This window comes from Haemaphysalis longicornis, unplaced genomic scaffold, assembly GCF_048455015.1.
Source record: "Haemaphysalis longicornis isolate Haplotype H1 unplaced genomic scaffold, Haemaphysalis longicornis Haplotype H1 scaffold_4, whole genome shotgun sequence".
In the NCBI taxonomy this organism is placed as follows: domain Eukaryota; kingdom Metazoa; phylum Arthropoda; class Arachnida; order Ixodida; family Ixodidae; genus Haemaphysalis; species Haemaphysalis longicornis.
Window position 1 is genome coordinate 87399702 of NW_027526361.1, and position 132046 is coordinate 87531747.

The following is a 132046-nucleotide window of genomic DNA, read 5'->3' on the forward strand; positions in this document are numbered from 1 at the left end:
GAAACGTACTGAACCGCGTTCTGAAAACCGTGTTCAGTATTGAAAACGTACTGAACCCACTGAACCGCGTTCGGAAGCTGAAGTTCAGGGTTTGACACGTTGGAAACTGGTGACTACGCCACCACATAAGCAGGCAATTTCTTTGAGGACCCTTTGGTGGGTGTGATAGCAAAGACTGGTAATATCGGTCTTACCTCAGGACTCACACCGAACACCGGCAGCGGCACGTCATTGGACGGTAACGGAAGCAGTCCGGGTTTTTCTTGAAGCCCCACGTTTCTCGCTGATAAAGGCTGCAGTGCTGGTATCTCCGACATGTTCGCATCTGATGCCCTGGCATATTGTTTTGTTCTTTGGGAGAGACTTTTTCTCGTAGTGACTTCGTTCACCTCATTTCGAAGTTGTGCGTCGGGTGTCCTTGAGTCCGGAATTCTGTTGGAGCCTGGTCTTGAAATATGTGGCAGTAGCATCGCAGGGGTTCCAAATAAACCAAAGGGGTTGCGCTCAAGAGTCCATGAGGGAATCTGGTCGCGGTAGGAATGCATGTATTTGCCAAAGGAATCTGTCGCTGGGAGTGCTCTGCTGGAAAGTTCGTGCATGCTTTCAGGCTTCCCTTGGGGCCACGCGGAGCGACTAAGCCTGAGACCTGCCAAAGTATCAGACGGCTCGGTCGCAGGCTTTGAGAGGCCATTATTACTCCTGGCAACAGAATGCGTTGTGTCCGGGTGCTTCGAAGCTGAGGCTGCCGAGTTTTTGTTACCTGCTGCCACGCTGTTTTGTACATGGGTGGGTTCTGGAAGTATGTAGCCGATAAGCAATAGACTCTTTTCCCTAGCCACTTTCAGGGTGCTGTTCACGAGAGTAGTAGTAACACCGTCGTTCTCTCGTTGTATCCGGAGTTTGATTCTGGTGGCCGTGGGCCCTACGGTCCGTGCGTCGGGAACTCGACTCAGCCTGCAAGTTCACAAGAAGGAAAAAATAAAGACGCGCATGACCCCTGTACAAGTCACAATAACCAGACAAGTTCGCATTAAACTACATAATCGTGTTACAAGTGAAAGCAGCTCCAGAAAATTTCTTCGCTACGCCGTGAGAGGAACGCGATGTGTTTTCGTTTTGTCGGAAGCGTTAAATTTCAAGTAAAGCTATTTTTAAAGACCATTTTTCAGACCAAAGCGACTACGTTGCCTGGTCTAGCCGTATTAGGGCTTTCCATTTGAGCGATTTCATAGGACATCCCTGCGATTTGTTCTTAGAAGGGCAAATAGAAGAATGGGATTTCCGGCGAGATGGTGCGGAGGGCTCATAAACTGCTGCCCAGTCTCTAGTATCGGCCGAATTCAACTAATTTAGCACACCACTCAATGCTTGAGCAGTGAACAATTTTTTTCGCGTCACGGTTGGGATCCGGTCATCCGTGCATTTACAGCTCCACACTGCTATATAGATTTCTTAATTGTCACACCCTCACCGGCCTCCGTGGCGGAAGCGCATGCTCTGTACTACTTCAAGGCGGGGACCTCCGACGGATTCCGTGAGGCGAGAAGACGTTCCGCAGAGACCCCTCACCGCGCTCACTGAACCGATGGTATTTTTAGAGGCAGGACTGAAAGAGGGAGGAGTAGGTGATGAGGACACGACGGAAGCATGACGTTGCGGAAGTGTCGGAGACAACGAACGCATTGTTTGTCTGTTGCCTGGAAGAAAACAATTGCATGCGGTGTCCCGGGTTGTGTAGGTGTGCTTGCTTGCCTCAAAGCATTTGCAGCTCACTCCTTTAGCGGGAATTCAATCGCCTATGGTGCCCTTGAGTTACGGGGGTGCTTTGCTTTCTCTTTCGTGTTTCATCTTTTGTTTCTTTGCAGAATACAAACTGTTGAGGGCAAAGGTTGCTGATGCATTAGGTCGTATTTGGGGTGTGGATAAAGCAAAGTTACGTAATAGAATTGGCGTTCATTGAAGTGGCTTTATCGGTGTGAAACTGGGATCATAACACCAATAGAGCCCTTCGCCGACGCTTTCGTGTAAAGGGCTGACGCAAAAAAGATGCGAATTTCGTTTTCTCTCTGCCGACTGTTTAATCAACTGGGCTATCTTACGCGTACCTTTCTTTTCCTGGAAATAAAACCCAGTGACAGAAGAGTACAAAAAGCACTTAGCACATACCCGAAGATAAAAAAAAAAGCACATAGAAGAAATGCAGATTACATTCTGCTTCACTTGCTGATACAGGACGCATGCATTAGAATTCAATAGATGTACTCTTCACAGGCTGGAATATCTCTGGGTTCAGATGGTCGATGACTCATGTTACTTTACTCTCTGTAGAGATAAACTGAATCAAATGGCAGATTTGTTGCGCTGGACAACCACAACTCTTCTTAGAACCACACGAGACGCACCTTTCAGCGGGTTTTTTCCCAAATCCTCTCCCCCAAAACGTAAAATAATTGGATGTGCTTCCTCTTCTAAAGTAATAATTGTGCTAAAGACCACTAGAAACCCTAGTAAAGCTTGCCAGTGCAGCGAATTTGTTGTCGCAGAAAAAAAAAAACCGATGGTGCAACTTTAATGATCAGCTTTATTGCTGCCGCTCTCGCACATAATTCTTAAAAAAGACTACCAGTGAAAATTTTGTTTCTGTCCTAGCATGAAGACAAGCTGTGACCTTTTCAGTGCCGGTTCAACAATAAAAATGATTTGATGGCTTAGTTATTTTTCAAGAAAATAGGTGTCGCGTGTCACTCACACGTGTGGGGAGTGAAATAAGATATCACAACTCGTCAGCAAGCAATGTTGGTTTCGTGGGTGGGTATTGATTGCCACGCAGTGTAAAGTTTCCAGTCGCATTGTTCATATCAGTGGCTTACTGTGTTGGCTAATTGGCGAAAAAGTGCCGCTCAGCTTAAGGATTCGGCTTAAATGTCGGGCACGGCGGCCATTTTGTGAAGGAGGCACGAACAAAAACGCCCTTGCGGCCGGCTTAGCGCACGTTAAAGATCCCCAGCCGCTCTTTATTAATCCTCGACTGTAAAAGGATTTACACCCTCGCGTGTGTAAAACACTGTCATTGACTAACCTCCTTGAAGCCTAGCACGAAACAAAGGCAAACACTCCCTTGGTTTGTTTTGTCTTTCATAACACTCTTACACCGAGGAAAGAACACAAAGCAACACCGTTTTAAAGTGCGTTTTATCGTTAATTACACCCTTGAAAAGGGAGTTTCTCTTTGTTATTCGGTAGGGTGTAAAGGTGTTAGTTATAGACAAAAAAGGTGCAAGTTGTTTGTACGGTGTTGGACTCTGCTACAAGGCCCCTCACAGCCCTTGTGTAGCATATACGCAAATACACCGTCCTTTGTTATATAATTTGGTTGTCATGTAGGCCCATGTTTTGGATCAGAACGAGTTCTGCAGATTCTCTATGATTAGGGAATTCACAAATTACAGAAGTGGAAATATTCTCAAGGGGGGTCCATTGCCCTTACCTTTTAACAGTTTCTGGCTTTTCAAGTTTGAGTGACCTGTAAGGCAATTTTAAAGAAAACTAAGTGCAATTGCAAACCATGTTCACCAACCTTACCAGTTAAAAGTTCAATCTGTTCAAGACAGATGAAGGGTGAAACAGTTGCTGTTGTAAATCCTAGTCTGAGAAAAAAACACTTGACTGCGAAAAATACGTCTAACAAGAAGACCATCATTAGCATGACCAGTGACTAAATTTTCGTTACTACTGACTGTAAGATCCCGATGGAAAATTTTGTGGTTGCACATTTTACCGTACTCAAGGAAATCTTCTTAGAGTCTCTAACGGAACGATACAAAAGCTGGTATACAGGATAAAAATGCAGGTACCGGGCATTCGCCATACGCCCCCAGGTGCACCGGCCGCCATGGGTTGACTCCCGCGTAATTACTCATACAATCTAAAACATCGCCGTCAGTGATTTTCGTCACAACGCACCAAACCCACCAATCAGCGTGACAAAATGTGCGAATTTGGCGAATGACGAGGCCCAGCCTGCGATAAGAGAAAGAAATAGGAAATAGGCTGGGACAACGCAGAAAAAGGCGTGCCCCTTCGTTATTGTCCCAATCTTTTTTTACTTTTTCATTATCACCAGTTAAAATATCACCTCATAGATTCACGGTAAGGCGTCAAGTTGGAATAAGGTCGCAGTACAGTTTTTATTTGTAATATTAGAACACTTCTTGGCATTTTATACAGCACATGTAGTTTGATTTTCTTTTCACGCTGCAGTAACCTCATATATGAAGAGAAATCACGGTTCCGCTTAGTTTCGTTGGCTATTCAGACATTCTTGGTCAGCCATCAGCAATGGCCGCCGAATTTCGCGGGAATTGCTTTGCAGAAAGCCAGCTGTACCTTTTCAACAACTTGATCTTTCTTTTGGGTACGGGTATGGGGAGGACCAGAAACGTATCAGCAAGAAGTTTTTTTCTCTGCATTTTTTACAACAGGTTCGCACAAAAGGTTTGAAATAAATCGTCGTTGAACCGCGTACACGTACCCAGATGAGCAAACGTGTTGGCACTCGCCCATTGTTGCGAAGTGGTTCATCGTCCTCTCGCAGAATCCTTTCTGCGGTACACATGCGTGCCGAAACGGGTTGTACGAGTAGTAGAGAGTCCGGCACGATATGGACTGAAGATCCGTGTTGGGCACGCACACCGCCTTCAGGCAACGCTTCCATCCTTCCATTGAAATGCATGAACAAAAAATATGAAATTATTTCTCTAATTGTCACTGACTGACCGACCGACCGACCGACCGACCGACCGACCGCTACCGACCGACCGACCGACCGACCGACCGACCGACCGACCGACCGACCGACCGACCGACTGACTGACTGACTGACTGACTGACTCACCGTGATGGCACAGCATGCAACGCTGGGTCCGTAGAGTTAAAATTAGGGGAGCACATTTCTTAGCTTCGTAAACAGGATAATTAACGTAGCATTCTTTGAGATTTCCTCTTAACAAATATAAATAAACAGACCTAAGAAACTCCTTCTTAATAGTTCTACAATATATGTCAGACTGCAAAGTTGTCGAGGAGGTTCTTGCAAATAGGGGTTATTCATGCGTAATAATTAGAAACACACTTCTACGATTTTTGCCACTTTACCTTTAACTATGTTGCTTTATAACACCTGGCTTAACCATTTTTCTAGAACTTCCACATGAGCGTTAGCTCATAGAATGGTTTAATGGGCTCAGGCGGCAAATAATAACCATCACAAGTACATTAAGGGACGTGGAATGCTTTTTTAGTAAATTCACCATACTACTACTGGGTGAAAGTCTCCGGAGCCGTACACACCAGGCGAATACGTGGCCCGATCCTGAACCATACCCAAAATTTTCCTGTCACACGCGAAGAGAACGAACGCTAAAAGAAATTGGCCGCGTATCTGGTCCTTTCGTTGCAAACGCGTCGGCGCAACACGATAGTCGACTGTCACCCCTGCAAGTAAATGCCTCCCGTCTCTTTCCCGCTCACCTCTCATGCTGTTCCTGTCCCGTCTGCTTCCTTCCAAGATAACACCCTAGACGTTTGCTCAGGTGAATTTGAATTTACCGCGTCCCACTGCTCCAAGTCGGGTGCCTTGATGGCAGCGCTGCCGTACGGCGGAGACGCGCGTGAATCGAGACACCCGACTACAACGTTTATAGAACCCCTTTGCCCTACTCTACGAGCGTTCCAAGCGGAGGTTGCTGTTGCCGTTTGAGTTTTAAATGCAGAGCATTTTAGTAACTCACGATGTCACCCGCGTTGGCGTCCGTAGTCCGCATCACTACGTAGCCCGCACCCTACACTATATAAAGAAATTATACCTTCCGGCGCCAGGTTTCGATCCCACGACTCTGCGGGCGGAACGCAAGGTACACGGCACTTTACCGACTGCTCCACGGAGCCGACACAGAATGGAAGGTTACGCACGCGCCTTATATCCTTGACTCATTCAACCGTCGGCCACAGGTGCGCCGTCTCCCCCGCGTCCTCCTCGCCTTCTCTCCGCTCGCAACACCCTCTCTCGCCGCTTTCGGTTCGCGTTCATGGAGTGGCGCGATTTCGGCGCTATAACACTCTCTCGCGAAGGGCATTGGATTGGATTCGATTGGATTAGATTGGATTAGATTGGATTGGATTGGCTTGGCTTGGCTTGGATTTGGATTGGGTTGGATTAAAGTGGATTGTGTTGGATTGTGTTGCGTCATAGCCGCGCCACGTTGCGTCATAGCCTCTCCACGTTGCGTAATAGCCGCGGCCGGGGGTTCACGGCACGTTTCGCGTTTCACCATCGACTTCATCGACAATGTCTACGCTGGAAGACAACAATTACAACAACAACAACCAATACGTAATCCATAAGACTTGCAGGCACGCCCCCCGCGGAAATGCTCTGCATTTGATCGTGCCCCTCCCGAGGGGGATGTTTTGATTTTTTCAAATTCCCCCAGGTAGCGCGAGCAACAGCAGGTGATGGTTTCTGCAGTTGATGTAGTAGTTTATTTGCTATCGCAAAAAGCAAGCATCAGTAATTTTTTTAATAAATGAACACTGCAAATATCACTCATGTATTGATTTTCCGCCTTATATTTGCGAAATGTGTTATTCTTGTTCAGAAATGTTGACAAGTATGAACATTAACACCGTACTTAGACGTTTAGATTTTGATGTGAGTATATAAGACTATTGCGCAACATCTGTTTCGATTTGGCCGGCTGGCGGAATCGAGTGACAGACAGACAGACAGACAGACACACAGACAGACAGACAGACGGACAGACAGACAGACAGACGGACAGACAGAGAGAAGGACCGACAGACACAAAACATTTCCCGTTCAAGTAGCCGAAGACAGACTATCGTCTTTAATAAAGCAAAGGCGTGAATGCAAAGAAGAAATGCCCGCCACTTTCAGTCGGCAAGCACTTATATACGGCACTTCACCCAACGACGGCAACCGGCGCCAAACGGACACAACCCTCCACAAACACAAGCTGCGGCACACATTTGATGATCTTGAGGGGTGTGAGTATAACGCGTAACAAATTGTTTTATTAACCAGTTGGGAATAACTAAAATCGCTGTTTATTATTTGGTATTATTCTTTCCAACAAATCACCTGAATCGATGCATCCATTGCTGCACTGTTTACCTTATTTACAGTAACCTCCCGTAATGAGGAACTCGAAATGATGATGAAAAATGTGTCCATATTATCGGAAGTTCCTCTTAAGCGGACGTTTGTAGCTTTGTGCGGGTCACGTGAGAGCGGGAGAGCTGTTAGTCTTAACCATGACATTCTTCTTAATCGAGTTCTTATTAGACGGGGTCTACGGTATTATCATTCTACTTATTTGCATTTAGCTGATATGTTTTGAACGTAACAATTGCATTGACCTGCTACTGACATCCAAGAATCTGGATGAATTTTTCACTCAATGTATTCTGGACTGAATGAATTTGTTGAAGAATGAATAAATATACTTTGCTCAATAAATTTAAACCTTTTGTACAATAGCAAATTCATTTGTTCTTCTCCAAACTGGGACTACCAGCTTTTATGTCCGCACTTTTTTATTTCACTGACGCCATCGCATTAGAGGAAACAAACGAAAGCGTACATTGAAGCATCAATAACTTTTTCCCGTGATACAAAACCCAAGTATTCCGAGGAAACCTTCCTGCCGCACTACAGCTCATAAGCATTTCATACTTTCTATACGCAGATGCAAGAGGTCTGAGCAAGGTTGAATGTTCTACGACTTCCTAATCAATTGGTATTGTGGGCTGGCGTCATATCTAAGAGGTTTGTACTCTACTCAGGCAGCTCGCGGTTTATGTTTCGCGCATTAATAAAAAGTACAATTCACAACTTGTGCGCGGGTCGGTTCTCCAGTGTAAACTGGGTAATTCGTCTACCCTCACGATTGGAAACGAAAAAGAAACTTGTTATAGCGTACTCACTTCTTAGCAGAATTGGAGTACTCCCTGCTATCTTTCTTGCTTTATCGAAGAGGTAGAAAAAGCTACTGCCATGGCCAGGTTGGACGTGGACACCACTACTGAAAACTTTCGGGAGAAAACGGTGTGTTTTCAGTCAATATAAACTTGCTGTAATGACGATGATAATATTAGAACACAACAATGTTAGCACTCGCAAAAACGTATTTCCTAAGGGTACAAAAAGCCTTTTACATGTGCTGCAGGCACCACATTGCCATGTTCTTGGTAAACTCAATTACCTCGAGTTAGAAGCCTCACTTCAGAGCCTCCGCAACTGTACGCACTAAAGCTCCCGTGAAAAATTCTAGAAGCTTCCGTGCTCAAAAAACCACTGACCAGCGAAGACACGTATGATGTTTGATCGCCGCCTTCTCTGCTTGTTTCGGTCGCTATTTGGTATGATGGATCACTATTTTTTTGTTTCGCAATTTTGCCCTGAACATCAGGAAGAAGGGAAACAAGGTGAAAAGCAGCTAAAACCGTGAAGAGAACAGGAAATAGACGGTAGAAAAAAAGGTAGTAATGAAAGCACGAGTGGCAGAATGGGAGGGAGGGGGGGGGGGGTCAATCGGTACGCATTAAGTGCAGTCCTGTGGAGAAACTATACTAGAGGCTTGTAGTTGTGGTTAACCTGCGCCCAGTGTTAGTAATCACCAGGTTAATGAAACCGGAGACCGGCCTCACTTAGCAGACTGTCTGAGCGTCCCTCGTACCGAGCTCATCCACAGCCCTTGCTTAGAATCCGCGTGAGCCACAGTAGCCGGCCTCTTCCAGGATCATCCGGTGTGGGTTACCAAGTCGAGATAACTGAAAGTATGAAGGCCACCCAAGCCCGATGCCAGCGGATAAATCTTTCCTCCCTTGAATAATGCGAAGGGACGAGAGCAGACACACGAGGCAATTAAGACACGTATGCTCCGTCGGAGTAGGGATGTTTCGGTCGCAAGTAGTGCAGAGTTCAGAAGAGTGGTGACTTCGATAGGGCTTATAATATCAAGGCAGGCGGAAGATATGGTTGGCAAACTCTTTACACAGATTAATCGCCCAGTCCTGCACAAAATAAACGCAGATCTCAAGATATGTCGTCTTGTGAAGGATGTAAATTTGGTGGCGGACTCTAAACGTCTTGAGTACGTGCTTTAGGTGCTTCATAGCACTGAAAATATATGTGTTTACATGTGCCACTGTGAAGTTTGGCAGTATGATTGCGGCTTCGATGGGGTCATGTTTACCCTGAAGCTTCAGTAGCAGTGGTTCTGGAGTGTCGGTAGCACAGCTGCATTCAGATGAAAGTACGGGATTGGCCGGACTTGCGAAGGAGATCCATCCTGCACGCGGTAAAGCTGCAGCGTCGTGAGAGTTGTGTAGTGACCGTGCGGGAAAGTAGTCTCGGGTACTGGAACCCGCTGGTCACGTTTGCCTAGTTTCGTTACTTTACTAGACGTTATTGACGAATGGTGCAATGGGAGAACGTGGTCTAGAGGTGCAGTCTCCAGAGGCATATCATATAAATGCGAATGAGGCGCCGCTACCACTGAGTTGTAGAAGCGGTTGAAGTGCTTTCCTTCTTCACGATGGGTCCTAAGATCCGGTAAAGAATGGGGCTTGGCGTGCTCCTGCAGGATAAGTATCGACGTGAAACGAAGAAATGCCGTGAAGGTGCGCATTAACTCTCTGTTAATAGCCTCCAGCCTCGCCCTTACAGTACCCTCACAGTATGAAGGCCTCCCAAGCCCGATGGCAGCGGAGAAATCTTTCCTACCCTGAATAATGCGAAAGGAAGAGAGCAGACACGCGGGTTTAATTAAGGCATGTCTGCTCCATCGGAGTAGGGATGTGTAGAGGTGGTTGGCAAGCGGTGCGGACAACTTGTCGAGGTAGCTTCGTGTGGCTCTTGCAAATTCTTGTTGCTATCGGGCATGTCAAGTTTGAAGTTTGATTGTTTCCGGCCAAATCCATGGCTGTTTCAGGGTACTTCATTGGCGTCAAGATTGATGAAGCCACGGGTAGATGTTGTACCCAGAGGAAAATATATTGAGGTCACCACGTCAACGATGAAACTTGTTGCGGCTGTTGTGCTACGAACACCGTTAAACATTTTTATCAGCTTCCTCAGGAACGAAACTATTACTCGAGTCAATAACACCGAGACTCAGGTGCGGTGGTTTTGTGGTTAGGTTTGAACCTGACCACTTCCATAGTGACTCCATGCCGGTCGCGAACGACTGTGGTGTGGGCGAGTGCGGACAGAGACATATAACGTAGTGAATTCGCCCAAAGGACATTACTGCTGAATGTTCCGGCGTTGACAGAAAGCACAGTGGTGGTCAATGCAATGGCTGTCGGTAGCAATGTTCGGCAGCAATGTTCAGCACCAATGGTCACTAGCAACGACAAAAACATTGATGGCGCACCGTGAAGACCCGAGCGGATTGAATCAATCCTATAACAACATCGCAAGAAAAGAAAGGCTTAGTGACTATCGAGGCGTCTTTCGCTGTCAGCCGCCTTACAATTGCTCAGTAGGTTCATAACTTAGAAACACCTCAAAATTGGTTCAGAAGTGAGTGAAATACGTTGTGCGTCATCATCGAACATCAATAAGAATTCTAACTTTTGAAGAGCAGTCACAGTGGTCTGATGCAGATGCTGAGGTAACAAACACGCCAAAGTTCAAGCGTCTGTAACAGACATGACCCCCTCCGTGATGTGAACCCGTGAATTTGCTCAGGCAAGGCCACCGCTGGGACGCTGACACTTATGGCCTCGGAGAGTATAAGTTAGCATCTGAAATGAACTGAAAGGTTTGCTGAATTGCTGTTTATTGGGACTTAAGCTTAGCACCCAGCAAGGCTTTATGAATTTGAAAACTACGTGGCACATGCATGTAACACTCGCTGCATTATCGCGACTCGGCTAGTGCTGTAGCCTCCTCCCGCTCCAAGAAAAAAAAAATTCAGGTAAGCTTGTACCCACGCGCAAGACCTGAATGGCGAAGCTGTTGTAGGTGATAATTGACGGACACAAGGTTGAGTTTCAGTATCGCTGTGGTGTTCTGGTTGACGTCGGCGGCATGACAGTTCAATTATCTTATGTTGGGAAGGCCAGAATGAGCTCGTGGTTTATATCTACGTTTTCGTACTCCCCTCGGCAAGCGCCACTTATCGGCTCTAGCGGGCGCTTTGCACGCCGAGCCTTTCGAAGCACGGCCTCTTCCTCGGACGCGCGAACTATCCGCGTCCGGTCCATGTGGAGTCAATGATTACGAATACAGCAGCTTCGAAATTACAGTCGCGGCTCTTCTACCGTACAGAGCGCATGCGCAAGGCGACACGAGGACGAACGAGCGAAGGTCGTACGCTGTGACGCGGCTTCCTCCTTCGGTGCAAGTGTTGCCATGATACGGCGAACGCTGGAGGTTTTTTGTGGCCAATGTTGACCAATCTCCCCAAACGGGTATGCTTGGCTTGAGGAACGTGCGCTCGAGGCAAGCGGCGAACGCTGGAGCTTTTTTTTTTTGTGCCAATATTGCCAATCTCCCTAAGTGGGTATACGCTTAGCTTGACGAACGTGCGCTCGAGGCACGTGTACACGAGCGCTCAGTAGATCGCTGAGGGACTGAGCCGTGTCTCTGATGCGGCTCCTGGCCCTGATGGTATTACAGCCCACATGCTAAAACTCTTGTTCAACGAGACCCCCGACTCACTGCTGCAAGTGGTTAACCGTTCCCTACAGCATTCATGGGTTCCACCTGAGTGGCGGCTGGCAAAGACCGCCCCCTCCTTAAAAAACACGGTCTTGGATACACGTTAGATAATATCAGACCCATAGCCCTCACATCGAATTTCGTAAAACTAGTAGAAAGAATTTTGCTACATCGAATTGAAAACGTTTTAGAACGCGAGAACGTCTTGAACCCTAAACAGATAGGACTCAGGCCTGGCTGCTCAATTTGGTCGGCCCACATTGATTTGGAGAGCCGCATTCAGCTGGCACGCCAACGTAAAGAAGTTGGCGTGTTGGTTACCTGGATATTGCCAAAGCTTACGATATCGTTGAATACCAACTTCTTTTTGGCACAATCCAGCGTTATCCTTTTCCAGACTACATTGTTTCGTGGATTGGCACTTTTTTGTCGGATAGAAAATTATTTTGTTCACAGCAGGGCCTGTCCTCTCCTATATACAGTCAAACTCGAGGTGCTCCCCAGGGCTATGTTCTCTCTCCCGTGCTGTTTAATATTTTAAGGAATTTGGTTCCGGTAATTCCAGACATTCAGGTGTATATTTACGCGGGTGATGTTGCTTTTTTCACTTCAGACAGAGATATACACACGTTGTATCGGCGTATGCAGTCGTATTTAAGCGCCTTAGAGGCTTGGCTGGATGGCCTTCGCTTGAACCTAAATGTGAACAAATGGGCTCTGCTTCCATTCCCAGTGAGCGGTCTAGTCTTCATATCTCTTAGTTGCCGTCAACAGGGCATTCCTCAGGTCAACTCCTTAAAATATCTGCGAATTTTATACGAATATACCCTCAATTGGCGTCCACACATAGAATACATTACTACTAAAGGGGCTCGGGCCGTGTCATTTTTGAGAGGCTAAGTCACAAAAGATTGGGCATGCGTCGTGACACCCTACCAATGATTTACAAAATGTACGTCCGGCCAATTCTAGAATTTGGATGTGTGATATTCTGCGAAAGTCCCTACTACAAACTCTGCCCGTTGATAATGCTCGAAAGACAAGCTCTACGTTTATGTCTGGGTCTTCCCCGTCATGTACCAATTAAAGTTGTATACATGGAAGCCCGTATTCCTCAATTAGTCTCACGCATGCATGCCCTCACCGTAGATGCATTTTTACGAGTCATGGAATGGCCCATATCCAGGCCGCAAACTGTCCTCTTTACATGGCCTTCGCTGTTCTTCGGTAGTTCATGGCCGCGGTTCAAACAACCACACGTGGTCTTTGTAAAATACTCTGCTTGGCCCATTAAATGTGGCCCTCTTCTCGGCCACAGTACTTGACAGAGTGTCGCCCTTAGATATTTCTTTGGATGAAATTTTTCGCTCTAACGCGAAATTGCTCCCTCTGAACCTTTTACCAGGCCTCCTACAGGATCATCTGAACGGTTTCCCATTCCACGCCATTGTTGCAACCGATGCTTCTCTCCGGAAGGAGAAGGCAGGCGTAGGTATTTTTTCTCCCGGTCTAGATTGGGCCTTTTCCCTCCGGCTGCCTAACTGTATACACCCTTCCCCGCAGAATTTCTCGCAATAGAATTGGCCCTTTGCAAGCTTCGTTCCTCGAAATGACAGGCAATAATTCTCACGGATTCCTTTTCTCTTTGTTCTGCCCTTACTTGTTCAACTTCATCCCCCCTACGTCGAGCCCTTGCTTCTTTATCGCCTTCCTCCCTTCGTAAACATCGTTTGGTCTGGGTACCTGGACATGCAGGTATCTGGTTTAACGAATCGGCGGATGCTCTGGTGGGAATGGCATTGTGCGGTCCATTAGTGGAGGTTCTGCCGCCCATTTCCCTCATAACTTCGGCTCGCTTCCGTAGGCTGTGCTTACTGCAAAGTCTGCCTGATTCTGATTACGAAGATTTGGAGCTCGAGCACCTCCGGTACTCATGGAAGTGCAGCATAAGCCAGTCGCGAGCTTGCGAAGTCAGCCTCACTAGCATTCGCTGTCGCGGGCCAAATTAAAATTATTAATCTGGCCCTGTCAACATTATGCGCATTTTGCAAAGAACCAGAAACAATCGACCATTTCTTCTTCTCCTGCCGACGGTTATCCTCGATAAGACGAAGATACTTAGAAAGTACATGCAGCCGGCTAAACCTCCCGCTGTCTGCTACAGTTATTTTGTCATTTGGGGCGAAGGAACTGAGATTCTGCCACGGGGATCTTTGCAGTGCGTTGCACTCATTCATCCTGGAATGAGGCCGTCTGCCGTGCTAGACATCATTTAGGCCTACTGGATTCCCTTGTCAAGTATATGCGCGCCAAGCTCACTGCTTCGTCTGTACCAATTTCTTCGTGTTTCTTACTTCCAATTTTCATTAACTGGTGTTCGTTTTTAGGTTTTTAGTTATTTCTCTAATCTTCTTACTTTTATTTCTCTAGTCAGCCACTGCTAATCCATCCTAGTATTTAAATGTTTCTTTCTTTTCAAAAAAAAAATTACCTAATTTCTTTCGGTAAGGCACCAATTTCCTGGCCAATCCCCTGAGTGGGTACGCGCCATTTCACTGGAACCATCACTACCACTTTGTTTCTATTTTTAACTGCGGACACCAGCTTCCCTGTTAAAAACTCTGGCGGATTTCTAAGTCTAGAAATCCCTCAGTAGAAAGTACTTGTGCTCTTAATTCTACGTATTTTAAATACGTGGCATGATGTTGCAGGAGGGTGCGTTTGCTTGTGTCTCGATGGAGTGAAAGAATTGCTGGAGTATAAGGTATCCAGCCGAACACGGTAATAGCGTTATAAATCCACCGGGATGGGCATTCTGGTTGCAGTAAACATAAATATAGGGATAACGAATTATAAATAGTTAATTCTGCAAAGCTGCTAGAAACAAATTTATCAAAGCTTTGCAAACGAAGGGCTCCTACGAGTGGCCCAAATGCATTCTATATTTACGACGATAACACGCGCTGTCGTTGCAGACATTTTTTTGTCAGCTCTAGACTTTGTATAGCATGATTAAGAAATAAATGCAATTTTTTCTCGAGTAAACGGTGTTGCCCAACAAGAAAAAAAAACTATTGGGACTGGATAGCGAAAGTTTAAAAATAATGTTTTAAAATATTCTCCTATATTAAATTTTTGTATTTGCCTTTGAGCTGCAATTTTATTTCTCTCGTGATCATCTACCCAGAGAATGCCTATAAATTTCAGTAAAGTGCACGAAACTTGTTTTAGTACCCGTGTTAAGTTCGAGAAAAGACACCGGCAGTAGTTTTAGTTTGGTGCAGGCAACTTTACCCGTCCTACAGCCCATTTAGGGTAACAGAAGATCCTTCCGTTCATTGCCGAGAACAACAATACAACCAAGACAGAGCGCCTAATACTTGAACTAAGACAGTTTCAAAACTCCCCTAACATCTGAAACAATCCAGTGTGTTTGTTCCCGAAATGTTTGTCGTAAATAAGACGCGCCCCAAACTATTTACGATTGTTCCAGGCGGTGAGTGCAGTGCGCTCCCGTTCGGGAACTTTGACGGCGATGATTGGTTCTCCAACACAGGTAGCCATGTGAGCGAAAAAAGGTTCCGTGGATGCGTGACTTGACCGCCATGAGCCACTTGCCAGAAGTAGACAAAAGTAGATGACAACGCCGGGACGCATGCCTGCAGAAACGTAACGCATTGCTTAGTTTAACAGTGAGGCGTTAAAAAGGTTCCTTGTGCGGTCACAGTTTCGAGTCAAGTGCGCAGAAGGAAGCAACATTTGAAGACGTGTCTTTACATCTTCCGCATTCTTTCTACCACATAAAAAAATACCACTTTTGACACTTTGCAAGCGTGCGGGAAACTTTTTCACATAGTGCGTTTAAGAGAAATTTTCACATAGTGCAGAAAGTTAATGAGTTTTCCCTATTGTGGTGAATGCGCCTTTTCTCGCTGCTGGAAACCTCGTCTGAGGTAACACTGCTTGTGTTCGTATCTTCATATCTGAATCGTATATATATCTCATTCGTAGCCTTTCTTGAGGATAATTTTGACCCTAGAAAGAATCTTTAAAACTAAACGACTCATTAAAGGGAAGTTAATTAACACTTTGTGCGTGGCTTCGCCAACTTATCCCTAACTGACGAAATGAGACTGCACTGGAATTCCAGTTCCGATTCCACAACTAAAACAGGGTCATCCGGTCATTACGGCAAGAAGCATGTCAACAAAAACAGCGACAAGTTCAGGCTACAATAGTGGACATTCACTGTTTTGCTTTACTGTGACCGACTGAGACAGAGAAATGCAGGCACGCTGAAATTTCAATTCCACTAAAACAGAAGAAATGTAATGCCAGTTATCTATGATATTTCCCTGAATCAAGCTAACACTACTTCGTGCAGAACTGGAAAAACTGTGCGACAGCAAACAAAAGATTCATCAGTAGCATCCTGTGTTCAACGACGTTGTAGTATCGTAACCTCTGGCTACATGCATGTTTATTAAACTTTGTTCGCATTGATAGATGACGTAATTTTGGTTGCTTAAATCGGCCGTTGCTGCTTTGACTAGATTACATACTGAATGAGTTTCTTGCTCATTGGCCCCTCATCGCTACCTGGCAGCAGAACTTAAAAGCTGCAGATAACCATTTTAATATTATAGTGAATTACTTCTACGTCGATTGCTTTTTTTACTTTACTTGAGCAGCATAGGTTCTCAACTATTTTGAGCTGGCAATGAATATATTTGTCGCTGATTTGAGCATATATTTTAATACGTATGTTCTGGTGCTTAACTATCTCTTTGAAGCATCCCTTCAACACTTACCCATGCTGCGCCGATTGTGGCCCAGAAAATCTTGAAATGGCGAACGCTTGTAATCTAAATACTTACTTTTAAACGAAACTGAAAGTGACGAGAACATGCAACGAACAGACTCGCCCCAAGCCAACGTAGTAACCAATCGCGTGCGCCTTCCCTGCCACCGATAGGTGGGGCATCCTCACGTCTTTTTCTCCGGTTTGTGCGAACACACAAACTTTGGTTCACCAGTCTTAGAAGAAAGCCGCACTCTTTGCACCTCCAAGACGCCGCGCATTCAAGAGGGGGAAGGAGCTACGTGAAACGGGGCTTGCAGGAACGGTTCAGGTTGCATCCATAACCAGGAGCCGCCGGCATTGAAACTGCCGCGAAAGCCCAGGAGCCTTTCGTGGCGACAGCAGAGTTCTGCGAACATTCCTCCCTCGTGGCGTGTGGTCCGTCGCAAACATGCGGTGACTGACAAGGGTGCTGCCCTTCCGGCCGACACAAATCGTCCTTCAAAAGGAGCCGTGCTCCGCTGCTTCCGACACATTGATGCGCAGCCTCAAGCGAGGTTCAGTAGCGCAGTCCGATTGCTCGAACGGACGGTAGCGGCAGGGCCTCACGCAGTGGAAAGAGGCTTGTAACGCCATCTTGTAGAACACCGCGAATGTACTTCCCGCGTTAAGAAACGACAGATTGAGGAGGTCCCAAGTAGCGCAAGCAAATTTTGGGTGTGGCCATCTTCTCTAACGAAGCGGGTCATTGTAGAGTAGCTTGCTGAAACGGTACTAAGAATATGTTGTGCTCAGTACGGATCAATGTGTAGTGTTTCTAAGAGCATGACGAAAAGGGTGTCGTAGAAAGGTCGTTGTTATACGTACATGTTTTCCGCGGGAGAATATTTGGAGCAGGCTCTAGACTTCGGATTATTAAGAGTTAGGCATCGGAAAGTCAAAATTAACTTGGAGGACAAAGAGACAGTGTGCGTCCATTCACATATATATTTAATAAAAAATAGACTTTCAGTACAAGTCGCCAAACTTAGTCGTCAACATTGACCCCTTAGGTTTCTGTTAAGCAGACATCAAGCTTGCCGCCAATGTCGACAGGGCGCTCTGTAATCGCGTTCTCCTAGGTGCTTTTGCCGCGGAGGCGGTGCTCGGAGGTTGGAAGTTTCCCACCTGTGTTTTCTCGGTGCAACTTTCCGGCCTGTTGCGCCTATCTCACTCGCGGCAAATCACGAAATCTCCTGCGTCGTGACCGGCACACGTGTACGCTGCTCGCCATGAATCTTCTGCTTCTTGGCAGACTACAAGGATCCGAGGCACCAATCGTGTAGCGAGAGCGGTCCGAAGGTAAGGTAGCGGAACTATAACGATAGGCGCAACAGGTCGCGTGTTTATGTTGTTGAAAAACCAGAAAACAGGACAAAAGTTCCTCTCCGCGGAGGCGGCACCTTTGAGCTGTGAGCGGTCCTCCTGGAAATGAACTTTTATAGAAATCATGGTGTATAAGCAGGCTAACCTTACAGCCGATAGAGGGTGTGACATTTTAACGACCGGAGCAGTGGAGAGTTTCTTCGCCTACATTCATTTACTGCACTCCTTTCGGCGGGAACTACATTTTACTTACGAGTGCCTCTTCCGAATGGGCACTGCTGTAGCGAGCTTGCAAAATATAGGAAAGTAGCGTTGATGACCCGCATGTATTGCAGAATGAACAGTCGATCCGTTTTCCTTAGTACAGTTCCTTATCTATAAAAGTTAAGCTCTCAAAATAGCCGTAAATGTTTCACTACACCGGTGTATCGGCCATTGCTGATAGTGCAGGTCACTGAGTGATAATAACAGCAATATGATGCAACTGAAGCAAATTGGCATATAAATTTTACCGCTCTATACGCAAAGATGGGATTGTAGCCTACTACCTAACAGTTAGCCGCATCGGAACACCATGATAAGCTACAAAGTACGTACAGCTGTGTCGACGCATTTGCTCACAGATCTTTTGGTCTTTCTTTTAAAACAGGAAAGTTGCTCTCATCTCCTGGGTGCAAATATTGCATTGAAAGTATGCACGCACACACAGGGGTATGGCGCCTCTACCGTACCTGCTACGACACAAAGGAAGCTGTGGAGTAACGGTCTGCACGCACGTGCATACTACTACTTACCAACCAGGTTTGAGAAATAAAATAATTTCAAGTGAGGCAGCATGCACGCGCTCAATGGACAGACAACCGTTTTTTGTGGAGAGCATGTCCTCTAGCTTATATCAAAGCCAAAATTTGATAAATACTGGGGTAGCCGCAAAGAATTTGAAAATAAAAAAGGTAGAAATAACTATAATTTCGCACTAAAATTTCTTAAGACTGAACGGTGGCGGCATGTAGTGTCTGCAAGGGACACTACCCGACGTGTCCGCATAACTCCGCCGATTTCAACGCGTAATTCAAAAACCGCATGAACGGGTTGCACATTTTTGTTGCTTTAGTGGCGGACAAGTTTTTAAGTGCCTCTTTTGATCTGACTTGCAGTTAAAAGTATTTTGGGCACGGCTCACTGCCATGGTTGACGGCATTCCGTTTGGCGGGACAGGTATGGCTGCTAGAACTAAAACTTCTGATTTAAAAAGCTCTAGGGTGCTATCAGCAAGACTATTTTGGCCTAAGGTGTTTCAAGTGATGCCCTTTCATTTGGGATAAAAGAAATACATTCTACAAAAATCGGTTGTCTGTCCCTTTAAATAAAGATTCCGTCAAAGGCTGACGTGGAAATGCGTGTAAGAGTATTTTCCGTCGTAATAGGAAATGCTTTTTGAAAATCCCCTTTGGGGTAGGACATACAGAAATGCCTCCGATATTCCGAACAACTACATTATTGACCGTTGAGAATGCTTTTAAATATATTTGTCCACACTGAGAAATGTTCTCTGATTATAATTATCAAATGTGTTCTCAGCGTTGTTCCCACGGCAAAATAGGGGAACCTATTACGCGCCAAACGTCAATCAGTCTAGGTGACATGACTATGCCTTGCAGGGTGGGCGTAAATGGACAAGATTCAATTTCACATACCTGGCTACAATTCCGATGTGTGCGCCGCGGTGCCTTACTCAGGAAACTAAGCAACTCAAGCTATAAGGTCGTTATCGATCGCTTTGTGCAAGGACGCCAGATAGAAAGGAAGGAACAACTTGACAACAAAACAGCTAAGCACGCACGTTTACGGTGTCGTGGTCACTGTAGTAGCTCTGTTCAATATATTGTTACGGGGAAAAGGCTGTATTTGGAGGCTTGGTACAGCGAGATGCAAGCACCGGGCTAGGCGAACAAGGCCGAGTGCGAGAGAGCGAGCCGTGATGATAATGACAGGGTCAAATGATGATGATCGCAGTTAGGTGCGTAGATTGTCCACCTTGTATCATGGGTCCTGCTCGCCAACAACATAACCATGCCTTGTAACATGACTCCCCGCTGGAAAAGCGTCGTCCCGACGCTAACTTGTAGTCGACGAAGGCGCACAGTATGGCTTGAGGCGGGACACATGCACAATGTTAGTAGGCGGGGTTCTCTCGGAAGGTGAAGGAAGGACGGGGGTGATCTCATATGTTACGTCCGTAACCGAGCGGAGAACGCGGTAAGGACCGGTATAAGGCGCGAGCAGTTTTTCTGAAAGTCCCACGCGACGGGATGGTGTCCAGAGAAGGACCAATGATCCCGGAGGGAAGTGTACTGGCCGGTGGCGCTGGTCATATCTGTTCTTCTGGGAGGCTTGTGAGTCGTGAAGACGGTCGCGGGCGATCTGCCTTGCAAAAGTAGCTCGGGTGATCGCATCTTGAGCGTATTCGGTGGACAAGGGGGCAGAAGAGGGCAGTAAGGTGTCCAGGGGCAATGCAGGCTCACGGCCGTAAAGAAGGTAGAAAGGGGAAAATCCCATGGTGTCGTGGCGCGAAGAATTGTAGGCGAATGTAACGTATGGAAGGGCGACGTCCCAATCGCGATGGTCCGCTGAGACGTAGGCAGACAGCATGTCCGTAAGGGTCCGGTTGAGTCTTTCGGTGAGTCCGTTTGTTTGCGGATGATATGCTGTGGAAAATTTGTGCTGTGTAGAGCATGAGCGCAGAAGGTCGTCAACAACTTTGGATAAAAAGTATCGGCCACGATCGGTGAGCAATTGACGGGGAGCTCCGTGGTGCAGAATGACGTTGGCAAGGAGAAAATCGGCAACATCGGTCGCGCAACACGTAGGCAGGGCACGGGTGATGGCAAAACGTGTGGCATAGTCCGTCGCGACGGCCACCCACTTGTTTCCAGACTTGGATAGAGGAAAAGGGCCCAGTAAGTCCAAACCTACACGGAAAAATGGCTCAAGGGGAATTTCGATCGGTTGAAGCTGACCGGTGGGGAGCGTGGTCGGTGTTTTCCGCCGTTGGCAGAGGTCGCAGGCGGTGACGTATCGTCGCACGGATTTGTATAGCCCGGGCCAAAAGAAGCGACGTCGCACACGGTCGTACGTGCGGGTTATCCCGAGATGGCCAGCCGTAGGGACATCGTGAAGCTGGTGCAAGATGGCCGCACGCAAGTGCTGAGGTATAACAAGGAGCAATTCGGGACCATCGGCGCGGAAGTTGCGATAATAGAGGGTGCCATCACGAATTGCATAGGCACGTAGAGAAGGGTCAGGTGTTGCGGATTCGAGACCGTCAAAGATTAGGCGTAATGATGCATCACGGCGCTGTTCTTCAGCAATGTTCAGGAGGTCGGAGATGGCAAAAAGGGAGACATCAGAACTTTCTCCACTCAGGTCTGGACGGTCCACAGGATGCCGTGACAGGCTGTCGGCGTCCTGGTGTAGGCGACCAGATTTGTAGAGCACGGAGAAAGTATACTCTTGAAGGCGGAGAGCCCATCGACCAAGCCTGCCCGTGGGGTCTTTCAAAGACGAAAGCCAGCAGAGAGCGTGGTGGTCTGTAATAACACTAAATGGCCTACCGTATAGGTATGGGCGGAATTTGCCGACGGCCCAGACAAGCGCAAGACACTCCCGTTCCGTGATGGAGTAATTGCGTTCGGCTGGAGACAGGAGACGGCTGGCGTAGGCGATGACGCGGTTCTGGCCGGCCTGTTGTTGTGCCAAAACCGCCCCTATACCATGGCCGCTTGCGTCAGTGCGGACTTCGGTTGGTGCCGATGGATCGAAGTGGCCCAGAACTGGTGGCGACGTAAGGAGAGCGATAAGCGTAGTGAAGGCTTCATCCTGTTTGGGGCCCCATGCGTAGGGGACGTTCTTTTTAAGAAGGTCTGTCAGAGGACGGGCAATGTCGGCGAAATTCGCAATAAAGCGACGAAAGTAGGAACAGAGGCCTACGAAGCTCCGGACATCTTTTGACGACTGTGGTTTTGGGAATTTCTGCACAGCGTGAACTTTATCGGGGTCGGGTTGAACGCCGCTGGCGTCGACAAGGTGTCCAAGAAGCTTAATTTGGCGGCGACCAAAGTGACATTTTTTTGCGTTTAACTGAAGGCCTGCACGTCGGAACACTTCCAAGACAGCCGAAATCCTCTTGAGGTGGGTGTCGAATGTAGGGGAAAAAACAATCACATCATCGAGGTAGCATAAGCACGTCGACCACTTGAACCCATGAAGTAGCGAGTCCATCATCCTCTCAAAGGTAGCGGGCGCGTTGCAGAGGCCAAAAGGCATTACCTTAAACTGGTAGAGGCCGTCGGGTGTAACAAACGCCGTTTTTTCGCGGTCGGATTCGTCAACAGAAATTTGCCAATATCCAGACCGGAGGTCTATAGATGAAAAGTATTTGGCGCCATGCAGGCAGTCCAGTGCGTCATCAATGCGCGGCAATGGATAAACGTCCTTCTTTGTGATCTGGTTAAGGCGTCGGTAGTCAACGCAGAACCGCCAGCTGCCATCTTTCTTTTTTACTAAAACGACAGGGGAAGCCCAGGGGCTCGACGAAGGTTCGATGATGTCCTTTCGGAGCATGCTTTCGACTTCCTGCTGAATGACCAGTCGTTCAGCATGGGACACACGGTATGGACGGCTGTGGACAGGGCTGGCATCACCGGTGTTTATACGATGTTGAACAGCAGTAGTCTGACCCAAAGGACGATTATCGAAGTCGAAAATGTCTCGGTAGGTGCTCAAAAGTTGGCGTAGAGCGGCAGCTTGGTCTGTGGGAAGGTCGGAGGCAATCATGTTGGCGAAATCCTCGACAGAAGGAATTGAAGTGGTTTGGGTATCGGAATGTTGAGGTGGGTCCACGCACAAAGCTAAAACTTGGTGGTCACCTATCGGCCGCAGTGTAGCCAGAGATATACCCTTCGGTAAAAGCTGGGGGGATGATCCAAAGTTGAGGACTGGTAGGTGAATGCTGCTGTCCACAACTGTCACAACGGTGTGTGGCACAGCCACATCACGCGATAGCAACACTTCCAGAACAGGCGAAAGCACGTAGTCACCGTTAGGTACCGGAGGGCTTGACAACAAGGCAACGGAGGTTGCTGCTTGGGGCCGTAAGCGAACATCATGAGTGGAGACAATACGGCATAAAGGTTCTTCGGCGTTGAGTACATCTGAAGGCATCTGGACGGGTTCTTCAGGGGACGAATTGGGAGAAGGCAAGTGAAGGCGGAGGACACCGGTGGAGCAATCGATAAGAGCTGAATGCTCGGACAGGAAATCATGGCCTAATATAAGGTCATGAGGGCATCGCTCCAATACGGCAAATAGAACAACAGTGTCGTGGTCCCCAATGTGAATTCGGGCAGCACACATTCCGGCGACGGCAGACGTCCCTCCATCGGCGACCTGTACGACACTGGGCACCGCCGGAGTGAGAACTTTGCGCAGGCGGCGGCGGAGGTCTGAGCTCATAACTGAAATATGGGCGCCGGTGTCAATGAGAGCACTTACTGGAATACCATCGACAGTAACGTCTAGTAAATTTCGTCTGGTGGGCAAAGTTAGCAGAGGATTTGGTGGCCGGGTCATAGATGCAGCTTCACCTCCGGGAGCTGCACTGCCTAGTTTTCCGGAGAGGAGCGGTCATACGGGGTCGGCGACAGGAAGCGGCGGGGCTGCGGCGAACGGGACTGGCGGCGGTGCGGTGACGGCGAGCGATTGTTGCGGCGTGGTCGGGCGTCGTCGTCTCGGGAAGGCGTCTGAGGACGGGGAGAGAAGCGAGCAGGGCCTTCTTCCGGGTTGTTATAGGCAGGAAATCGGGGTCGGGGAGGCATAAATCGACGACTCTGGCAGTATCGCGCCACGTGGCCAACACGATGACAGTGGAAGCATATGGGTCGGTCGTCAGGCGTTCTCCAATACGCAGGGTTTCTGATCGGGTAGTTCAAAGTACGAGTATAGGGGGCTCGCCCATCACTGGTAGGTGGAAAGGGACCAGATGGGAAGTTAGCGCGGCTAATGGCGCAGACGGATTGAACGCCTAGCTTAGCAAGTTCTTCGCGCACGACCGCTTGAATTAGCGGGACGGGAGGCCTGCTGTCTTCGGCAACGTATTGGGGCAGAGCGGCGGGGGCCATGGCCTCGAGCTCTCTACGTACTATCCTTGTCAAACCTTCAGGTGGTGCCGTGGCCGTGGTCACGCCATATGAAATTGGAGGCGAACGGGTTTGGGTTTGTGGCGGAATGTCTTCGCAAGATGATGTGGCGGCAGTTGTTTGGGAGCCGGGTGAACTGCGACGTAATTCGGCGACTCTTCACCTGCTCGAACCGGCGGCACTCGGTAATGATAGCCTCGACCGTAGCACAGTCTTTGCAGATGAGCAGGTGGAAAGCGTCATCGGCTATCCCTTTAAGTACATGTCCCACCTTATCGGACTCACTCATCTGGGCGTCAGCTTTTTTGCAAAGGGACAGGACGTCCTGAATGTAGGCCACGTATGACTCAGTGGAGGTCTGTGCGCGTGTGGCTAGCGCGTTCTTGGCTGCAAGTTGGTGACTAGCCGGGTTGCCGAACAATTTGCGCAGCCTTTCCTTGCAGATGTCCCAGCTTGTTACCTCCGCCTCATAAGTTCGGAACCAGGTCCTGGCCGGTCCGTCCAGACTGTAATCGACGTTGGCCAGCATGATGGTTGGATCCCACCGATTATAGGCGCTGACGCGCTCGAATGAGTCGATCCAGTCCTCAACGTCCAAGTCGTCGGCTCCGGTGAACTTACGAGTTTCACGGGGTTGTTGAGAAACCACGATAAGGGGGGTGGTTGAGCCGGTGGCCCCATTGTTGGCCATGGTCGTTGGTAGTTGAGCAAGGTGACGTCCGCTGCGAAGCTCCGTTGTGCGTAAAGCGTTACCCCGCACCTCCACCAAAATGTTACGGGGAAAAGGCTGTATTTGGAGGCTTGGTACAGCGAGATGCAAGCACCGGGCTAGGCGAACAAGGCCGAGTGCGAGAGAGCGAGCCGTGATGATAATGACAGGATCAAATGATGATGATCGCAGTTAGGTGCGTAGATTGTCCACCTTGTATCATGGGTCCTGCTCGCCAACAACATAACCATGCCTTGTAACAATATTAAGCCCAGTTGGTACACAAGTTACGTGCTCACTGTCCAGATGCACCAACTCCTAGCTTACAAAGTGTTATTCGTTACCCACTATCACTCATCGCACACCCCTGGAAGGTACGTGGTCGCTGGCGTAAAAAGTAATTTTCGCACCTATGTATTAAAACAATACAGAATGCGAGTTGTATTCGAGCGCTATAGCACAGGGTTAGAGAGAAGGGTCCTTACCAAGTCCAAATTTATTCAAGTGGGTACCTAAGTATTGTCGCAACGTGAACTGGCCTTTCGTCTTCAAGAAATTCCTAGCTTTTTAGTCATGTTGCTAGTATCCCGCCTTTTCGGCGCAAAAAAAAAAGAAAAGAAAATACCGCACTTACTCTTTCCTGCTACTCAGATTTGGAGAGCGGCCGGCGAAGCTCCTACACAAGCCGCGAATGGCGCAAACTTGACGTTCTCCTCTTTCACGCCCGCACACGCTGCCTCCAGCCTCTTCCGTGACTTTGTCCTCACGATTTATTCGGAGTAGCGGGCGTTTGCGTAAATATCACTGCCTTTCCAGAGCTGCTTGGGTTTCCTTCCTTTTGCAATCGCTTTGATCCCGGCTTCGCTACTGATTTGGCGCCATGCGCTGCGCATACGTCTTCTTTATGTCGCGAGGCAGCTGGCACTCTAACGAAGTGCCGACGGCATGACTTTGGGGGGACTTCAACTAAAAAAAGGTGCTGATGCCTCACTACGCACACTCAGCTTTCGTTTCTCTGCATCTTTGATCCTATTGTGATTCAACCGAAACTTTCATCATCAGAGGGAGAGAGCGAGAGAGAAACAACTTTATTGATACTCAGAAGACGCACAACTTTCTTCTCGTTTACATAAAATTAATCTCTTGATCTTTTTATTGTTTGCTAAATGCGCTCTGTACCCCCAAAATATCTATGCCACCCTTAGTTAACGATTTGTTTCTGCGAGGGATTTGGATGGTGTAAAAATGTAAATTTAATAACTGATTCCACAGAATAAATGCATAAGAAATATTTAAAATGAATGATTTTTGAACTATTCACAACTAAAGAAACAGAGGTTGGAGAAAATGTTACGGCCTTTATATTTTTTTTAGTTTACCCCCCGTCCAGTGAATTTGTCAAGATGTCCCTAAACGCGGAAATGTGTTTTCACTATGATAATATCCACTGTAGTGCCCTCTTGCGACTTTGACTGAATCACCGAAACGGTTTCAGAGTGCTCAAAATTAAATAACGAAACGTCCTTCTCACAGAACCTTGGGTTTGGCTTAGATAAACAATCAAATAATCCTAGCAAGAAATTTTGTCGCGCAGTCATAGGCACTGATTATTTTTCTTCAAAATATTCAAGAGGACATGGGGATCTGGCTTATAACACTGCCAAGGTATTACAGGGCGTTTTTTGTTCCCGTGTTTATTTCCGAGTTTTTGTGTATATTCCGGCAACTTTCCTGCACTTGTATGGTATTCATGGCTTATTTGGGGGAATGAAATCGGCAGATTTTGGTTACCGTGCAAACACAAAAATCAGAACAGATCCGTTCGACGCGCTCTTCGGCGGGTGTTAAGTATATATTGTAGCTTTATCGCGTACGAAGCACTCGCGGTGACTGATGGCTTATTTTTCTCGGTTCAGGTAAACCAAGTCTTTACAGAGGGTAAAAAAAAAGGTTTTTTTACCACTCGAGTGAACGCCAAAATTGAGGTACATTGATATGTGCCGAAGAAAACTTAGGTGTCCATCATCACCGTTATCATGCCGCATTTGTGTAGAGTCAGGGGCAGCCGAAGCTGGAAGAGGACGGTGGCCGAGATAGATATACATAAAAGAAAAAAATCAAAAGAACAAGAACACAATCAAATCGCTCCCGTAAGCATACTTCGGCCGGAGGACACTCATTTTGTTCTTGTTCTTTTTTCAATCCCTAATTATACAATTACTGAACCATGTTTTAAAAACTGTTTAATTGGTTTAGCTTAGGCTGTCCATGAATGTACACAGCAGGAAGAAAGGCCTGCCCGTAGACTGTCGCGATATAATCGTCGCGCGCGAAGGGAACACCTCGTCCGAAGCTTCAAGCGAAGGAATTTCTCTCGTACAGTTTAATGAACATGAGAATATGTTTAGAGCGATTCATGTGGCAACCTGCATTCTGTTAAACCGCGAGAAACGATAATTGAACGTTGGAAAAAAGTCAAAAGGAACCCCCCCTGAACACTTCAGCAATTCGAGATTCATTTCGACGGGCAAACGTGCCGTAAGTTCTTGTGGATTATCTACGTTACGATTCCCAACCATACTCTCCCGAATGATGTCTACGAGCTGATTCAGACCTCAAAAACTGGATTTCTTTAATAAACCTACTAACACTGGCGTACACGCACACGCGCACACACGCACACGCACGCGCACACACACACGCACACGCTCACACGCACACACACACACACACACACACACACACACACACACACACACACACACACACACACACACACACACACACACACACACACACACACACACACACACACACACTCACACACGTATGGACGGCGGCAGGGGGTGCAAGAACCATTCCTCCGCCACCCCCCTCCCCAAGCGAACCATCGCAGTAGCCCCTTCCCCTCACCGTCTCCCTCTCCCTATCCCCCCTCAGTACAAAGAATTTGCCTCCCTCGACACAAAATCCTGCCGACGCCCAAGCCCACACACACAAAGGAGAAAACAACAAAAATATCAATTTAAGAAATTGCGGTTTATTTGTATTTCGCATGCAGCTAGCTGCTGTGGTGCAGTGTCAAAGGCCGCGTTCAGACTACGTGCGCTACGTATAGTCATGGACAATTCAAATACGAACCGCGGAGCGCACGGCCGAAGATACCGGTGCCGTCCCCTGGCAGCGGCCGTGGAAAACGCACGGACATGCGCAGTTGAGATGTCGGGAGCGAGGCTGCGTGTCCAACTGCGATACGTTGCCCTCTGCTCGCTCGCATGCTTGCCTTGTCGCCATGCCGCAAGAGCGCTGAAGGCAATTGTTAGCGATGCAGCGCGAGAGTATATGCGGCCGCCGCTCTGTGCTGGGTTCACGCGAGCGCCGGCTCCCCGTGTGTGCCGGCGTCACATTGCCGACATAGCTTTGCGTACGGGGTGTAGTAACTTTAACAAAAAAACGATGGACCCCTGGGTCACGCCCAAACCATGATCAGTGCGGCCCACTCCGCAGATTTCTACAAGCACTGAGGTGCCTGCCAAAAAAAAAAAAAACAAGAAAATATCGGGCCGCCAAAATGGTTGTGCAATGGCAACTGGCCTTATATTGGTTGGACCTGCCAAACTTCTTCATTTTTGTTAATGTTAGATTTCAGCTGATAGTAATTTTCGCAGCCCGCACAATGCTTGCAGTTCATGTATAATATTGAAGACGAATTCTGCTGGTATATCTATTGTTTGCTACAAGCACCGAACCCGCGAAATGACTCAGCCATGACTCCGTTAAACAAAGGCGCATTCTTGGCTGCCAGCTCAGTGTATAATTCCCGAGTCACTGCACCACGAACGTAAAACATTGCAGTGCCATCAAAAGTTAGGCGGCATGTATTTCTGTCTCCATTTCCGTGCCCTGGTTTTCTTCTAAAAAGCATGATGAGCTCAACAGTATGCCTTACGAGAGCGTGCACGCGTTTCCCACGTAAGCACTGGCCACAGCTGCAGGCAATTACGCGCCGCATTGCTCTGAATGCGACCAACACCTTCAGGTACAGCGGCGGTAGTAGCGGTAGTGCCGGTAGTACTTCCAGTGCTTGCAGCGCTCTTGCGGCATGGCGACAAGGCAAGCATGCGAGCGAGCAGAGGGCGACATATCGCAGTGGGACACCCACCCTCGCACCCGACATCGTTAGTGCGCATGTCCGTGCGTTTTCCACGGCCGCTGCCAGGTGACGGCACCGGTACCTTGGGCCGTGCGCTCCGCGGTTCGCATTTGAATTGTCCATCACTGTACGCATCATTCGTACGGACCGTAAGGGTAAACGCAAAAAAACGCAATGAGTTTGTTCAGGCTATCGCTGCATTGAGCGTAGAGTACGAACGTATGCTGTCAGAAGGGGCGTAAATTTTGGAGGGTCCGCAACTTTTACGACAAGCACAGATGTGACTGTTACGGTGGAGCCAATGGGCAGAGCACTTTCTGTTTGCACTTTCCGGTCACGGGCCTTCCGGCCTCCCCAGATACATGATTTCTCATCTGCTGACCGTCATCGCAGGCAGACACCGATGCAACGTTGTAGAACAACGCAATATCGCCAGTCCTCAGCTACGCAAAAAGATTGCGGAAATCTCCGTCAACGGCTCTATCGAGGAAGATTTGACGAACCCACATTGTTCTACGACGCCTGCGTCTGCGTCGGTTGGCGCGTGGACGACGACAAGCTCATTTTGGGCTTGAAGAGGCTCGACCCCCGCTAACAGCCGCTTGCTGATCGGCACCATGATGAAAAATGCGAAACCCAGTTGCCCCAGAGCGGTTTTTTGGCTGGTCGTAAAATAGGTCTCTTACCGAAGGCCGCAATGCGAACATAGTCGGTTGCTAGCTGCGTATACGGAAGTTACAGGACTTGAGCGGATTGCGATAAATACGCCACTTCCGGCGGATGCGACTTTAGTCTAAACGTGGCCTCAGGGACTGCGGGAATAAACACAAGGTGGCAGGTTCGACGCCTACGCGCGGCACCTGTTTTTCTGGTGAAGGCAAGGAAGAAAACGCGTGTGTCAAGAATTTTCTTCAGGTTACACGCCCCGAGGTGATTTAAATCAATTCCTCGCCCTCCATTACAGCACCTTCTTGCGTCTGACGTTGCTTCGGAGCCCACAAGCAATATTAAAACTTTTCACAAGTGTAAGTCCGACTAAAAAACTGGAAAGTTTTTTTTTGCAATAAAAACAGGTTACATGCGCGATCTTCTTAATTGGCGCTTGTGAGCTGTGACATCCCTCGCATTTCGGCAATGACTCTTTGTACTCTTGTACAAACAATTAACTAGTACTCTTGTAATTATATGCATACATTTCTGCATGCCCACCTGCCTTGGTCTCAACAGAGACTGGCAGAATTTTAATAAATAAATAAATAAATAAATAAATAAATAAATAAATAAATAAATAAATAAATAAATAAATAAATAAATAAATAATAAGGACGCCTGGATCTAGGGCAATCACAGGGAGGAAGTTCTCTTGGTGTAAGGGGCCAAGTTTAACCCTTTCGGTCCTGGTGGCGTCAATTGACTCCACCACATAAGTTCATCTAGCGCATGGAGAACGAAAGCAGACGTGCTAGTTTTGGGGGAATAGTTCTTCAATAATACGTGCTTCGATAGATATCAGTGTTGTTTCATTTCAGAGGAGCTGCGCGCTACAAGGACGAGAAGCAGCAGCTCCAGTGAAGACGAAATTATGGCATTGATCGCTGAAAAAAATGGCGGTACGAGTTTTATTCCCAAGGATGTAAACCCATCAATACGTGCACTACTAAGCTCATTTTTTGTTTGTAGGTTTATGAAGTCATAACGTTTAGGAAAATGTGCAAAAGTGATGTCTCTGCTCCACATAAAGGTTTTAATTGCCAGATGTCCTAATTAATGGCCTCGTTAATAAATCTATTTCTTGCACTTCCAGCTCTATTTTTTGTTTGGGGGCTAATGGGACCCAAAAATGTAAGAAAGCACTCAGAACTCAGAAAACATTGTTTGCTTGATATAAAGAAGTCGGGGCTGAAAGGGTACAGAACCCTATAAAATCGCACCCTGTAGAAACCGAAAGAGGAGTTTCTAGCCCATCGCAAGGCACGAAGCAGAAAATCGGCGCATGCTTACAAAATAAGCTTTCCGGAAACACTATTTTATTATTCACATATATCTGAAGTTACTTTTTTGAAATCGTACGGTTCGACACCAATTTTGAATACAAGAATCGCCAGCTAGAAATATCAACGCACACGGTATAAAAGCGAAAATAAAAAAATGTTTGATGCATGGTTGTTGGAAAAATTGATATATATGATGATGACGTGGAAAGGATTGAAGGTGCACTTACCATTTTCTTAACTACGTATCCTTTGCTCCGATTTCCAATGCATCCTCCAAACTCGCTGTGGGTAGTTTGAACAAGGCGCCAAGTGTTCTTATGCAGTGTTTGTTCATGAGGCGATCGGGACCAGACTTAGATTGTGCTGCACAATGAGGCCATTCGTTCTGGGCACCGCGACTTTACGCCCGTTTCAAGCTAGGTTTAGCGCTGTTCTTGCTCGCCTGCATGCAGAGCCCGTTCTGAGATATGACAGCGGAGCCGGCAGCTGGTCTCCAAAATCATTCTGTTTGGCGGCATGATTGAGGGTATATTAGTCCACTTTACTACTCCGGCTAGTTCTATTCGGGAACATTTAGCATCAATGTTTCCTACCGCGGTTGTATGCTGCGTCCACCCTTTCAGTATTGTCGGGTTCCACCCATGCTACGCAAATGTGGACGGTAGCTTGCAGCTGCACGAGCCATGATGTGCAGTCGTCATTCTTAAATTCCAAATTTGTAACGCCTGTTGTACTAAAAATCCCAATTTGAAGAACTTGAAAGCTTGGATGGTTGTGCAGGTTAAAATACAAAGGGGCACCAGTTATCCCGCGACCAAAGGTGCTATGAAAATTTAAAAAAGAAAACATTTTTTATCGCTTTTAAACTGCCTGAAGCAGAAAAGCACAGCGGGTTATTTATCGTTTTTTTTCTACGCACAATAGGACATAGCCAACTTTCGGGCTGAAAAGATTTATGAATAAACGGTAGAGTTTTTTAATATTGCTCTAGAGGTTCTTTCCGCCGTTACCATACTGGTTCCGCATCTCTAAATCTGATTGTGCCATGGTGCCTATCCTGCGACTATTAATTCAAGAATTATTCAAACTGACAGATCGAACCTTAAAATTGCGTCCCGGAAGAAACTTTGCAGGCGAGGCTTTCTCATGCTATTCTTGCTAATTTCTGTTTGCCATCGCATTCAGGAGCAGTAGCTACGCAACAGTTGGTACTTTGCAGCTCGGCACTGACGTCCCTGGGGAGGGGGGGGGGGGGGGGGGGTGACGTCCAGATAAAAAAATAGCCGTTCCACTCAATGTGAAAGCTGTCGGAAGTGCAGAGCACTTATTCGCCATAGTGGGTGGTGGCGCCTGTTATCCGCTCACTGCTACCACCCATCAAGCTCTTCGCCGCCCTGTCTCACTCCTCTCTTGATGAATATGCAATTCAAATTTCCCGCCTTCGCAGTGCTCGCGCGCCCCCTGCCTGAAAATGCGCCAGCGAGAGTTCTGTTATTTTTGTGCTTGCTTTAATTTCGTATGCTGGAGCTGTTTTGCGTCATTTCAAACGCTTAATGTTTTTTTTTTTTTTTTTTGCGTGGCTGGAGCCTTTCTCCGTCATTTCGAACGCACCATTTTTTTTTGCCCGGCCGCTTTTTTCGCTTACTATCGTAAAAACCAACCCAACGAGCATTCCGAACTAAATGAACGTGGTCGCTGCCAGTTGCATACACAGATGTTGCATGAAATGTACCTGCAGTTTCCTTTGCGCTTAACAACGGCGAGATGTATGACAAGCGCCAGCGGTTCACGAGGTTCTAACGGTTAGGACTATTCAAACCGCGTTGTTTTCGAAGCTTCCGCGTGACCGCCCGACGACAGTACACAGGCTCTTCTTTGGTCCGTTATCGCGCTGCGCCGCCTGATTCTGGCACTCGCTTGACATCGACCGTTAGCGAGCTACGACGACAAGGCGAGCCCATAAAGCACTTAAAACCGACTATAGCATGGCGGGAAAATTTCGTTAGCGTCTTGGCTGTAGTTTGCGATTCAGAATTTTTGAGGAATTATTAACCGGATTGGTTCTTCCGAGACAACTGCTGAGTTGGTTCACTCTTTCTGTAAACACGTGAATAATCAAGGATCTGGCCATGCCAGGGCTTGAACGGGCGCGGTCACTCTCGAGATATGGCGCTGTCACGTAGCACGAGACCGGTCTTGCACGAGCAGGTAAAGTCTGTTTTCTTTTCTCTCTGGCACTCCACGACACGCTAAGAGAAGCTTTTAGGAAGTGGCTCCCGACACCGAAAAGCCGGTCTGCCAGATGCAGATGGTGAATCTGGCGGAGAGGCTTCAAAAACGCCTTCAGAGAAAGTGACGCTAAAGTGAGGTCGAATGCCTTTGAAAGCTCGTCATCTTGAATGACCTTGAATCACCTCACCACGCAGTTGAAAACTAAGGTTTCATCTAGTTGAGTCGACAGAGTCATGAAGTTATTAACTGATTCATTATGAGGTTTAACGTGCCGACGCTACACAGGTGATGAGGCGCGCCGTCATGGAGGCCTCCAGATTATTTTCGACCGCTTGGAGATCTTTAACGTGCACCGAAATCTTGAATACACGGGTGTTTTCGATTTTCGCCTCTATCAGAAAAGCAGCCGCCGCGGTCGGGAATTGAACCTGCGTTTTTGGGTTCAGCAGCACAACACCTTAGCCACTGAGCCATCCTGATGGGGAGAGGCATAAAGTGCTAATTGCATTGTTTCACAATGAATGCTTAAAATGACAGCAATTGATGAGCCTTACCTCTCCGTTTCCGGTCACCCTAACTAAAGACACTTGCCGGCGAGGTGACGTCTGCACTCTGGAGGACAAGAGTCACAGGGATCAAAACAGACGCAATAAAGCATAACTCTATGAAAGTATGTGCCCGCCTCCACCGCCTGTGAGCCAACTGTAGTGGGGGCTGCGCGGCGAACAGCTAGTCACGACATAAGCGGTTTAGAGCATCGGCACTCTTGGCTGCCATTGTTTTGTACCGTCACGACGGTGAGACGCTTTACGTTGCCTTATTTTGGCCAGACTCCGGCCTCATGGGCGCAGACTGCCTGCTCCGTAGGGTTTCGTGTGCACGTGACCATTTTCCAGGCTGGTTTTGGTTGTTGTTTTGCGGATAGTTATTGAGGTTGGCAACGGATGACCCAACGGCACTCCACGTACATTGCGGACGACCCCTCCCTCATCTGAAAACATATTTTTCTGCTGTATGCTTTGGTTGTCATTTCATAGGTAAGCCGCACGCAAAATTCGGTGTTTCAGTAGCATTTTCTGGTTTGCAGATGGAAACGCCGGATTGGAGTGCGCACGTGTGCTTGGATGTGGTGTTCCTTTAGGCGTAAGTTTTCGGGTTTATTATGGGGTTTACCTAACGATCTTCCGTCAAGTACGGTAATTCGCCGAGTGGTTTCGGACCAAATTCCTGCATCTGTATCCGTCGCTGTACAGTCTCAATGCATTGCTGAGTTGTATGGAAGCTACGCGTTCATAAGCATTTGAAAGATATCAAAGACGGACAGCCGGTTTTGGAGAGTGAGCTGCTACTGAGATGTTTTCTATAGGCACATGTGAACGCGCCTTTGCGTTGCGTCGTTGCGTCGTTGCACCGTTGGCCATCATTTCCAAGTGAGCTATATCTCGAATAAGACGAGAAAGGGAAACTACAGAAGCTCTTACTATCAACAAGAAACTTTATTTACTAGTAAAGCAAACATACTTTCGCTCGAGGCCCAGCCATAGGGCACGTGTGCCAGCCGCACATGCGCACAGGTCCTAAGGGCCAACACACCCATCCCCCCCCCCTTTTTTAAACTTATTTCCTTATAAAGTGACACTCCTTAGTCGGAAAGCATCTGGCATTTGTGTTTTTGATGTGCACATATTAAGGGGTTCCCATTTATTATCACTAGCTATTCGTGATTTTGAATATGTTTTCAATTAGTGTGTCCTCGGCAAATTACCACGATGCCTAATAATTGGGACAAACGTCACAGCTCAGCATGTTTCGGGATGGCCACGTGCTTCGAAACAAGCACGCAAATAGCAAAAGAGAAAAATACAAAAAGAAGTGAAACACAAAAGAATACAGTGGGCACAAAAGTACGTACATTGGCACACAAGATATAAAGTGTGAAAGTAAAAACACTAACCCTGATTTTAACGGGAAGCTCTAGTGTCCCCGCTGATGCCGTTGTACGCCAATACGGCCTGCAGGAAAGCCAACTTTCTCTGACAATAATGATGAATGATTGTGAGGGAAGTGAACGAAAAATACTCTTCCCGTGACCGGAATCGAACCTGTGTCCCTCCCGTTACGAAGCCGGAGTCTATCCCGCTGCTCCATTTCAACGTGGTCGAAGCGGACACCAAGCAGCAGGTACCGATTCACGCCGTACACCCCAAGCCCAAACGTTAGGCCTACGGAGTGCACCCCCGAGAGTTGCTGTGCGTATTCCAGAAAAGTGGCGCATATCTCCTGAGTAGCGCATACTCACAATGTGAGATTGGCCAACCAAAGAATCCATTACGACAAAGCTTCATTCATGTTAAATCATCGTCATCTTTACACTGAGGAGTGCATGATTTTATATGATTGCACTGTTATACCAACCTGCGAGTCCGATTTTGATGACCCGTTGTTATCAGCCACTTGTAGGGTCAATGCGATAAAGTTGTTGGGTGCGTCCTAACCTTAAATTTGTGCACTTGACGACGTCGTGAGAAGCTTCGCATCGATTCTGGCTCTATGTCGGCCAGCAGAGGGCGTCCAACGCATTCGGCCATTGCTTGTTTCGAAGCAGAATTTGTCGCATACTAGCGCGCAGGCACAGCCGCCTACAACGAAGTCGCTGTGGCAAGATATCTAGCACTAAGACCATTTTGAGAAGGAAGGTTCACTCCGCATAACTTTATTGCTGTAGACAAATGCCTGCAGCGGTGGTGATTAACTCTATCTATCTTTCGGGCTTAGAAGAGACCTTCGAAAGTTGCCGTTATCGCCAACACGAAAGAGTAATTCATGACATGAACGCTGCAACCGATATCTCTTTACATGCAACTTCGTTCGACGGGTTTTCTGAACTTTCTGTGGAAGCGGAAAAACATCCGCAGGTCATTCAAAACACGAAATTGGTGCATGAATTAATTTTTAGGCTGCGTCTAATCTAAGGCAGCCGTGAGAATTACCTCTGGGAAATTCTCCCGGCAGTTACCATAAAAGCTGGCTGGCCTAAGATTCGCTGAATAATATTACGTCCCAACGTAACCTAACATAACATCACCTCACCGAACCTAACGTAACCTAACCTAACGCATCATAACCTACCCAAATCCAGCCCAACTGCCACAAACCCAACCTAACCCACCCCAACGACACAGAACGCAACCTATCTTAAACGTAATCCAACACGTTATAGAAATCCTGCGTCAATCTCTTGATATAGTAAAAAACAGAGTAAAAAGAAGCATTAACAAAATCACGATGGCCGAAAAATTCCGAAAGCTACGAACAAACTTTTTGGCACTGTCGGACTCGAAATTCAGCCTTCTCGTTTAAACACAAGTACTATACCACACCGCTACCGGGACAGCTTGAAATGTTGCTTTTTAGAGAATACTTATCCCATAGAATCTCCGGATAGCGTGCTTAGCCGATGAGAGGCGACTGCCGTGAGAAGTTTCTGGCGGTAATTTTCAGGGTTGCCGTGATAATAGAAACTACCTTATTTTTATTGAATGAAAAACTCGTTAATCAGACATGGTGTAAATGTGAATGATAGCAATATCTTTTTATTTAGAATGTGAAGAATATGTTCTAGCAGCAATGGAATAATGGTGTTTGCTGTCAACTCGCTGAAAGTGGGGCCGTTGGGTTGCCAGCAAAAAGTCAAGTCTCCGTATTTGATGAATAATATTAAGTGCACATCCTGTGACCTTAATTACATTAAAAATTGAAATTATGAAATCACACTCTGAAATGGTTCCAGATATCTATTGCAGCAGTAGCGACGTTTCGTGGCTTCCTGAGGTCAGCATTCCTGGACAGGGACGCTCTGGTATTGCCGTGATTCCTGAAATTCCAGAAATTTAGGAACCCTTTGAATGGTATTGCAGAATTTATTTTTTTATTGTATAAAGCTTTTGGTTGAACCCTGTTCTCGGAGCTCAATACGCTATATAGAAAAATAAACACAATGCGGTCAAAGAACAGGGCCATACTTTCTGGGCAAGTCTGAACAGATTTTTTTTCATTCCTTTCAATCTGTATGACGCAACTGCCAAGACTGACATCAGATAAAAGCAATTTAGCATTCAACATGGGCAAAAACATCGAACAGAAAGAGTGACTATGTTGTAAATATGATTCCTAGATTTGGTTCGGCTCCACTTACCACCCGTCTAACGCGCGTGGCGGACGTATGTACATGGCAGACGTATGGCCTGTATATATTTGTAGGAAGCGCTTTGGGGGAGGGCGCGGTACGTGAAATTGATCAACGTACTTATTTGATACGACTTCATCGTGGTACAAAACAGCGACTGTATTCTTTTAATTGGCGGCCGACAGGCGAGACTAGAAGAAGGGGGAGGACAATAAGTTGACGGAGGGATAAAATAAGGAAATTTATCGGGTAAAGAATGGACTTGAGCAGCGCATGACCGAAGCGGTTGGAAGTTAATGGGAGAGACCTTCTCCCTGCAGTGCACCTAACCAGGCCGTTTATTTGTTGTTGATGATAACGATGATGATTATGTGGTGTGGGTATAAACATTTATTGCATGAATGTGTTTATGCGGGAGTCCTGTTTTGGCGGAGGAGGATTAAGAATCACATAACGCACCCCCAGAGAGGGGCCCAAAGCGACGTCCACAGAGTGCGCGTTATTTCGGGCAAAGACACAAAGAGAGTTTGGCGCGAAGGTTCAAAGCTTTCGTGCCTTTCATGATGAAGGCTTCCGGAGTGGGGGCCAGTTGGTGGCGTTCTCCTTATCCACCTTCGTTTTTGTATATGTGAGTGTACATGTGCTTGTTCTTTAAAATATTTTAACACTCATGACATTTTCACCGACCATCTGAAGCAGCAAGTCCTGATTTGTGTGAAGCTGACCTTTTCTCTATTATTAAATAATCCTCTCTCTTGTCCTCCTCCTCGTGAGTACTGAATGTTTGTTTAAATTTTTGTAACCATTCTCATCTATTTTTCTTAGGGATCTTTAAGAAAACAAATGCAGAATTTTAAACGTTTAACGAGCCGAAGGTACGCCTTGGTCTAAGAGGTGAGCCATGGCTGAGGGCTCAAGATTAATTAGCCCTCCTGGGGTTTCTTTAACGTGAGCCGAAATCTCGACACGCGGGCATTTTCAACTGCATCTGAAAGGGAGTGATTCTCCAATACAGTCCATTCTACTACTATACCATAAGTGATATATTGCTATTATGGAAAGCCGTTTAGGCTGAGCCGAATGTTATTTATTTCGCTTGAGACTGACCTTTCGAGAGACAATGAAATTTGTGTTTAGATATTTTATTTAGTTATCGGCAGGGGCAAAATAAATATGACGAATTTATCTTCATACGATATTTGAAATGGAGTGGCGAAAAGTCCTCCAAAGACAAGTATCCTTGTTTGGAGGCAAATGTCTAAACATGTACGTGTTAAAGTCTGCTTTCACGTATTCGTAAAACTAATTTTTACAGGCATAAACTTTATTGGGACTGAAAGTCCTGGTGTATGGGCCAAGAGCCGGTTTGATAAATTGCGGAAATTATGTCTAGAACTAAACATACTTGTCCAAGAAAACACTACTTGAAGACTGAGAAATGATTTCCTAAACTAACCAGCAATTTCCAACCTTTCACCAGATGCTGTAGTATTTGGCAAGGAAAAAAAATCCCAGGCATGCTCTGACACTGACAGTGCCGGAAGATGACCAGAGCTACGACCACTCAAAACTACTTGACTTTAAATTTGCTTTGCAAACTACAGGTGGCAGATTTCTACACAGTTAGCATGAGGCGTTTGAAAAATCAGAAAAGAAATTGCTCACACTGCCATTTATAGTCTCCATCGGTATTCCAGGCGTAGTTCTGAAAAACAAAATGAAGAAAGGAAAATAAAATTCAAAACAGTCCGTTAACAGAGCAAAAAAATGAAGAACACCATGAGACCGGCTTTTTACCCAGTTGCGGGCTCCCGGGAAGTATAAAAGTGAATTGGTATGCCGCTTGGGTTGTTTGGTGATAGAACTTAACAGGGATGTTCTAGCACGGCAGAAATTTGGCACTTATGGTGCGTAGTTCAGACATAAATTCGTGGGAAGCTTTTGGTTGAACCGTAATCTATGCATTCTGCAAAATATGCATGAAATGTTGAAGCAGAAACGCTATTCCCTCCTATTTTCCTAGGCCAGCAAAATAAATTAACTCAAGTAGTACTCACTAAAAATAATTTGATGAATAAACTGTTGAGTGTTTTTTTTTCGATATGCTCTTGACTAATAAGCTAACACTTCTATGGGTTGAATGTTTCTATGGCTTGTAATTTCATCTTCTTGAAACAAAAATTCTAGGAGAAAAGAAAAAGTTATGGCTGGTTGGACAGGGGTGGAAGCGTAACAAATCGAGTAAGCGTCGCAAGCAATTTCTGCTAGACGGCCAAACTGCGGTAACAGCGGTCAAAAAGTAGTGTTTGCTTTATGAACGGAATATGAGCGATCCGTCATTACTAAAAGGACGAGTTTTGGGGGCTTGCGACTTACTTCTTTCTCCTCAGGATCAAGACCCCGATCAGGGTGACCAGAACCAGAACACCAATTAACAGGATGACAAGTAGCGGCCCAACCACTGGCCACACCCAACCTGCTGTTTTGGCGGAAGAACACGAGCATCAAAGTGCAAACAGTTACAAATGTCTGTAAGCGCTCCCACTGCGACCTCACAAAAATTGTTTGAAGGAGCATCACCACATTCAATATAAATGCTGATTTTATGCAGGAGTTACAATACCTTGCCAAGTAGCACAACAAAATATCTTTTGGTTCTTCTCATAAGATATTGAGAACAACCATCTTTGCGCGGCTGATGCCACTACAAAGCATCAGTTAAGCAAAAAGTAAGGCATTCCTATGGTTAATAAGGAACTAATCAGTCACTCAATGTTCAGCCACCAACTTAATCACTGCAGCTTTTTTGTTCAGTTATAGACGAATGTAAACACACCGCAGTATAAAATTTTCAGTGAATAACAATTAGACATAAAATTCCCGATATTCATTCCAAATAAAAAATGCTGGTGCCTTTATTGCAAATTCGCCGAAAGATGAGACATTATAAAGAAAATCTGCGGGCGAGATATTTTTTCTCGAGCAGCCTTTTGATTCCTAGTGAGATTTATTAAAAAGTTCACAAACAACACACCGGTAAAAGTGATTTTGAAAGAGCCCACGAGGAGATTGGCAAGACCATTTCATGCAAAGTCAAGAAATATAAAAGATATCGCAAGACTAAACAGGGTTAGTCTTATCAAATCTTGCAGAAGAAGCAGCTGCTCTTTTTCCAAGCCAAGTTCAGCGCTAAAAACGTCATTAAAGGACAGAATAAACAAAATGCATTGCAGAAAAAACCACAAGTTGAAATGTGGACGTTTCAATGTATCTAGACTTTTAGGAATTTGATCATAGGGTTTCGTATATGCGTAAAATGTCTCTGGGTATACAAGGTATTTCGTTTGTTTTCGTATATGTGCTGGTAGGTATTACGGCTTCTGCATGAAGGATTTTCTGGAATTTCATTACGCTGACAGTGACAAAATATGTAAATACCCCAATCGCCTGAAGTTGGGGGCAGAACGCATGCATGTTATTGGCAACGTGATATCGATAGACGCTTTCTTTAATAACAGGAGTTCGGAATTCACCAGTTTTGATACAATATTACAGGCTCATTCAATCAGCCGGACCGGCCTAACGCTAAAAAGGTAATCAATGTGACAAAGTTCTTACCAAGTTTTTCTTCGTGTTCTGTATGCATGGGATCGTCAACCGGCTTTTCGCTGCGCCCGAAAAAAGTTGATTGCTTGTGACAAAAGATCCCATGACACCAATCAATGAAGTAGCAGTCAAAACAGTAGTCAAACCCAAAAGGCTAAATATTATTCAAATTAAAAGGATTAAGGTTGTAACAGGTGTGCTGCTGGCAGTATTTACTCTACTGTTACTGCATGCAGGGTCAGAGCATTTTCTTTTCGAACAAACTTTTAGTGTACCTCCTAGTCAATCGGTAGGCATAATTTACATGCTAAGATTAGTAACGCTCATCTATGTCATCCCAAACTTGTTACAGTTATTTTTATTTCAAATTCATCTTACAGAAATCATGCACGCTCTCCAATGTTAGCTAAAAACAAAAGTGGCGTTATTCTGTTGCCAAAAATTGTTGCACCCCGGATCTATGCCGTATACAAAAGATACACGAGTTGACTTCCACAAAGCGGTGACATTTATTACATTTGAATAGGTGACCCTACTTGAATAACGTCTATAAATATCAGTTCACTTAATTTTAAATCGGTAGAACAGAAAGTTATGGCCATTTCATAGCACTTACGCGCGTTTGTCTCCCGCTGTGCCGTCTTCCGGAAACGAATTTGAAGTCCATGTACTTGTGGCGCTTTCTACAGTAGTGCTCTGATCTGTAATCAGTATATCAAAACCACAACAAAAAAAAACACACATTTTACTTTTGATGAAAACAGGGACAACTCAGGGTCACCTACAAATTTTTGTTTGCTGTTCTTGAAAATATTACACATTTAGGAATTTTGAGGAGACTTGCAGTTGCGCAATGCTTTGATTGCCCACTTGCGGGATGCATACGTATTTCTCACAGGCTGCTTTATTACCACGGAACAATTAATTTTTTTCGGTGGTATTTAAAAGGTGTCCTATTTTTTTCGTTATCACGTGTATTGCCTTCCTTTAAATTCTCCCACCTTTTGAACCTACGTTTCGGAAAGAAATTGATGCCTCAGATGACACGAGCGAACCCTGAGGCAAAACTGCCGTAGTTGTAGTGCTACTTTGTTTCCGTCACAGAACTGAAACTTTCGCTGCAACCTCATTTCATTCCGTTCCTAATAAACGAGTATAGATGCCCTGACAGGTGTAGAATCGTAGGTACCCGTCAATAAATTTACTGACAGTATGTCTGCTCATATTTCTGTGCCACTGTTACAAATGTCGAACTTTAAGGGACCCTGCAACATTCTTTTAAGCTATTTTTCTTAGGCTTATATTCTTTCAGAATGTAGTCAACCATCACATCCAGTACGTAGAATCGGAGGTCACAATGTACTTCAGCTAAAAATTGCTGGTCTATACCTGTGAGATAATATAGCACTTTGCTAAAAAATGCATCTTTTCCGGTCTTCGTGTTCTCCCAGCGCCCTAATTACGTCACAGAATCGCAGTGGCTATTGGCCTGCTTTGTTCCAGTTGTAGCGAGGAACGCATTCGATAGCCACTGAAGAAAACATACTTAATAAAGCAAACCAGAAAGGGTAGGCGGATCTGCTGCACAGAGCAAATCACGAGTGTCGCTCCGTGCTGGCGATAACTTTGCGCTTTCGCAGTGCTTCCATACGTGAAGGAAAGACTAAAAGCCTTTATAGGAAGCTCTACAAGGTCCCTTTCACAATGCTAAAGTGAATAAAATTTTTTTACCACATGACGCCAGTTCAATTTATTACGATAGGTTACGACGCAAAAACAATGCATGTTTCCCTTCTTGAGGCCAGTTCAATATGACATCCACAGGTGTTGTTGTGAGGCCCCATTTGCAGAATCCGGGCACTGTGACTCGCGCACAAGCTTTCCGTCTAAACCGTGATTGAATACCCTGAGCCTCTTTTGTTCTCTTGGTAATGTAAAGAAAGCTGTCTGAGAGCGTTTACGGAACTATTTGCAATGTCGTTGGCATCGTCTGCACGCAAATAGCGAGCACCGCGAAGCTGCTGTGACACATGAGGAAGCAACCGCTGCGATTGGGTGATTGATCAAAAATAGTAGCTATCTATCAGAGGCTGCTAACTCGAACATTGGTGTGGCGTTGCCGCCATCGCTTCACAAAAAATTGAAGACATGCAGCAGCTGTTACATTTAAATGGCAAGGGGAGTGGTGCGCTGACTAGCCCTATGGACAATTGGGAAATATGAAGCAACAATGCGTGAACATCTACTTTAAGTTTTCCATGGATAGCTGCCTCTGAAGTATAACAGAGTAGGTACTGTCGGTCCCTTTTATTGTGGCTTTCTTTTTGGACTGAAGAATTCAGCGCTGTATTTCATAAAATAATTCGCGATCTTGGAATGCCCTCTGAGGACATCACAATGCGTCGCATTGTGATGCGAATGAACGCGGGCCTCAAATGAACGCGGGCGTGTGTTACTGGACCACTTGAGTGTGCTCAGTTTACGCTTCTTAATAAAATTTCGTGCCCTATGCACCGATGTATTCATCCTCGGGTGCCGCTGTACTCACCCGACTTAATATGGTGGCTTGGGGGTGATAGGGTATAAAGGCAGCGAGAGGCAGACTGTTGGTGCAGTGACCATCACCCCATTAGGCTTAGAATTACCCCGAAATCGACGCGTCGCCTTCGGCGTAGCTGCCCAGTGGTGAATTAGGATGACCAATTCGGGGTAACATCAACAGCAACCTCATGATGTTCAGCCCACATACCATGGCTGTTATTAGCTAAGCTCTGAATGACGCCTCTCAAAAAACTTGGATAGAGGAGTCCAGGCGAAAACCTGACCTTCGACTTTTGCAGCTATGGGCCCAGCGAAAGCCTGCTGAAGTGGTTTCCTCACGAGATACCTCGTCCGTAACGGCCCGAACACTCTTCCAGCGCTTCACAATGGCTGCCAGACGGCATGAGAAATTCTTGTCAAGGCAGCTATCGCTTAGCTGGTATGAGACGCTCGGCACATTGTCCAGTGGACTACATTCATCTGGCGTACATTTCGGCCGATGATGGTAGAGGCCTTAGTGGATCCTGGGGCCCAGTATGCCATTTTATCTACTGTGATGCAGTGTCCCATATACCCAGACGCCTCTCAAACTGGCCTTTACCAAACCATCCGCACCCTTCCACCTCTACTAGTGGAGCTCACAGCCATCTGGGATGGCCAACCGGCACTAACGCCGGCCCTACAGCGCGCCCCAGTGGGTTCCATCCCGCATCTCTATAAGAACTGCACGGAGGCGGTACGGGATTTACGCCGAGTATCCAGCAATTGCACAATTTCGAGGGACATCCACACATTGCTAGAAACGTACACCTGCCCCCTCCGGCTGTTACGCTCCCCGCTCCCTGCTCACATTACGCTCCCCGCTCACATTGCAGTGGACAGGGCTTGTCACCCTATACGTGTATTTCTCGACCTCTGCCAACGATAACAAGCGGTCCATTAGAAAACTTTCTCCAGCCGAAGGACGATCTGCGTCGCGCCACTCGGGCCCTCATTCCACAGTGTGAAACGGAATTCCCGAGTAGACGCTCTCTCAGAAGGGATTTTGTTGAGCAGACTTCGTGTTGGAGTCATTCTTCACCTGCTGTGACCCGGGCGTGGCCACCGCGCTACCATGCCCCGTTCGATGACACCTGTCCCTTCTGCACAGCTCCTGCCCAGCAAGCTGATACGGATCATATATTATGGGAGTGTCCTTCACTGGACTCAGTAAGAAGTTGGCACGTTCGAGGCACAGGCCTCCATCCCGGAAGACCCCACGACCTCCAGCGGTGCCTCTGGAGACCCCGCCACCGCTCCCTTCTTGCCTTCCTCCGAGAGGCAGGTGCTCATCTGTATCTGTAAATGGGTTATTTTTATGCCAACGGGCATTCTATCGCAACAAAGTTCCTACGGTTAAAAAAGAAACTGAGTGTAATTCCAGTGGTACCTCAGGAGTGAAATGCAAAGAAGCGCAGTGCCTAGAGATGGAATGATTGTTAAAAGAAGATATCCAAAAAATTGACAGAAAAATATTTGCCCGCAGGGGGCGATGACACAACAACGCATCAACCACCGGAAAAATATTAGGCATCAAGTCTCTACGGGCCTCTCCACACCTTTTAGAAAAGGCCTCAGCGTTTTAGGAAAACGCCTCACGTCTTAGCTTATGTTTCTCACGAAATAAAAAAAAACTAATGTTAAAAATCCCGACGTCTTTGTGAAGCTCCGATTGCGTTTCGGGCACCACTGATGAACTGGTTGGCGAATGTGATACAAACCTGCTTCAGAAGATGATGCAAGCACTGAATGCGAAGATGGAACAGCCGTCAATGGGTCAGTCGTGTTTTTCATGCTTCCTATGAATAAAAAAGCACATAAAATGGCCAACACAATCAATTTAAAACGTACTACACCTATAGTAAGCTAAATATGACTTAAATCAAAAGAAAATGAAAAAAATCTAAATTTGGAACGCTACTAGCCTTTGTAGATTTTATAGTTCCGGTTCAATTACAAGAGTCTCTGGCACTATACTAGAATCAGACAACCCGAAAACTTTACACAGATCACGTTTCAGCACAGCATAAATCCTTTGTCTGCTATGTACGCTTATTCCTCTCGAATGCCTTTTGCCTATACAAGAGCACAGCTTCGTGGCGTCGGGTCACTCCAATCAGCAACTTTTACGCGAAGCTCATTATTTTAAATTCCAAAATAGCTCAATCCCGAGCCCTTGGCCCAATGCGAACTTTGCCTATGGTCTTGAAACACTGCCCGCGCTGCTCTGGCCAAGGATGAAGAATTAAACAAACCAGTGCAGGTCATTTTTTTTTCATATTTTTCAAGTCAAAACCAAACTAGCATTATCCCAAGCTCTGGTTGGCCTATAGTCACTCTTCCTCTTTGTATTCGTCTTGTGACGTGATGGGAAAAAACTTCAGAACGCATAATGATCATTGGTTGCTTGTTTATGAGCCATAAATACAACCACAAATGCACTTCTATTTTCGTGGTAGCTCACCTAAGTATATAATACTCACTTAACAGCTTCTTGGCCAATCTACTGAGAGGACATGCCACATCGTATAAAACTTAATATATACATGATTACCAATCCCAACACTTATAGTGGCTCCTAGCTTTCGCAATCAGGTTGGGTAGTTCACCATCCTCACCATGGCAACGGTAGTAATAATTGTGATCTTTCACACTTTGTATTTATGAGTTGCTTCTTCTTATGTAGGTCATTTGGCCGGAAGCTACAGGATGTTTGATGGCCTTTTCTAGCTACTATCCCAACCACTTGCGACGTCACGGTGCACCTCCTAGTCATTATATGCACATGCGAAAGTGTGCAACACAGGTCTCAGCACTGCTTTGTAAATTATTGCCGATGTCAGGTGAAATAAAAGTGAACATTAACAAAAATGAAAACTTAAAAGAGGTTAGGAGTCCTGTTTCACACATCCACAGACACAGATTTCTGTACATAAAATGAAGACTTAGTAAGACGATTGGGCAGGATACAGTATTCTACGAAATTTGCTTTTAAATCTAAGCTTTAGGGTCCTCATTGATACCATTTTCGCCAATGAGCCCTGCATGAAGGCCAACTTGCTCTGACGATGACAATCAATGATTGTGGGTGAAGCTAAAGAAAAAAATTGCTGCGATTTAGCTTTAGTTAACCCTAGTTGATAGCGAAAGCTTCACTGCCCTGGCTAGGCCCATTGTCGAGGTGGGGTCGAGGTGTGATTCCGCAATGGTATACAGACATGTTTGCAATGAATACACGGCTTATTCATCATCTTTTTTCACCTCATGGCATTTTTTAGGCCTCGCCGCTTTGCGGAAGACCACAGCTGGATATTAGTCTTCCTCCATCGCACACGGGTTTGCGCCACAACTAACCTCCTGGCCTTCCTTTGTGGCGCGGGCTTACCGCTGCGGCGGCGGCCTCCTCGCGTTCCTCAGCCAGGTGGCGACACGGGTTGCGCGCACATCTCCGTACCCTCCTCGCCTTTATCTCTTCCCTGCCGCCTATCTCTCCCCGCTATCGGGGCGCTGCTCCGTGCCAAGCGCTCCGCCAGGTGGCCACACGGCTACCGCGCACGCCTCCGTTCCTTCCTCGACTATCTCTGGACAGGAGATTTGCAAGTTGGGCTAGTTGGAAAGGCCTTGTTGGTTGAAACCAGCACGAACTTAAACAAAAACCAAGAAAATGGAACACAAGTTGTATCACTGTGCGTGTGAGAGATCGTGAAATGTCATTAAACGGCCCCCATCGTCCCATCTTTATTCACATTGCACTAAGTGCCGCGGATGTAAACCTAGTTTTCCTGCCACTGACACTTTATTTAGGCACCATGAACAAACGCCCCGTGAAATTATGGAAGCGTTCCACGCAGCAGAAAGAGTAGACAATCTTGTCAGCCAAGCAAGCGTGTGTCTTCATCCCAAAGAGATTGTACATCTGCATGAGCCTTGACTGTGGCCGGTGTCTGTCTGGTTGCCTTATCACCGTGGCTTTTAAAAACTTGTTTTGCTCATGCGAAGTGTTTTTATTGTGTTAAGTATTTATATTCGCCATTGTTGATATTAAAGATTAGTTTTAAGACAAGCGGCTGTCTTTGCGGTCCCCTTTCTTCGTCTTCGTTGAAGTTCGCGCTGGTTTCATCCACGAATAAGCCTATCTTTCCCCTGATACCTATCTCTCCCCGCCATCGGGCCGCTGCTCTGTGCCGGGCGCCGAAGAGCGCCCGAGGTAGCGTAGTGTAGCTTTCGCTACAAAAAAAAAAAAAAAAAAAAAAGCCCGCTTCCCGTGGCAGGAATCGAAGCTGGGTCTCTCGCGTTATGGAACCGGCGTATATCCGATTGCTGCATTTCGACGTGGCCGAAACGAACGCCAAGCAGGAGGTACTGATTCACGCCGAGCACCTTAACCCCAAACGCTGGGCTTACGGAGTGCACACCCGAGAGTTGCTTTGGGTATTCTAGAAAAAGTGGTGCGTATTTCCGCAGTTGCACATACCCGCAGTGTGCGATAGGCCAACCAAACAGCCCACCACGGGAAAGCTTCGCGTGCGACCATCGTCGTGGTTAGACTGAGGGGTACATGATTTTATTTCTTTCCCAGCCAAAGTCTTATAGTACCACTTCAGTTTAATACGTTTAGGACGATATATTTTGCGCCTGAAATACGTAATGCGACTTCGTAACTGCGGACCTTCGTCGATTTCTTGGTGCTGCGACGTTTGGGCTGCGCACCACGCAGAAGATTTCAGGGAAAACCTGGGTAATTGAACCAGACGGCGACACTGGCGACAAGCGAGGGGGCAGTGCTTCACCCACAGGTGACGCGATTGCTGCGTTATACACTCTCCGTGCTGTCGTCAAAAACTCCAAACTGACTTATGAACCGGTGGGTTGTTGATTTGCCTTCGGCATAGCTACTTTGAATATATTTATTTCGGTAGATGCTCTCTTTCAAAAACCGCAAAGAAGCCTTGGTAAGGAAATGAGAATCAAGAAGTATTTTGGTCGGTGTGTACTCAAGAAATAAAATTTAAATAAAACATGGGCCAGCGATCGTCAAGGCTCAGGAATAAAAGTGTTTTTTGCCAAGAAAACGTTTGTTCCTACCTTTCAACACTCTTGAAAGAATATGATTTAGAATCGAAATTTTTATTTTCCTAATTGCTTCGATACCTCTGGATAAAACATCTGTGTTTTAATATAAAATCTTCATGGGAGCCGTTTCGTGGAAGAATTAACTTCGTTAAATTGTTGCACCGGCCAAGCTAAAAAAGCTAAATGGCTCCAATTCAGGCTTCACTCATATATATCTACTACCGTGGATGAGCGAAGCTGTTCAAGTAACTAGGGTTGCTTGGTTAACGTTCGGCGTCAAATCTTCTACGTTGCCCAGATAGCTTTTCCACCCGCGGTAGCCGCTCCCAAAAGGTTCATGCAACCAGTGAAAAATTCCGATTAATTATTATTTGAGTGGCTGTGGGATACTATCATGCTTACCGTCACAGTCTTGGATCTTGAGATGTCCATGTTTAACAAAATTTTCCCCGCCATCTTGAATGCATAGAAACGTATACGCTCCACCTCCTTCGTAGCGACATTCGTACGCCTCTTCGGAAACTGCCGCAGTCTTGCTGAAATATGTCGGGCACATGTCCAGAGGTTGCGGGTCTGACGAGTGAACGCATGATTTCCATATAAAAGAAGAAAGAGAACATCAAATACATCATGCAGCAGAATATATTACCGCTCATAGACGTGAAAAGCACATAAAAGTTAAGAAATAAAAACAATAAGCAGCGAGGACCAACAAATAAAAAGAAATTGCAGCTGTACTTTCAGAATGAAGTCACAGGCCCAAGGTTAATTTTTAGCTTGAATGTAAACCCGGGTGGCCAGACATGGCGCACCCTAGAAGATAACAAACGTAAGCGTTTCTGCGTGTGAGTGACATTAAAATGTGATTCCTTCCCTCGGTAAATTTGAAGCGACTTTGACGCATCTGTGTAAATTATGTTGTCAAATTCTTTATACTCCTGTGCTCGCGAGAAACTGCAGCAGAATGAAACCAGGCGCTCACTTTCCGCTTTAGTTCTGACACATCCTGCGCGGGTGCAGTTTTTTAAGAAGAAGAAGTTTATTGACTCTTGTAAAAGGGGAAGCTTACATGTGGAGATATATCTAGACGAGGGTCCCATAGTTGATACTACACCGGGACCCTCGATATATAATTACATAGAAAAAATACAATGAAAGCACCTAAGACAATTTAAATAATCACAGTCTCAGAGTTACACTTAGAGAGCCAATGTAACAACAGAGCAATACAAACCAAGAACTCATGTCGTAACATTACCAGACCGACTAAATTAAAAGAAAAGAACGAGAAGAAAAGAAAAAAAGACGAAAAAGGATGGAACGAAGAAAAACAAAAAAAAGAAAGAAAAAGGAAAGGAAAAAAAGGAAAATAGGAAAAACTGGGCACACTACACTGTATTGTATGTCAAATCACAATTTAAAGCAAAATAACAATGCAGAATGTGCAGGAAAAACGAATAGACGAAACAGTGCATTTAAGCGAAATCTCTAAAGAATTTATGCCAAGAAAGGACAAAAACTGACGCAGTTCAAGGGGCGAATATTGAGCACGTTGAAAAGAAAGTGGAAAATAAAATGAGCAAAGTGAATTGGAATGTAGCTGACACTGAAGAAAAAAATTGTATCCCAGTAGCAATACAAAACCTCAAACACACACATATTCAATAAAACCGCGAACAAACAACCATGCAACAACAACAAAAAACATAAACACATGCAAAACACATGCAACAGTGTTGTCTGTTCAAAGCTGTTACGGTGCCTTCTTCTTCGAACTTTTATCTTAACCAGCTTCCAGCATGAATGAAATCAAATGTGGGCCGCTTACCTGACGCTGTACCATTCACTAAGTACAAGCCAGGTGGAAAGTAACACCCGCTTTCGCTGTCTCCATTTTCACACTGTTGTATCCTGTTGAGAAGAGCTGGAGGGGGTTCCTCTGTAAACACGAGCTGGATGTCCATGGTTTCTCTTCGAGGCGAGAAAAACGAAAACAAAAGAATTTTAAATTTCTTTTATTTTATACTTTTGTGGAATATCCGCGCCTTCTTAAACGTAGGGCGTAACTGCAAACGATCTCCGTCGACATGGTTTGTGTGAATAAAGCTTGAGTTTCGGCTAGTTTGTTGAATGACATATCGGTGAAAACAGCGAAGGAACGAGGGTAAAAGAAAAAACACAGTGGAGGCGCTGCCTAACTGTGCATATTTATTGCGGTCTGCAATATATACAAAAACACTAATGACGCCACAACCCTGAGATAGCGAAAAGGACGAAAAAGAAAAGAAGAAAAAAAATCAGTGCCGTTCCACTGTGTGAAGAAGAATGACCTGCGAAGCTGGACGCAGTTTAAAGAATGCACGGAACAAAACAGCTTCGTTTGCAATCTACCATAGTGACGTCGAAATAGCGACCGCGGAAAGCGCGTTCAGGATCGAGGAAATCGGGCTGCATGTTCCTAAGGCAGCGACTTTCTGCAGTACCTTCTTTCTTGCGCCCATTCGCGCATCTGTGCGCGCCAATGCTTCTTAAATTGCCACCATTACTCCTCCGAGTGAAAGACACGCGTCCGTCCATCGCTTCCTCTATTTTTTTTTTTTTTTTCAATGCCAAGCGCATCACCAGCTTCACAGTAAGAGCGAGTGGGACGCCTGCAGCGCCAACGCGTCGAAAAGTGGGTCCCCAAGCTTAACCGGGATTACCCGACCGTAACTTAATTCGAGAGCGGATTGTGCCTGGTTGCCGAGGCAATCGAAGTATGAGATTTCCGAAGTAGCTCCGCTCTGGTTAGCGGTAGAAAACTAAGTGCCGCGACCGCCGCGGTGGCACAGTGGCTAAGGCGTTGCGCTGCTGAGCACGAGGTCGCGGGTTCGATTCCCGATCGCGGCGGCCGCTTTTCTGATGGAGGCGAAAAGGAAAAACGCCCGTGTGTACGAGATTTCGGCGCACGTTAAAGATCCCCAGGTGGTCAAAATTAATCCGGAGCCCTCCACTACGGCGCGCCTCATCGCCTACGTTGCGCCGGCGCGTTAAAGGAGCCAGGAAGAGAAAACACAAGTTTGGTTCATTAAAAAGATTGCCTCGTTAGAATCATACTGACACCACTTTTAACGCAAACTTCGCTCAAATAAGCTACATAATTAGGAAAAAATGGAATGCCCATGCGGCCCACTAGCTCATTTCCCGCAACAGAACCTATGATGTCACATGAGACAGCTCTGCGATTGGCGGAGGGCGGCAAACGCAAACGCAAATTAGGCAGAGTTTATATGCTTGCTGAACGAGCCATTTGCGCTTAATTTTAGGGCACATTCTTTTGGCAGCCGTAAGAATGGTGGGACAAACAGTGTAAGTTACGAAAGACGCGTAAACGTAGAAGTACCGATGCGTACTGCTGTTGGTACTGCGCGCACTATGCTTGTTTAGCTCCACAGAACTGCGGAGCTTTGGGGTCGTCTCAGACGATACCGGCCGATTGATTGACGCTACGGTGTCTTACGTGACCATATTTGTCGAGCGAGCGCTATGTTTCAGGCAACGATTTTCTCCCAGAACAAAAACAAGTCGGGTTAAAGAGGGTCAAAAACAAACCAAAGGCACAAAACGGCATGCCACGGTATGGTGGCGCCATCTAGGTTTAACGTGAACAAACGCGTAAGCACCTCGATGCAACCAGGCCTCTCAAGCTTGGACGTTCCCTGGTTTCCCACGTGACCAACCTACAGCGCAGTTTTCGACCATCAAGTCCACTAGACAGCGCAACCGAAAGGTTACTTTTGGTAGAGAATACAAAACATTCATTCCGTGACTCAAAATTCCAACAAAGCTCGCTTACAATATGTTGTTTAAAAATTATTAACAGTTTGCATCAAACATTTGTTGAGCAAAAATGTACGCAACTTTTTACAAACAGCCGACTGGTGCACCACCTCGCTTTTGAATTCGCAACCCCAAAGTTGACAAAGTCACCAATTCAAATTAAAACCGCTGCAACGGCCCGCCGTTTTTATGTGCTCGGAGCACTGGTTTCGTGACTGTTATTGCTGTTATGTGCTTTTGCTTCCTTCCATCAGTTGTTGAGATGACTGGCAAAACACGGAATTCAGTGCTTGCGGAGTGACAAATGTGGGATATTCCGCATCGGAAGACAGCTGTCGAGGCCAGAATATTTGATTCTTCCAACAGAGGTGAGTGTTATGCAATCCGCTAGAAAGACGGTGCAAACGAAACTGTTGCCGCCGTCAGTACCTCATTTGTGCATGACTTCCGCTGTTATATTTTCTTATTACATGATTCAAATATAAAATCTGCATTCATCGGAGTTTTTGATCAGAGTGCATGCGGAGTTAGCTGTAAAAACTTGAAAAAAAAAGAGAAAAACCCTTAAGAAACAGCCTCTCAACTCTCCTGGCCGCTATCGAACATTTCTGACTATCTAGAACCTGAAAAGATGTGGGCACATTTGCCTCAAAAGGTGTGGCATTATTTCGGATGGAAGTGTTGAGGCTACCAAAAGAAAGTAATTCGCCCAGGCTTTACCTTACTGTTGCTTTCCTGTTTTGACGCGTTTTGACAGCGCTTTGCTACAACTAAAGTTTGTCTTCATAGAGACGTGGTGATGCGAGTTAGGTTATATTAGCATGCCTTGTGACAGCTGATGCTTGCGTCATGGTTAATACGCGTTAACTCAAAAATACTGCGTTATTTTTTTTCACAGGTGAGTGTTCATTTAGACATTCTGGCTGAAACTTCAACATTGTCGGTGCCCGAACCAACTGCACCAAGGACTGGCAGGCCATTTCAACTCTTCGTGCTTGCCTGATATGACAGCCATGCGCCCGACTGGTGTGTTTATGTATATTTAACTTCACTTATAGTTGCTTCTCTGCATTCGTATGACATGATTCTCCTAACTGTTCGTTCTTCCAATTTAATAAAAAATTATATTCATTCCTTGTTTTTTTTTTGCAAATACAACCAAAGAACAAAGAAGAACACACCGGAAGGCGACCACATCAAGTTCTCAGCACGAGCAAATGTATTATGTTGCCTGGAGATAAATGTTACAACGTGCTAGGTATTTTCACCAAATGTTAAAAAGAAGGTCAGCATATATCAATGCGTTCATACATGTGATATGCATATAACTGAGTATGAATGGAATAGTTGTTGTTCAATTCATGAACAAGATATTCGATGTCTAAAAATATTTAACTTCGGCCGAATTTTCGGTGTACTGCAAATATTGAAGCGCATGAAAATGTGCGATGTGATATTGTTACGTAGCTAGCCGCTAGGCTCACTCTAGCACCAAAATTCAGCGTTTATCAATAAATCACGATGCGTACACATTGGCAAATGTAAAAAAGCAAATGCGGGTTCTAGTGTACTCTCTTCCACTCCCTTTGACTGCTGCTCAAGAGTACTTCACTTTCGCTGTACATTTACAACACTCCGCACAAAAATATTGCTGTAAGACCCACTGTAGAGCTCCTGTTATCAGCCTAAAGCAAGTTCGTGCAAGAACCTGAGAGGAAGTAAACTTTATTGGAGCAGCTCATTTCTGATAGACACTGATTCTATGATCTGGTGATCGAGTTGGTGTCTTCTTTGTTAATAGTGCTGTGTGGACCTTGCATGTGGGCTTTAAACCTTTGCACACAAAGAAATGTCAGGGTTCAGCGTTTGTCTTCGAGGTTTGGAGATGTAGTATCCAGGGTCATCTAGAAGCAGGCATAAGCGTGTGGCAAAAGTGAAGAAGGAGGAGGTGTGGTGCTTTGTACCTCAAGGGCAGATTGCTTTAGCGAGTTGGATTGGTTGCCTGCGAATACCTCGCAACGGCTTTTTTCTATCGAATATAATCAGGAAGGCCACTGCTACACTCAGTTAGTAAGCGTGTGAAAATCCCAGTTCCCTGCAGGTCAGAATTTTACATGTAGCCACCGACTGCACATTGTTGCACAAGTGGGCGAAAACTATTCAATCAATACACCATGATGTCACCCCCAAAAATAGTGCACGCAGGTCTTGTTCTAAATTGTAAGGAATGGATGATAGTAGATACTATTTGTTTAACCTACAAGGAGAATAAGAACTTTAAGGGGTGTACCGAACTGGGCAGTGCAGTCCATGCATTGCAGCGTCAAATCATATTTGTAAGTCTTGCTTACTGATGTGCATGGTTTTTTTTTACATTTATCAATCACTGAAGCATAAAAAGTGTTTTTAAAATTTTGCTGTCAATACAGTATAAAGCCATCCACATTACTACTGGCAAAATTCAACATTTCATTTATTTACACCTGAAAGGGCATTACATAAGGGGGGGGGGGCGGGGGCTCTTGGCCGAAATATAGTCAGCGTTGCAACACATACAAAAAATAAGACAATGAGAACAAAAAGAATACAAGATTAAGGAGGTGAAATTCAACTCATTGCAGCAAACAGTGTTGATCAGGGTAATTGAACTACCAATATGGCTCTTCGACGTGCAAGTGCGAGTAAACACGGGGTGCGTAATACGTTATTGTGCAGCTGGGTTCTGAAATAATATTTATCCTCTCTTGCTTATGGAAATTAAATTTCTTGTCGCATTTTTACTGTGTAAATATGAAGGTAAAATTATTTAGACCTAGCAAGTTTAATTGCATTCTATATGTCATCAGCAAGTGAAATGTCTCATTTATGAGTATTAATTACAGCACATGATTCGTAACCACCCTAGAAAGTAATAAACAGCTGACACCAACGTTATTTACATTCAATTGTTGAACGGTAAAGCTACCGTTTATGCCAGCATCAAGTATAATAATGGGGCATGCAAAATGCATTACTGTAATTAAACTAGTCAGCAATTAAATAGTTAGCAATTTTCATGCAACAGGGCATATCGGAGTAATTTGAAAATTTTCAGTGTTGGTAAAGAAATTCAGAGAAATATTTTTAATGCCGTAGGTGTTTCCTTTCTTTTTCTTTCAACTTGTGATGCTGCTTAGTGCGTGCTTTTGGTCTGTCGCACCCCCCAAAAGAGATAGAGAAAAAAACGCCGTGCTCAAACACTCGCTCACGGATTTTAGTTCCATTGCTACGTTCAAATGTCGATATGTTCGCAGTAAGCGATAGCGTTTGCAATAACTGTCGCTTTAATCTGAGAGAATTTCCAAGCGCCTGTTTGCTTCGTAACTTGTTGCGACGTCCAAAAAGAAAAAAAAAAGATACGGGCAGCAGAATATTGGAAGCAATGTGCCTTTCGTTCGAAATCTTAGCGCACCTGAACGAGTTGTTATGGCAAAAAAAAAAGTTGTCACGAAAGCTCTGAGGAGTTGCCTGAGGACATGCCCATAATATATGTTCAAGATCGCTCAGAGCCGCAAAATTAGCAGTAATGACCAGTGGGAGACCGTACTGCTCAGCTCAGACCCGGCGGATCAAGTCTGGGCCATCCAGTTAGCCGAAGACGCTGCTAGGACCCAAGGGCTCCTGGCCGACGCCAAGGTGGAGGTCTAGCTCTCCTCCACAAACTGGACAAATAAAAGTTATTTCTCTCTCTGTCACGAAAGCGACGTACAATTCCAGCGATCGAAATGAAATGATGTCCTCGCCTCTGTAAACTTGCAGATGTCAAGAAACGATTTGTTCTCACTTGTGGTCTGTGCCAGTCGAGGCCATCTGGTCACCTGGCATAACATCACTTCACTAGCGCGGCGCAAGTAAACACGCGGCCAGTGTGCCAGCCAGGAGCCACCAGGAGCAGCGAGCCGGCGGCCGCCGTGCTAAGGCAGCCATGTTCTTAAAGGGGTCCTGAAATGCCTTCCGCCGATGCATGGATGTACATGTAACCAAATAAAGCAATGTATTAGCAATCTCCTCCTGCAAGAATTTTGTTAAAGCGATGAGTATTAGCTGAGAAATCGTAAATCGAAAACCGCGCATCATCGTCGCGCCGTATTTCCTCCTCCTTTCAACTGTTTCTTCGCTGTTGGCCTCCCCTCCCATGATGCTCCGCTCCTCAGCGGTGACGTACTTCCGCTATTGCGTTCCCACAGACTGCCGTCTGCTACGGGCCAGCTCTTTCGGCTTTTTCATCTCTGTAGACACCATGGACACATGTTGGAAAAGCGAAAGAATGACCTGGCCGCATGTGTGCGGCCTGGCCTTGCCCTTTCGCGGTGTACGTAGCTGCAGGGCTGCAGTTGGTATCGGCGGCGAACTCGCAGCCGCGTGGGGAGAATCGTGCGCTCGTTCCCTTTGGTGCACCGCGCACTGTTTATCCAAAAAGCGCGGTCTCAGATGTGGCCCCGCTGGTGCCGGGTGTTATTTTGCGGTGGTTGTAATTCCTACTACCGGCGGCATGTGAAAAAAGACATTTTCAACCGACACAGAACCCGTGCACAAAACGCGCCGGATCGGATCGCTTTATCAGCGGCGATGAACGTGAAGGCGAAGAGCAAACCAACGCTGCACTCGATCAGCGAGAACCCGTGTTCTGACAAGCTGCACCCATGTGTTGCATTCAACACTGACGGGAAAGCGTTTGTTTGCACTTGTTTGGATAGTCGTAAAATGTCCAAACACTCCGGCACTCCGCTAGCAGATCAGCCGGCGAGACATTTCGGAAAACATTTGACAGATGGCGCCGTATGCATTAGTGTGTCGCTACGCAAAACTGATGAGACGCTCTACTAAAACTCCCATCGCGGTGTCACGTAGCGGGACGCAAAAATTTAGTGTTTAGCGTATGCAAAGGCCACAAACGCTGTACTAAAACTCTATTAGCAGCAAAATAGCGTGCGTATGTGAAACCGCTTGCGTTTACAAAGCTGCACGCCGAGCGCGTACGTTTCAAACCTAGTGACATCGTTTAAATACACTGGCAAGCACAGTGTAACGTAGTCAGATATCAACTGTATGCTCAGGCGACAAGCAAGAGCTCGTTTTATGTGGGGCGGAGATTGCGCATAAAGGCCCGTTCGCACTTGCGACGAAAGCGAGTGAGAGCGGCAGGAATTCCGTCGCTTTGTCGCGCGACGATCGTTTTTGTCGAATGGTCGGGACAAATTTTGGTTGCGCGACAGAATTCCCGTCGCTTTCGCTCGCTTTCGTCGCAAGCGGGAATGGAAAGTTCTGCCGCTGCCGTCTGCTACGCAGCTCGGAGGTAACCGCGCGATCTGCTCGGGCCGGATGAACGCGCACACTCCCGCACGGCAGCGCCCCAAGCGGCAGACGGCCGCGTACATCGCTCCCGGCGCCCGCCTGGAGCCCGCCCTCGGCACACTAGCCAGTATATTTCAGGCACTATAATGGAGGAAAGATTTTTTGCTTCCGATGAACCTAGTTCTTTGCCCCTGTGTTCTTAAATACGTGAAGTGGTTAGCACGTCGTCCTCACGCAGCTCTGTATCGTCGTAGCATCGCTGATTGTCCGAACGAAGCTTGCAGCTAAGCCAATGCAGCGACCGAAGCTGTGTGTGTGTGTGCATCCCTCCTGTGTGTTGTGGACGCGTTCGTTTCGCGATGAAATGCGACATTGTACTTCTGCGGGTGGATAGTGCTTCCCATGGTTTGGATTATCTTTCTCGAACGACGTACCACTCAACCTCGCATGGGGTATGTGCAGTGTGCCTGGCTAAAAGCCTTCTCGCTTGCGCGCCAGAGTTGTGACTTGCTGCTCGTCCCCGCAAACCGGATGTGAGGTGAGTGCCGTATTTACGACGGGCAGGAGGAGGCAACTCATCGTCTGTCAATCGCGGTTCAGACTTGCAACGCATGTTGTGACGTTGCGTTCGTTCGAAACGCATCTCTGGATTGTTTTGAAGTTGAATAAAATGTACGCGTCAAACCCGGGCATTCGGCTCAGGGCGTTCTCAGCGATTGCACCAAAGAAGTGCCACGGGACTTTCTTTATGGTACGTACTCACGTAAGATAAAATCCACGTCGTGTTATGGCCGTGTTGCATTCAATACAAACGGTTAAGCGTTTGTTTACACTTGTTTCGTTTGTCGTAAAATGTCAAGGCACTCCGGCACTCCGCTGGCAGATCAGCCGGCGAGCCGACGCTGAGCAGACGACTCATCTCTTTGCCGGAAGTGCGTGAAAAAGCTGCCCAATAGCAGGATGTCTAGCTCATGACGAACATCTGGGAATCGATGATGTAGACATGTGAAGATGGCGGCGTCCAAAAACACGAAGGAAAGGGTGAGAAAAAAGCGACAAACTTTGCAACAAAAGTGTGAGCTTTCCGCTGCGCGTAAAAGAGTAATACTTGGCACAGGTGACGTTGGCGACCCAATCTAGCGATTGCGCTAGTTCATTTAGTGTGCTCAAAATGCCTTTCAGGGCCCCTTTAAGGAGCTCGAGCGCCCTGTGCAAAAAGCATCCGCCATGTTTACAGCGCGATCAAGCGGGCGTCCTCGGTAGTTCACGACGCCGCCACTACGCTTTTTCTGGCAGTACAGGCAAAGCTAGACCTTTGCTTCTCTAAAATCCTCCCTGTTCTGTGATGCAACGCTGCCGCACAGGGAGGAGACACCCTTTGAACGGTCCCGTGCCGCTGCAATTGGTCGTTCTTTTCGTTTCCCACGCGACCCAGCAACGCGAAACAGATACGATGCTTCAAACTTCGCCAGTTAACCGCGTTGTGGCGATAATTGTAGCGCGGTTTTGATACAATGTCTTGCTTCGGCGGCGAGCGAGCGACCCAAAATGGCGGCGCCAGCGTATACGTGTCTCCACCCTGTACGGCGGACGCGTGAATCAAGGGACCCTAGGCTGCAGGGCGGTCTGTGATGTAATTGCGGACCACAAAAATACACGATTTAGCGGGAAAATCAAACTTTTCACTTAAATTGATTAATTTCTCAGTGAACAAAGCGTCGTTTGCTTTCGGTCAAGCGCTGGGGGCACTATAAAACACGTAATCTTTCGAATAACACAAACTTGTATTTTGTCTTCATGGCTCCTTTAAACCCTACAATCAATCAATCAACTAAGTGCCGCGGCGCAGCACGTTTTGCCTACGTTGCCGCTTACGACCACGCGTCGCCCCGAGATTAATCGGTCACGTGACTAAAAGCGCTGGTAAGGCTATCAATAGGGGTAGTGGGGCAGGAGTAGAAGGAAAGGGCTTGGTTGGCTGCTCGGGGCTGATGTATTTGGCATTGTCACTTGAGAAAAAGGCGAGTCGGCTGTTCGACGTCCACGTGTAAGCCTCCCGCCAGCACAACGGACACGTCATCAGTGAGAACATGAACCCTATAGCTTGGCGTTCCCGCCCAACACCTTCCTTCCTCCATTACCCGCACGTGCACGCATAAACCTGATACCGGTTTTGTGCACGTCCTTAGATGTGAAAGATACCGGCAAATAACAAATGAAGGCAAATAACTGTTGCGAAAGAGGGGTCGGCGGTGGCGAAAGGAAAAACCGGTGCGGCGCCGAGTGAAGCGGCTTCATCGGTATGAAAACTGAGGGGTTAGACATGTACTGCTGCGCAGTAAAAAGAGAACACAGTTGACGGTGCTATTGGCGACACCAATCTGATACTGCATTCACTGACACGTGCCATCACTGTATTTCATGGGCCCTATTCTCGACGCACCTAATTCACCGTGAACTGTGAATTTGCCGGAAGTATATTCTGATTGGCTTTAAATTTTGGTCACGTGCTCCCGGTTGACAAAGCGGTTGTGTGTGCTTTCATCATATTGACGTTTCATGACGTTTACTGGGCCCAGTTATAAAGTTTGCTTCATTTGTCCTTACGGAAAGCGCATAAGGCTTGGCCGGCAATGAAAAACTAGACTAAATGCCGCGGACATGACAAGGTAGGCCTGCATTTGCTATTCAACAACAATACGGCTTGTATGTAACGCCCTCTCTGTGATTGGCAGAGAAGGAGTGACGTAATTTAAACAGTTGGCGGTAATGTTTACATCCCACATTGGCAACTTCCACCTGCGTTAAAGTGACGTGCTGTTACGTAACAGCTGGAAAATGGCAGCTGTCGTCGCCGTGAAATACGGCAAGAAATTTCACCGGTCTTCAGTGCCGTGAAATCCCCTTGAATTCGTGCAGTAGAGAATAGGGCCCCAGTTTCTTCTATAGTAGCGCAACAGAAGGTTGCAAACACAATTTTTTACCATTTTTGGCTACCATGTAGGCCAGAAAAATCTCAAGTGTGCGGGAGTGCAAGTAACGCTTGAGTCATTTTTTTTTTGCTCTCAAAAAGTGTTATGCATCCACAGGCCTGGCAGTGTGAAACAATGTGGCTGCCAGTGCCGACACCTAAACAATTCGAGCGCTCTCGTCGGCATTCATTTGGGCATCTTCCTGTCTGTCCAATGAACACAGCACCGTATCTGAGGTGGATCTTCCTTCGGGTTCAATCCACGCGGCACTACATCTGAGACAGTGCCTGTACTGTTTTTTTCTTTTGTTTCCGTCCGTGCACTTTTCACCGATATTGGTTGTGTAACAATTAACAATTCATTCTGCCTGCTTAGTCCCGTATTTGGATATACGATTTCGCTATAGCTGTGCTCTGTCAAAGGAACATGCCATGCTGCGTCACGTAGGTTATGCAAAACGTTACACCGCGCCTTTTAAGTGCAATTAGCGGGTACATGACAATAGGAGAAAAACAGAGCTAATGGCGGTTCTTTTCTTCACATGTATTGAAACAGATTGCGCTATTTTGCACAGTATTAAAATTTAGCTCCCCACAAAATTGGAAAACCGAACTCAATTTATCTGTTACTGTTGCATTTTAGGACTTACGTAGTACATCTAACGTTCATAAGACGTCAGACATCGTGCAATCAATAGCGGCAGTTCAGTGTTGCTGCCAAACCTTACCAGCCGGGCGTCCAGGACTGGGGCAACTTAAGCAGTTACAATTTCCAACATGCATTCCCGCCAGCAAGGAAAAATTCCCTGCACAGTTTCCTCAGCGAGTCTTCAATTGCATGAATGAAAAAATAAACTTGATAGATGGACAAGCTTGCACAAGGCAGAGAGCAAGCTACCTAACAGCCTGACAACCAGAATGATACGGGAAGCCATGAGTCCTGATTTGATTAATTGTGGGGTGTAACGCACCGACGATAAGCCTGGGCTATGAGGCGAGTCGTAGTGAGGGCTCCGGATTGATTTGGCCACCTGCATCTTAATGTCAACGCCTTCCCATGCGTACGTAGCTGTAAATAGTTACTATAAATATTACCAGTACCATTATCTTGAAGTGTAATACATGCATGAAAAAAAACGGCTGTAGACACCCCTTGAAGGGATGATCCCTTCAAAGGAACTGCCACTCTTCCGATAAACGCTTTCACGGTTTCTTTTGCGGATGAAATTATTGCGAAAGCTATATATAGTTATCGCAAGCACGGAGTGGCAGAGCGTGATTTGCTCGTCCAAAGCGGCACAATAGCCGCTACCGGGAAAAACAGGAGCAGCTTTTGAGCAAGTTTCTAGTCTATCTGATGGTCGTAGCGCAGTAAGTTCTTGGCTGAGGTACTTGTGTCACCCTAATTGAAGTACTGGATGTGTTGGTTGGCTACGTTCCGCAAGAATTTAGCAGTAAGAAAAAAGTTAGAAAAGGGTTTCAGGGTCCCTTTAAGGCTTTATATACCGGAAAAACCTGGCTCGCACAAGTGCATTTTCAACAACCTGAGTCGCAATTTAACAGCGGAGCTTTATTTTATTACGGAACGGCCAAACGGACCGTTCCGTAATGAGAGAGCCAGGGAACATGAATTGTCGCTTGGTAAAGATAATGGAGCACATTTGGCCACCCATGCTCGTGCCTGAGGTTGCGAGCCACGGTTCAATGAGATAAAAATACTGAACAAAAGCAAGAACAGGCAGTCGAGGGAATTAGCCGAAGAGTATTATATCAAGGAGAGAGCGAATGACTCTAAGTGATACCTCGATTGCTCTGTACAATAGCGAAATGAGCTTTCTGAAGAACGTGATGTAAACATGTCTGTCTTTTTGTATCATCTGTGTATGTGTGCGATCCATCTTTTTCGCCCTCTCTTTTCCTAGGGAATACAAGCACAAGAGTAGCCGAATAAAACAGTTGGAAGCTAGCGCCTGTCTCGTCTCTGTGTTTCTTCGTACGTGTTCTCTGTTGCGCTCCAAATCATGAGGACTGATCACGAACTAGCCCAGCAAGAAGTTCTTCTCAGTTATTTTCATCCCTTGTGTGAGTAACAAAAAGAACAGGATGAGGTGCAGGATAATATTTCCGCTACCCTCATTGGCGGACAGGGTATAAGAGGTGGATCATAAGAGGCGGTGGCACACGCCAGCATTGGGACCGGCGCAAATGTAAATATCCACGCCCAACAGAAACATCTATAAGCAGCCGTGTTGTTATTTCAGTTATAAGGAAGCTCTCAGAGCTCATCAGCCTCAAAGCTGTAGACAACGAGACTTACCCGCACTTTTCTATTTTGATGCTGCTAAGGGTTGATCCGTACAGGCTTTTCATCTATAAGGGACAACAAAAATCACAATCGACACCAACGCTGCGGGCTTAACAGTATACTTCGAGCAAATCATTTTGTTTTGCGTTAAAAGTGCACGAATTTAGGAGGGTTTCCAAAAGTTAGCGTTATGTTTAACTGCACACTTCTGCTTAGCTTATGCCCTCTTGCATATAACCCTGATGTAATTTGAAAACCACGCAATTTTCCAAAATACTCACGTTGTGGTTGCCTAAAATGTGCAGATAAATAGCACCGGAATGCACATGCTATAAAAGCCGGGGGACAGAAAGTGATAGAGAGAGAGAGGGGGGTAAGAGAGAGAGAAAGAGAAACGTTTATTTGAGCATGCTGAAGTGGGAGTGGTTGCCTAGTCCGGGAATCCATGAGGTGAGCAGAACGCCTTCGCTCTGGATGCCAGGAGTGGCTGGACGTCCAGATGGCCGCTGATCGCCAGGTTTTACCACAGTTTAGGGCCGGGAAGAGGGAATCGTAGAGGGACAAGTTTCGGATTGCGGTCACACTGTATTATACTACGAGGTAGAGTTGTGGGTTGTGAACAGAACTGGCATTCAGCAGAGTATTGACTTGGAAACATACGATGCAGGCGAACTGAGTGAGGAAATGTGTTAGTTTGTAGTTTGCGGAGTAGCGATTCTTCTTCCTTGGAGAGTGCAGGGTAAGGGGGAAGGAATAGTAGTCTGTCGTACCGGTAATACTGCGTTATGCCTTGATATGTTACGAGCGTGATGGACGGTGTGGTCTCCTCGGAAGCCTGGAGAGAGAGGGCGCTGGCTTGCTGATGAGCAGAGTTGTTGGCCGTCAGTCAGGAATGGCCAGGAGTACAGATGATGTTGACTTCCGGCGGGGTTGCTGTGGCTATAGTAACCTTAAAGTAGAAGGGGCCACCCTTCCGGCTAAGAAGCTTCTGCAGGCAGCTTGAGAATCCGTGATAATGATTTTGTGCTTCGTGTGTGTGAGGGATAAGGCGATAGCTAACTCATCAGCAACGCAGGTTGGCGATGTCTTGATTGCTGCACAAGTCAATCTGAACAGAGACTGAAAATGTTCTCTTACCAATGTCTTCTCCAATCGTTATTTCCTTTCTTAAAGGGCAACGAGGTTTAAAACACGAATAAAATTTCGTACGTTCCCTCAGTTTTGTAGCCAGGGCTACAACAATCGTGGTGTGGAACAAATATCGCATGATTTCGCAAGCCGTTCCCAGGTCCGACGTCTTGGTTTTCGCGGAGGCTGTGCGTTAAGCAGATTTGAACGTGTTCGGGAATTCGGCTTCGCAGACTTGTTAAAACTCTACTGAAGCCGCAGTGTTATGCGTTCTACGTAAAAACCCTAGATGCACGTGCTTCGTGCTTACGTCAACATTTCTTGTGTTGTATGCCTCTAATCAGCTGAAAAAAAAAAACTATTTTCGCAGTGCTTCTTCTGTCGCTTTTTCTAATCAAAAACAAATTTAAGGTGGGCCCACTATCAGCCCACTTTGTGTTAGTGTATTTCGGCACAAATTTTAAGGCGGTCAACCAGTGCTGGCAGCTCCAAAGCGCGAGTTTTCCCAAATTGGACCTGGCGTAGAGTTGCACTATTTTGTCCACGGTTGAGTGGGAAATGGGCTCCATATTCACGAAGTATTGGCGCGCAATGGCTTTTATATCGCCGGTAAAAACATAAAAAGAAAGAAAGTCTGTGCCCGAATAATGCGTCCGTCATTCTTGGTTCATCATAGTCAGTTTAATTTTCGTTTTCACATTTTGATATATCGATCTGGTGTGTAAATAGAATGGGCGCAAAAAGGTTGAAGCCGGGGGAGGGGCGGGGGGAGGTGCAGAGTCCAGAAAATTTTGGTGGGTGCACTCACACCAACACTCCCCTTGGCTACTCCCTTCCGTCCCATTCAGCATGCTGTTCCCTTAACTTCTCTCTCCTCCCACAATGAATGCAATAGTAGTTTGTTAAATGCAATTAAATTTTTCTCTTGTGCACTACTCGCACGCCATCTATTAGGACAACACAAGACTTTTTTAACTTTCGTTTTTTTTTTCTGACGGAAGCAGCTCAAGGAGAGATGCCCTGCTTCAGGATTTTCATAGATCTCTCTTGCCTTCTACATCATTTATAGCGTGTCCTTTAATCTTTTCTTACAATAAATACCAATTAAACCTTTATTTTTAACTAAAAGCGTGCTTCTGCTCCCCCATGTGCACTTAGCTATTGCTCCTAATGTACCTGAAGTCTCTTTTAACGTGAACAATGGGGACAGGTGAGAGCCAATGCAGCAGGACCTTTCCAACGAAGAAACCAGGTGCAGGGCCTGTTTTGGTCGATGCGCAAGTGGTTGAACGGAACACCAGACAGGTATACAGACCGAAATTTTCTTCTAGTAGCAGAAAAATGATTCTCGTCTTTAAAATATTAGGGAAATTTTAATGGCAAATTTTCGGGCATTGAATAGGCAATCTGGCCTCATCCTTCTCTATTGCGGAGAGTGCGCCTAGCTTTGCCAGGTTGCTTTATGTCAGACTTTTTATTTCTATTTTTTATTCTGATTTTATCTCGCCCCGTTTCAACGCCGCTCGTATCCCAGAGCATGACTTTTCTTTTAAGTAGGCTCCACTGCTAAACAGAGAAGTTGTGTGGGGAAAACATTGCAAATACCAAGTAACTTAATACTAATAGTGTGCTTGGCTGACATGCACTCAGCCCTATCACGATTGGCTCTCAGCTGTACGCAAGTTATCTACTGCGGAGACATATCCCGAGGGGCAGTATGAGTAGTAGTATAAAGGGCCTAGGTTTTGTATTACCCCGTGTGCAATTATAGAACGAAATGCCTTACGCTAGCGACGGCCGTCTAACTTTCCAAAGGAGTAGCCCTCGAATGCTTGCGGATAAATGTAACACTGTCCCATGCATTTCTTTCATTATCGTCGGCAGATATTTAAAGTAATTCACGTGTAGTGAATGACGGTCAACCGGCTAAAATATCTTTTCTATAATTGCGCGGTCCTGACAAATGTATAAATTCAAAAAAATTACGAATAACTCTGTTATATCACCAAAATTTCAGTATTTAAGCAGTTCTTGAAATAAAAATGCACGATTGCATTGTAACTATTGCGTTCGTTTTTTCTTTCTATAGTTGTCTGGTTTAGCTGCTCCCTTCATTAACGTTGCTCGGTCCTTTTAAGATTCGCTATGGGGCGATGTTACACTTCGCGTGCCGTAAATTGTAAGTCACGTGTGTTGACGCTTAAAGCATAAATAAGGTGCTTAAATTTACTTCTAACGTGTTCTCTCTTCGCAATGTGCATTTTTTTATCAAATATGTGGTTACTAAACGTGACAATTCTAGATAATGAAGAATTGAGAACGCCGAGGTAATGACAATTACAATCAATAGCTGTGTGTAAAATACATAGGAATGAAAATGTAAAACGCTATCCAGGCAGACTTACAGCTTTTTCAATGAGCTCCCCTCTTTTGTGACACCAGGAATCACGGATCACAGTGGCTGCCTGTTTTTGCTGCTGGATTGTTACCACATATCGAAATGATTTTTCTGCGAAAGAAAGATGAGCAGTTATATGCATACGTCAAATTTCTTTTGAAAATGATTGAAATATAGCGCTAGTAACTTCCACCGCGCTGACATTCAGTAACATCCCAGCCAGACTTTCATGCATCATATCTTCGCATTGAAACATCTGTGAGCTGTGCTATCACCAGAAAAGAAAAAAAAAACGGCTGCGGCTGAACTCAGCTGAAATTGGATATGCAAAGCAAAAGCTTGGCTTCGTCTGGTTGAGTCTTGGTTTCGCCTGGTTAAACCTTTGATTTAGCTCTATTGCCGACCACATCTCAAAGCCGTCCAGTTCCGTGCAAAGCTCACAGAACGAGGTCGGGCCAACGCGGCGTTCATTCATGGCGAACGCACCGTTCCTCTTCTCCGGGCGCGAGACGAGTCACGTTGCCCGAAACGACCCCGCGCTGCATGCAGGGGAGGCAGCGGGGGTGGTTGGCTGCATCGGCCGCAGCGGCGGTGGCGACCGCTGTCGGCACCCGCAGGTGCCAAACCGGGCCCGGAGAATCACGCGATGCGCTTCGAGGGGTGTGTCGCCGGGGGTGTGTATCCGGGCAAAAGGTCATTTGCACATCCTCCATGAAATCGCTGAACGAAAGTAGTAAAGCTTTGGTTTAAAAAAAAACAGCTCGATATATTCGCAGTCACCGTGCCGAATTCCCGGCAGTGGTTCAAGCTTTCTTGTCATGCCATCTGAGCGCTCTAATATTTGATTTTTACCTATCCCACGTTTCATATCAACTTTTTGTGGTAAGGAAAACGTAAGAGCATACATGGTAAAGAGAGTAAGTTAAGATTAGACGCACACAAAAAACGACAGCAATCAATTAAACCTTTAAAAATTCTATAACTTTCAAATGCAGTGAACGCCTTATTAGTAGTTTTCCGATTTTTTATGAACCGTGCAAGGTTGGAGCGTAGTGGTGAGAGACGACGTATAATCTTCGTATATATAGGCTTAATGAATTGTTGCTACTGAAAACGGATTATCTTTCTACATCGTTGTGACTTCCTCTTCATCACCATTGTAGCAGATTACGCTAGTCATCATCATTTCATTCAGCTTCTCACGAGCTGTCGCATGCTGTCGTGGCTGCGCTGGCTGGCGCCCGCTTTTTCTAGCAGATTCCATTAAAGCCTCATCGCATTAAGACGTGTCGCTCCGCTTCCTGAGCATCGCTCTGCAGCTAGAGGACCCAGAGTTCCAAAATACATTACGAGGTGCAGGAACGGTCAGTGAGCTCATTTTCCCCGACCCGTACATTTTCGCGAGCGACTGCATCTTCTTTTCCCCTCAGCGCTTGCCAGTGCTCACCACGCTCAGAATCAGAAAAACAGTTGCTAAAGAAAGAACTCGCTGAGAAGAACACCTGACGACCGTTATCGGAACGACAGGGCGCAGAACCTTTTGCAACTATAAAATGGGAGATGGCTGAGGACAGACGAATATATGATCTGCAATAGCCCCATCATCCTTAATTCAAGAAGAACACAGTGAGACGTGGCAAGACGTCATACTTCCTGCGGAATATTAATCTTTCTTAGACTATAGACTAGGCTCCTTTCGACAATTCCCGGTATAGTCTGTGTGACAGCTAGCACTACTGCTGTAAGATGCCGCCAGTCTCAACCAAGGAAGTGTTTATTTTATGGTCTGCTGTCTCGTGCGTCTTTACTCACCATTGGGGCAAAATACTTCAAACAAGGCGTTTTGAAATTCAACTTACTGGGTGTTTAGTCGCGGAAAGCCAATAGTTGCCCATCGCGGGCCTGAGAATAACGCTTTTTTCTTATTGTCGATCACGCTTTAAACCAAGACGCGTGTGAAAATGAACGCACCAAGAAGGGAGGACTAAAAGTAAAGTTTTGTTTACTACAGCGCATTCTTAATTAAGCTAGCAGATGAGGACGTGCTTGTAGTTGTGTGGCTGAAAAACATGATGATGAACAATTTGTTTTCGCTGAAGCTTTGGGGCAAGTATCAGGGCACAACCTTCGAGGAATGTCCCTAGTCAGGTAAGTTATAGGCTCGTCTGGCGGTCTAGGCCATTGTCGACAGTTCACACTGGGGCCAGGTTCAGGGTTCCTCATGTGTCCAGTTACTTCGCCTCGGAGGTTGACGGTATATGGACAATGTCTAGGGTCCTCTGGCACTTTTATACATGGTGGAGCAGTGCACTGAACGTTTGACAGAAATTGAGTGTAGATGAGTATTGCGTGTAATAAGTCGCATGTCTGAATATGTAATTGGGGTATGCATTCGTCTACTTTTAAGTGCAGAGCACTTGAGGCGCTCGCCTTGTGGTCATAGCTCGCTCGCTGGAACCAAGCATATGGTAACGGAGTTACAGTGTAGCCTGTCACTGTCTCTTCGCCGCGGCGTAACCCAGAGGCTTCCAAAGCCAAGCCGTTTATATAGTGATAAGCGTTTGAAACTCGTGAACCGCTGGCGCTTAGCAGTGACTTAGCTCGGCTATGCCAGGATACGCGTAGCGTGAGCTAAGGTTCAGCTGGTTATTCTTAGCTTTCCTGGTTGTCTAGGATTAGCTGATTATCATGCTTACTACTCCTTATCATATAATGCAGGTCCAATCCAAATCCAATCCAATCCAAGCCAAGCCAACTCAAGCCAATCCAATGCAATCCAATCCAATCCTCCCGCTTGCGCAAAATGTGGCAGTGCAACGCCGGCACGTGCGGGGAGAAAAGCACAAAGAGAACAGAACTCCCGCTGGCGCAGTTTCAGGCAGGGGGCGCGCGAGCACTTCGAAGGCGGGAATTTTGATTTGCACGGTGAGGTAGCAGTAACCGGATAACGGCAGTACAGCCCATTATGGCAAATAACCGCTCGGCATTTCCCACAACTTTGAAATTGATTGAAACGGCTTTAATGGGGGTGAGGGCAGGATGGTGGCTGCTGCTTCTATTTAGTGGGAAGTGGAGTCAGCAATTTCCTTTCGCCTGACAACAGGGACTACTGAGAATGTGAGCCTAGCTGACACGGGGTTCTGCCTTGGAAGGCATGAGCGCTGGTTGCTCCTTTGGGATAACGGCCCAGTGTATATGTGCACAGACTGCGGTATAAGCCGCCCATTACCCTCCAGAGATTTGCGACCAGGTATCAATATAACGCATATATGAGGCATCAGAAGAATGGTCTTCGTTGGGGATGCGGCGTGTCGTCTTGCTGATGCAACCTCGTCGGCAATTAGAGCATGCCACCTGGGAACCACGAAAATTGTGATGCCCTCTTTTGCAGTCGCAATGGCTAGATCAATGGTGGTTTTGCTTGCTTCTGTTGATGTGGAGCGGGCGAGGATGGTAATCGTTTCTTGTTCTGACGCATTCGTGACGCAGACCACGCGGCCTGGCTGGTCTCCGTACGGGCACGCGTCGTTAGGTTATCGCCGTATTCCGTTCTCACGGCCCATAGGCTGGGTATGTGTCCTAGCTGGTTGAGTACTGGGCGCACTTTCTTGTAGAATGAGAGTTACCTTACTGGCTTGTCTGAGGTGGATCTTCCATTACGACAAAAAGGAAAGATTCTTTCGACATTCTTCCAATACGTTTGAAACGCAATTAACTCCGCACGTGATTTTTTACCGATTTTAAGTGCGACCCACTTTCCGATTTGAGAAAGATTTCAGCGGAAATTATATAGTGTAAGAGCCTTCGGTATTCGGTGTGGTAAGGCGTTTATGTTACGACAGAGCCGTCTCCGAACACCGGTTCAGCAACCAACGATCATGATGATCAGTCTCGTAGTAGACGAAGAGTTCCTCGATGTGTTTAGTGATGGGGATAATGGAGCAGTGAAATAAAGGATTTTCTACGCTTCGGAGCTTCGCGCTCACAATAGTTTTATTTGTTGCAAGATACCTTACTTCCGTCGGTGCCTCTTGTGTTCCGCCTCTGTAGCCCTTAATGCTTCACTGTTCCCAGTTCCGACGACCCCTTTCGGAATCAGTCAGTCAAACACGTACCTCGCCATTGCGTCCATGCAGCAGCTTAGTAAGCGCTAGAGCCCAGGGACAAGCACCCCCCCCCCCCCCCCCCCCATCTCTGTCAAGTCACTGGCCTTCCCCTCTATCTACAAGAAGTTCGGAAGTGCACGTTGATGTCTTGCTTCTGAACAGCTCTAGAATCCAGCAGCTGCGAAAAACTGCTGCTTCATAGCACTAATCCTTACTGACATCGTTGATAATTAAAACAGCGTTGCTACCAAATTTGATTTGAAATCTCTGCGCAGCTGCTAATAGTAGATGTTAATCTGTGTTTATCGCCGCTTTGCTGTTCCGTTCCTGTGCAAGAGGTGAATCTCCACTCTCTCACCTGACCTCGCTCGAATGAAAGCGGCGTGCGGACGAATGAGGCCGGCGCTGTCACGTGACACGGGGCTGGTCGTGCTCCAGCAGAAGCCACCACCGGTATCCCCGTCCATAACACGCATTTTGATCACGCGACTTTGCAGTGACATTGAATATTCTTGAAGCACAGTCTTGACCGGCTGCTTTAAATTCCAGGCTTCCGAAAGGGAAGCTGATACAGATTATGAGCCGTATCAGAATACTTAATACTTAACACTATTAAATAAGACGGCCACCTAAGCTTTTATTGTGAGTTGTAGAGGGACAGTCATTATTTTACAATGACGAGCGGACTTGCTCCGTAGTGTTTACAGCAACAGAAGCGGCTGAAGCGATGTAGGAGAAGCGGTGGCGTGCCACGCAGGGCGCCCCCATTGACTTAGAACAGCGTGAACCTGCTGCGACTGCTGCGTCAGTTGGTCAGGTAGCGCCGACTTAAAGTCAAGTTGATGCATCTCCATGCTTTTTTCCCCCTCTAGAGTTTTTTGTTTGCGGCGCTGACACTTGTAATGGAGTGCTCTAGCGTCGGGCTGAGTGGAGTGTGCTTTCAAATCACGCACATACAAAGCGCGCACGTTCCATACCTCTGTGAGCCATTCCCTAGTGTTTTATTATATTTCTGAAGCACGCGCTATGCCGCTACCGGACGTTTTCGATGCGCCGCGTTCCGCGGGTGGGGTCACTTTCCAGTGTGCGGCCTTTTCGCTCAGACAGTTCTCATTGGTCAAACATAACGCCATAAAAATTAACATCGTTTATTTATTTCAACAAGAAACAATGTTAGTGAGACGTCTATTTCTTGCGAATTAAAATTCAAAAGCAGCCAAACAGGAAGTCTGCTGACGCGGCGTGAAATATTTGGAAGAAATCTATACCCCTAATTATTGTTGAAAGAATTCGCTTTTCCTTATGCCTGTTATTCGAATAAAATGTAGCAGACAAGGTCCAGAAACCTATTAGCTGTCGCTCTGTGGAACGCAGAGCCGCTAGAATTTGCAAGCACCTCTGTGACGGCATGCTCAGAACGCTCCAATGTCTATTCCCTGCACGCACAAAAGTTGGATATTTCCCGCTTCATAATATAGTTGGTAAAGGTTTGTGCTGCGTTACGATACATTTGCTTGCGTTACGCTCCCAAGTAGTCTACTTAGACGTCCGAGGCCACAAGGAATTCAAATAATAAGCTGTACCTTTAAATGTCAGCAATTTTTTATGACAGTACGAAATGACGGTGTTTTTTCTAGCTTTCCATCATAAAACGTTTCCGCCTGGCTCAGTTCCGCCTGGCCCGGGAACAGAGTGTAGAGAGCGCGGTGAATGGTTACCCAGCATTCCCCGCGCGCAGGTGCCGGTTCTCATTGGCGGGCGCGTCGGCGGACGGCTTTGTCGTCTGCTTTAGCAATGGTTGTTTTGGGCTTGTTATGGCTCATCTTCGCGTACATTGCGCGCTTCCTTCGCACGGCTCGATTAACTTGTTCGACAGCACCTCTCGGGTAACCCGGACCCGACGGAACTTAGTGGTCGTACGGCAGAGGTACGTTAAGGATTGGTTTGCAATGGGGTAAAATAAAATGTAGAAACCGCATACAGATATCTCTGGTCGCTCGAGAAACGCTACCTTTTGCGCACTGCTTGCCTCGAATGGGACTACATCTTCGAAATTGCTGAATCGGTTGTGTTTCCAGAGATGTTACAAAAGATGAAAGGAGCAACTGGATCTGAAAAATAGCGATTATAAAAGTTCCCTCAGCTTTATCAAAATTCTTAGGCTTACTAAAATAGGTTGTTTAATTCGGTATAAATGGGAATCACTTATCGCACATGCCGAATTTTTGTTTCGGTGTTTCCGCTTGTGTCGCGCGGTGGTGTAGCCCCGAGAAAGCCCATCAAGACTGCTAGGTTCCGCTGTTTCACCCTTCGAAAGACGCTCCTCTCCGTTTTCTATATGCCAACGCACGACCGGGCTGCAGCTGCAGCAGTGTCCGCCGCTCTAGCCCGGCCATGGCCCACGCTACTGCGCTCGGGACGCCGCCCCACAAATTCCAGGTAATGGCTGGCAGAGTTTCTGGTTTGAATCTTTGTAGAGCCCCGTGTGTGAATTCAAGTGACGTCGCATAGGCAATTGTGGATGTTGTTTAAAGCTTTCCTTTCCCACCACCTTCAAAGCATGGATTGGAGCCATTTTTTTTTGTTTTCGACGCTACGTAATTGGGGGAAGAGTCGAAGATCGGACAAATGTTAATTGTTGTACGTTAGCTTTGCGATTGAAACATTAGGATGAAAGTTAATCAATGTAATGTCTTAAAACTGTTACGTAGGGGCGCAATTTCTTAATGGCACAAAACTGCATGGAAATCAGATCATATGTTAACTCACCCAGGATACACTGCTTCGTGGCGTCATTCCATTCCAACGGGTAGTCACAGGTACATGCCTCTTTGTGCGATTCAATAACGCACTTACTTAGTAACGTTTTGCACTCAGCTTGCTTAACGGTAGTGCAGTTTTCTGTAAAATAAAACAAACGCATAACGTACATACATGTGTTTCGCGGTTATAAGGCAAAACACCAAGCGCCCAGATTTAGTGTTTTCGTTCGCTTCAAAAGATGGTATTACTTCTCATTAACATTTTTTTATCAATTAACATTCATCCCGAATTTTTACCAGCTTCTAGATAAACACCTCTTAATCACCGGCTTGGAAGGATACCCATATTGCAGCATTACCCTCGTGTCACAACTCGACTTTGTTAGATTATTGTACCCAAAATCAAACGAACCCATTTAGATACCGTAAAACTGACATAAGCACTTCCTGTTTAGTCTTTACACCTACGCGATTGCTTGCTTCACAGAAACCGGGATCGCTACCGGCTTTGTCTCATATCCAAAGGGCATATTTTGTTTTAAGTGCAGACCCCTTCCGGGCCGCGCCTTGCAGTTGTAGCTCGCTCGTTGGACCCAAGTAGAGCCAAACGGCGTTCCGTCGTAGCCGCATGCGTCGCGGAGTAACCCAGCGGCTTCGAAAGCCAAGCGGTTTATATAGTCATAAGCATTCGAAACTCGTGAACGACTGGCGCTTGTCATACATCTCCCCGTTGTTTAGCGCAAAGAAATCTGCAGGTACATTTGACGTAAAATAAACGTAATTAACCGGCAGCGCCCGCGTTCATTTTGTTAGGAACGCTCGTTGGGTTGGTTTTTTACGACAGTAAGCGTAAAAAAGTCGCTGTGTAACGCCGACACGTGAGGGCGGAGAAGCAAGTACAAAAAGAACAGAACTCCTGCTGGCGCAGTTTCAGGCAGGGGGCGCGCGAGCACGGCGAAGGCGGGAAATGTGAATTGCGTTGGGTGGTAGCAGTGAGCGCATAATGACGTTACAGCTTGTTATGGCGAATCACTGCTATGCACTTCCGACAGCTTTCACATTGAGTGGAATGGCTCGAATTTTTTTGAAAGGTCAGGGCCAAGAAAAATGCCGTGTGGAAATCACGCCCGATGTACAAGACATCCAAAATAAGTTAGACGACATGGGCTGCTACTTTTTACGTTTCAGCCTTCAAATCTTTTAGGCGCTGGCGAATGGATGCTCTCGCATCGAGCTATGTGAATCGTCATGACTAAGCCTAAAAGTACTAGAGCATTTGACCTTGAATATCTGGCGTTCCTACAGGTCCATTGTTCATTTCACATAAGTCTCTTTTATATTCTCCGCAAAGTACTTATCATTACTTAAGATAACCTTGTAAACTATACCACAACTAACTTTGTTTCTGAATCAACGGACATGGTCGGAGCGGCCACACACATTCCCAGCAAAGCAGGGGATTTGAAAAGCTACCTTCGTCATTAACTTCCAAGACGTTTCGCTTTGATAGGGAATCAATGTTAGACTTTTTACATATTAAGGTCTTCACGCACCTGAGCAGGCACCTTCTACCTCAATGGAGTTTTCGGGGCATTTGCAGGTGACTTGATTATCTTCGTACAGGCACCTGCGGCCACTGTCTTCGCAAGCTGCGGTTTCCTCTTCATTGCAAGCGAGCTTGGCTGCAACAAACAGTGAAGTAAACAATTTTTTTTTTTTTTTTGGGGGGGGGGGGGGGGGGGCAACATGTCTATATCACATAACGTGTCCATCACACGAGGCTGGTAAATCAGCGAGGATGAAAGCATTTTTGTACATTCCTTGCAAACCGGGGAATTTATTTTAAGAAGTCTATGACATTCAAAAATTTACAAACTGTCCATTTAACAAGCTTACTCATTATTTGCCAGCCAGCGCTGTTAAAGTTGTTTTTAATACGACTGTTTGTATTCAGATTTACACGCATGTGAAAGAGCGCTAAAAGAGCGCACAAACAAAGAGCGCCACAAACAAAAGTCGTTTCTTTTTGGTGGTTCAACGTTAATTCGCGGCTTTGAATTAAGGGTCACCACACAGCGCACGACCACAACCCTGATGTCCGCTCTTCCGAAATAAACTAATTTTGCCGGTGTTTCTTTACTGCGTCTCTTTCCGAAAAAGCCTGCACGAGTAGTACTCGTTGGGGAATACCGACTGCGACAGATTTCAAAGTCAATCTTATGGTCCTATTTCAAAAATGGTAGTGACTGCCGCTATCGTTTGCAGAAAGTTGGTAACGAATTCCCGCGCCTAGCCAAAGAGTGATACCAACTACCGACTTCACGAACCTCAGAAAAATGTGAAGCATGAAAATGCGTATTTTGTATGCACCATAAGAAGTCCCTGCCGGTCGTTTTCGCCACAGAGCACCATATTGGGCAATTGAAGTGACCAAGTGTGCAAATTCGGCGAATGGGAAAGCCCAAGATATGATGTGACTGAAGAAAGGGCATGGGCTGATGGACAACATGCAATGCGATAACGCCTTTTTGCATTACGCAATGTCCCATCACAGATGCCCTTTTGTAGCGTGAGCTACACTGGCCGAGGTTGAGCAGCTTCGCGTGGCTCCTTGAGAGCCGTGCTGCACATGCGCGCGAAGCAGGGACGTCACACGGCGCACAGAACGTTGCTCGCTGCACGGCGGCGTCTCTCACACACCCAACGCGCCCATCGTCTTCGCCGACCTGCATTCGGCCGCGCGTGGCGGACCGCTCCACTTGATGATCATGCGTGGGGTGGCCGAATGTGCAACCGATGACTCGTGCGTCACAGCAACACCGGCGTGCGCCTGTGGAACCAGCTTAGCTCTGGGGCGATTGGTGACGTTGCGCCGGAGCCGCTTGATAAATATACATGTGTCACATAATGCGGATGCCGTATGTGTGTGTCATTGAAGCAGCAGTAAACATGATAATCAAGCTAATTAGCTTGATTATCATGCTAAGGTTCACCTGGTTATTCTTAGGTTTCCTGGTTGTGTAGGATTTCCTAGACAACCAGGAAACCTAAGAATAACCCGATGAACCTTAGCTCACGCTACGTATACCTTGGAATGGACGAGCTAAGCCACAGCTAGATTTTTACTGGTGGCATAGAATGGCTATTATAGGGCGTTGTGGTAAAGCTGAACCACAGGATCGTCTTATAGTTTAGTTAATAATATCATTTTCCTCTTATCATACCCGCCATTATTACTCCCTTCCTGTGCCCTACTTCTGCCCCAAATCTTTCATTTGGCGGTATACCTGGTATTTTGCTCTCCCCATTCCAGTCTTTTTGCACATTGCTCCTTTGGCGCACTTTCCTCGTTCAACCGGCCTGTACCTATTTTACAATATTTACCACTTGTAAATCCACCGCATGATCTTCGTACCGCCAGCTGTCGTCAATCAATGGCCCTCAGCGCCACCCACCGGACGACGGGCCCATGAGTGGTCAGGTTACTTAAACTATTAAGCTATCCCGTTAGGGCACGTGTGGTGAATGCAGGTCAGGCTGATGTGAGAGAACAATTGAAACACAACCAAGGACAGCTAGAGGGAACTTGAGTTTGAGAGCCAGCTATGTGTACCGGAGTGCTCAGGAGTTACCAGCACCACATGGAGTTTTCGTCGCCCACTTCCTCTCAACACGCCTGTAGGAACATTTCCCAGCAAAAATGCACTGATCTCGGCAGAGAAGGCATTTAGCCACCGTACGCAATTGCCCATTATACGCATAGAAACCAGCCAGATGTTTGGCTACGTTAAAAAAATAATTGAAAGTAAGGTCGTCTCAACATTTCTAAGGTAAGGTAAAATGGTCTCAACATTACAAAAGAAAAACAGGGTTCAAAATAGCTCAAAATCCTCAGAAAACCAAAAAGCGAAGATGAACCCCACCAGTGCACGTCAATCCATCCGCAGAGAGCTCTTGACCTCTTCCACAAATGCATGCGTTTTTATGCATACAATCGTGTTCGCAGATTGAATCAGTCTCGTCCACTTCACACACATCTTGAGCAGATGAAAAAAAAAATATTACGGTTAGTTCTAATGTTGCTATCGAAAGGTTTATTTTTTGTTTAGTTATGGGATGTGCGTACAATACGAATGTAAACGCTATAAAGAACCATAAAGGTGTAACCACATGCAGTGACAACTACAAGCAACGAGAAAAACGTAACTCAATGGGCACAGCAAACGAAATGTGGGCGACAGCGACGAGGGAAACAATCTGTACACTGCGGCTGGGTCCTCCGTCGTTGTCGCTTGCTTGTGGGCTGCTTCTTGCGGCCAAACGCAAGTGACGGCGATGACCCGTTGCTGTCACTGTCGTCGCCGCGGCGGCGTGTGTGCAAATTGTTTCGCTCGTCACTCTACGATTTGTACGCGGGTATTCTTTGTTTGTTCTTTCGTTTGTCAGTTTGTTTAAATAATGCTGTGTGCGAATTCATACTGTCATCGATGACTGGCTACCAAGTGTCATTTGTTTCCTAGATCACTGGAAATTTTTTTCTCGTACGTGCGTCACATTCTTGTTTTCTTTCTTCCATAATGTGCAAGCCCTTGGTACTTGCACGAATATGAAATGTAAGCTACAAATTTGTTATATCTATCCATTTCATATCATGACCACGGGGCTCGTTCAGCTGCTTTTTTTTCTGTGTGTTGTTTCTTTGTTTATTTCCTGCCTTGTATGTTATTTCTCAAGGCACTCGTACAACCTGTGTTCTTCCCTTCTTGGGTGGGTGCCGCATACCTCCCTTGGCGTCGGCGCCCATCGAGGGGTCGTCATTGTCCGCGTTGTGCCCGGAACGCGGGCTGGGGACAAGCCATTTGCGGCTATTATCTAGTCTCTTCGGGAAGCGGTGGCATTTTGCTTTGAGGACGCGGCCCTTCGCTAATCCGCATGCCTGTGCTCTTGAACTTTAACGTCGCCTTCTGTCTGCGACATAGCTGGCGTTTTGCGTTCCCCAGTGTCTGTAAGACTAATTGTCGATTCCGCACTTGTGCGTTTTGTGGCAGGTTGTATTCTCTCCTTTGGAGGGAGATGCACAGCACCCGTTCCTTATTTGTGTCCTTTTCTTAATATTGCTGCGCTTGGGTGGGCGGTGGCTGAAGGAACCACACTTCCTGAGTGCCTCGCTTTTGCTTTTCGCCGCGTTGTATACTGAGATGGATTACCTACGTGCCCAATCCTGCACTACGTTTCTTTACTTTCCACTTGTTTCTTGCTGTACTTTCATTTTGTATCTTTTTGAAATCATGTGTCCACGTGCTGGCAGTGCTCCCTACGAGTCTTTAATACCCTGTATTTGACCCTTGCACTGCACTTGAAAAAGGCTGGACCCCAGCCGAATTGTCGTAATAAATGTTGTTAAGTTTTTCGTGGTGGTTCTAAGATATATATATATATAAATATATATAATATACCGCAGCTGACAGTATAGAACTAGCCGAGCTCTCGAGGTTAATCAATAAGCGTAAGACAGCTGACATACGGAAGTATAATATGGAAAGGATCGAATACGCTGTAAAGAATGGAGGTAGCCTGAAAGCAGTGAAGAGACGTCTTGGTGTGGGGAAAAATCAGATGTATGCACTTAAGGATAAGCAAGGCAATGTCATCACAAATAGGGATAAAATAGTCACAGTGGCCGAGGAGTTCTATAGGAATCTGTACAGTAGCCGGGACATACAGGATAATGCCGAACAAGACAGTAGTTCAGAGGAGATAGACATCCCACCAGTAACGACCGAAGAAGTAAGGAAGGCTTTGAAAGAAATGAAAGGGGGCAAAGCACCTGGTGAGGGTCAGATAACAGCAGACCTCTTGAAGGATGGCGGAGAAATTGTACTTGAAAAACTGGCAAACCTGTATACGCAATGCCTAATAACCGCAATGGTACCGGAATCTTGGAAGAACGCGAACATCATACTAATCCATAAGAAAGGCGACATGAAGGACTTGAAAAATTACAGGCCGATCAGCTTACTGTCAGTCGTCTACGAGGTATTTACCAAGGTAATCGCTAACCGAATCTCTGCAACCTTAGATTTCAGTCAACCTAAAGAACAAGCAGGGTTCCGTAAAGGTTATTCAACAATGGACCATATTCACACGATCAATCAGGTGATAGAGAAGTGCGCTGAGTATACTGAACCCCTATATATAGCCTTCATAGATTATGAGAAACCATTTGACTCGGTCGAAACCCTAGCAGTCATTGAGGCATTACGGAACCAGGGGGTAGATGAGCATTATGTAAGAATACTAGAGGATATCTACAATGGGTCTACAGCTACCATCATCCTCCATAGAGAGAGCAGTAAAATACCTATAAGGAAGGGTGTCAGACAAGGAGACACAATCTCTCCAATGTTATTCACAGCATGCTTACAAGAAGTATTCAGAGCGTTGGATTGGGAACAGGTGGGAGTAAGGGTTAAGGGTGGGAGCGGCTCGAGGACGCCCTGGCCCGGCAAGAGCGAACGGGGGACCCTCCCGCGGGAGCGGACTCACCTAGTAGCCGACGTCGCGACGCAGGCCCACCCTCGAGGTCTACATAGCCACGAGCTAGATAGGGTGCGGAGAAGCCCTGCGTGGCCTGATCCGCACCCGCACGCCGGATATTCTCAATAAAGTCTTGTTCTCTCTCTCTCTCTGGAGAATACCTCAGTAACCTCAGATTTGCTGATGACGTTGCCTTGCTAAGTAACTCGGGGGACGAATTGCAAAGCATGATTTCCGCACTGGGCGAACAGAGTAGAACCGTGGGCCTGAAAATTAATATGCAGAAAACTAAAGTAATGATCAATAACCTCGGGACAGCACAGCAGTTTGAGATAGGTGGCGATGCAGTGGAAGTGGTAAGCGAATATATCTACTTAGGCCAAGTTGTGACCCCAGATCCCAACCATGAGGCAGAGATAACTAGAAGGATCAGAATGGGGTGGGGTGCATATGGCAGACATTCTCAGATAATGAATAGCAGCCTACCATTGTCGCTGAAGAAGAAAGTGTATGACAGCTGCATCTTACCGGTACTCACCTACGGGGCAGAAACTTGGAGGCTCACTAAGAGGGTTCAACTTAAATTGAGAACGACTCAGCGGGCAATGGAGCGGAAAATGATAGGTGTAACATTAAGGGACAAGAAGAGAGCGGAGTGGGTGAGGGAGCAAACTGGTGTTAAAGACATATTAGTAGAAATTAAGAAGAAGAAATGGACATGGGCAGGGCATGTAATGCGAAGGCAAGATAACCGCTGGTCATTAAGGGTAACAGATTGGATCCCTAGTGAAGGCAAGCGTTGCAGGGGGCGGCAGAAAGTTAGACGGGCAGATGAGATCAAGAAGGTTGCGGGGATAAATTGGTCACAGTTGGCACAGGACCGAGGTAATTGGAGAATAATGGGAGAGGCCTTTGCCCTGCAGTGGGCGTAGATAGGCTGGTGATGATGATGATATATATATATATATATATATATATATATATATAGAGAGAGAGAGAGAGAGAGAGAGAGAGGAGAGACAGCCTTTATTGCAGCAGGAAGACGCTAGGTGAAGTGGGGGACGTGGGAGTCGAAGGTGGGGTTTTTTTGGCTTGGGACATCTTGAAACCGGACAGTACAAACCGAAACTGGTGGGCCCCTTGGTGTGAGGAGAGCAGGCTCACGGCTCTACAATGCTCGCACTAGACCACATTTTAGAGAGTAGTGCGCAATTAAAGTCAGCGTGGAGGGTTCCAGTGTGTGAGGGTTGACGTATGAGGAGGAGGCATTTCGAGGAGGGGTGAAGGTTCCGCAGCGCGGGAATTTCGGATAGTGCCAAGTTAGGCTGTGGACATGCGGGAGTGAGGGAGGTGCTGAAGGGATATCGCGATGGCAGAGATTAGGAGTATCATTTACGGAATGTCCTTGGGGTTATGCTATATTGGCAAAATATTTGTTTATAAAAATTTCAGCTGATCTTGAGAGCGGGGGATAGAGTGCTTTTTCAGGAAAAATCCAACTCACTTTCTGGAACTTGCTGAAAATATGTTGAAAAATAATCGACATTTGGGCAAATTGGTAATGGTATATCTTATAGGGGAGCGTAGTAGGAGAATACAGGAAAAAAGCCGCCGTTGTGGCTAAGTGGCTAAGCCGATGAGCTGCTGCACCCAAGGACGCGGGTTCCATCCAGGCCGCGGTGGCTGCTTTTTAGATGGAAGCGAAAAGTGGGAATGCTCGTGCGTCAAGATTTCGACGCTCTTTAAAAGGTTCCCAGATGGTCAAAATTAATCCTGACCCCTTAACTACGGCGCGCCTCCTAGCCCACGTGTTGCTTTGGCCAGTTAAACCCCGAATGTTTGAATACACAATAAAAAGAAGACGACAGGACGAAGCGGAACTCATATCCAATTACATTGGAAACGCAACATGTAATAAATTCTCAAACCGTACCCACGTTCCCTCACATCACGATGCGATACGTAGGTTACAAAGGCATCCGTAAGTGCACACTGCGTGCAGTTCGCCCACAGCCTTCGCTCGTTTGTAATGACGTGAATATCGTGACAGGTTTGTGCTCGCTTCTTGCAGTTGTATGAATAAAGCATCCCCGAACAATCCAATGTAAGGGATTAACGTGAAACGAAAGGGGAAGCGAATTTTTCGCTGTGGGTGAACTTTAAAGCAGCGAAGTTTCGAACATTAGACTTAACGGAGTGTAGGTACGGACAACATTCTGTTTATGCTTACTTGTGCAACGTCCATTTTTCTCGATGGTACCAGGAACACAATATGTTCCGTTTTCCCGATGTGCTGCAGGGAAAAAAGGAGAGCATGTATAAAACTCTACTTGAACAGCCACCTTCGCGATTACAAATCTCCTTTTTCAGAAAATGAACAAAGAATCCAACTCGTTCTTTTTTATGTGAACAACACACAGCAAGCGCAACGTAATTTATTACAAAAGCAAACGTCCAGAAAAAATTTCAAGATTCCCAACTTTTATCTTTTCCAGAAAAATCGACTGTGATAATTTTGCACAAGAGTACTACAGGATTGTTCCAAGACATCGGCTTCAGATTTAATCGCAAAATAAATTTCGCTTCCAAGAGGTATCCTGGACATAACTAGACGATGAGCGCCTTAAAGAGACTCTGCAACGCTTCTTTAAACTTTTTTGATATCTTAAATGCCTGCAGAGCGTAGTGATCCAACACATACAGTACTTAAATTAGGGCGTCGCAAAGTACCTAGCCAAAAATTACTGCTCTATGCCCATCAGATAACTTCTAAACTCGCTCAAAGGTTTTTCCTCTCTTTTCCGGTCTTGACGTTCTTCGACGGCTCGAATTACGTCACTAAGGCCATCTAGTGGCTGTTGGGCGGTTTTCCTTCAGTTGCAGCAACGAACGCTTTTCGATAGCACCATAAAAGAAAGCCACAAAACGAAACAGAAACGGAAGGCGTATCCGGTGCGACGTGCAAATCACGCAGTGCCGCTCCGTGCTACCTCTTTCGCAGTGGTTCCAGACCCGAAGGGAAGATCGAAAGTGTTGCAGGGTCCCTTTAAACACGGTAATATGCTTGAGAGCCTCTACGCCATGAGCATAATAACGGTTGCGTATTTTTGCAATAAGGAGTGTGCTTGAACTCAGAGTTACAAATGGCATGTACAACTGGACGAGGTAGTTAATACCCTCTACTGCTTGACGGACTACGCCGGTCGAGATGAAGGAAAACAGGTAATATGAGAAGGCCGTTCCTTCTCTGAGCCTTACGAAGCCTTTCCTGTTTGTCCGGGACAAAGTGGACAGTGCTTTGCTTGCATGTATAAGCAATGACACTATCGGACATAATAAAACAGTTCTCCCAGGGTGCAGAGAATGAATACCTTTAATTTAGTTCACTTTGCAGATACCTGCTAAACGCCACTGGCTCATTTCAGTTCTTAAAAGCAGAGGGCCTATAATAAAGAAAAAAGGGCTGTAATCGGCGTGTCGCTTTCATCGACGCGAAAGGTGGTGTTCGTCCATTTTAGTCGTTGCGTCGGCGCGTTAAACCCTACAATCAATCATGTTCGTTGTAGTTCTGCACCACAATGAACTTGAACGCTTTCCTCTACCTGAATTTGTTTTCAATAAATGGCTCTACGCTATATGAAAGGGATATTTGCAACGCTAGCATAATTCAGTAATCGCAATTCTCCAGACGGAATAGTGCTCCACCCTAGTTTTCAGAAGTAAGGAAGTTCATAAAAGGTGTGTTCCCGAAAATTTCAGTACACTGACCTATGATCATCTCCGCAGTAGCTGAAAAAGTAGGGCTTCTTGAGAGTTGAGGCTGTGAGCTACGGGAAAACGAGCCCTGGTGCAGCAAACGTGCTGTTCACGAGTGCAGAGTTGGCCACGGGGAATAGAGGGAGATGAGCAGCGGTGGCGCGCAGTGTTTACACAAGCGCCAGGAAAACCCGCTGGCAGCAGGCCGCACTCGTCGCACAACGATTTTAGTTATAGGCATGAGCAACAAGGTCCAGTTCCCGCCATGTCCGGAAATACGTCATACGGCATTCATTGTGTGACGTACAGTAACCAGTATTTTTGCCTACGCAACTATGCTCGTGGGCCCTTAAAAACTCATTATCAAAAAAGTAACGCCGTTATTCTTGCTGCGAATTACAGAAAAGAAAGCAGAAAATAGCACAATGCAAATGGGCAGCGCCTATTTCTTTGCGGAATCAGTAGCAGATATCACAAAAGACTAAAAAACAAAACTGGAGGAAAAAATCTATGACTAAGTCAAAAAAATTAAAGAAAATCAGCTTGCCGCGGAATGTAACAAACAACGCCGTATTAGGCGAAAAACCAAGATCAAGGAACGTGACTACTGAGTGGCTTAGCCCGTGTTCATATTTTAAAGCCGAGCTTTCCTGGTCTCTCTGGCCGCGGTATTGTGACCAAAACGGACTGCAAAAAAGTCAACTTTTCTCGATGGGAGGGAGCATGATGATGGTGCTGATACTGATGCTGAAACTAGAAGAAAAAACGATTTACGTGGTCGGAATCGAACCTCGCTCCCTGGTGTTCTAAACCGTTGTCTATCCCATTGCGTGACCATCTCATTGGGGTCGACCAGCAATTATTTCTTTTTGTTTCGTGGCGTGGGCGTTGGCTTTGCACTTTGACTGACTTGAAGTGGACAATGGGTTGTAGGTAACGATGGTCTAACGACTGTGAAACTTGGTTAAGTAGCACGGTAAGGACGGGACAAAAGTAGAGACCACACAGGACTAGCGCTAGACATCAAAGGAATTTTTACTACACGTATCGACATATATATATATATATATATATATATATATATATATATATATATATATATATATATATATATATATATATATATATATATATATACAGGAGTGCGCATGCGTGAACCTGCTCAAAATGCAAATAAAAAGCATGGTAGGGTCAGGTGGTGCATTCCGTTACACACGTGGCAAGTTCGCATTCAGATACTCAATTTTTTTTGACAAACTAATAGATGCCGTGCTTAAACACTTATCACCGGCTTTCATGATGCGCCACGCTTCAAACAATTCACGGCAGGCTTGGTCTTTTAAACAACGCAATATTTGTGTCTTCTCGTAAAGTGGAACACAGTGTCTAACGCACCGGCAGCGGCGGCAGTGGTCAGCTAAATGGCCCCCCGCAGCGAGCGCTTGAACAGCTGTACGGTGCTCCCGGAGCCTGTCGTTAATGCACCTACCAGTCTGCCCGATATAGCATTTTCCACAGGATAGAGGCACTTCGTATACAATACCTTGTTTGCAACCAACAAACTGCGTGGCATGCCTCTTAGCACAGTGGTTACCCTTTTCTCGCCATTCACCGCGGAGCACATTCGTGCTAGTTTATCGGGGGCGGAGAACACAACGTCGGCAGCACATTTCCCCACAACCTTTTTAAGGCGGTGGGAGAAATTGTGCGCGTAGGGGACGACCACAGGCCTCTTTTCTTTGCGAGGTTCATCTCGCCCTTGACGTCGTGACCCTGACTTGACGTCACGCAATAGGCTTTCAACCACTAATGCTATTACTTCCCGAGGGAAGCCGGCATCTTTCAAACGTGCAACTTGGTGCTGAACACTATCGGCGACTTGGTGCTGACAAGACTTCTCGAGGGCACCGCGAAGACAGCTAACGCCAATACCCCTTTTCACTATCTTCGAATGAGCTGAACGATAATCCAAAATTGCCTTTTTTGACCGCGGCCTCTGCGCCCAACACACTTGTGTTCCACTGAAATTAAAACACGCATCGAGGAACTGCAAGGACCCATAATTTGGTAATTCATGGGTGAAATTCAAGCCGTCCGAACATTCTAGGAATGTTTGCTTAACGGTCTTCACTAAAACATTTACTTCCTCTGGCTTCACCGACCTAGTAACAACCATGTAATCATCGACATACCTAAAAATCTCTGCTATCTTAGCCGTGTCAATATGCGTCTCAATGCTCCGTTACACTTTGCTAAAAAGAAATTACTTAAAACCGGTGCAATACACAACACGATGCAGACGCCTTGTTTATGGATAAAAGATTCATTGTTAAAAGTGACAAATGTGGCAGAAAGATAAAATGACAGCAATTCTAAAGTTACCTACAGTTATACCCGCCTTGTTCTGGAAGGATACTGGCCCAGATTCTTCAATTGCATCTCTGACTGCATTCAGAAGTTCCCCTTGAGGAATTGAATAAAAGAGGTCCTCTACATTGATACAAAAAGCAGACAAGTGGTTCAACACACGTTCATTCTACTGAAAAAAATGTCAAGATATCTTCCGAGTTGCGGACCAAATACGGGTCGTTCACTTTAAGACTATCAGATGTTTCTGCAAAAACCTAGAAATGACTCCTTGCCACGAACCTTTCTCGGTCACAATCACTCTAAAGGGAATGGCATCCTTGTGGGTCTTAGCCGAAAAGTAAATAGACAGGCTATCTTTTTTTTGCAGATGAAACATACTTTCGAACGCCTTCGAGATTAAGCTGCTCACACAACGCTAAGGCTTTCTTCTTCACTGTTGACGCTACCGAATGGAATTTTACAAAGTTCTTAGTGACTGCTTCCATGGCTGTTGATTCATAAACCGTCTTTGGCATGACAGCGAACCCGCCTTTCTTGTCCGCCACTAACAGGGAAAGGTTATTGCTGCGCAGAAATTCAGTGGCCCTTTTTACACTGTTTTGGACGCATACACTTCCTTCTATTGAACAAAGGTAATCAACGCCTTCTGCAATACACCTTTCTTTGTTATCTACATCAACTCTGTCGGCTACTTTTCTTACAATCGTGAGCATTCCCACAGGCGTCTCTACCGGTTCAGTACAAAACTTAGGCCCACAGCTTAGAATTCCTTCTGCAGACGCAGGAAAGTCTACTTGTCCAATACAAGTCACCTTTCCAGGACATGCGGCGACTTTCTCTTGGCCTTTCTTCATGGCACGGAGAGACGGCAAACACTGTCCAGAGAAACTCTGTCACCCTGGCTGCGTCACAGGAGAACTGGCGGCAGGAGAAGTGGCGGTCACCGGAGAAAAGGGCAACCGCTGTGCTAAGAGGCATGCCACGCAGTTTGTTGGTAGCAAACAAGGTGTTGTATACGAAGTGCCTCTATCCTGTGGAAAATGCTATATCGGGCAGACTGGTAGGTGCATTAACGACAGGCTCCGGGAGCACCGTACAGCTGTTGAAGCGCTCGCTGCGCGGGGCCATTTAGCTGACCATTGCCGCCGCTGCCGGTGCGTTCGACACTGTGTTCCACTTTACGAGAAGACACAAATATTGCGTTGTTTTAAGGACCAAGCTGCCGTGAATTGTTTGAAGCGTGGCGCATCATGAAAGGCGGTGATGAGTGTTTAAGCACGGCATCTATTAGTTTGTCAAAAAAAAAAGAAGAAATAGAGTATCTGAATGCGAACTTGGCAAGTCTGTAACGGAATTCACCACTTGACCCTGTCATGGTTTTTCTTTGTATTTTGAGCATGTTCACGCATTCGCGCTCCTGTATATCTATGTTGATACGTGTAGTAAAAATTCAGTTGATGTCTAGAGCTAGTCCTGTGTGGTCCCTACTTTTGTCCCGTTCTTACCGCGCTACTTAACCATGTTTCACAGTTCGAACCAAATAGCTCACATTTACGCGTTGACAAGTCTAACGACAATGACGGGTGGAGGAGGGGTGTGGGCTCAGCTTTATCGTGAGGAATTCGTTTGGTGTTGTCTAAATTTGCACTTTGCCTGGCAGGCAGGTTGTACTTTGAGCGTTGACGCTTGGACTTTGACTCTTTGGTGCGGTTGCCTTTTATGGTTTAAGCTTCCACTTTGATTGCAGCGGCTTTGACTTTGGCGCTCTGCCATTTGACTTTCGCATGCAAGACAACTTCGCCTTTCAACCGTCGTCGACAGTGTACTGAGGGGAGGGGATTTGATTTTATTCCCCGTATACTTGAGTAGGAACACCAAAATGTTTTGGTACCTAGATATTTGGATAGTGGCTCAGCTATCAATATTACCGATCGTGCTATCGAACTATATATTGTCTTGCATCCCTAGTGAACAATTCTAGAGGAGGACCGACAAATGCTGTTCGGTGAAGATATAAATGGCGGTATTAACAGTGTTTTCGTCACGTGATGCAAATGCTCAGGTTAAGGTTGAGGGTTTGGTGGAGACGTTTTGCCATATGTTGCAAGATGCGTTTAAGTGACCTGGACCTAAAACTACGTTATTTGTTCTAACGCATGTCCAACGTGTGCCATATAACTCCCATTTTTCCTAATTGATCTGCTGTGATAAATAATTTCGAAATGGACCTCGACGCCACCGATGAAGTTTTCCTTCACAAAAACCCTTTTGTTACTCTGTATGCCTATGTTTTTTTTTGTTTGCTTTTTGTGTAGAAATTGTACATCCCGTCATCTAGCGTGGCCCTTGACTGTTGTTGTGCGAAGAAATAACAGGAACGATGAACAATGAATTGAAATGATGCACAGCCAATCGACCTCGGGTCACGGGACGCCAAGGTAGTATGGGTTAAAACGATTGGGCCCACCATAACACCGACTGCGCCAACGTTTGCGCCCACCATAACACCGCAGAAGTTATGGTGTGGGAAAAGGTACCCGAGTGTGGATGCCTGGTTGGAAGCATACACGTGAAGCATACACAGAATGCACTAAAGCAGTCTTACCGTTACACAAGCCTGTCTCCCACCCTTGGCAGCAGCGGTCGTCTTCTCTGAGCTTGGGATCCTTGCAGATGCTTGCGCAGTTAAACTTGGAAAACGAGCAGGCGATGGCTAGAGAAATGACAAATGGGACCCGCGAACCCATTCATTCTTGTGTAACATTTAAATTTGTAGAAATTATCATGCCACGATGCCAGTATTTTTGACTGGCAGCACACTGCAGTTTCTACAAGAAACTACGGGGGCGCAATTTTGTAAAAATTACTTATTTTTAAAGCGCATTAAGGGCATCCTCATATCTGACACCTGAGAAGTGGGCTAACGACCCATCAAGCCAAGTTTGTGTGCAAACGTTTTCGACCTCAACGATAACTTGGGCAATGCATAAATTAAAAAAAAATATTACGTTTTGTTCTAATCGTTCGATGCAATGCAAAGAAAATAAAAGTTTGTACTCCTCAAGAATTTACCGGGGATGATTTGAAATAGATTGAGATTGCTGGTATATTTCTATAGTAGGGAACTTGTCCAAGAGGAAAAGATTGAACCATAGAAAGTACTTTCGAAAGAAAATACATTGAAGATTATTCCCGTTAGTAATTTTTGCAATCAGCCGTCTAAACCTAATATCACTTCTATACCTGCCTCCAAGAGCCAAAATCAATAGGCTATAAAAAACTCACGGCAAACGGTGTAACGCCATGCATTTCCGCAATAACGCAGATTTCGTAGCAGTTACACTTGTAATCGTTATAATAACGTATATGGATGTAATTGTTCTGACGAAATTACGAAAAATAAAAAATAGGAAAAATAAAAAAAAATTTAGGAAACTGGTGAACAATTGCAGCTGTCATCGTTATAATAGCATAAGTGGAGATAATTGGTCAAACAAAATTTTGAAAAACTAAAAAAAAGTAAGATGTATACTACAATGAATTAAGTATGGCCTTTAGCACCCTGGCAGGAGACAAGCAAGTGCCGCAGCGATCAATGCTTCTTTGCAATTTGTTGATTGCGTGCCACCGTTATGATCACCTAAATGTGCAGCACTGCCTTAATTACCGGATCTTCTAATCAAAGTCTCTAACGTCAAGGGCTTTACTAGTGGACGCCTGACGCCTGTGGGTACCGGCGGACAGGGCTCTCCACAGTACCATTCCCCGGAGATTAAGTGATAGTGGGCAACCCAGCACGGTCTCAATGGTGTCCGGACAACCCGAGTTGGAGCGCAAACGACGCATTCAAGGAAGGGCGCCATCGCGGAAACCCGACTGCAAACACACGTGTTTGAGCCAACGTGGGACTCGAGTCTGAGTGTGCGAGTGGGAAGGGGGCAAAGTTTATGGGTGCCGGGGGCGTGGAATCTGCATAACATTGAACTTAATGTGTAGATTTGTCGTTTAGATTCAAGGGAGCTGTAAAATGACTAATCTCTGTGGCGATAAAAAAAAAGCCGCCTGCGCTTGGTACATCAGTTGATACGGAAAAAAATGGCCGCGTATCTGTTCCTTTGGTTGCAAATGTCGATGAAAGACGATTGTCGTTTGGCGCCCCTGCCAAGTAAATGCCTCCCTTGTCTTTCCCGCTCACCTCTCATGCTGTTCGTCTCCCGCTTCGTTCCTGCCAAGATAGATATGCTAGAGTTCTGCTAGAGGCAATGTAAATTTACTGCGCTCCACTGCTCCAAGTCGTTGCTGTTGCCGTTTGATTTCTTAAATGCAGCAGGCGACGGTTTTCTGCAGTTGATGTAGCATTTCATTTGCTATTGCAAAAACCAAGCATCCATGATTTTTTTAAATAAATGAACACTGCAAATATCACGTATGTATTTATTTTCTTCCTTATATTTGCCTAATGTCTTCTTCTTGTTCGACAATGTTGACAAGTATGAACATTGGCACCCGACATAGCCGTATAGATTAAGTTGCGCGTATATAAGACTATTGCGCAGCTTTTGTTTCACTTTGGCCGGGTGGCTGAATAGAGTCACAGACAGACAGGCAGACAGACATACAAACAGGCGAAATTTTCTGCGCTTAAGTTGCCTAAGAAGACTATGGTTTTTTAAAAATAATCGGTTGTGATTGCTTGATAATGCCGCCTCCGTTAACTCCAGTATTTTTTGCGTGCAGTGGCTGTTTTGCCCCCTTCATCTCCCGGCCAGCACGTGTCCTTGAAGTTATTCGCTGTTCTCACGAGCAACCCACCGCGGTGGCTCAGTGGCTGAGGCGTTGTTCTGCTGAGCCCAAGGATGCGGGTTAGATTTCAGGCCGCGGCGGCCGCTTTGCTGATGGAGGCGAAAAGCAAAAACGCTCGTGTGTTCGAGGTTTTGTTGCAATTTAAAGATCCCCAGGTGGTCAAAACTAATCCCTAGCCCTCCACTATTGCGCGCCTCATCGCCCGTGTAGCGTCGGCGCGTTAAACCCCGTAATCAATCAATATTCGCACGAGCTTCGTCGCCGCCTTAATAAATTAGCAAGAAGGTATGATGTACATATAACATATACATCACTGTTCCTGTTGTCGATTCTAGGCCCGCTTTCTATAGGCGCAGATTGCACAGAAGGGAGTGCGAAGTCGAAACTTACCAGCGATACTTCCCGCCTGCTCAAGAGATCAAAATCTGCGCGCTCTGGGTCTCAGCCAATAAATCGATGAGCTGGTACCATCAGGGTAATTGATATAGGGCACTAGTTTTAACATATGTCCACGTAATGGGTAATTAGGCTCCCTTCAGAAACTTATCCTGCTTGCAAGACTGGGCTCTTAATATGTCACCAACAATGTTTATCCTATTGGACTCCTGAACTTCAGCCCCTCATTTCACCATGTTCAATTCCTAGCACATCCCTCTCCTGTTTCTTCTAGAGAAGCATGCCAAATGTCATTCAATACTTACATTTGCACAAACCGTTTTCAAGTTGGGTGCCGTGAGGACAGACGCATTGTGGGATGCCATTGTCGCCCGTCCGGACTTCTCCACCACCGTCAGTGCATTCCTCAGTGAATTTCGGGTCAACTGAAACATGAAAAGACAACTGAGAAAAGTGCGACAAGGGATAACGAAGTTAGACTCAGCTTGTACAATAACAGGTATTTATTTCTCAAGTTATTTTAGCCTTGGGTCCGTACAGTGTTCTTATATCCGTTAGCAACGGCAGGATTCATTTTGAAACAGTAGGCCAGGTCGCCAAGAAGAGTAATTAAGCAGGCTCATCGAATAACAAAAGAATTCGCACTGAGCTGCAGCGGTGAGCCTCAGCGAAATAATACACTACAGAACCCCGAACAAATATAAATGAATGAACTACTGAACAAAGCTCTGTGATTCAAACCCAGGGTGGTGCGACGTTAATTGGAACACTTTAAAATTTTTTCCTAAGTGAACCGCCACTCTGTTCGCGCTCAAACTTCACACGAAGGTCGCATTTTGTGGTCTGTTTTTTTTTTGGCACTTGGAACAACGATGGTACTTACCTGCTCATTCTGAAAATAAATAAAAACCATTTTCGCCTATAGGAAAACGGCGGCTGATTTATACGCCCGAGGCGGCGCAAGTTCATCTTGGAGCGATGGCGCCACCTGGGGTATTGAGAGCTAAACGCACGTTTGGGATTCACGGCAGGAAGGAACCAAATGCTGGAGCAGACGTCTGATCGTCTGCTAGCGCATTTCGCTCCTCCCTAGGTGCATTTTCAGGTAAAGAGCGAGTGACTGTGTAAGTGATATCTCCATAGCTCTGTACAATAGCGAAATGGGCTTTCTGAAAAACGTGCTGTGAACATACTATTATTCTTATCATGTGTGCATGTGTACGATCCTTCTTTCTCGTCCCATCTTTTCCTACGGAATATAAGCAGATGCGTAGCCGAATAAAGTAGTTGGAAGTTAGCGCCTGTCTCGTCTCTCTGTTTCTTCGTCCGAGTTATTGTTCCGCTCCAAATCATGGTAATAATCTGGAAACAGTTTGGTTGAAGATATCGTTGGAAAAACGTTGAAGAACCGTACCGAAAGCATTAATGAGAACACAAGTTATTGTTGGTTAGTCATGAGCCATTAATTCGTTGGAGTGATGAAATTGTGGACTCGAGCAGCGCAGGACAGGAGCGGTTGGAGGTGAATGGGCGAAGCCTTCGTCCTGCAGTGTACCTGAGTAGGCTGACCATGATAATAAGGATGATGATGATTATGATGATGATGATGATGATTTGTTATTTATCCCGACTTGTTGTGTAATAGTATACCGAAATTATGTGGAATGCTTTAGGTAGTTATCAAGAACTCGTTCTTAATATTAAGAAATCATCCATGGGCGTACCACGCGCCTGTTACTGCTAAAAAAAGCTACCGCCAAACGCAGGGGATCGCCGCCAGGGGGCCGACACGGGTGCTTGTGCCCCGCTTCGACTCCCGTTTTTGTCGCTCCAATCGCGATCTTTCCGCCTGCCTGACCAAGTTTGTGCCCCTATCGTCTCCGTGAGTACCTCTGGCGTCTCTGGATATCATCGTTTGCCACCTACCATCGTCGGGCCCCCCTTCAGGACCATCGAACCTACCGACCACGCCGGGGCCGCCGCTAGGCCTACATTACAGGCCTAGTACGAGCGGCCGCCTCCCCGAGCTGCCGCTGCCGCACGCGCACGTGCACCTGCCATCTACCATGCCCCCTTCGCCATCCCGCAGCTGCGCTACGGCGCGTGACAGCACATCGGCACCGACGCAAGACCAAGACACATCGTCACCGACGCAAGACCAAGACAACACACCATCGCCGGCGCAAGACCTTGTCAATGAAAACAGCGCAGACGGCCACATGGATTTCGACGACTCGAAAGGAAGAACTGCTCCGACACCTAATCCATGGCGTCAGGTCATAAACTCCCGCAGGAACAAGACCGTTGCTGAAAACCAGGTACGCCCCACAAACGCTACAACGACTGCCGTCCCCGCACGAAAAATACCGCCTCCTCGCTTTCCGCAAAACCACTTCATAACTGTCATCCGACCTCATGACGGCCTTCGTGTCGGAGACTGGCCTGCTCGTGACCTGGTATGCAGCCTCGTCGCGGCAAGCGAGATCCCCGGCCCCCTCTTCCGTGCGACTGTCACACTGCAAGTACAGCCAGCCCAAAACCTCCTCGTAGCTGCCACCCCTGACCCAGATATCGCTGATCGACTCTCCCAACTCACCGCATTAACCCTCCGAAGCACTACCTATGCAGTATCTGCCTATATGAAGCCCCCTCCGGGCACTGCTCGTGGAGTGATTCACGGCATTCCCGAGGGCATCACGCAGGACCAACTCATTGAGCTCACCGCCGCTAACAGACCGTACTTGATCCACGCCCGCCTCATGGGTCGCACGAGATCAGCTCTACTGACCTTCAACGGACTCCGAATTCCGTACTATATTAAACTAGACTGTGAAATGGTGCGCTGCCGTCCATACCGCCGTGCCGCCCAGACTTGCCAATGTTGTGGTGAGATAGGGCACCGTCAAGACGTGTGCCCGCACCCCGACAAGCCACGCTGCCCGGCCTGTGGTATCGCCAACCCGTCACCGGACCACTCCTGTGCCCCTCGGTGTAAACTGTGTGATGGACCCCATGCCACTGCCAACAAAGAATGCCCCAAACGCTTTCTACCAGTTCCCCAAACACGGAGGTTCCGCCATCCTGCCCAGTCCCCATACCAACCAATCGGCCAGACCCCGCTGGCCTACCACGAGCAGGACTTTCCAGCCCTACAAGCCCAATCCTCGACTGCCCACCCTGAAGACCGGAACGCCATCCAACCGCAGGTGAGCTGGTCAGATGCTCTCCGCTCTACTCCCACTGCTCTAACTTCACCCTCCCTCCCCCCTCCCCCCCCAAAACCCCAACCACCAATCCACCCTTCGTACTCCGCTGCTATTGCTGAACTTAAACAGCAGCAGCAACGTTTCCAGGCACAACTCGCCTCTCTAACTGCCAAAATTGACGCCCTATTAGCCTCCCCCCTCCCAGCCCCGCCGCCCCCACCAGCACCCCTTCCTGAACAGATTCATGCACTCATTGACACGAAAATAGCGGAAGCCATAAAAGAACTGATAGCATCACAAACCGAGACTCTGGCCCCCATATGTAGTGGCATCCAGGCAATAACTGAACGACAAAACAAATTAGAGCAGACCATCCAAGGCATACAGAACTCCCTGGCTTCGACTCACCAACCCAAGAAACTCAAACATCACCCTTACCATGACTAATCCCCCGGATACCGACCTCGTCGTACTCCAGTGGAACTGCCGTTCTCTCAACAACAAGCGACACCAGCTTGACTTGTTTACTAAACAAGATCCTCCAGATGTCATTGCCCTGCAAGAGACCAACACTCCTACCCCCCGCCTACCGCATTATACCGCCTTCACGCAAGACCCCCAGCATCGCACCGCCACTTTCGTACATAACTCCCATCCGGCCCAATCACATTGTCTTAATCAAACCGTACCTCATACCTTTGTAGAGCTCATCTCCACAAGGCCGACTGGCTCCAGCATCTTCATCCTGAATATCTACAGTCCCCCATCTGATAACCTCCACAACATTGAGGCACTGATTTACGAAGCCGCATCCCTGTCCAAGGACGCCCCTTTACTTCTCCTCGGAGATTTCAACGCCCCACATCCTGCATGGGGCTACCATTTTGCCTCCAAGAAAGGCACGGCCCTCTTACGCGCCACCCAGAACCACCAGTTGATCCTCCAAAACGACCTCACCTTTCCAACCCGCACCGGCAACAGTGTCACCAGAGACACCACACCTGATTTATCATTCACTAAAAACATCCCCAGGATCCAATGGTCCCGACTCGACGAAACACTCGGCAGTGACCATCATCTCCTCTCCCTTCGCTTCCCAACCAAAAAGAAAACGACCCGGACGGGCACCGCACGCCTGACTAACTGGTCCGCCTTCCGTGAAGATCCAACCCCTCTCCCTGCAATAAGCCAAAATTTAAGTGACTGGACCCAGGCCCTCGAACACCGGGTTAAAAAGCACACCCAAGAAATCGCACTTACTGACAGCACTCCGGCAGTCGACCCCCACCTTATGCACATTTGGGACGCGCGTCGTAGTCTTACTAAACGCTGGAAACGGCAGAAGCATAACCGTAAACTTAAAAAGCGCATAGCCCTCCTAACCCAGCAAGCGCAAGCATATGCCGCCGATCTCCAGAGACAAAATTGGCACTCTTTCTGCAATCAGCTCCAAGGCACTCTCCACTCAAAGAAAACGTGGCATCTCCTCCGTTCCCTTCTCGACAACACCAATACTAAGAGATACACAAACCATAGAATCCATCAACTAATCCGCAACAGCGCTCTCCCCTCTCAAGAACTCCTCAAGTCGATCCGTGACCATCTTTTTGGCGACCCTACTACCTACCCACCCATCCCCGACACATGCTATATGGGCCTAGCTAACGAAGCACTAGACGCCCCCTTTACCTTCACTGAACTTCAAGCTGTCCTGGCCCGCCTCACCCGCAACACCACCCCAGGAAAGGACCATATTACCTACCGCACTCTCCGCAATCTCGACGAGGACACACTCCAAGATCTCCTCGAACTTTACAATTATCACTGGCAGGGGGGAACTCTACCTGAGCAATGGCGACACTCGGACATCATACTGATCCCAAAACCCAACAAGCCACTGACGCCGACTACTCTTCGACCAATCTCCCTGACCTCATGCATCGGTAAACTCTTCGAACACCTAGTACATCAGCGCCTCACCGCATACCTGGAAGACCACAACCTCTATCCTTTCACAATGTTTGGGTTTCGGCAACACCTATCCACTCAAGACGTCCTCCTGCAGCTCAAGGAACAGGTGGTGGACCACCTGAGCCGCACCTCTCCCAAAACAATCTTAACGCTCGACGTCAAGGGTGCATTTGACAACGTCACCCACGAAGCCATACTAGAAAACCTGAGTACCACGAACTGCGGCGTAAATACCTTTCGCTTTGTAAAAGCCTTCCTTGAGAAAAGAACAGCTACACTCCGACTCGGCCCTCTACTCTTGCCTACTTTCCACACCCCGGCAAAGGGAACGCCACAAGGATCGGTTATTTCGCCTCTTCTCTTTAATATAGCTCTGCTTCACCTCCCTGACAAACTGCTAGCCATTCCCGGCCTACGCCACGCATTCTACGCTGATGATCTGACTCTCTGGACCACCCAAGGCTCTAGCGGTGCACAACAGGACATCCTTCAGCAAGCAGTCGACACCACTACTGCTTACCTTCAGCCCAGGGGATTGACCTGCGAGCCATCTAAGTCCGCTCTACTGGTCCTCCGCGCCCGCACAAGAGGCCGCCCGGCTGCGCCCACCCCTGACCCACAGGTCACCATAAGTGGCTCTTTTATCCCCCAAGTTACCACGCTCAGGATATTAGGCGTTCCCTTCCACTGGGATGGTTCAGGCTCTGCCCTACTCCCCCAACTGCACCGAACAGTCTCCCAGCTCATCCACCTTATACGCCGAATCCGGGGATCGGCATACGGTCTAAAAGAGCCAGACACTTGCCGTCTTGTCCAAGCCCTCATGGTCAGCCGTCTCACCTACGGAACCCCGTTTGTGAATCTCAGGCCCCAAGAAACCACCAAGCTGGATGCCCTAATCCGCAAAACTTACAAAGCTGCCTTGGGCCTCCCTACATTTACGTCTACTGAGCGTCTACTCCAACTTGGGCTGCATAATACCCTCAGTGAAATTCTGGAAGCCCAACGAACCTCACAGCTACAACGTTTGGCCCTTACTCCCACTGGCAGGAACGTGCTTCGCACCATTGGGCGGTCCACCCCGTCTGCAACTCACGAACTTCAACGCATCCCTCTTCACATTCGCCAGCGGCTTAGGGTCGCCCCAATCCCGAAACATATGCATCCGACGTTCAATAGGGGAAGGCGAGAAGCTCGTGTCAGAACACTCACAAGGCGGTATGAAACCGACGCCCAAACGCGCTACACGGATATCGCCCATACTCCCAACGGTTCACACACCACCCTCGTCACCCTGGACTCTACCGGCCATCTCGCCACTGCAGCCACCTACAAGCAGCTACCAGTTCCCACAGCAGAGGCACTCGCCGTCGCTCATGCGACCACCACCCACCAAAAACAGCCCTACCTAACCATCATCACCGATTCTCAGCAAGCATGCCGGTGGTATCAAGCTGGCCTGGCACCCCCTCAAGCTCTTCCCATCTTTCACTGTCTCCCCGAAGAAATAGAAATAACAATAGTTTGGACCCCTGGCCACTCTGGTCTTGCTGGGAATGAAGCGGCCCATGCCGCAGCCCGCGCTCTCCACAACCGGGCACTCCCCTCTGCAAGGCTAGATACCACAGGACGTCCACATTCTGCAAGCACCACCTTAACACCGCTGGACTCTACCTATAGCTCCATCCTTTCCCACTACACAAACAACAGAAGAAGGTATCCTCCTCCCCACCCATCCCTTACCCCACATGAAGCCTATGTCTATCGCCGCCTTCAGACGGAAACTTTCTATAATCACACGATTCTCTCGCACATCTCCCCATCCCTATTCCCCCATAACTGCCAAGCGTGTGACCTTCCTCTTACCACCTTCCACCTAGTCTTCTCCTGCCCGCAGCACCCAACCCCCCTTCACTCCCCCACCCTTGAGCAGTGGGAGTCCGCTCTGACCAGCTCGTCACCGGAGCAGCAGCTCGCCCTGGTGAAACGAGCTCTGGAATCGGCGCGGGCTCGCGGCCTCCTGGACATGGGAGGCTGACCACTTCCCCTTCCCTCTCCCCTAAAGCTCAAATAAACGTTTTTACCACCACCACCACCACCAAACGCAAGAGGCGACCCTCATTTTACACAGGCGCGAATGATTGAGCTATAATGAGTGGGCTTGAACCCTGAGTCACTTATTTTACACGGGATAAAAACAGCTGATGCATTTTCCTCAACGAAACGCATTTCGTAAAAGAAAATAAAATCCGTTTTTGTTTACAAAATCAGCATGCGAAGAGCCGCACTGCGAGTCAGCTGTGAACTGATAGTGGGCCCTGTAATCCTCGGTAGGAACCAGCGAAATCGGTGGGATGTTATTGGCCTACCTGAGCAATCTGGTGTACGTTTATCGATGCCCGAGCAGTCACATATTGCTTCGTCGTTACCATCATTGTCCAAGCACTTGGCTGGATGGCAAAGCGTAGCCGGGCAGGCGTTGATATCTGCAAGGAAGAGACCAGTACAAGTACGCAGGAACCAAGCAGCAACGTAGCTCAAAGATTGTTAACACTGCGTTTCGTTAATAACTGATCAAGTACAGTACATAAAAAAAATTACACACTTTAGGTGTAAACAAATCGGTTCGGCTGTGAGTTATTAAAATGTACAGGGATTAGAGTGGCCAATAATAAGAGGATTTAAGAACAGAGAGTTCGAGGTAGTGAGGGAGATGGAGAGGGAGAGAGAGAGAACCACTTTATTTATGGCTGGGTGAGGGGGAGGAAGTGGCGGGGGCCCAGCGGGCATCCGCGACCTGTTGGGCCCTGGAGACGAGTGTTGTCTGGGTCTCCAGGGTCGAGCTCCGCAGGGCCTGCTCCCAGTGGGTGGGTGTGGGGAAAAGGGGAAAGAGGGAGCGCGGGTAGACACAGACAGAGTGTAGTTGAGAGTACCGGGCGCCGCAAAGTGGGAGGTGTGAGGAGGAGAAGAGGGAGGGGTGTGAGCGGGAGAGGGAGGCTCAGGAGGGGACGGAGTGCGTTTGGAGGAGGCGCCAGGTTCTGGCCTCCTCCTGTGTGAGGCTGGGGTGCGGGGGGGGGGGGGGGGGGGGGAGGGGGTAATGTTGTGTAATGTCATAGGTATTGTGATAGTGGCGGCGCAGGAGGCGGTAAATGTGTGATCTCGCGGTACGAGATGGGAATGTCCGGGGAGCTGGGAAGGCCGTGGTTGGTCTCCGATGAAGGGCCTGTTCGGGTAGTCATAGCTCGAGCTTCTCGGTGGGCCACCTCGTCGGAACCTATTCCCGCATGGGTGGGGACCCACAACTAGACCACGGGGTGGAGAGGTGGTTTGCGGGGTAGATTTTGGAGGCCAGTTTCAGATATCCTGCCAGCTTGGAAATTTCTGATTGCGGATTGCGAATCTGAGAGGATAGTGTGTGGACAGGGGTCTTGGGCTAGGTCGAGGGATATGGCTGCGGCCACCGCCACTGTGGCTGAACTCGTGTGGGCAGTGAGGGAGTCCTGAGGTGTGCTATCCTCGGAGTGCGCTACTATGAAGAATGCAGCTCGGGAGGGGTAGCTAGAAGCGTCTACGTAGATGGTATGAGGTGAAGGTGGTGCGGGCGTTGCAGGCTCGCTGCGCGTGCAGCACGTCTGGCCGCATGTAATGTGGGGTGGGAGTTGCGAGGTAGTGGCTTAATTCGTATGAGTTAGCGAAATTGTTGGGGATGGGGACAGAGGATGGGGGGAGGGTAGGGGTTGAGATGAAGAGTCGAGCGAGCATGGAACGCCCAGTGTGGGTGCGGGCCAGTCGGTGGATTTGGGCCGTGCGGTGTGCTTCGATGAGTTCAGACGTGGTTTTATGTACGCCAAGCAGGAGGAGGCGGTTGGTAGGGGCATTCGATGGGAGGTGGTACGTGAACCTGCTGATTACGAAGGCATGGAGCAGCCGAAGTCGCTCAGGCTCCGTCAGGCCGTGGTGCCGAGATATAATGCGTCTGAGGAGACCTAGGGTCTGCATTGTGTGTGAGCGTAGTCGCATTGTGTGTGAGCGTAGTCGTTGGAAGGTGAGCGAATTGCCGCGGTTAGCTTGTATCGTGACGCCAAGTATGCGTATGGAAGGCACGATAGGCACTCGGGTGTTGCCAATCTAGACGGCGATGGGGGGGGGGGGCGCAGTGGGTGGGTGTGAACGTATGGGATGTATGATGAGAATTTCTGATTTGTGCGGTGAACATGATAGACCGATTGTGCGTGCGACTGTACTCACAGTTTCTGCTCCTAGCTGCAGCGTCTCTTCGATCTGAGCGTCAGTGCCACTGGTCATCGAGAGGGTGATGTCATCGGCGTATACAGAAGTATGTAGGTTGGGGATGGTTAGTAAGGTGGTGGCCACAGGGATCATAGAAGGTTAAAGAGAGGGGGGAGGGGTATAGCCGAACCCTTTCTTGCGTAATGTTTCTTGCATAATAAACCCCAAAGTCGTTTGTGTCAATAACTGCAATTCCAACCATTTAATTATTAACAGAGGTGTCCTCCAATGCTCCTTCTTAGCCCTGTTATTATTTTTAATTTACAATAATTATCTCTCTTTGTGCCTTCATAACTAGAGCTGCTTATTGCACGTGGATGGTACCACAATTGTGTCATCCCATCGTAATCAAATACTTTGATGTGCAATTTGCAGATTGACTTGTTGGCCATCCAAGAATGCTGCTATTGTAACAGGCTCTTCCTTAATGTAAAGAAAACTGTTTTTGTGCCCTTTCACTCTCCTCAAACACACCCGTGGCCCATCTCTAATTTATACATCAACGCAGATTGCATTCCGTCATCTGACCATGTGTGTTTCTTTGGTATTATTGTGGATAGCCATCTCAAATTTTATTACGATGTAAATTGGATTAGTATAAGGGTTTCATGTCTGATAAGGGCTCTACTTCTAGCTGGGTCGTACTTTAATTTTACAACATTAGCACCTACGTATTACGCGTGAACTGAGAGCCATTTTAATTAGTGTATATCGCCTTGAGGTAGCACAAGTTGTAATAATCTCTGACCAGTTCAACAACTCCAAGAACCAGCTTTAACAACTGTAATTTTTCTGCCCGTCTATCTTCTTCTGTTCCTCTGTTCAATAAACGTGACATTTCAACTCTCCCTTGTTTTCACCAGCTAAAAAGTGGAACCTTGTTCTTCAAAGTATTGCGTTGTAGACTCCAGATGTCTGTTTTTCCTTCGCAGCACTGTCTGTAACACAAACTACATTCAGTTCTCCTCTCGCAACAACTTCCTATTGCCCAAAGTGAAAACCAACTACAGTAATCCTTCATTATAACGAAGTCAGCGGGACGGCGAAAAATTTCGTTATAAGCGCTATTTCGATATAAGCAACCACTTGAGAAAAGCTAAAGTTGTTGAGAGTCAACTGCGCCACAAGTGCGAAGAATAAAAATCCAATGTATTCAGTGAACGAAAACTGTATTCAGGTGCAACAAAGGCAGTGGGCTTTGGCTTTGTTTCATGTTTTTGCCGGGCGCGAGCAGCCCCTGCTCCAATTGGCCCAAGCAGTAGAGAGTTTTAGCATAGCCGGTAGCGGAGGCTCACGCTACGGTGACGGGTTACCGGGACCCGACCGCGCATGCGCGCGCGGGGAGGGCGAGGAGGTTGCCCCTCAGTGGAGAGAAGGCGCGGGCATGGCGAAGGTCGGCCGGCGGAACTAATCCCCCCACCGGAACGAATTTTCCCCTTCCCAGACGGGCCCCGCTACCCGCCGCCCTAGCGTTAGCAGATGGTGCCCGGTATGCTAACTGGCATCCGAACGTCTCGCAGACTGCAGGCGCGTGATGAGGGCAAGGCAGTGGTCACTTTTAGAGGGGGGGGGGGGGGGTGCGGGCGTCACAGAACGCTACAAGAGTTTCACGCTGGAAAGCGCCGCCATTTCCGTGGCTGCAGTCAGAGGTTGTGTTTGTTGAGCTCAAAAAATGTTTAACTGCTCATTGTGGGTACACAACGCAATCATGAAAACTGACCGGTTTTGCACTAGGGGTCTTGCATGATCACTGGGCAATTTTTTCCCCAGATGTGCAGCTGGGTAGTCTACAAAACAAGAGTTTTTCCTCGCCCTGCTGTCGACGACACTGTTAATTCTGCGCTTCGAGTGTCAGTGGTCGCGCACCGTCGTGTCCACGCTATGGACCAATGTCTAGGAACAGAATTCAATCACCCTACCACGCTTTTGGACTATTTCTCTGAAGTCGAATGGCGAATAGAGCCTGACCGCCCGGAAAACACCAGCTTGATAACCCACCATGTTGACCATCTGACTCGCCGGTGGGTCGCCGCCTCTCGGAGACGCCTCGGCTTGCCACTTCCCTCTAAGCGGGTCCAGCACTTCGTGTCATTCGAGTAATGCGGTCTAAAATGCATGCGTTTGGGATGGGACCAGAATAAATTTCGAAAAAAGCGATATTTCGAGTAAAGCGAGTTCGTTATAACGAGGGATTACTGTATGTTAAAAACTATTAGGTTCTCCTCATTGCACTTGTGGAACACTTTACAGTATGAAATTAAAGATTCTCATTCTGTCATACCCTTCAAAAAGAAGCATTACCTATTGTCACCATTGCATCAATGTGAAGGGTCTATACGTAATTTTCTTCCTATTGTCAAAGATGATTTTGGAATGGTTGTGTAATCATGTTTTCTATTAAGTTTACCAGTGGTTTTGTTGCTATCTTGTAACTACAATCAGCTTTGTTAATTTGTACAGAAGTTCCTGTTTCTGGTAATTGGGACCTTGGGTTCTCCTGTTGTATATATTATGTACCTATGTCATGCTACTTGGAATAAAAGTTATTTTCAGTTCAGTTCAGTTCAGTTCAAAGAAACTTTGCCCCATCACGTGTTTGTCCGGTACTCCAAAAGAAATCAGGGTGACCACTGGCCTATCTTGGATGCAAGTTGCGGCCAACTACCTGAAAATAACCGCATTAAACTTCCCCGTGATGCTGTGTAAGGATGTAACTTCGACCATCGCCATGTGGCATGCTCGGCGCATTCGCGTGTGCACAGTGGTGAAGGGGCCCTCAAAATGTTTAACAGTAAATATCTTGTGAACGCCACATTCAGCCCAAACCGGAGCAAAATTCCTTCCGCAGGTACGCCTATCCAAGGTGCCGTCTTGATGGTGGGGTTAGCGCCAAATGCAGCGGCGTGTACTGGCGTTCTCGATCAGCTCAGATCGACCACTGTGTTTTCCAGGCAAGCAAGGCTACTGTATCTACCATAACCTTTTTCCGGAATGGAATTGACAGCACTGGAAACAAAGGCTGTGAAAACATGGGGGCTGTTTTTTCTGCTGCTGCATTGCAGCTACAGCGCAGAGTACAGAAAGTCGCTGCATTAACAAGCTGTGCTGCATCGGTATTGCTTCACCGTGTGAGAAGAGCTTTCAGCAGGAAAGCTTTATTCTCAAAAGCGGTGGTAAACACTCTAGTGCTTCTCCTGAATCCGTAAAACCGACCTTTTTATCAGCGTTGCTCAATGAAATAATTAAAAAAGTGCTGAGGCCAGTCGGATCAGTAGTCATTTTAGGTGGATGTCTTGTGGGCGCGTGGGATGCAATGGTATTTGTGTCCCATTACCGCCGATGTACCCTTGATTGCGCCTTCACTCTGTATGTGAATGGGGTTAAGAAAATTTTTCATAATGTGCACACAGTTAAACAACTTTACAGCCGGGGAAATTATGTGTTTTTTTTTAAACCGGGCTGACTTGTCGCAGTCGCCGTTGCTGCGCAACCTTCATCCAGGTTGAGTAAAAGAAGATGGGAAGGTATGTTTATATAAGTAAGGCTTAGTCATCTCAAAGATGTCGATGACAGCTAGAGCATGGCTACGCTTCCGGAACGCAATGCGCACTCTTGTGCAAAATAGTTGGTCTACAGATTGCAAAGCGAAAGACGTTTACACGCTGTGATTTTTGCGAGTGTAGAGGAGTTTCGCGAACATCTAAACAACCTAGTATCAGTTTCTTGCGCTTTCCTCTGGAACGTTTGGTTCTTTTTGAAGGAGGTGTCCGAGTTTGGAGAGTGTGAGAGAGCCAGACTTAAAAGAGGGCGTCAGGAAAATTTATGTGTATAATAAAGCATTTCCCCGGGGGATGTGTCACAGTTTGTTGGTTCTGGGCTCTAGAAATGTGTTTTAATTTGCTTCAATTAGTGCAAATAACGCCCTGCTGTCATAGTCATATCAGTCATCTCGCCACTTCCCGTAAGCTCTTACTGTTTCGCGATTTGTTTCGTTTATTCCATTGATTAAATGGGCGGTCTAACTATTTGGAGAGCGGATAGACTTATACAGCAATGGCATATGTTCTAGTAGAATTTCCCATATTAACTTAAGCGGGTTTTATCTCAAATGCATGCCCATCGAGATCCTCTCAATTTCATGGCACCACCTTTGCCTTTGTAGTTTTTTCTTTCACGTTAGCTCAATTAATGCTCGTTGACCTTGGATACCAGCTTTTTAATCAAGTGAGAACTTAGTTATAACACCACCACATTTACTACCATTACCGTAAATGACCTCATCAGACGAAAGGCGACTGTTGTAGGAAACCAGAAACCAAAGGGCCGGGACGGGCGGAGGACCGGGGCATGCATTGTATTCACATAATGATGATAATAATGTTAGGATGGGCGGGAATCGGGGAACGTCTTCTTTCACAACATCCTCCCCGCCCCGTCAGAGTGAATAAACTAGTTGTCCTTTCCCTGTAGTCCGTTTCAGTGGCATGGTCACTTTCAACGTTCGTCCAGTTCCATTAGGGGACAGCTTAATCTTCCAACGATGTTTGTAGTGTCCATACCGTTTCCGACAAACATATTTGTGAACAATTACGGACTTGTAGACAACAACCAGAGTTTGCTGGATGAAAGTAAGTTCCTCATGAGCTTCGCCGATTTTCTTTGGGATCAGAAGCCATCGACGATGATACTTGGGTAGATCTAACCTGCTGGTTTCACTGTATTCTTCTGGTGTGGGGTATTTGTTTAACAGAGGAGTTTTCTGCCGCATCCGAGGGTTTGTCTGTTTGGTGCGCCTAATCAAGGACTTCGGTGGTCTCCTAAACTTTCCATATTCGCCGTTGCCCAATCATTGATGCGCTTCCTGACTTGAACTGTCAAACGGATTAAGCGCCTGGAAAAGGTATGATTGATGCAGATGTCGTTTGGCAAGAAAAAAGGTCTCTAGCTCGGTTTTTCAGACTTCTCTTTGCTTGTGCCTTGTGCGCCCTATGTATGCGCTAAAGCACGTCGTGATTTCCGTTCCGTGGGAGCTGCTTCAAGCTGAGGTCTGTTGAAGGTAGCCGACACTCAAATTTCTCACTGACACGCGGCGTTTTCTCTGAGTGCTGCTGACGAATGGATTCCGGCTTCGCTATTTGGAAATTGTCCGGTGAGGCTTCACGCGGAATGGCTTCATTAAAGATGTCCACGATCATATAAGGCGGCGACAGAATTGAATGATGGGGAGGTCGGTTATCTATCAGTTTTAAGTGCGAATGCACTTCTTAAGCGACCCTGAACCTGCGTCCACCGGCGATGTCCGCGCACGTGGAGATGGGCGCGCGCAGCCTGGTCGCTGACATGGCACATACCCATGTGGGGGATTGGCCAGGAATCTCCTCGTCTTCCTTGGCAACGGGGGGAGATGGGTGCGCGCTGCCTGGCCGCTGACATGGCACATACCCACGTGGGGGATTGGCCAAGAATCGGGCGTGAGAAGGGCTAATGCACCTGCTTAAAGGAGTACTGGCACGAAATTTCAAAGCTGAGATCCGCTCTAGCCATCAAGTACAACGACAACACAAATAGGTGTCTGTGAATAAATGCATCTTTCTTTCTTTGTAGTTGTGTGTGTGTGTGTGTGATCTCTCTTTCGCGAACATTACCGAACCGCGCAAATTCAACTCGTGCATTCGCACTTTCACATTCTTCCCCTCGGGGAAATGCGGGGAATTTTTTCTTCTCTGATTTCGATATAACTGAAGAATGAGATGTCGGATAAGGCACCAGTATACTGTACGCTGAGATTCTGTTTTCATTCGTTGTTGTAAAGCGCATCGTAATCTGGTTCTCGTGCCAATAATAATCTCTTCCCATTCAAAGCGTGTGGTAAATTCTTCCTCGAGACCTCTGCTGGGTATGTATGGCTAAAGGTCTTTGTCCAAAACTTTAAGCTTGGCTTCGTGTTCTTGGAGGCGGTAAAGAAAGCTTTTGAGTCCTAGGTCACTGGGCTGCGGGCAGGGCACTGCGGCAAGGGCTTCGGCTTGAATTTTCTGTATTAGTGCACGAAGTGTCTGTCGTTTAATGGTAATGATTGTGATAGCAGGAAGCTTCAATAAATTGTCCTCTTCGAGATATTCGGGGCTACGGTACCTGTGAGAAGGGTTCGCAAATAGTAAAACTTCTCGATTTGTGTCAACGTGTTGTTGCGGTCGATGGTTGCTTCAAAGCGCTCCCAAAAGGGCAACCACTTCATAATGTCATCCACAAATGCTGCTATTTCAAGTGTTCTTATTGTTGTTAAGTTGTTAAGTGTTAAGTGTTGCTAAGTGTTTCAAGTGCTATTTGACAGCGGCAATGGAGGCGTTTTGTTCACAATGGAGTACTAAACAACTGGTGGTTACACGAGAAGAAAACTCCAACCAAGAATAACGAGAAGCTTAACACACGAAGTCACCTTCGCACTCTCATAATGATGATCGCAGAAAACCGGAAACCAATGGTTGAGTAGCTAATGAATTTCTTTAGCGTGACTTTTCACGACTGGGTTTGTAACTACAGATATCATGGGAACACGCCGAAGCGAAGTTCCTTGGTTGGCGTATCAGTAAAACACTTTTCAATAAATATTGTCGTATGTTGCAGACCAAAGGGCTCCCAAATCGCCGCGGCTCACGCCAGCCTAAATAAAATATCCTCGCTTTTAAACGCGACTACTTCCTTGCGATAATTCCCTCTCGCGTAGCCAATGCAGTAACATGTACTTACGGTAACACCTTTGAGCGGTGGCGTTGAAGTAGCGGTCCACACCGCAGTCACAGGTGAAGTATCTGCCCCCATTGTGCACAGTGCAGGTCGCATTGCGGCACAGATGTCCAACTGATGTGCAAATGTCATCTGAAATTTCGAAATACAGTGGGTATGTTGCCAATTAGGAAAGCCCTTTTACTACCTTCCGGTAGTGAAAACGTCCAAGACGAGGAGCATCAACTGTTTCGGGAGGTACGACAGCTGTTCAATGTTACACTTGTCGTTTGTAGTTTGCTTGTCAGGAACGTGTGGTCTCGGTGTTGCTTCCATGTTCATGGCAACTAGAGGTTCAGAACTTTGTAGTGCCATCACGGCCACTCGGGCCCTCGCGGACAATAATCATCGAAGAAGGGTGGAAGCGGCGTCGACACCTTTGTTCACGGTCAGTGAGCCACGGGGTCGGCATCCGCCGAGGCGACACGCGCAGTGGGGTAAGCTTACCGGGTATGCCGTGTGTACCGTTTATACCGTTTGTACCGGGACCAGTCTGCGCCTACGCCTGTAAGGAATGCGCAGGGGCGGCGAGGGCTGGCCGCTCGTCAGAGGAACACTCTGGCGGAACTAAGCCACCCTGCCCGAACGACTGCGTACAGGCCCAGCCGGGTCCCGGTACACACGGTACATACAATACGCACGGCACACACAGTATGCGAAAACTCTGTTTTGATTCCACGGGCAGAGAGAGAGAGAGAGAGAGAGAGAGCAATCTTTAATGAGTCTGGCGATGTCAGCCGAGCTAAACCGCCTGGCTTGTTACGCCAGATGAATGCTGTGACAATGATGATTATAATGATGAAGAGGAACACATGATTTGAACTATTTACAAAGTCTGATCAAGGCTTGTGGCTTTTAGATAGGCCAAGTAATTGCCGGCATGTCCAGCCAAGCTAATCCAGCCAGATCCCACACAACAACCACCACCACCATCACCTGTGTTGAGTCTGGTTGTGGACATCGCGCACCGGGTTTCTTCTAATGCCTTCGGTGTATTTCCTGCACGTTGGTTTGTTGGGTTTTGCCTGTCTTTATTTTTGGAGTTTTATATTTATCTCATGGTTGGAGAAGGCCACTGAGCACTTTCAGCTTTCGGGGGAGGTGTTCGCCGTAGTTTTCGGACGTATTGGCAATGCGACCAATCAAATCGGTGCATATACTGATTGGCATGGGTGCCATAAGCGCAGCTTAGTTAATCGAAGAAAAACGTGAGACGGGAAATCTCGTGGTGCTATCCTCCGGGTTTCAAGAGTGCCATGCACGGTCGGCGTTTTGCCGAGTTAGCTAGCTTCAGCAAGCTTCGGCAAGCTTCGGCGGCTATAGGAAGGGTCCTTCTAATTGAGTGGTAGGACCTGGGCCGTCGCTGACCGGTGTGCCGCGCTGAGCAAGCGTACTGGTCTAACACAATAATTTTATTAATTATTTCTTCTGTTCAGGCTCAGTCGTGTAAATACTCTGTATATGTAATTTCTTTAAACATACAGTTGAAAAACCCACTCCTAGAATTGTCGCCGCCAGCATCAGTGCCGGGTCAACAGGCACCACCGCTTATTACAGAATGGCTTCTACTCACAACGTTTCGAAAGTGTAGCATAAAGAACCTCCAACCTTTACTATCGTGCAGAAACAAGTTGTTATTTATCAATAATTACAGGGCTAATAAAAGAAACTTTACCCTCCTCCTCCCATGCGACAATGCCTCTATTTTTTATTCACGTTGTATGTGGTCCCTCTTCATGATGCCTGGCGCGATTATTTGCGGAACGTAGAAAATAAAAAAAATAAAGAGGGATATATTACAACTAAATAAATGAAGCTTTCACTGCTGACCATCGAAACCCAAAATAGCAGTGAAATTAGCTCTTTTAGCCATAATATTTCAAAGTGTACTGATGCTGTAAGCTCGCATACGAACCAAAATCAGTGCCCTGCACTTGTTGCAACTGTTTGTGGCTACCACCTATGTGGTATATCCTTCCAAAGGTGCTGTTTTCTAATGAGCAATTAAATAAAAAATAGGAGTTAATGAAATACCCCCTCGTTGGTAACTGATGGCACGTTTTTAGAAACCGTTTGTGAATGCCGGTTGAACAAAGGCTGACCAGACCGCGTTTTGAATTATTTTCAGGTTCTTAAATTTACGCGGTGATTCCAGGCAGCCAGCAAAAAAACTTTTTTTCGTTGGCTTGAAAATATACCTGAGACACTTTTATGTAGTTTACAGACCAGAAGCTGACTGTCTTGTAGACTAAAAGGCGATTAGTAACGAGCGTAAAGCAGCAAATTAAAATAACACGAGGTGCTGTAAACGTGCTAATGGCAACTTTTATGGATTGAATACGAAGCATTTCCGTACTTAGGTAAAAAGAATTATAATTGTGTTGATCCTGCATTGAACAATGTCAGCAGCACTCTGGGTTGCTACTACCGTCATCACAGTGACAGAACATCCTCTGTGGGGACCAGTTCTATCATCAATATTAGGCTTCCATTTCTCTTGCAAATAACATCACGTCTGATGTGCACACAAGTTAACGTGTTCTGCTATCGTGTTCCTGTATCGCATTGAAGGAGCAAGGCTTTTCAAATGTAACAAAGATATCATATTGCCAGCGCGATTGTTTAAAAAATGTCATCTCCCCGCCAGGACATAACCAATCCTGTTTCAGGCAGTAACCCTTCGGTATTTGCATGGTAGCCTTGGTGTGACGCCTCCGCTACTCTGTACATTCACGTGATATAGTAGGAATCAGTTACGGGGATTCCACTATATGTTTAACATTTAGGTAAAATAAACAGTTTTAAAACTTAACTGACAGACAGGTGCTCTCGCAGGCACTCGACTGATGATGTGGGCGACGCGTACGACAGCTTATAATTACTACAAATAAAAAATGGCGCAGCCTGCACTAGTGGTGCAAGGCTGGAAAAGCTGCAGAGCTGGCAGCTCCTCTTTCTTCGTCGGAGACCCGGCTGTTGCATCTCGCATGTATTTTCGAACTTGCCGCTGAAAGTTCTCCATGACTGGCAGGCCCGAATCATGTTGTCCGAAGGCTTTCACATCTCTCCCAAAGTGGACCCCGTTAGCACGCGCTAAAGTTCGCGGCAACCAGCTTCGCGGACTCGGCGTCTGTAGCGTAAACTCGGCGTCTGCACTCCCCCCTTCAGGCATGAACGTGAACTGCCTAGGAACAGCCCGCGAGAGGTCACGCCACTAACGGTGGGCAGAGTGCTCTCGAAGGTCGAACTGGCCGAGGCCGCGCACTCCTCACGAGGCGCACGCTGACGTGCGCTAGGTATTTTTCTTGGTATATTTTTAGGAGCACCTCACGCGGCGAAAGCCCACGCGTGAGCGTGGCCGACGCCGGGCGCTCCTCACGGGCGCAAGCGCACGTGCGCTCGGTTTTTTTCATAGTATTTTTTCCCCTATGACACTCGACGGCGGAACTGAAAGCTTAAACAGCTGTGCTGTTAAAACAACACTATTCCCACATTGGTGCCTGGGCAATAAGCTCTCGGTTGTTAAATTGCTCGTGGCACTAGTAATGTACTCGCTCAATCTGTCTCTGAATAAATCGTATACGTTTAGCACCCACCAATGCAACGTAGCATGAATTATTAGACGCTAGGCTAAAACTAGCTCTCTTTTGCTTTGCGGGTAATTGTTTATAGTTATTAAAAGCAGTGACAGAGAGAGAGAGAGAGAGAGAGAGAGAGAGAGAGAGAGAGAGAGAGACCCTTTAATAAAGAGGAAAACGCGAATAGGTTTGCCGACATGATACTCTGCAGGGAAAGGAGAGAGAAAAATCGAGATGCCAGGTAGGTAGTGAGCAGCTGTATTTAAAAAAAGTAGCAGAAGAGAAAAAAAATTGAAAAACACAGTCCTGTTTTAGGGAATTGAGTTGACAGTTTCTTGAAATGATGCGAAAGCTACAACGTCGTAGACACACCGATGTCCTGGAGAAGCTCAAATAGTGCAGAAAGGGCTTTGCATTGAGCAGAACTAGAAGGCCAGTGTGCGTATCTATCGTCCATGGCCTCCCCTACATTGGTACGGCACGTTCTCAAGTGGTGCGCTTGCGACAGTATGTAAAAGCTCACGGTTTTCGTGGACGGTCGGCAAAATAAATAGACCTTATGTCTGTATATAGTAAATTTGTTCCAGTCAAACACAAGCTCAGGAGAACATATCAGAGTACTGCTTCTCCTTCCTCTCATAGGCTCACTATGAAGGCATAAGTTTGGAGGGCTGTAGTATAAATCGCTGCTACCCCACGCCACCTGAACTACCAAGGCATAAATTATATATTCAGGTCTCGATAATTTGAAGTCGCCTGATTGGAATTTTCGGTTAATTTGAAGTGATGGGCTAGTCTCGGCATTCTGAAATGTAATTCAGTGGAAGACATTAACCGGTAATTCGAAACTAAAGTACCTCATATCAGTCAATTGGAAGTTATTTCGAATAAAAAGCCAGGAGGTGGTTGTCGTTTCTTGGTAAAATTTGAAAATTTTCGAAGGACAGAACAGCGCCGTGCCCTTGACGATATCGGCGTCATTGCCACTGAGGCAGTGCAGAGGTGGGTTTCGTGGCAGCGTACTCATCTGTCTCTGTTGAGGTCACCAAAATTCTTTGTTTCGCACAGCGCCGTGTGAGCAGCTTGTGGGATGCACGCTTCTAGCATCGATTTTAACAATAAATCTCCACTATCATGGCGAATCCGTGTAGTACGCTTGACTTGACGACCATAGTCCAGTTTAAGAACAAAATCAAGAACGGAGACGAGTGGCGGACACCTGAATATTTATTCATTTATATATATATATATATATATATATATATATATATATATATATATATATATATATATATATATATATATATATATATTTATATATATATATATATATATATATATGTATATATATATATATATATATATATATATATATATATATATATATATATATATATATATATATATATATATATATATATATATATATATATATATATATATATATATATATATAACACAGAAATAAGGGATAAGGGTTGGCAGCCAACAAAACCTCGGAAAGCAAAGGGGAGGTTGTGGTAGGTCCGCACCAGACCGGTATTCTGGAGGTCGTGGGTTCGGATCCCACCTGGCGGGCATTTTTTCTCCGCTTTCTTTCTTTCTTTCCAAATTCTTTATCATTTTCAATGACCTACCACAACCTCCCCTTTGCTTTCCGAGGTTTTCTCGACTGCCAACCCTTATTTTCTGTCTTATTTCTACGAGCCCCTCAATTCCTATTCTGATTCGCTATATATATATATACATATATATATATATATATATATATATATATATATATATATATATATATATATATATATATATATATATATATATATATGACAGCTGTATGACAGCTGCATCTTACCGGTACTCACGTACGGGGCAGAAACTTGGAGGCTTACTAAGGGGGTTCAACTTAAATTGAGAACGACTCAGCGGGCAATGGAGCGGAAAATGATAGGTGTAACATTAAGGGACAAGAAGAGAGCGGAGTGGGTCAGAGAGCAAACTGGTGTTAAAGACATATTAGTAGAAATTAAGAAGAAGAAATGGACGTGGGCAGGGCATGTAATGCGAAGGCAAGATAACCGCTGGTCATTAAGGGTAACAGAGTGGATCCCTAGAGAAGGCAAGCGTTGCAGGGGGCGGCAGAAAGTTAGATGGGCAGATGAGATCAAGAGGTTTGCGGGGATAAATTGGTCACAGTTGGCACAGGACCGAGGTAATTGGAGAATAATGGGAGAGGCCCTTGCCCTGCAGTGGGCGTAGACAGGCTGGTGATGATGATGATGATGATATATATATATATTTATATATATATATATGTGTGTGTGTGTGTGTGTGTGTAGCGAATCAGAATAGGAAATGAGGCGCTCGTAAAAAATAAGACAGAAATAAGAGTTGGCAGTCAAGAAAAACCTCGGAGAGCAAAGGGGAGGATGTGGTAGGTCATTCAAACAGATAAATAATTTGGAAAGAAAGAAAGTGGAGAAAAAATGCCCGCCAGGTGGGATCCGAACCCACGACCTCCAGAATACCGGTCTGGTGCGATAACCACTACGCTACCGGTGGGGCGATTTTCCCCTCCACTTTCTGGGGTATTTATGTTAAGGTATTTTTGTTTCCTGTGCTTGGGGGTGTGTAGCCACTCGATAATTTGAATTCGGTTCGGATCGGATCCCACCTGGCGGATCCCACCTGGGTTCGGATCCCACCTGGTGGGCATATTTTCTCCACTTTCTTTCTTTCTTTTCAAATTCTTTATCTGTTTGAATGACCTACCACATCCTCCCCTTTGCTTTCCGAGGTTTTCTTGACTGCCAACTCTTATTTCTAGATATATATATATATATATATATATATATATATATATATATATATATATATATATATATATATATATATATATATATATATATATATATATATATATATATATATATATATATATATATATATATATTTGTTTATTTATTTATTTTTTTGAAGTTCTCACCAACAGCTCAAGGCCCTTCTCGGGTGATGCACGGGTTACATGAATATAAGGCATACAAAAGACAACATATAGGAAGGGAAATATATCAAAACTGGGCAAAAATAAATTTGTGGATATGTATATATATATATAAACAAGGATGGTGATCAAAGAAGCGGAAACATTTTCTGAACAACGAGAGGTCGGAGGTCAGGGGATGAGGATGCCCTAATCAACATAGACAAGCATAAGTAGGGTGGTGCTTCTGGTGCAGAAACAGAAGAACAGAGGGAGAAGTGCATGCGCGACCACTCTACAAGATCTGCATTCCAGATGTCAGATTTTTCAACGAGCGTTTAAAAAGAACCATGTCATTGCAAAAAATGTCAATGCAAGATAGAAATACACTATTATAGGCATGTTGGCATCGGTTAGCCCGTGCCAGGCTGAGCGTTATGTCAACATGAAACCGGCAATGTGGCCGCAGTGGTCTGCTTGGCACTCGTAGGTGAACAGAGCTTACAAGGCAAGGGCAGTCGAACTTAGAATGAATGCAGTTAAAAAGAAAAACCAACTTTAAAACAGGCGCGGAAAGACGCTGACTAAGAAGAGAAATACACAGAACGACACGCTTTCTCCTCTGCATTTCTTTTCTCTTTACTGTTTTCGTGTATTTCTCTTCTTAGTCAGCGTCTTTCGGCGCCGGTTTTCAAGATGGATAAACACCAACTCGCGCAACTTGCCATTCAGAAAAACCAAGTCACGCCTGGAACGCCTACTACAGAAGCCATCAAGATTTAGGTGCTTGAGAAGCCCACCGTGCAAATAATGGCTCAAGAGTAACGAGAAAATACGGTTCTAGGGAAGCGATTCTGAATCCTTTTTACTAGAAGACACGATGAAGGGCTTAAACATTTTCAAATAGCACTGGCAAAGTCGAGCTCGGCTAAAATTAGGGCGCAGTAGAGGGAGGCAAAGCATGATCGGAATCAATTCACTGGTGGCCTGGGAAATCACGCCAAGCGTTCGGAGACAGGAGTTGGTCAGGTGCGTCACGTGTGAGTTGAACAGTAGTTGTACGTCCATCATTACACCGAAATCACGCACTACAGTAGCGGGTTTTACGGGTACACCAAGCAGAGAGTATGGGAAAATGATCGGGGCTGTCTTACGAGCCTGTGTTATCAGGATAGTTTTGGAGAGATTGAGCTTTAAATAGTTGCTGTCGCACTATATGCCGAAACTGCGTAGATGTCATTTTGCAGCAGAACGCGATCATCCGGTGAAGAAACCGCGCGATAGAGTTTTATATCACGGCATACTGAGAAAGCGTACAGTGTTTAATAACAGGGTGGGTGTCATAAACTAAAATGTTAAAGAGAAGACGGCCCAGTGTCGAACTTTGAGGTACCCCTGATATCATCGCCAAAGGCCGAGAGGTGTCGACTTTACAACAGACAGAATTTGGCCTGCCTTTTAAATAACTGCCGAACCAATGGCAGAACTCTCTGGATAGACCATATGCGGACAATTTGCGAAGAAGTAGGTCATAATTAACAGTGTCGAAGGCCTTGATACGGTAGAAATATGCTGTATCTACCTGCTGACGAGAGAGCACTATATGGCCGATGTCGTTTAGAAAACATGCGAGATTTGATTCTACTGACCTTCCGGGCATGAAGCTGTGTTGGTTGGAATGGATTAATGGACTCGTTGCTGCTAGAAGATGCGTGACTTTCTCGAAGACTTTGGAAAAGGAGGACAACAGTGAGGTTGGCCCGTTAGTTTCCGGAAATAGTGGCTCTTGTGCACTTGTACAAAGGGAAGATAGCGGCTAATTTTCAGTCTGCTGGAAAATGTTGCTCAACAAGTGACACGCGTATGATGTGCCAGAGCAGGGATGCAAAGGCAGCACTACAGCCTTTCCCGATGAAGCAGGGAATGCTGCCGCAGCCCGCTGACTTTTTCGAGGGGCGTTTTTGAGTGCTTTTCTTATGTTTTTTTCTTATCTGGAAGTTCGAGTAATTCCATGTGTTCTGCGGTTTTTGTGGGCTTTCTATTTACGAGAGACGACTCTAGTGACCGCCGGGCCAATTTCGCCTTCTTACACTTCTTTGCCGTTCCCATCTTCAGATGGTTTGGTTACAGGAATGTTCACCGTCGTGTTCTCCGACAGGCGCGAGCATGGACTCTAAATCATTTTCCAAAAATCGCACGATTTTTGCAATTTTCTTGCTTATACTACAAGAAGTTTCGCTTTATTTTCCAGAAAGGTGGTTCGAACTTCGTGTTCTGACGCAGTGGGAAGTCGACATGTTGACAAAATGAGGCATTGAGTGGTTATCTCTTCCAGGAATGTTTACCCTCAATCATATTTTTTCTCAATAATAATTAAGAATGACCAGTTTCAATAATAATAAAGAATAATCAGTTTCACTGAAATGTTAAGACGCTAACATGCCTGCGATTTAAACACGGGTGTGCATTGCGAGTGGCGGCCTTGCACAAAAGGAAACAGAGACTGTTACAATATTTCAGGTACGAAACGGCACGAAACGTTCAAAACCAAGTAAAGAAGAGAGTGCTACAAAAGCCCCACTGTTTCTTTATCACTTTTTACCCTTCCGCCCTTTCACGCTGTTCAACAACGCATTAGACCAAGACACGCCTGTAAAACTCTAACGACAAAACATACATGTCGCGCCTGCATATAAATGCTGTACAATGCCGGCATAGTATAGTATATTAGTTGACTTAAAGAAGGAATATGTAGGGAAAATCGTGAACAAAGCACTCTTTGAAGTTGCGGTGTACGAAGCGTGTAAATTTGGGAACTAAATTATCGCGATGGCGCATATAACGATCTCCCAACAATATGCTCAATCGTCACAAATATCGTTGCAGACGACAGTAACAATTGCGTTCCCAGAAACTCATGCAAAAAAACACTCTTACCTTTTGTCTGCGGTAGGTCGGTGGCCCCAGTACAGAGAAAAGCGAGGCAGGTACAAAGAAGCAGGTTGCCGGGGTGCATTTCTGGGCTTCTTTGATGTGTAGCGTCGACCGTACACCTTACGGCTACTCAATCGCGAACGAAAGTATCTCGTGTCCACGAGCTGTGCGGTTCGTCGTACGTGTCGACGTTTCAAACGCGAGATACACTGCAGTTGATACCGTTCTTCGTTTTACCATTCATTCCAACGATGCGTAACGCGCTTGAACTTCCAACCTTTCAATGAGCTTCAGCTTGTCCCCACCCTGCGTGACATATGTGTTTCAGACACTAAAGGTAACAAAGGAAGTGCACGTCCACTGTGAGCGGCAGAATGGGCAGGTATACGTAGAATAGACGGGAAAGAGCCTTATCATCGGTGAATCCGGAACTTTCGCGGTAGGCTCGCGATAAGCGCCCCTTCTCTACGATTAGGCGATTCGGGCAGGCCTCGCGATCAAGTGTAAACAAAGGGGCAAGTTTGTATCTCTGGGCGTTATGTAGAGCTCAACAATGCCGGCTGACGAACCACCGGAATCTTCAGCATGCATAGTTGAGCTTGAACATTTCAGTGAATGGATGGTAGCCTATGCTTTCTTTCGTATGATGCAATTGAACAGGGATAGAAATGATTCCGTTTTTCTTATATGGAAAGCTCCCATTGCCGCCCCCACCGGCTCTTTAAATACCCCGCGGTCAGTAAGACCCAGAAGCGCGCCTTTGCGGGCTCTGAGAGACGCCGACGATGGCTCGTCGGTGCGCTCCGCACTTAGATACGACCAATTTTGGCGCACTGTGAAGACTGCGTCGGCGGAGATGATCTCACGGCGGCGTTGCTCGCAACATTTGATGCAATCCATGAGAAAGCCATAGAACGTTCTTCATGAGCGTCCTCCGGAGCTCGTAGGGGTCAAATAATGACTGCCGCTACGCGCATAATAACGCTGAACGAGCGAGGTCAAAGCCATCTTCAATATATGGCCCATTTCAATACCGTTTCTTATCGTACCACTTCACTAATTGGGTGGATCTTAAAAAAAAAGACATGTATGTTCTGATTTGGCTATGGTTAAGGTGGCGGGTATGCCTCAAATATGGGATTCTTTGTGGTGCTGAACTTATTGTTGCGGGTTTGATCTTGACCGTAGTGGTTGTTTTTAAGGCGAAAAGCGGGAACGCTTTTGTGCGGAGGTTTCAGCGCACGACGAAGATCACTGGGTGGTCAAAATTGTTTCTCAGGCTATTTCAGTGCGTCTAATAGCCCAGGTGTAATCCTGGACGCGTTAAACACCAAAATTTTATTTTTTTGTTCTCTGGCTGGTCTTTAAAATAACGGGTATGCATTCCTTATCCAGTTTTATCGTATGGATGACAAGCATGTGTTTACTAGACTGTTCCGGTGTTACGGTTACGGTGTTAACATTAAAGGGCGCCGTTGCAACTGCGCGAAATATCGTGCTCATTGTGAATTAGCGGTATGAACACATTTTAGCGCACTGCTGGCGGTTTCTGCATTCTGGCTTACTAACCTCCCGGGATCCCAGTAGCGACATTTGAAGTAGTTTGGTGCCTTCCCATCCAATCAGGATACACGTGTTTTTCTTTTCTCGCACAGTTTCACGTCAAATGTAAATACTGCTATACGCCGCGCTTTCTCAGACACATCATTATGCGTGAGACAAAAGCTTAGGAATGTCACCCCTTCCCTTTTCAGTGAGCAGTGGGAGTTGCTGCTATCTAGCTCCTTGTCCTGATCACCTTCGGCTGGTCGAAAGGCCGGGCTAGCCAAGGTGCACACGGCTTCTGACGGTAAAATTAGATATGGAAGCCTTTAAGGGGCCATTAAGGCAAAATACAACCGCGCTTAATTTGAAAATGTTGCAACCCCAGCGGCTCTGCTGCCGCAGCCGGACGCTGCAGCGGAGTCAAGGAGCCAAAATGCACGCTGCTCGCGACACCGGCGGTAATTCTGCGTCCTCCGCTGCCTTTTTACACGGCGTCTCCTCCATCTCCTGCCTTTTGGACCCCATCAGCGCTCAGCACCCAGACGTGTGGTTCCGTCAAGCCCAGGCACAGTTCCGGGTAAGCCACACCACATCCGGGTAACTAATGCCGGTAACGCGACAGAAAGACGAGCCGAGACACGTCACAACGCTATGCCGTGCACCCCAAAAATTAGCAGTGGCTTAGCCAGCTATGCCAGTATATACGTAGCGTGAGCTAAGGTTCAACTGGTTATTCTTAGCTTTCCTGGTTGTCTAGGATTTGCTGATTATCCTGCTTACTGCTGCTAAAATGATTTCCAATCCAATCCAACGCAACCCAATCTAATCCAACGCAATCCAATCGCGGCGACGGCGGCTCCGGCCTGCAAAGACTTTCATACTAATCTATACTAGAGGGAAATCTGGCGCCACTTTCTAGGGTAGATGCACTTCGGCGAGCGTTCCATCATGTAGCAGGCAGGCACGTTCCACTTGTCCTTGGCATGGCTTATGAACAGGCTGAAAAGTTGGCTCTGGCCGCAAAAAACAACAATAATATTGTAGAAAGTTCATCAAATTTGTTTTGTTATTATAAAATTGAACATCCAAAAATATTAATTGGTCAGTGATTATGTAGAAGCTTGCTGCACGATGCACAAGAAAACAATGTGACCTTTTTTTTCTGATTTTGGCTTCGAGACAAGAAACAAGCCATACGGCTAGATAAGCCAAGTAGATAGGGAACGACGCTAGCGGCAATGGCGCCACGCACGGCGGCCTGCGACTGCAGCGACAGATTTCCGTCTAGTGTATATTAGTACGAAACTCTATGCCGGCCCGCCAGCTGTGCACCGTGAGACGTCACTGGTCCTCGCGCATGCGCAGCGCGGCTCTCCAAGAGCCACGTGAAACTGCTCAACCTCGACCAGTGTACCTCACGCTGCAAAACTGTGGGCCCGTTTAATTCCATGATCGAATGCCTTACCGATTCGGCTATCTGGGCGAACCAACTCGCGAGCTGTTCTCATTGAAGCTTAATAATCAGCCTATTCCTCGGAAATCATCTACTAGGGTACTAGGCTTACACATTGGTGAAGACAGCCAGGCTACTGCATGGGTCACTAACATAATCAAAACAATTAAACAGATCCTCCGCATTATAAAGTGCTTCACGACACACCAGTTTGGCCTTAAAGAACATGACCTTAGACACTTCACTGACACCCTCCTCATTTCACGAGCCATGTATGCCTATTCTTACCTCAATATTACTACCCGCCGCGGTGGCTCAGTGACTAAGGCGTTGCGCTGCTGAGCACGAGGTCGCGGGTTCGATTCCCGGCCGCGGCGGCCGCTTTTCTGATGGAGGCGAAAAGCAAAAACGCCCGTGTGTACGAGATTTCGGCGCACGTTAAAGATCCCCAGGTAATCAAAATTAATCCGGAGCCCTCCACTACGGCGCGCCTCATTGCCTGCGTTGCGTCGGCGCGTTAAACCCTACAATCAATCAAATCAATATTACTAAAAAGCAACAACAAACCCTTGAAATACTTAATAGAGAAAATCTACGACTTATTACCGGCCTACCAACTTACACTAGAATTCATGACCTTTACGACTGCAGTAACATGCCTACATACGCCGACAGGGCATGCGCAATCCGTAACTCACATGTACAACGACTGTCCACCTCACGGTACGGACGACACATTCTTGAAGCCATTGGGCACAATACCTCGCAGCTGCCAGACATAGCCAATACATCAGAACCATTAACGGATCTTAAACCAGATCCCCAACCACAAAACAGGCGGAAATCTGCAAAACACCACCAGAAACGGTCTTGCCACCCTAATACACTCAGCATCTACACTGACGCATCTAAAACAGAATCAAGCACAATTGCGGCGTAGCATATAGCGGAATTTAACTTCAATAGCGTTTATTCATTGCCACCAGATACCACCATTAAAGGGGCAGAACTAGAAAGTATCATCCTCTCACTTCGTCACATTGTTCATAACATATCATCTTTTTTCACGTACAAACTCATACACAATCACACAGATAGTCGGGAAGCTTTCCTGGAATGTCGTCATCAATTATCATCCAATCTTCGAGTTAAGAAGATCTAAGCAATCAAGAGCATTGTTATCGACAGAACATCTAAGTCACCATCACGTGGGTGCCCCGCCATGCCGGAATCCCCGGAAAAGAGGCACCCGATTTGGCGGCACGTGCATCGTTCACAACCTTGCCCCAAGGCAGCTGAACGCCTTCTGACAGCGATTATGACCTTGACGAGCACCGGACCGCCATAAAACTGCAACGGAAAGACTTTCTGGCCTCCCTGGTCAACCACTCTCCCATTCCCAAGTGCTATTCTCGCTCTCAACAAGTCCGCCGAAGACAGTTTTTTTCATTCGTCACCTAATCAAGGCATGTGTTTCCCCTGTGAAATTCCGGACACCACTGAACACATTATTTGGACATGCCCTCGATTTCAAACTGAAATACAGGTTCTCCTAGACACCCTTCTCGCTAACTTATGACCAAATTCCTTAAATGATCTCCGGCGTCCCTCCTACCCACCTAATTTAGCGAAGGCACTGTGGGACACTCTCCTGCATTTCATATCCCAACCCACTATTTTTCCCTTGCTATTTCCCACCCATACACGTCGAGAACCTTTACTTATCGCTACCCTTAAGGGTGTCTGATGCACTAGCAAGAGACCACGGGGTGTTTTTTCCACATTTTTTTCCACATTTTCACATTTTCCACATTTTTTCCGCATTTTTTCCACATTTTCCACATTTTTTCCGCACCCATTGTTTGTCGCTCAGCCCCAGCGCCATCGCTCTTGCAGCGCCCGGCTGCGGCAGCAGGCGAAACGAGCCGCTGGGCTGCCGCCACAAAAGAGCCAGGCTTCAGTACCTCAGTCAGTTCTACTACAGAAATTAAATGCGTTTATTGACCGAAAATACGCACCAAATATTGAAAAAAATTCAAACTTTCCGCTGAGTGACATATTGTGGGCAAGGCTGACATCATATGGGTCCGAACTCAACGTAATATTTAGTGCGTTAACACCACGTTATCATCCAACTTCACATTAGAATTCAACTGATTCAACGAAATCAGAGGCCCCACTATAATCATACAGTAATGTGTCTTAGTGATACAGGTAAACCTGGATATAACGAAGTTGACAAAAATTCCCAATTTTTCGTTACATGCAGGTTTTCGTTGCATGCAGGTTTCGAGTTAAGGCTCGGGTGAACGAAGCAGGAACGAAACCAAGATGTTACACATACCTAAAGGTGAAATCAGCATAACTGACTTATTTCAGAGTGAAAAACTGCATGATTCGCGTCGGCTGCGTTCCCATGAACTTAGTCACTACTCAGCACTACAAAGAAGCAAGGCCACTTACCCCCGTATGCACAATCGCAGATTAAGTATCACTTTTGCCTTTTGACACTTTTCGGTGCGTTAATTTAACCCGTTTCAAGGGCCAAACTTGTGTAGAAAGGGCGCCTTTTTGCGAACTTGATGCTTTTTGCCCCCCTCAAATTTTGAGAGGGTGCTAGTTAAGATACTTTACCGGGCGGTGATGTTATTCGTTCTCGCCGGCGGAGATGGCATTTAAATTGCGAGCTTGTCTTGAAAAGACAAAAGTTTTCGTTTACTGGCAGTAGAACTCATCGCCGACGAACCAACACCACAGATGTTAGTGGTGACGCGTGACTGCACGACGACAGGCAGGCAGGCCTAGCACATAACCGACACCGCACTCACACGGGGTGGAAACGCACGAAAGGTTGCGATGCGGGTGAAGTTCGACAGTTAGTGAATTTCTCCAGCCGATTTTTCAAAAAAAGTGCAAAAAACAATGGATCATTAGAGTAGCAGATTTGTTACATCAACGTTAACCGTCGCAGCGCCTTCGTTACATAGAGTTCGCAAATACTCGGGTTTCAATGGGGCTGGAAATGGGGAATCGAAAAACTTCGTTAAATCCAGGAATCCGTTACATGGAGGTTCGTTGCATTCAGGTTCAACTGTAGTTTCTGTCGGCGACCACCAATCGCACGAACAAGATTCTCTGACGCCATAGAAAAGCGGAGTCGCCCCTGATTCACATGTTTTCTTTAATATCTTCATTATTTGTTCCACGTTTGCGATAAAACTGGTATCATTGTTATGGGCACAACGCAGTCGTTCCAATGAACCACAATTGCATGTTGTCTTCATTGCGCCTTTAAATGCTAGTGCGGCGCTGCTGTTGTCCGTCGAATGCAATTCATTTTTCATGGGAATTCGACCCGGATCTTCAGACTAGCAGCGCACGGGCTTTACCATCAGGCTACCTCGACAAGTTTGTAACGGCGGAACAAGAATTTGCCTAATGCGTGAGGCGCTGACGTCATACGGAGTGACAGGTGAACGTTGCGGCACGAGAGTAGGACGGGTGCACCCGGCCACAGAGAACTGTGCTGGGGAAGCTGTGGACACTGTCGCGTGCGTACCGCCAGTCTTCCCGTCGAAGCAATTTGCGGCAAGACGTGGAGAAACAAAACTGACGAAAGAGACTTAGATACGACTTGGGAATAAAAGGTGTTTGGTAAGTATCCCCACGGAAAGCAATGTTTGCAATGAAAGCAATGAAAGCCTTTGGACCGCCAAGAACTGCCCACTGTATAATTTCTGATACCGCCTAAGCGTTCTTCACAAAAACTGTAGCTCGATAACGGGCAGCATTGAGTGCCAAATACAGTTTGAAAGATGGATTCCTCCGTCGTAAGCGCGCCCGGCGAGTCTACACCGGCTTTCAATGGCTGTATATTACACTTTTTTAACAGGTATATGATACATACGACGTGGGAGCACCCACGCATGCTAACAAACGGTGTCGGTCCTTCTTCGTATGCGCAGCCGCGCCGGTCGACTGTCATATAATATTGTAGCGCCAGTTCTCCGCTGTGCTAAAAACTCTATTATCGCCCCCCGTGGAATCCCTGGGGTATCTCTTTTATTGGCATCTTTTTTATTGTTATTGGTATCTCTTTTATAGAATGGTACCCTTTGGTTCCGATTATATTCCTCTTAAAAAATGTTTATTAACAATCGTAGAGGTCGTGTTGTCATTTTCATTCCTAATTATTTAGGACTAACCAAGCGTGTTAATTGAGAAGCGTGTAAATTGTTCTGTCTTTGCAGCCAAGTTAACCATTTCCGCCCGTGACATAAGCCCATCAACGGAATAAAGTCCTCCAAAAGCGTTTTTTGCGCAGTCTAATTATTTCGCATTTGTATAAAAATTCACAAGAAGTTGTGTAAATTTAGAGAAAGTTCAATCATTTTGTTTTCAACATACAGATGAACTAATTTCAGAGCCGTCGCTAAATAATAGCAAATGCTAGGTGGCGTTCCACTGTTCCCTTGTTTTCTTTCAATAGATTTGAATTGAATTGATGGTAAAGTTTTTTGAACATAGAAACGATAATCCGGACTAGAGGTGAGAATTAAACTGCGGAGACTTCGGCACAAACGCAACTGTTTTCGTTACTATATAAAACAAGTAATTAAAGGCACTTGGGGAGATTGTTTTGCTTTCTGCTGAGGAGAAAGAATGAGGCTGTCTATTGGCTGACATGTCTTCTTTACAACCAAGACCAGGAAGCCAATATTTTTTTCAAATTCTGCAATGCAACTAGGAAACGAAATCGCGGTTGCTGTTACAAAAAAAATGCGATCAAGGGTTTCACTCGTTGGGTGTAATAGCCAAGTTTCACGCGGCGTCGATGTTTTGGTGGCGAAGCTCCTTAGGGGCTCGGGCTGCCGGCGTCTCCTTCCTTAGTATTTGTTTCATGTAGTTACGGTAACAAACGACAGGGACACTTGCTTTCCAACGCCTCGCGCTAGAACTCTTAGTGCTTCAAACACACGAGACTTTTACAGCAAAGCTGTATACCTCTACCCCCCAACGGTTTCATCCCCGTAGACAAAAGCACCAAGGCGCCAAGAATACACTTATACACTGCATGGTTCGCCCCACCCTAGGCTTCACGTTAGTGGAAATGGCCCGGGATTTTTTCAGGTATCCGAGAATACCTAAGCACTTCTTATAAGCTGTAAATGCAAAAACATTAAAGTTCAATTGAAAGCCGCTGAGTGTTCCTTCTACTTTTGCTCTACGACTACTTGTGGCTGTCTCGCCTGTGTGCCAGGTCGGAGAACGTGCTTGATATGCGCTGAAAACCGCACCCACATCCAGAACTGCAACTCTCCCCCCTCCACGTGGGTCTCAGCTGCCCTGCAGCGTGATCGTTAAATCAACCCTGCAACACTTTTTTAAACCTTTATCTAAATGTTAAATGTTTTTAGAGAGACCCTAGTCAACGAGCACGTCCAATACTTAGAATAGGAGGTCACCAAGTACCTCGGCAGTGCTCTATGCCCATCATAGAACTTCGAAACTTGCTCGAAATATTTTTTTTCTCTTTCCTGGCCTTGGTGTTCTCCGAGCGCTCGTATTACATATTTACAGTGGTGTAGTGGCTCTTGACCGGCTTCCCTTCAGTTGAAACAATGAACACATTCGATAGCCACTTAAAAAAAAGCCAAAAAAGCAAATCAGAATCATAAGGCGGATCTTCTGGGACGAGAAAAAGAGGCAGTGCCGCTCCATGCTGGCGATAACTGTGGCTTTCACAATGCTTCCAGACGCGAAGGAAACAGTGAAAGCGTTTATCGGAAGTGTTGCAGAGTACTTTTAACTTGTGTGTTTGCTCTAGCAGAACTCCTAGCTCGCGATGACGTCAGTTTAGCTGTTATGTTGGCGCACGCGTCGGCGATGGAAGGCAGTTATCTTATCTTGCGCTCTTCTCTAGAACAGCGCTGACAAGCTGAAAGCGTTGTCCTAGACAGCGCCGTGGTGATGTCATGCGCAAGGCATCCAAGAGTCCATAAGGAACCGTATTTTTGTCTCCTATGAGAACGCGGACACCGGACGCTGGTATGTTCGCACATTTATTCATTTATTCCTTTAGAAATCATGACAGGAACCGTTGACTGTTCGTGTTTACCTGCGTATATCCTTTCCATAGAGCATAAATTTGCTTTACAGTTAGAATTTTGCTTCAATATCTAATGATATAATCGTGTTTATTCGAACACTTTCAGATCCGAACGCGATTAAATACATCTACTTTGAGCAAAATAGGTGCTAACAAGAGCACGTTGTTACGAATCAGCCCGCCGCAGCGCTTTGTGCAATACTTCTCGGCTGTGCGGCGAAACCTCCACCACGTGCGCATTTCAAGCAGGCCCCCCTGTCGGTGACTCACGCTTGCAGCCGACGGATTCAACACGCCGCTACATGTCTGGATCGCAGGCGCCTCGCTATCGGCGCGATTCAAACTTCGGCGTTGGCAGACGAGGCATGCTTCAACGCGTCCGAATAGCCGCTGCGGGGACCTCCTCTCTCCCCTCTCTCGGAGTCAGCGTGCACCGCTACTACCGACCGCTCAAGAACTCTGGAAAGAGGGTTGTGCGTGTCTGTGCCGTTTGTGTAGTGTGCACAATCTATAGGGAACGCTTGTTTTGACCGTTAGTGCTTTGGGTATAAATAAGACGCCCCTCCCCCCCCCCCCCCCAAGCGCTGTAGTTCATTCCGGTTTGAGGAGTGAATCAATGCTGTCACTCTGCTCGAGTCCCGTACAGTAACCTCGCCCGTCGGGGCATTGCTCTTGTCTGGCTTCGGCCCATCTCTCGCCATGAAGTAAACGAGTTACGTTTGCCTTCGGCTTCTGGTCTTTTTCGAGGCAGCAACATTGGCTGGCTGCTCGCTTCACCACGCTACCACACGCATGCCGGAGGCGACGGAGCTCGTCTCGGGTACGCCTTCCCGTGCATCTCTACTATATGAGCATCTCTACTATATCTTATCCGAATAGGTATGTCTACAACTACGGTTTGGCAATTCACTGTGGGCTTGGTGCGATGGCATGGGTGCTTTTTATGTGAGGTTCTGGGAAATGCTATAGGATAACTAACGTGCTGCTCATTATATCCAGTAGAGCGAACGTTCCTGTTATCGTCGATGCAGAAAATAGCAGCCCCACACTACACGAGGAACCAAATTGTCGTCCCCAAGGGACTACTAGGTGCATCGGGAAAAGGTTTTGGGCTTTCTCATTAATTTTCTTTGAAATTATGAGCTCAACGCTAGCCGAATAACAAAATTTTCAACGATACTAGTGCTGTTCTGGGGAAGAACTATTTGACGCATTTTTAAAGTCGAACTTCTCTTCCCATCAACCACTCGCGGCTCTATACCGCTCTTCGGTAATGCCTAAATCGAGAAAGACCGAATGGCTTAACAGTCCCTGCGGGTATTGTGTACTCCACGTGGAGAAAAATTCACATAGTCCGCACTCACAATGCTTACGCAGATTTAATTCAAAGAAACGGGTTATTTTCATGTAGTATTCCTTGGATAATTTTTTAGTCTTCATAGTGCATGTGACCTCCTGTAATCAGGTGAACGAAATGGCCGCTAAAATGGCCGCCAGATGACTTTTACTAATGCCAAATTAAGGCACCAAAATTTTGCTCTTTCGAATGCAGATCGTTCTGGCCTGTAATATTTGTCATTGCCTACTGTCTTGGTCTTCTTTCCTCTCTTACTGTCTCTTCTGTGAGTTTGCAGTAATGAAGGGAACAATACAATAACCCTTTATTTGTTCACCGGAGTGCATGCTAGGAAGAAGGGAATATTTTTCAAATCAGAAAGGGCTAAACCAGAATCTGAGTTCTCGCCCCCTGAGAACTAATCGCAGAACACGCCACGTTATTGCTCGAAAGTGGCTGCTCAACCCATGTGTAGGCCTTTAGCGTTCGACTGCCCGAGCCAAACTCCACAATAGTGTAGGCAGACGCTCCACAAAAATTCTATGGTGTTTCTAAGGCGTAGCATTTCGATATGGTCGTAACATCGAAGCCCATCTATACGTTCGTAACGCTTGCCGTGTCGCATGTCTGACACACAAAAATTGCTATATAATATAAAATTTAAGCCGTTCCCCTCAGTGTGAAAGCTGTCGGAAGTGCACAGCAGTGATTCGCCATATCCGCTCACTGCAGCCACTTAATGCAAAGGAAGTGCTCGCTTAATGCAGTGCTCGCGCGCCCCCTGCCTGAAATTGCGCCAGCGGGAGTTCTGTTCTTTTTGTGCTTGCGTTTCCTCCCGACCGTGCCGGCGTTGCACTACCACTTTTTTTTCGCTTACTCCCGTAAAAACCAACCCATCGAGCGTTCCCAACTGAATGAACGCGAACGGTGCCGGCTAATTACGTATATTTTGCCTCAAATGTACCTGCAGTTTTCTTTGCGCTAAACAACAGGTTGATATATGACAAGCGCGAGCGAGTTTCGAACGCTTATGACTATATAAACCTCTTGGCTTTTGAAGCATCTGGGTTACGCCGCGACGACAGCCGCTACGACGGAACGCCGTGTGACTCTTCTTGGGTCCATCGAGCGAGCTACGACGACAAGGCGAGCCCCTAAAGTTTGCTGCACTTAAAAGTCCATAGGGTCTCCATGTTCCTACAAAGACCGCCTAAATCTCCTCGCGCCAATACATGAGCGTGCAGTTGCGACGCGTACTTGAATGGAGATCGATCCATCACACACTCTGTTTTCTAAAGAAAAAAGAGTGTGTGATAGAGGAGTTTTTCACCTTCCCATTTTCTTATAATACAGCGTTTTTTCAGTTTCAGTTTCAACATTTTCAGTTCTACCCTCTCAAATGTGCATAAAAAATCAGCTATCGTGAAGTGCTGAAACCGACTATAAGGGCTTCTTTTACAACGTTTATTAAGGATACGTGCATCGTGAAAACGTTTAGGGAAAGGTGCCAAGGTCGCCAAGCCTTAATATCAAACTGCTTATATTGCCTCTGTGAAGCGACCTCTAAGCAACGCAATACTGTATATTAGTGAAGCCCACTTTAGGTGCTTGGTGTATTGCAGTGGTGCGTACGAATTTATCACGCGATTTCCGCCGGAAGGTTTTGCAATTTTTTTTCTTGCTTTATCCATGTAAAAACAGAGTGAAATAACTACCGCAACGTTGCGTCTTTTACATTTTGCAATAAATTATTCTGACGTTAAAGTTTGTAAACGCGATGGATATGAAACGATGCAAATGTTGCGAGGCCACAGCTACCGCGGTCTCTTCATGTAGACTGAAAAACATGCCGAAAATTAAAGCCAGCAACCCTTAAAATGGCACGAAGTAGTATAGAGAGATCGAAAAAAAAATGAATGAAGCGGGCTATTTATGAACCTGTAGTGCATCGTATTAATACATACTCTCATACCTTAGTTACAAGGCAGAAGTAACCACAATTACGTTTAACCGTGGTTACTAAACTTATCGTACACGGGAAATTCCAAGTGTGTAGACAGCGGTTACTTGGTTGTGAGCGTAATAAAAATAATTTACGATAAAAAACAAACGAGAAACAAAACGAGAAGCAGAACCTTACGATAAAAAACAAACGAGAAGCAGTGTAGACAAAAATTCCCCCCGCATTTCCCCGAGGGGGAGAATGTGAAAGTGCGAATGCACGGTTGTCGGCCCGCTTGCGGCGCTTGCGCTCGGCCCCCGCAGCCCACCGCCTCGCCGCCTTCTCTTCCATCTCTTCCATCGGGTTTGTAGTATCACGTGTACACCACGCAGTTATCAAGCCGCTATAACGCCGCTGAGTCGCCAACGCACGCCGCTGACGACGTAGTTTGAATGCGTTAAAGATATAAGGCGCGTCTAACACTGATATCACAGTCGCGTCCGTGGCTTGGTCGGTAGCGCGTCGCGCTGCGGCCCGCAAAGTCCTCGGATCGAAACCTGGCGCCGGATGCTGTTTTTTCTTTAAAGAGCACTGCGGACGCCGCCGCCGACGCCGGCGGTGGATGGTTTGGGGTCGCTTATAAAGAGCATTCGCTCTTAAAAGGAAATATCGTTAAAGCAGTTGCTTCATACCCATACGCAACGCACTCACGCGCGGCGAGGAGAGGGGCCTCCCCAAACAGCTCGCTGCCGGCTTGGTTTGCTCGGGTCTGATCGGTGTTGTGAACTTTAGGCTTGGCATCGCGGTGGATATTTGATCGCCGCTATCTCTGCAACTGCGAATTACAATCCATAGCACAATATTAGACGTGACTGCATCTCATTCACTCGCCTTGTCCCTCCATACGGCGTTGTCCGCACCTCCCCCTACACTATAAAAAAAATAATAGTTAGCGGCGCCCGGTTTCGATGCCACGACCCTGTGGGCGGAACGCGAGTTACATGGTGCTCTTCCCACTGCGCCCCAAACCGAGACAGAATCAAATGCTACGAACGCGCCTTATATCCTTGACTCATTCAAACTACGTCAAGATGCTACTGATACAACGCATGATGGGGCAATGATTAACACTTGCAATAAAAGAAAAGCTCCCACTTACATCAACAATGATGGAGTAAAGGTCGTTGCGACTGCGAAGCCCCAAGCATACCACTTAGAGGGATTGACCAAGATTGGCCAATAAAACATAATAATAATCATAAAACATAATAATCATACGCGTTCCCAACACGTTTCACGCGATTTCAGAATCAATCCAACGGAAACACCAAGTGAACCCCACGATGCGTCGCATCTACACAGGGTTCACCTCGCGGGGAGGTGGGCGCAATTTTTCACCACACTAACATTTACTTTCTCGCATGTGGAAGTTCCCTTCCGCGATCAGACTGATTTCGAAGATCGGCGATAAGCTGTTGCTGCCGTGGTCTGGGCCGATTCGAACCGCTTGCAGTGCTGTGCTGGCAGGGGGCGCCGGCGTGTTTGCAGGCACGGCCGACGTGCGCGCGGATTGTTTCCGAGTGCTGAAAACGCTTAATGATTGCCTGCTTCATCCATTTTCTTGCCGTACAAATTTAGCACGGCTTTTGTCGTAGTTGACCGAGCGGATCGGGAAACGAGCCGCTGCTGACGGGCAGATGCGCTGATTGCGAGAGCGACGCAAAAAATAAGCGCAAGCGCCTGTTGGGGGCAGCTTTGGGGTGCCGGTTATTTGAGGGCCTTCGTCTCCTCCGAACGCCAGGGGATTTTAAATGCAGAGCATTTCTTTAACTCACGATGTCACCCGTTCTAGGCGTCCGTTGTAGTCCGCATCGCTCGCAGGTGCGCCCTCTCGGCGCGATCGTGGCGTGATAAAGGCGGGTGTCGGCGAGGCTAGAACGCACTCATCGCCGCGCTCTCTCGTCAGCCCCGCTCCTCCTCGCCTACTCTCCGCTCGCATCGCGCGCTCTCTCCGCTGTCGGTTCGCGCCCAACAGGTGGGGTCGCGCGCGTCGCGGGATCAACAACATTTGTGGCGTGATCGTGACGTCAGCATCGCGCGCGCGTGATAAAGGCGGGTGTCGGCGAGGCTGGAACGCACTCATCGCCGCGCTCTCTCGTCAGCAGTTGCCACAAGTGCAACAACATTAACGTAACGCAAACTACTTAACGTCGTGCGCCCCCGGAAATGCTCTGCATTTGATCGTGCCCCTCGCGAGGGGGATGTTTGTAGTGGCTATGGAATGCCTTCATTGCTGCAACTGAATGAAAGCCGCCCAATAGCCCCTACATCGCTGTAATTTTTTTTTTCGCCTTCGCTGATGCGTGCCGAAACTTGCGTCCGAACTGACTTGTGCGATTTTTAACACTGCGGCTGCGGGAACTGCGGTTAGCGTGACCGAACTGAGGTGGCCAAGCTGAGTTTGCGCTAACCACGGTTAGCGGGGTGACCGCAGTTTCGTCTGTCGTGTAACGCAGCGAACTGCGGTTTTGTCTAACCCCGGTTTGCTTAACCGTGGTTAACTGGGCCCGTGTAACCAGGGTATCAGGC

The 132046-nt window shown here is 46.7% G+C and overlaps 1 protein-coding gene across 3 annotated transcripts; it reads right to left on the reverse strand.

The window, feature by feature from the left end:
- Window positions 1-36767: 36767 nt before the first annotated feature.
- LOC144178981 (glycoprotein antigen BM86-like) lies at window positions 36768-117449 on the reverse strand. 3 transcript variants are annotated; one of them, XM_077707129.1, is made up of 19 exons: window positions 117076-117449; window positions 107545-107673; window positions 98877-98993; window positions 91636-91755; window positions 88737-88844; window positions 82236-82298; window positions 77392-77505; window positions 75022-75150; window positions 73476-73607; window positions 66608-66711; window positions 63087-63139; window positions 50474-50616; window positions 49048-49218; window positions 45294-45371; window positions 41609-41693; window positions 41005-41054; window positions 39763-39865; window positions 39052-39091; window positions 36768-37074 (listed from the first exon to the last, which is right to left on the reverse strand). In XM_077707129.1, exons 1-19 carry the CDS (start codon window positions 117152-117154, stop codon window positions 37033-37035), a joined length of 1860 nt encoding a protein of 619 aa, XP_077563255.1. In that variant the 5' UTR covers window positions 117155-117449; the 3' UTR covers window positions 36768-37032. The 3 variants fall into 3 exon arrangements, with proteins under 3 accessions (XP_077563255.1, XP_077563257.1, XP_077563256.1); XM_077707131.1 differs by lacking the exon at window positions 107545-107673; XM_077707130.1 differs by lacking the exon at window positions 77392-77505.
- Between the last annotated feature and the right edge of the window lie 14597 nt (window positions 117450-132046).

What these genes read in the sequence shown, in the direction of transcription:
- LOC144178981 (XM_077707129.1), bottom strand. Translation starts at nt 117,154, where the DNA reads ATGCACCCCGGCAACCTGCTTCTTTGTACCTGCCTCGCTTTTCTCTGT. An exon ending in CACGAAGCAGTGTATCCTGG is followed by an intron (nt 66,712 to 73,475) that starts GTGAGTTAACAT and finishes TTTCTTTCGCAG; the next exon opens with AAAAATCATTTCGATATGTG. An exon ending in TGGAGACTATAAATGGCAGT is followed by an intron (nt 37,075 to 39,051) that starts GTGAGCAATTTC and finishes CTGGAATTTCAG; the next exon opens with GAATCACGGCAATACCAGAG.